Source organism: Aulonocara sp. 'chitande type north' Nkhata Bay, linkage group LG10 (genome assembly GCF_057382095.1).
Source record: "Aulonocara sp. 'chitande type north' Nkhata Bay isolate Kocher_YH1m ecotype deep benthic linkage group LG10, A_spYH_male_GT1.1, whole genome shotgun sequence".
NCBI lineage: Eukaryota > Metazoa > Chordata > Actinopteri > Cichliformes > Cichlidae > Aulonocara > Aulonocara sp. 'chitande type north' Nkhata Bay.
In genome coordinates this window covers 20,232,390-20,354,285 of record NC_141353.1, presented here as the reverse complement: position 1 = coordinate 20,354,285, position 121,896 = coordinate 20,232,390, and the positions used below count along the sequence as shown (strand labels likewise).

Sequence of the window (121,896 nt, the reverse complement as noted above, 5' to 3'; positions counted from 1 at the left end):
TACCAACTTAATCTAGCAAATAACAAAATACTTTAAAAAAAAAGTCTTGATTTGATTTGACCTGGAAGAGTTTGGGAGTAAAGTGAACCTCAAAAGCTGGAGTCACTTCTGCTGTAAGTGGTTTGGCCAGTGTGGGACTATTTATGTTTGTTAAAAAAGTAGTATGACTCAAAGTCAACCTTTAATCACTCACATAATTCCCTTCACCCTGTCACTACATTCAATGTACGCTGTCTAATTTTTATGTCTTTAGAAAGTGATTATTAGAGAGTGACACATCAGAGCACTGAACAAAAACAACAAAAAACTCATACAGAGATAATGGAATAAGTTGGGCAAGAGTTGACACATGGATAAAAAGATTACTGTGTGCATTATAATCTCCCAAATCTCCACACATGGCAGGCAGCAGGCAGGAGATGTTACTGCTGGTGCTTGGGAGAGGAGGGAGCAGGCAGCTTGCTGCCAACATAAATCAGTGTCATGGCCTTGAGCCACACCTTACTGGAGGAATGCCACTGAAGCACTTCCCTTGCTTTCTAGTGTCTTAATGCATACTCAGTGAGCAAAAAGGACTCTCTAATATTGATAGAGACATTTAATGTGAAAGTAATTTCGAACTGAAATGCCTGATTTATCAGTGAACCGAGTGTGACTTTTAATCACTGCATTCACCCACCTGTCTCATGGCTACGCCAGTCACAGTATGTGAGTATTTTTCTTAAACTGTGAGGCAAAATATTATATATATATATATATTATTTATTTATTTTTTTTTCCAGTGCCCTTTTTGGTTCGTGAGATAAAACGCCACAGAAAAATGTCCGTCAGCCTTTAGCTCAGTTGACTGCTGACAAGCAAAAGAAAAAAAGTTTTTACGTCTCCTTCCTAAAACTTTTAGCTTTCAATTTGATTATTTACAAAGCACGCCAGCTGCCTCAGGTCACCTTATCCGGTGAGGTGAAAAACTTTATATTTCAGAAAGAAATCCAGGTGTTTAATATCTCTAAAAAATATAATATTTTCTGATCTCCCAGCAAATGCAATTTTTCGTTTTGTAAGCCTACCTGTTAAGACAACACAGATAAAGACAAAGACACTTTCTATTTTAATGTCCTTTTAATGCCTGTTTTTTTCTTGTCTGACATTTCTTGGAAGCACAAAAGGAAACCAAACACAAATGCGCGCACACGCACACACCCAGGGTATCTTTTACGAACAAGGCGCACGCTGTGAACGCAGCTTAAACACGTGCACCCCCCACGCATTTTTTCCAAGACTCTGTTTGAAGAAAAAAACAAAAACAAAGATTAAATAAATGTGACTCATCTACGTCTTACTCAACTAACACTGAGCATCACCAATACAAAACCGAAGAAATAAGTCACGTTGATGAAGAAAAAAGAAAACACTACAATCATAGTATTTACATGATGCATAAGACGTGAAAATGTAAGCAGGACACGGTAAAAATTCTTTAAACTGAAAACACAAAGTTAAATTGCCATTAAAATAAAGCTGGAAGTCACTTCCATCAGATCTTTTTGCCTTTTTCCCCTCCGCTCTGTGAAGGAAGTCATCTGCTAAATATCAGTCTTTTGTTTGGCTGCCATTTAGATGAATCACTGGCCGCCCCCTTTCTTGTCTCAGCCTGATATGCTGTTATCTCGCAGGTAGGAAAAAGTCGGACACTGGTTGCAGAATGGCGAAAGATGCGTTTAATGACCAGACAGACATTTGAATGGGTGGGACTGAGTTCATCTAGCCAATTTGTAGATGTTTTGCAGGAGTCTCCGGCTGTATTCTCTGTGGTCGACCGGCTGGACTTCCATTACAGTTACCTTCACTCGACTCTCATCCTGTGGAGGAAACAGAGAGTTTGAGTTCAGTGCACAGCATCGGGTAAGGAAACAACAACTTTAACCTCTGTGATCAGCACGATTCAAGACTGCACATAATCATTAATCTACTGAACCAATTAAGACCCAAGCGGTGGAAAGTCTGCTTTAGGACTGAAACTTCCTGCTACTGACAGAGCTTTGCTGTCAGCTCAGACTTGTACCAACAACCTTCTTCTCAAAATCTATGCAAAAAGCCGCAAGGCCAGTAGATTTTATTGTATGGTCTAATTTCAGATCCTTTGGCAAGTGTGAGCCATGATGTCGTTAGTCATCTCGAGCTGAGCTGCATAATTTACATGGTATTTAATATGTTGATTTTAATTTGCATTGCCTGCTTCTTCTGTTTTGGAAAATCTCACAAATGTAAGAAAACGAGAGCGGCTTCCCCCCCCCCATAATGTAAGCGAATCTTGTCATCAAAGCACTCTCTTTGGGAACCAGACACCTCTGATGATGAATTTAAGCATTTCACCTCAAACGATGAAAATTCAGCAAGTCAGACTGAGTCCTGACTGTCGCAAGACTAAAAAAATAAAAAATAAACAAGAACACAAACACTGGCTACTGCACGATCACAGACTTCAGCAATATTTAGCATAAACTCGTGTGATTACTCAAACCCAATGTACTGTGTGATTATAAATTGACCCTATGTGGCCCCAAGGCGGGAAGCAGAGCAGGAAAGGTGACACTTTCCATGTCATTTACAAAAGTAAGCAAAAAGAAGGATGTTCCACCTGTTCCCTTTATATTAATAACAATTATATCAATAAAAACATATTCTAATCTGCCATATTATACAGAGCTACAGTGTTTAGTGCCTCGTAGCTTGAGGCTTCCTGGATCCACAGGCCAGCTTCTGTTTGAAGTTTGCATGTTCTCGGTGTGCCTGCGTGGGTTTCCTCCTCCCACAGATCAAAGACATGCTGGTTAGGTTAACTGGAGATTCTAAATTACCCATCGGTGTGAATGCGTGCTTGTACTTTCACAAACACAACAACAATTGAGATCGATAATTGTGTACGCAGATGTAAGCTGTCTCAACTGTTTGCAGTAAGAGTCACCATCAGTAAGTCAGATTCTGTACCATCAAACAATGGCATGATTTCCAGTGAAAGCATAAAGTCAAAAGCTCTTTTCTGTCATAATCAGTGATAATTATTAAAGGGTTCAATCCAGAGAGAATTAGCAATTCACTTAGGATAACCAGCATCAAGGATTGAACATTTGTTCACACGTTGATTCCACACTTCTACACGTATTTTCAATTTGCATCTACCTCAGGCAAATTAAACAATACGTGGGGGGAGGGGGGTTTGAATCGGAGGTTCCACTTGACAAAAGGTGACAACTTATTTAAAAATAATGGTTTTCCAAATGGTAGGGTACTGAGAGAAAGAAAGCTTGGTAATTTAATATGCACAGACTAATACTGCAATCTGGAGAAAACAATTACTTCGTAGCCAAACATTCACCCTTGTTCTCTAACTCAATTTCAGGCGGTGCACTGAACGAATAAATACCAGCACTTCTGGATGTGTAGACAAAAAGAAAAAAAAACAGAACACACACACATGCAAAAGTACAGCGCACAACTAGCCAATAAACATTTACACTTACTGATGCCACATCTTCAAAGAGAATAATTAAGATGCTGTACTGTACTGAGCAAAAAAAACAACCCAAAACTACCTGCAGAGAAATATTATTCATTAACAATCCAGCACTTAGGTCAAGACTGAAATATCTTAACACATCCACACAATAGGTTTTATGGAACTGAAATGAATAGGATAAATCCTACTACCATTTTTCCCATATATCCAGTAAAATGTATATGCAAGGCAACCTTGATAAAGGATTCTTAAAACTTGTCTGAAAGTGAATTAAGCCTCTGACAAGGTCACCAACCACCTTCTGTTAAATTCTACTGTAGGACTTTTGGGTCAAAAGGACTATTTTGGCCTATTTGCGAGAAAACACTGGAAAACTATTGCCCAGGAACACAAGTTTCTAGAAAGTCTGGCTCCTTGGAAACAATCTCTCTCTCTCTCTTTCAGAATTTTCAGAAATCTTTTTCCACACTCAAGGACAGCAAAAAGGTCTGAGTGTAATGTGGTGTGAATGCTGTGTTACGAGTGTACTCTGAATGGCCTGTCTGTTAAAACAGGGAAAGAAAAACAGATCCCCTATGACACTAATAGATTAAATGAGACACAATCAATGTATTCACTTCAGACTGATGCACTTGGACTCTGACACAAGCACAGATATATGTGCACTAATACAGCAACACATATTTAAGATGAATAATCAGCCAGCCTGGAACAGATTCAAAGACTAAGACTTGAACTTAATTATCACATCTGAGTACTGGTTCGAAATCAGAAATCAGATACACATTTCTTTGGATTGTCTTTTAAACAAATGCAAATTAAAAGATTATGTGTAAACAGCGCTCTTTAGTGCTCCGTAAATCCAATTCACCATGTTGTGAATTGTGTGTGTGTAGGAGAGGAAGATGAGCCTTTACTGCACTCAGTTCTGGAGCACTAGTTTCTGATTCACTGCACATGCTCCTGCCTTTGTAAGGCACCACCTTAATGAAACTCGGCAGACAGTTAAGACAGAACTTTATTTAAATGCAGCATTTACATTTTTATTTACGTCTGTTGCCAGCTGCGTTGGACTTTTTCATCGTGTGAAGGATTTGTAAATTTGTTTACCTGGTTGTGAATATAGACCAGATGTTGTGATGATAAATGCACATTTATCATCACAACATCTGTATAAGAGTCTCCCACTTTTATACCTGTCGTAAAGTATAAAAGCAGGCCAATTTTATCAGTTACTGCTTTGCTTCTTGTACTTTCTGCTTTCAGAGCTCACTTGAGCAAAGTAATCTATTCTTAATATAATATTTATTAAATGCCAAATGTGAAAAACTCCAAAGCTTTCAGAGACTACACCCCCCGACAGAGGGGTAGTCAAGTTGCCTTAAGCAATTTCTGCAATTTTCAAAAAAACAAAACAAAATGTCAATCACGTCTTCCTCATGTAGAGATTAGCCAGGTGAGAAGGGGGACAGAGGGAGTCTGACCTTCATTCTTAAACTCTCAATTATCATTCTTCACACAGCTGTCACCTTTAAAGCAGGGCTAAAAGAGACTGATGCTCTTCAGCACCGTCATCACCATATTTAAACAATTATTGTGGCTTCTCTGTAATTCTCATTAATCACAAAAAAGCGTACATATACACGAGTTAGCAATTGGAATGCTTATGTGTGAATAATATTTGTTTACTTACAAAACCATATACATTACGGTCCTGGGATTAAAGAGCCATTTTGCTGGATTTGAAAATCAGAGCACTTTGGCCACATCGTGACGGCTGCCACAGCCCTAAAACTAACCTTACCCATCGTCACGCAACAAAAGAAGCCTTAAACAAACTGAAAGGAGGTCATCTGGTCTGATGAGTCCTGTTTTCCTTTAAATCCCTCGTGTGCTATTTACTTTGGGAAATAACGTCAGTGCTGGTGTTTGCTTTTGGTGAGTGTGCTGCTCTGGCGAATGCTCTGAGCATCCCACATGGGTCCATAACACTGCTATAGACCAGGTACAACTCAGTGATTTCCCCCATCAGGAAAAACGGGCTATGCCACACTGCCCGTTGTTCAAGAACTGATTGAAGAACACGATGGACTCAAGGTTCTGTGAAACGTTACCTTCAATTTCCTCAAATCTCTAGAAAAAGTAGACACAACTACACAAATTATAGGCCTTCATAGGTTGATAATGTTAGGGTGACCTATATGCTTAAGGAATCTGATATTAAAACATATGAAACATTTTTTTCTTCCACACGAAATAAACAGATTTAGCTAAGATCTCTTATGTGTAGCTATTTATTTACATGCTTACATTCTTCAGGACTGCCCCCTGGTGGTCAAACTAAGTACTGCCAAGACTCATGCGATGGTTTTAAGGGTCTCCTTTTTACTTCTAGATCCCATTTCTTGGCCAATATATATGCTTTTACTGGCCGGGCCCTTTTTTAAAATATTATTTTCCTAAAATAGGCGATTATATAATATGAATTACCTTTGTGAGAGAAAGAAAAGAATTTATCATAACCTTGTCTAAACAGGATAATGGTCTAAATAGGAAGAGTGACTGATAGATAGATAGTACACTGGTAGAGTTGATGACTGAACAAAAAAAACATGTGCTTGTTAAGTCGAAAACCTGGTAGTTTGTCATCTCGCTTCTGTTCCTAAAAATAAGACAAACCTTAAAATATGATCCTAAGCCAGGTCGTTCTCTCTCTGCGTGTCTCTGTTATGACAAGTGACAAAGCACACACTTTACAACTTCATTAATCTTATTAGGTTCTGACATTTCATTGCGTTGTTCTATTTTTGTGAAAACAATGCGGTAGGACTTTTTGCCTTGTGTCACACAAGTGTGTAAGAATGAAGGCTTCGGTAGAAAGACAAAGTGAACAGCTCGTGTTTTGAATCGCAGGCTGTGCCAAATGCAGACGGAAAAAATGTCTGAATACAGTGATAAGCCTTATGTAGAACACGTTTCTATTCTGAGCTCATTATATCTACTTTGTTGAAAACTGAAACGATCAAAAAAGTGCTCCTATTTGTCTTGAACTCTTCCTGACACATCCTGCAATAGAAAAATAAGTATTTACCTAAAAAGTAAAAAAAAAAAGCTACTTGATTTGGATGCATTTGTGGTCTTGAAAAAACATGTTGTGAAAATGCTCTATGTCTCTCCACAGTATCACCTTTGATGCATAATTAACAGGTGATCAATGATTTTCTTTTTATTAAGTGCCAGCTGCAATTCATTTATTTTTAATATTGTTGAATTAACTGAATAACCAGAGCACTGAATTACATGAATAAATCTGTATCAGTCTCTGCCTCAAACACAGACATGCATGGCAAAATAGTGCCTGTAATGACAAGCGCTTACTGTGCCTGCATTTGCGTTCAGGGTGGAAAAAAAACCTGATTGCTCAGTTAGCTGTTCTCAGAGCTGCTTAGTTGTTCAGTAGATCATTTAAACTGTGTCTAAAACACTGTTGACATATTCAATTTTTCATTTCCATTTGCTGCCAGCCAGGGCCCTCTGAACTGCGATGACTCCCCTTTTCTCTGTCTCACAATTTGAGCCCAGATTACCTTGAAATTTCCTTTGGACATTGATGGTTCTCAGTGGATAATTTACACAGAATGTTCATACTCCCAAGGTGAAGTAGTGTTTGTTTTGAAAAACTATGACTCCTTCTGTAATGCAGCCCTGAGGACGGCATTTTAAGCCCCACCGGTGGTAAGGCTGCAAGAAAAGCAAAATCATCAAAATGCTATTTGTTCTGACCAAAGCGTCTGCATTGTTCAATATAATGGAAACTGCAGCCTCCTCTATTTGCTCCTCTAACTTCAGGCTGGCAAGTAGACGTGATATGCTGAAACAGAGCGTAAACAGTTTCCTCCGCTTTCTACATAAAGATCACACTTTACTGAAATAAACATTATCGTTGGTGAAGTTAGACTTTCCTCACTTTATGGTTTATGAACTCTGCATAGTTTTCCTTGTAGATTTTCTCGAGGTCAGGACACAGACCATTCAGAGCTCATCCTACATCTCAATCATTCCACTCAGACTCTCGGTATGTGCCCCAGCAGCAAATTAGACTCTGAATAATTACGCTAATTAGGCTTAGAAAGACAATAGCTAAATTCTAATTAGCGACTAATTAAGAGAAATGAATTCACAGCTGTATTTGTTTTCTGTTATCCAAAGTGCACTGGCTATAAAACAACTCCCGTCACTCTTATACTAATTGAAATGAGTTCGGATTCATGTTATGTGACTGACAGCATGTCGTGATTATACTGCTGTGGTGGGGCGTGGTCTGCGGTGCCGTGCAGGGAGGGCGGACACACCTGCACGGCATCCTTAATCACGCCCGCCTAGTTAAAAACACGGGGACTCAGGGGTTGGCGGGTGTTGTGGTGTGACAAATATTGAATAAAATGGCTCAAACCTATGATCCCTGGACCCGCCATGTCTCATTCACACCACAACTGCATATTATGTAGCCTTACATGCTTGGGTCTGCAGTGCAACCGACTGGAAGACAATATCTGATGATGAGTGCTTTAACAAACTCATGAATGGCATGCAGATCATTCATTAATGCACTGCAATAGGTTATTATTGACAAAAATAATGCATGTTCCCTTAATCTAAGCAGAAATATTTTTTCTGTTATATGTCTTTACATTAATGAGAATTTGAAAATTTGTTCATTTCTACGTGACTTCATAAAGAAAAGTGCCAATTATGCTTGGGTAAATGAAGCCTTTGTTAACACAGCTGGTTAAATTGTGGTTTATGTCAGCACTAACACTTCATATTGCCTCTTTTAATTTCATCCTTAAGGATCCTGCTGATCAGTAAATACCGTCCATTGCTAAAACTACAAGCTTTTCCTTATATAATTTTTTAATAATTAGGCTTTATACAAGTATCAAAGCACCAAAGACACTTCGACATGCGGACTGGAGGGGTTTGGATTCAAACCAAAGGCTTCCTGATTAGTATCCATTATTATTATTATTATTATTATTATCATGTGTGGCTGTGGAGTTGATAAGCAGAAAATGTTGTAATTTCCCAAAACAATTACATAATTGTAATTGGTCGCTGTCATATAAAAGAAACAGCTCACACAAACACATCTGTGTATTGTAGCTGCTTTTTATTGTGAAACTGACCCAGGGGATAAACCATTTACTAACTTCTACAACAATGTGACTTGTGTGCAAACCTTTTGTGCATTTTGAAAGCCTATTATTGCTGTATTGGGGAAATAAGATGCTTGCTGGTGTATTTGTTGAATATAGCGATAATACGGCTGTTTGTGACACTAGCCAATCAGCGTTGAATATTCCTCCAGGATCACTGAAAGAATGCTTGTAGGACAATGATGAGCACTAGTGTGTACCAGTATATTCTGCTTTGCTGCTAAATTGTATTGCACTGTACCACTTTATATTGCACAGCAGTTTTTAGCCACTTACGTTGTAGGTCTCTAGCTTGACTCTGTTTTTAAAGATGTGAGTTGTGAAGTTGGCTTTCTGGAAGACTTCATCGAAGGCAGCTTCATCCTTAGAAACAAAAAACAAGGGAAATACAACATCAGGAAGCACAGGAAGTAGTCTTTTACAGTTAAACCTTCTGGCAAAATTGCAAAGGCAATTTTCTTGTCCGCCTATGTGTCTTACTGTGTCTCTGAGATGTCCGAGAGTTTCTGCGCTGTGACCCAACAGGGCCTCAGCTGTCTCCTGGAAGCACGTCACCCACTGGTTATCCCCGAAGTCAGCTAAGTTGGCCTGAGAGAGGAACAGGCCGAGATGATGAGTGGGCGAGAGATTATTTATATGTGTATGTGTGGTCATGCATATTCATGTAGGTTACAATAATTCTCATCACAGTATGTATAACAACCACTATTGATGTGCACTGTGCACACTTACAGAAAGTAAGAGCCTGTATTTAAAGTTGGGGAACTCTTTGTTACACTTTTCGCAGCGGTACAGCCCGTTCTGCTGGTCGATGACCTTCTTGTTGCAGTCTGCAGATGGACAAGCTTGGTACAGACAATTCTCCTTACGAATGTACAGCACTGTCGCCACGCAGCTGAAATACTGTGCCTGTATAAAATGGAACACAAAAACATATTTATCTTATTACAGGGGTTGAGCTCGATTGCTATAAACACCAAATCATATTGCTGCAATCGGATTGTCTCGGAAGCTGCAGTTAATCTGTAGGTGCTGTGCTAACCAGCAGCAGTTTAATTGCATTTTGTCTATTATATTTTTCAGTCTATTACTCTTCCATATTAAATGTGAATGTGGCAAATCAACCAAATCACCCGAGACTTGTTTTAAGAACTTTGCATTTAATGTGCAATTTTTGCAACAGTCAAACTATTCCTGCTGGAACCGGGAGACAATCTAGCATTGTTTCACCAGCTAATTAACACCAGTCCTCAAAAGCATAATTTAAGTCGGTGTCAGTAAAAATATGGCAAATTGACAGCATACAGCTGGAGGAGAAAGGAACTCATGGCAGAATAATAGTCAGTGCCAGTGTTATGGATCATTTAGTTTTCCTGTTTAACTGGCAGCTTTCTCCTTTGAATGTTTGCAGAGCTGGCAGATGTTAAAACAAGAAATTAACTGTAGCCGTCCTTGTAGCTGGCTCATATTTGCCTCCTTTCATTCAAGCTTTCAGAGCAAAGCCATCTGATTGCTTTTTTTTTTTTTTTGGAGTTCTAGAGTTGAATAAAACTGTTACACCATCTTGTAGACTCTTGAGCCAAGATTAAAGTTAAAGGTATGCGTATGGACACTGAAAAAAAACAGATCTGTACAAAAGTTTGAAACAAAAGTCTAAACAAATAATTGTAAATATAAATGCACTGACAGCTGATGACATTTCCAGTGCTTTGTCATTCTATAATTCCTTACATTTTGTGGTAGCAATTAACAACTGCAGGCTGCTTTAAGGCAGCTGACAAAAGATCTAAAACTGAAGCTAACCACAAAAGACAAACAAACCTCCCATACAAGAGCTTGAGGAAGGTTTAGCTGACAGAGAAGAGGTGGTGCACCTTTCCCTTGTGCAGTGTTGATGCGTAAACAAGACTTACACAAAACAAGTTATCAGTAGGAAACATGGACTGCTACCTCATTCGGGAACTGAACATGTAATCTTTCAATAAAAAAGGAGCAGCATTTAAAAAAACGACAAACAAACAAAAAACAGCAGAACACAGGAGTGGAATAATTCAACAAATACCAAAATCTGTATGCAAATATCACGCAGTCAATCAAGAGTGAAGCTAAAAATAAGTTAGCTTCTATAAAGCAGCACTGATGCACAATCCCTTTTACTGTTTGTGATTTTTAAATTGATAAAGAAAAAAGGAGTGCACTAATATTAATATTGAGCAGCACATTAAAAGAAACATTCATCAGCGCTCAAGGTGAATAACCCTCAGTGGATGTGTTGTTTTCATCTAAACATTGTAAGTATTCTTTTGGTATTTTCTTGTGTTTTAAGCTGCCTTACTTTTAAAATCGTGACTTAAAAGTGATGAAATTAAACGATAAAATCCAAAAGAAATGTGAGATCGAGAGGAATAAAAGTGGACCTTTCAGAGCGGACAGTTTTAAAGAGGGTGAAAGAGAAATATTAAATAAAATAAAAATAAACTCAGATCAAATTTGGCATCAACTGTAAAGCTGTTGCCAACAAGTTGGCCCAGCTGGTAGATGCATGCTGTTTACACATCTCTATTTGACTTCCAAACAATCTTGGAACTGTTTAAAAAGAGAGCAGAGGGAGTTTGAGAATTCTTTGCATAATAAATGCAAGATGAGATGGATCTCTTTCTCTCTTCCTCTCTAGTTTTGAAATAGTGCTAATGTGCTAATGTATGCGCGCGCACAAGCACGCTGACATATACACACGGCTGCGGTGCAAGGTTATATGCAAAGACCCAAACTTGTGCATTTGCAATACACATACAATGAGCTGAACTTCTTTCTGTTAGGAATTTAAATTAAAGTGTACACAGTCAAACAGCATCAAATTAAAATGCAGCGATATTGCTGTAATTTAAACAGATATTAGCTCCTTAGGCGGCAGAACTCACACTGGTAAAATCAACAGCTAAAAAGGAAAGAAATGCTAATTCTATGGGGGGAAAAGGCTATTCTCTCATCCTGTGGAGACGCTCGGCATTTGATTTCCATAAATATAAATATAAAGAATGCACACAGCACAGGAACTGCATCTCGTTGGGAAAAGGCACGCACGTGGACGTGCCTGCATGCAAACATACACGCAGTTAAGCACGGGGTGATGAATGTGATATACCTGCACATGCTTGGAAAAACCACAGAAATTTTTTTTTCTTCGATTCACCAGAGGGCATTTCTTCTATCAGGAGAACAGGTCTTAAACAAGATGTTGGAATTGAAGCCAGAATTTAAAATGAAATGCTTTAAAATGCATTCTAAACAACAACTACAAGCTAGAGCTGGGCCAGACTCATTACTAATGTTGGCCTAAATGAGTCTATCAAAGACTCTTTCTAGGATGCCGGCCAAATTCGTGTGCACACACACACACACACACACACACACACACGCTGACAGAGCAATGCTGTTCCTTCGTTATACAGCCCACACTCGCTGTAAACTGTTTAGTAAGAGCATGGAATGTGAAAAGGCCATTGTGTTCACAGCGTCACTCATGAGAGGGTTGATGATGTCCTCTGTCCTCATGACCTCTACAGATACTGCCAGTCAGACTTAGAGCTCTTTGACACTTTTTCCCCCTCTAGCTAACACTGACTCACATCCTCATAATCTGTCCACCCATCCATCTACCCAGTACACATGCCACACGGCAAGAACCCCTCTTGAACACTTAGTAAGGCTTTTTTTTTTTTTTAATTAGGAGAATTCCTCCCGTTAGCAACAGCGCTCTCCCCCTCAACACTCCACTCCCATTTTCCGCCTGCCTCATCACGTTTTGCAGACTTGGGCAGATTGGAGCGCTGGAAGGCTGGAGAGGTGGGAAGGCGATGAGTGGGGAAGGTGGTAGAAGGGTGGACGTAACAAGAGAAAAGAAAACAGGATGCTTTTTGAAAGCACGGGGTTGTTGAGGACTCCTAATGTTGGCAGATGCTACAGACAATGAGCGGATAGAGGTCATCGCGATCTGAACCATAGTGATTCCCACAAAACTAGACCACTCTAAATAAATCCCACTGCATTTGTCATCATCTTTCCAGTTCTCCCTTTGTGTTTTATTCTCTCCCTCAGTATTCCAGTGTATACACAAAAGCCTTGGGGCAAAGTCTTAACCTTAAGCACACTGAGGAGCGCCTGGAAGAGTAGCATGACTAACGCTGCACATAAAAACACACACACTACAATGCAAAAATACGTGTGCACACTTACCTAAAGATTCAGAAACATTAACACACACACACACACACACACATAGCTCTGAAAATAGTTTTCATTCTTATCACACCAAATCCCTGTGTCACCTTCTGGCACCTAAATGCAATTAAAATTTGTATGTGGAAGGGCAACCAAGTGAAAATCTACTTCACATAATTGACGTGGCTGCACATGCCAACTTTAATGCTTGTCCCCAAACCCCAACACAGACATTGCTACATTAATTAGAAATAGCTTGTATGCTTGCATCTGTGTGCGCGCACACACACACGCAAACAGTCACACACTTACATGGAGGAAAACAGGTAGAATGTCAAATTAGATTCCTTCAAACTATAAGCTAATGATTTGAATTCCATTATTATAACCAAAGCCGCAACCTCAGAGTGCGCGAGAGACAAGCTTCTTAAAGCCTTTCAATTACAGAATCAGTAGGTGGTACGCAGGGCAGACAGCTAAGAAGACAGAAAAGAGGACAGGACAGAGGATAAGAAGAGGGGAAAAAATAAGAAAAACAAGAAAAAGAGGGATTTCTCACCTTTCAACCCTCATCCTGACTTTACCTTTTCTTAATAACCCTTGTCACTTCTATCCAGTCCACTCTTCACTACTTTCTTTACACCTTCTTCTGTGGCCTTGGTCCCCGCCCTCCCCCAAGAAAAAAAACATCCCTCAGTGCAGCTTTGTAAGTGACATGTAGCTTGAGTGGCTCTGCCTGCCTTTTTCCACTCATCAGCTCTCAGTCTCCCACATTTTCTATCTGCGCCACTTCCCTTCTGGTAATGTTATGCCCTATAGGCTTCCCACACCTCCAAAAACATAATTAGAAATTTTTATTAGAAGCGACATTGATCTTGAAGCTACCCGTAAGTGGCTTCCAATTAAATGCGAGGAATGAGGCAGACTAGTCTGAACTAAATCTCATTAATTAGAAATTTTAGGAGTGGCGCATCACATTTAGATGCACTCTGCTTTTGGTCAAAAGGTTGATAATTCTGTGCAATGACACCTCTTAAAATGGCACACATTCAATTTGAAGGTTCTTGCGTGCTCATCCAATGGCGTTTGGCTTTACTGCTAATACGTAAGCATCGCTATCTCCCTCCCACAGCTAAAACAAGAGAAGCATGACTCTAATCCATGAAGTCATAGCAAGGCACAGCCTACAGCTGCTCTGTTTACAATGAATGGAAGACTGACTGTGGATTTGTGTTTGTCTAAATGCTTACATTTAAATGAGGCTGAGCAGCAGTCAGGTCTAAAAATCGCTGGAACCATGTCTGTTTACAGAAAAGCTTCTTTGATAGTTTTTAATAAGAGGCCTTCAATCACATTATGATCCTGTGATGTTTAGCAGTAAGGATTGCTTTCATCGTGCATTTTGTGGGTTCAGTTCAGTGATAATGGCTTTACTTGCATGACCATATTCAGACTCGGCTGTGCTGTGTATGAATTCTGACATGAATTTAAAAGAAATTCTGGTTATTTTCTTACAGGAGAGGGAAAAAAATACAGCATTTTTGTTTTCAGAATTAAATGTAACTTTTCCTTTCTAACTCCCTGTCAGTTATTTGCACTTTGTGAGTTCCTGATTTTTCAGCAATTTCCCTTTCATATAGTGTATTACATTGCATATTAATTACATACAAAGTGAAATATTTCAAGCCTTTTTTTTATTTAATTTTGAAGATGATGGCTTGCAGCTCTTAATGCTCAGAAATCCAGTATCTCAGATTATTATTCCACGATTAGATAAAAAATGTTGGGGCTCCTTTTACTGCATTGGAGTGGCGCTTGTGGCAAAGCTGAGGTGTTACTAAAGTCCAGATCGCTTGCTGCCTTCAGCTCATCTGGATTTTGGGATTTTCCTCATCTTCCTCTTGAAAATACCCCATAGATTCTCTGTGTGGTTCAGGTCAGGCGAGTTGGCTGGTCAGTGAAGCACAGTAATAACATGGTCAGCAAAGCTTTTGGCAAAGTATGACGTACTTCAAAATCTCCTGTTTTACGCCCGCATTGACTTTGGACTTTGATTAAATACACCTGACCAACCTCCACCAAAACCAGCAGATGACATGGCACCCAAATCATCACAGACTGTGGAAACTTCACACTGGACTTCAAACACCTTGGACTCTGTGCCTCCTTACTCTTCAAGTAGACTCTTTGACCTTAATTTACAAATGAAATGCAAAATGTACTTTCATCTAAAAAGAGGACTTTGGACCACTCCAGTTCCTTTTCCTTCTGACGCCATCTCTGGTTTAGTAGTGGCTTTACATCACTGATATTAGCAATGCAACAGTTGTACCTCCTTTCCTAAAGACATCTGCGTGGTGAGTAGGGCTGCCACAAACGATTATTTTGATAGTCGACTAGTCACCGATTATTTTTGCGATTAGTCGACTAATCAGATCGTGCATCCATTGGACGTAAAACGTACAGCTTATTGCACCAGCATGCATCTGCTCTTATATAACTATCATTAGCTTACAGCTTTAAGTGTTTAAGGTATGTACTAACTAAAAATAAAGACAAGATGATAGTTTATTAAAGTTTAATTAAATTTGCAGATTGTTTCGGTGAAGTTTAATAAACTCCTTGCTTGTCATCCCATTCCAATGAACTTTTCACTAATACGGTTTGGTACACCACTCTGCAAACAGCCAGCTTTTTCAGCAGTAACCTTATGTAGCTTACTCTCTTTGTGGAGGGTCAAGCATTGTCATCTGGAAAACTGCTAAGTCAGCAGTCTTCCAAGTGACTGCAGTTGAATGTAATGCACTACACCAAAGGATACACTTTCTGTAATGCTGCATTTTGGATTTTCATGACCTAAAAACTGTAATCGCCTAAATAAACATATCACTATATTTATTTCCATTCATGTGTAATGAATACAGAATATATGAAACAAAACACAATCATTTTTGCAATATTCTAATTTCTCCAGACGCAGCTGTATACTAGGGGTGCAATGATACACAAAATTCATGGTTCGGTTCGATACTTTGGTGTCACGGTTCTGTATTTTTTCGATACAAAAAAATGTTCATGCTTTTTTAATTTGTCATTTATTAAAATTATAAATATATATTTTAACTCAAAAGTACAGTTTTTAAATTTAATGTTGCTGAAACAACAAAATAATAATAATAAAAAAAATCTATCTGATCGAGAAATCACTCATCTTTGGAAAAGAGTTTATTACAGAGAAATGGCTCTTTCCAAAATAAAAGCTATAGTATACGCTTCTTCTGGTCTATATTCTCAGCAGCATATTAAACCTATCAGGTCCCCATAAGGAGAATCATGTGCTAACGGCTGTCTAAATGACTCGGGTAAAGTTTGTAGCATGCCTGCTTGTTGTTTTTGTCTGCTTCCACTTGTCTTTGCACTAGGATGATGTCGGCGTAAATGTGCAGTCATATTCGTTGTGTTCCCACTAGTGCTGTCAGCGTTAATCTCGTTAAAATGACATTAACGCCATAACGCGGCAAATCTCCGTTAACGAGTTACCAGGGATCGCCCCGTGCGTGGGGCTGGACGGTGTCAACACGTTAACAAGCTAACTGCGCTAACGCACTAGTTCTCACAAATTGAGCATTGCGTGGCACATCCGACATACTGTTTTACTTTTGTCCATGACGCGCTTACCTTCAGGGTCATACTTCACATGAAAACCAAGATAGTACCAAACGCCAGCTCTGGTGGGGGAGGTTCAATTTCGGGTAGCGTTGAGGCAGTTGCCATGTTGCAACGAGCTTAGCTTCTGTCTTGCTAGCTTGCGCTGCGCTCAGTGGATCCGCACTCGACAGTGCAGCCTAGGCGAAGTAGTCGAACGCAGATCCAGTGAGTGCTCAACACAGACAGCATCGTCAGAAGAAAAGTTGATAAAATAAATAAAAAATTTTGTGTTGTTCGATACATATGCGTACCGAACCAAAAGCACTGTATCGAACGGTTCAATATCGATATGAGTATTGTTGCACCCCTACTGTATACGTAATTCAAGAAAGCCCAATCCACACTGTGAAGGTAACAAGAGCAAGCAAGTTAAAGTTAAGAAATAAAAAATTTAAAAACAGCATTACACTCCTGACGTCAAAGTCCGTCAACATGATGGATTTGTCCCTGTGTGACTGGAAACTTTCAAAGCATTAAAGCTTTAACTCTTTGATTTTTTGGGGCTGGTGCCAAAACTCAATGTTTACAGTGCTTGTCTTACAACGCCGGAATGATTTTCTGTTATCAACCTTGGCTGTACTGTAGCTATGCTGATGTTACATCATCTGCATAGGGTCTCTTTCATTCCTCTTCAAACAGCAGCCAGCTGCCTGAGTGAGAGAAGGATTTTCTGACTCACATATCAATCTGCTTTCTACCAAGATTTTCATAAAGAACTGACTCAGAAATCAAACTAAAACTGCAACACAAACAACAAGATTTACCCTTTTGCTGTTTAACACCTTATGGTTTAATTTTGATCAGATTCACTGCAGATCTCACACTGTGCATTCAATGTAGCAAGCACTATAGCTGCTTGTGGTTCATAAAACAGTTAATAAAACATAAAACAATCAAAGACTGTAAAACAAAGTCACCTAATCCTAACTGCAAAGAACATTTTAATGGCGTCCATGGATCTTACTTTAGTCTCGTCCACCCCATTCCTGAAATTTATTCTGATATTGGCTGCTATTTGGGTAAACCATCAGTGATTTTTATTTTATTTCCCTTTTAAATCTAAATGCATGTAATGATAATATCTTTGGAAATAAGGTAATGCAATGTGTGTGTAAGTATGTTTGCATGTGTTGAGGTCACCTTCTCTCCATGGCCCATGTCTTCATTCTTAATGTCGCTCAGTGTTTTCCAGTTCATGTTTAATCCTGTGCCTGCTGACCTGGTCTCTGTCAGCGACTGGCTGTTGACTGCAAAGCCTTCCCGGTCATACCTATAGAGATGACACGTACATGAATAAATATGCGTCGATTAGGCATAGCATTATAAGCACTGACAGGTGAAGTGAATAATACTGATTCTCTCGTCATCATGGCGTCTGTTAGTGGGCTGGATATATTAGGGAGTGATTGAATATTTTGTCCTCAAAGTTGATGCGTTAGAAGCAGGATAAATGGACATGTTTAAGGATTTCAGTGAGTTTGACGAGGGCCAAATTATGATGGCTCGATGACTGGGTCAGCGGGGTGTTCACAGTCACAATCTATTAATAGCAGCCCAAGGAAGGAACACTGGTGAACCAGTGACAGGGTCATTAACGGCCAAGGTTCACTAATGCATGTGGAGAGCGAACAAAAGAGCTACTGTAGCTCAAATTGCCGAAAACGTTTATGCGAATTTCTGATTAAAAAGTGTCCGAATACACAGTGCATCACAGTTTCTTGTGTACGGGGCTGTATAGCTGCAAAACAGTTAGGGTGATTATGGCCCCTCTTCACCACTGAAAGTGAGGATCAGAACTGGAGCAGAGAGCAATGGAAGAAGATGGCCTGGTCTGATGAGTCACATTTTCTTTCACAACATGTGGATGGCCAACTTTGTGTGCATTGATTACCCACAAAACACCTGGCACCAGGATGCACTATGAGAATAAGGCGAGTCGGCAGTGGCAGGGTGATGCTTTGGGCAATGTTCTGCTGGGAAACCTTGGATCCATCCATGTGGATGTTACTTTTACATGTAGTAGCTACCTAGACACTGTTGCAGACCATGTACACCCTTTCAGTGAAATAGCATTCCTTGAAGTCTCTTTCCGCAGGACATTGCACCCTGCCACAAAGCGAAAATGGTTCAGGAATGGTGCATGAGGTATTTACTTGGTCTCAAAATTTCAAAGCCCTCAATCCAATCAAGCATTTGTGGGATGTGCTGGACAAACAAGCCTGATCCATGGAGGCTAATATCTTGGTCCAGATACCACAGCATACCTTCACGGATCCAGTGGAATCCATGACAAGTCAGGGCTACATGGCAGCAAAAAGGGTCCCAACACAATATTAAACAGGTGGTCATAATGTTATGCCTGATGGGTGTATGTCCAGGCATGCCTATGAACCAAAACACATTGGTATATTCTTTTTAAATTGTCATGCACATTATACAGAGAGCAGGGAAAAGAAATACGGATTTGATAAGTCAAAAGAAAGCACACCGTATGCTTGAGGACACAAGTAAAGATCCCTGGATACTGAAAATATTAAACTACACTAGATGTTCCATAAACACTGGACCTGAATATGTTCAGCAGTGTATCTATTTGTGAAAAAGAAAGTGTCAAAGCAAATGTGTGTATATTTTTTTACATGTTTGTTCTATGGCATTTTCTTGAGGAGTAACTAAACTCAATCACTAACTGCACTGTATCAATTATAATCCAAATAAGCATCTTCAGACATGTCTGAATCGCTCTTGTAACTGATTTCCAGACACAACATCCTGCAAAATATATGATCTGACATATGGCTGCCAAATGCATTAACAGACCATTTATAATTTTTTCTCTGCATACATTAGTATCCACATACACAGTTCATTCACCAAGTGAAAAATACAAATAAATAAAACCTATGCATAATAGTGTCTATGCATGCCTTTTATTAATTTATCTACCTTTTTAATATACCATCTAAAATCTTCATGGATCAGTGTGACTCCTGCTCAGCAGTCTAACTAAGCAGTGCAATCTAATCAACTCATCATCCAAATTCATCAGCTTCCTTGAATTATGCAAAGAAGTCTGGTCCAAACAATCCCACATAGCACTGCATCGCCACAGGAAGTAGAGTCAGACAGACCTCCTTTGTCTTTCTAAAGCACAGACCTAAATATAAAAAAGAAGTGGATAACTGTCTGGTACTTGACTAACTTCATTGTCATTCATTGACTGCTGCCAGCATGTAAACTTGAATAAGCACCAAACAGCAGCTGAGATCGAGAGGAAAAGCTGCGGATTAGAGGAGAATGGAAGGAGTGATGAAAGGAAGGAGGGTGCTGTTCTTTTACTTATTTAGCCCTTTAAATATCAACACCAGAGATCAATAAGACCAAGATTAAAGCTAGATCAATGCAGCCTACCCCTTCACTTTCTCCTGCACACATAAGTAACTGGCATAACTAATATAACGTACCCGTAAAAGTGGCCAAAATGATCAATCATGGAACAATTAGCAGAATTCATAATGCAGTCATTAACAATTTAAAAGTGTGAACAGAACCATGCCTTCGGGAACACGCCTGAAATTACTGTATTTACACTTTGAAGGTATGAGTGCTGTTTGACGCAATTTAGTGCCTACGAATAGATTTCAAGAGTAGCACACAGGAAATCATATGCACACAGAAGGATTGTTATGTACACACAAACACACACACACACACAGAGGGAGAAAAAGGGAAAAAGCATTTTTGTTTCAACAGTGTCCAGACTTGGGAACAGCCTTAATGAGTGAATGAGTCATAATTCAAAATCCCTCCACAGGAGCTGCTAATAAGAATCCAGTTTGATGCTGCTCACCACGTTCCCATCTTTGTGAGGAAGTACAAAAGCAGTTAGGAGCTGGAAAACACAAATACTTGTGCTTTGTTTCTGTGGTGCTCCCTCCTTCCGCCCTTCTGTCTACATCCTGTCTCGAGTCCTGCTGGGACTGAGGGGGCACATGCCACCAGTCTCCAGCCAAGTAATCACTGGGGCTTTGCATTTATATTCATGTGTGAGACGCCTGGTGGAATTTACCATACTTCATTTCATTTGTATGAGCAATGCAGTAGGGTATTTTTTTTTTACAAAGAACTTCTTGATGTGATTATCGGTGCAAGTGTATAATTGTTGGTGTATTGCTGCACATCAGAGTGACTCACCAGGCTCTCAGTCTAAAGGCCTGTGGTATATCTGGGTTGACCATGACTGTTGAACTGAACAATGCAGAGAGAGATCTTCCCCCAAAATCAGACAATCGAGCTCCTTTGATGGCAACCACTGGCTGTGTAGAGCCATCAAAATTTTCTGCCTGGAGAAAGAAAAAAAAAGAAGAAGAAAAGTGTCTAAGAAAGTAATTCAGGAGACAGAATGTGAGGCTGCAAAAGCAGTTGTGTTATTGTCTCTTACTTGTTTAGTCTGTGTCTGCAGCTTGAAGACACCAGAAAGTAATATTTGGTATGGTGTGCTTTCATAATTGGACAACCTACAAGTTAATTTGAAAGTCATTTTTGGATTTCTGCAAAAAGGAGGGGATTAGCTCTTGCAGATCGAATGAGCTTAGAGAAGAATAGTGCTATTTCATGCACATTCGAGAGTTATTTAGCCTTCTGTCTCAAATAGGAGACTCTCGTCCAAAAAATCACTGAAGGTCACAGGAATGATTTGACCGATCCAAATTTTACAGCCCAGAAAACCTAATCAGAGTGTTTTTGTACTCGAGAGCACCCAAAGAGAGATGTGTGACTACACATGCATGGCTGTATGCACACACACATACATGGGCAACTACATAAACACGTTCAATTAAAGAGTGCTCAACACTTTTTAATGTCAAATTGGAAATCAATCCATGGATACAAAAAGACAGAGAGTGAGAGAGAGATTACAGTTATTACCTCTTCGCCCCACAGTGTGACTGTCACGACTTTGCCTGTTTCGTCGATTATGCTGAGAGCCCTCTTGGAGACTTCTCTGCTGTTCTTAGTGGTGATACGGGATACATCCTCAGCACTCTTACATATTCCAATCACATCTAGAGGTAGAGAAAATCATTTTACAACTCCATCTCTTGATAACAGGAAGACAATATCCTTACAGTTGGGCATGAAAAAAAGCGTTATGTGAAGAGCACCTCCTGAGATGTCTCTACACAGTGTAGAATTTAAAAATACCCCCTGGATATACTCTACATAATGTGAAGTGTTATCACATCATAAGCAGTAAAGGCCCAACAGAGCACAGAGCTGACACCCCTCTGATATTGCCAAGTTACAGCAGAGTGACATAAATGTCATACCAGGCTGGCTAACACCCAGCACCACTTTCCAAATGACAACAAACACACTCATCCCTCTTTCAAGTTTCTTGTCATGTCAAGGCCTAAACACTTCATTCAGGATTACTGCACTGAGGAGCAATGAGGAGCTCTAAGATAATAAAGAAAAAATGATAAAAACAAAATATTCAAATACAGATTTCAGTTCGACTTGAGTCAACAATTGCTTTGTTCCTTTACAAGATGGAATCAAAATGGCATGACTCCACCCATAAAAAGCATAAAGAAAACATGACTGAATATGGCAGATTTCTCCATCTAGGTAGTCTTCTTAAGAAGCTCATCACAATTTCCTCCTGCTATAACTGGATCACTCCCTGTAAGCTGTCTGTTTCAAAGTGCTGTAAACAGCCACATGATGGCATTCACTGTGGCATTCAGATCATTTGTTCCCTCAGATACATCAGAAAATGACAGAATTGTGCACTGATAGTCTAACCAAGGAGGACAAACTGGTAGTGCACAAACATACTCCTGCTAATACACCTGAAGTTAAATCTGAAGTACCTGTACCTGAAGTGTACCATTTTCTGGTTGTGGCTAATAAAGCCGTTTGGCTTCTGGGTCAAAACCCAGCTCTCATCAACATGTAAATCAGGTACTATTTTGTGTTTTGCGGTCATTGTCTCCAGCAGTGTATTTCATAAAGTAATTATCGTCACACTGTGAAGAAACTGCTTGGTACCAGCATCTGCTGAGGTGTGTAGTCTGCTACATGTGCTGCAAACAGTACTGTAGTATTATAAAAATGCTGCTATGTAGTGACACCACTGATAAATTACCCCAAATATCTTTTCCATGCATTAAATTCTGTAAAAACAACAAGCTGTCATATTAACAAGATCAGACATTTACATCATATCTCTGATGGGTGATTATAGGTATCAGACAGGCGTTGACTACCTGTCATAAGAAAACACAAATATTTATTCATTAAGCAAATAACAAACTAAATAAATGTTTTATACCAAAATCTAGACAAGTCAGAAATTAATCAAGTATGACATCCATCCATTTAAACTATTTTTTAATCAAAAAATAATCATGTTTACAATGGGTTTTTTTGTTTTTTATAAAAAAGCAAATGTGAAAATGCACAGATAACAACAATAATTATATTTTAGTGTTAAAAACAACATTTGAATTAAAACGCTTGTGCATAAAGGTGGATTAACCATTACTGAAAGAGAAGAAATGAGTTTTGGTACAAAATACTGTTACAAATACTGTTTTTACTATTTTACTATTACTATTTTGAATATTGCCATCTCTGAAAAGCCTCATTGCGGGTGACCGTTGCCATTTCACTTGAGATAAATGATGTTTATAACATTATTTATCTCCTTGTGTACGTGAAATAAAACACAAAAAAAATCTACGGGGGGGGGGGGTCTGTAGCACGTTTCATGGTGCCCTGAGGATTTACACATTTGTGTTCATGTATTTAACAAAATAACTACACTGAATAACAACACCTTTTTTCAGATCACTCATCTCATCTTATTTTTAGGGCAGGGATAGCTCAGTAGGTAGAGTGGTTGCCCCATGATCGGAAGGTCGGGGGTTCGATTCCCCTTAACAGCTACCCTGAGGTACCCCTGAGCAAGGTACCGTCCCTACACACTGCTCCCCGGGCGCCCAATGGCTGCCCACTGCTTCACTGAGTGAATGGGTTAAATGCAGAGAGCAATTTCCCCACGGGGCTCAATAAAGTACAATAATGTACACACTTTCTGGCCTTTCTGCCTTCTCTGCTAGCCTTTTTCTAAACTCTCCCCTTCCTACCCATCCTCCCGGTATTTCTGTCAGTGCTCTCTCAGCCCTCCTTAATTCCATTATGATTGAGACGTCATCCACCTCTGAACTCCATTATCACCACAGGAACAGGCTGACAGTTCTCATTACCATGTTATAATCCCCTATTTAACAAAGGAGTAGAGTGAGAGGCAGTCGAGGGAGAGAGCGAATAGAGAGTCAACAGATGACACACGGGACATGTAACACTGCCCCTCTGTGACCAACGCAAACACACTCCTACAGCTAAACTGCTCAGTGCATCTCTAAACTCTTTAGTGTGGTGCTGTGCTGGTAGTTTGCAATAATGTAACCATGTAATATAACTGTTCAGGATGTAAACCTACATGGAGCTTTCAATTGGTAGGGTACAGCCAGTTGCTTATATTTCTTTCTGACCATTAATTTCTTTTATAGTGTGTCCAGCACTTAAAAGATTCAACATGCCTGCTTCTGTGCTATCAGTTGTCTTACTTGCTCTGTTAGCCCATGACGCTACAACACTGGATTACTGTGCAATGCAAAAATCAAATCTCACACAGCGCACAGCTCTAGCATAAGACAAACGCAACAGACCTGAACTTTTCAACCTACAGACGCCAGCAGAATAGGTTTCATCCAAATAGGATTTAGTGTAAAATTCCTCTTTAATCTTGTTTTAAAAAGCTGTTTGTTTTTAGCTTGCACAAAAAATGTATTGGAATAAATAAAGAACAACTAAGCAACAAAAACAACATATTCCTGTGAGAATTACATCAAAAATCACAAACTAAAGTGAAGTCAGGCCAATAAAAATCAAAAGAGAAAACTGATTTAAATTTGACAAATCTCCCCTTCAAGGTAGTGTCCTTGCACATTTCTGGACTCCTTCCAGTCTGACTGCTATTTTGTTTTATTGTTAACTGAAGGCCCTTGTTTGTACTTGTGCAGACTATAAACATCAACTTCTGTGACGCTTTCACATTCAGAGCTCAGTCTCGTTGTACAAGTCGCAGATTAAACAAATGTTATGCATTGTTTTTTTTATAGTTATTAGTCTAGAGGGCATTCAGAGAAAATAAAGCCTGGAAAACAGTATATTTGTGTATATATATATATATATATATATATATTTTTTTTTTTTCCTCCCTTTATGGGTGGAGATGCAGATCTCTAAAACTGCAGGATGTAGCGTGCATACCGCCTAGAAAAAGTTTTTTTTTTTAATCTCTATTACCCTAACTATAAAAATGTCACTCATACCTGTACATCGTGACACTAATAAAAAGGACAACACTACCAAATTACTGTCTCTCAAACCTAATCTTCATTTGGATCATCCCAATTTATCTGCCATGAAGATAAAACTTAAATGTCACGCATACTGTGTCCAGGAGCCACAACAAAACTTAATAAAAACAGCAGAATAAACGTAATCGTCTTCCTATGACTTCTCTTACAGTATGCCTGAATTAACCTTGATTTTGATCCTGCCGTAACAAATTTTCCCAGAAAATCTGGCTTACAACTGACACGACCGTGCCTGTCAAATAGATTCGTTTTTTGTAGCATCTACACCTATGGCCTAATTGCCTAAACAGTAGAAGCAGAAAATCATGTCTTGTCATGTCAACAACAGCCCATTTCTAAAAACCATAAACCATTCTAATTTCACAAGCAATTTAAATTCACTTGTGACATACAGCAATTTCTCTTTCAAATTAAAAGTATAAACAAAATGGCTGGGCCAGACCAGTTTAAATTGCAATCAGATAGTATGATACTCCATGGGCAAAAAAACACTAACTGAACCAGAGTCATAAAGCCTTTATCTAAATGATTTTTGATTTTAAAGACAAAAAATGAATCCTAATTAAATGAGTAATATTCATAAGGTTTTCCTGTTAATGGAGTCAATCGAATGTGGTGTACAAGATAACATCACAGAGAAAAAAAATTACCTAAAATTTTGTTTTAGGTAAAAATATATAAAAATATTCTTTCATGGTTGAGAAATGTGTTGTATTCTTTGCCTGGATTGACTCACACAACAGTCACTGGTATGTTTTTTGTTTTGGCTTCTGATTTGTAAAACATACACACGCACAACACAGTTGCTGAATCACACTAAAGTTTCTATCTTTAACGCTCTGTTTAAGCAGTTGTTCCACAAAGTTTGAAGAGGCTGTGAGTCAGGTCATCATCAGAGCGCTCACTGCAGTCTGCCGATTGGTGTGACAAATTCCCATCTGGATGAGTTCATTAGTAATGTTTCTGAGCTGTGATTGCAAAAACCGAGCTTGTCAGATGCAGTTTGGTTTTGTGAGGCTTAAAAAAAAGAAAAAGAAGCAAGTAGTCACGTCTCCCGCTTTTGCCTTTTTTCTAACCATCCTTGACACTGAAGCTCTACCTGCTCACTCACTGTTAAGTTTTTCTTTTATCTGTTAAATTGGAGAAATGTATAAATAAAGTGTGATGAATGTTGTCTCCTACCAATGATAGCATCTTTGTCTCGATTTTCCAGCTCTGCGATGGGCACAAAGTCACAGTGCACTGTGGGGATGCTCTGATTGTCATCACATGGCACGATGGATGAGTAAGCGTGGAGGGTCATCTCGTAGTCGTTCTTCAGCGTGGTGTACTGTTTGTTGGCCGGCTTGAGTGTAGCCTTGGAGATGTAGTACACCTACCGAGAACATTAGATCAAAGTTGTTGACATCATAAAAATTTGACTTGAAAATCTGCAGTTTCCTGTACATTTAATGCGATTGATTGAGTGGGTCACCAATTTATTGATCGTGTAAAAGGAAATAATTATTAAAAGGCTGCTTGTGTTCAACCAAAACCTAATAAGAGTTGAAAACCTTCAGGTCCAACTAAAATGTGGTGCCATATCAGCCCCATCAGTCCTCTAATTCACCAGAAAATGAGAAGCAGCTGAGAGCGAGGCTGCTAAACAGCATAATTTAAACTCAATCTGCGAGGCTCACTTCTTCATTTACTCTCCCAAGTCTCCGATATCCCCCCTCTCTTTCCGCCTCCCAGTTTGTCTCTGTGACTCTCTTCTTTTTCCTTCATTCTTCCCCCTCTGATTTACCCCACACAGAGATGGGAGCATGAAACCAATGTGATAAGCATTCTGGCTGCTCAGAGCCAGTCACACCCACTCACTGCTCTGTCAATACCCAGATCACGAAGAGACGATGGATTCGTTCCTTTATCTTTGGAGGGCAGAGGACACAAATTGGATATGAGCCTGTGTTGGGAGTCACTGCCAGTGGCTGATACCTGAGCCAATGTGAATACCAAAATGATAGCGAGGGTTAATTGAGTTATTAAGCTCTGTGGGCGGGACTAAAATACGCAAGCGCTTTACCATCTGTTCTACCTGTCAGGTAATCGGACAGGTAGATAAGACAGGAACAGGTGGCTGAGATGATTTCGACTGGTGTTTACTTAATCTTTCTAGAAAAAAATTATTGTCAGTGATTATAGAATGAAGGAATCTATGTGCAGTAGATTTATTTTTACTTGATTAAAAATGTACTCAGTTCTTTGAGGTTTCTTCTAAAACACAGAAAACTAAATTATATTTATATTACTTGCCAAAATGATTTGTATTCTTGAGACAAAATGAATGTCTTCAATTATTTTTTTTACCCACAAAACATTTACAGGGCTGAAAGCGCAAAAATGTTTCCTTCTGTATTAAGTAGTGGGTTAAACAAAATTTTGTTGCAGATAAAATTCTTGGTGACTCCTATGTTCTGTAACGTACACTGAACGTCATAAATCAAACACACGCAAACGGAGGAGGTAACATCACATTTGCAGGGTGGTGATACAATGAATATAATATATACATGGAAATCAAAAGAATTAGGATTTATAATATGCTACGCTCATTATAGAAAGATTTATCATTACAATGCAGCTGACACGTTTAACAGGACAAGGAAATTATTCACAGGTGGAGATAAACATCAAAATATCCAAAAACTGGTACACAGATTCCTATAAGTGCTTTTTTGATGAAGCCCATTGGTTATTTGAAAACTCAAGATGGTAGACAATTTCATGTTAGCTGTCAAAAAAGGCAAGAAAACATAATAGTTTTCCAAAGTAAACTAGAAATCCAAGAATGTGTCACGGTTCGGGGTCATGTTGACCCAGCTTTCTGTTTCTCATGTTTTGGTGTTTTTCTAAATTATGATTTATGATTTGATTAATCAGTGATACTGTTTTGATTATGATTATTATTTAGTAGGTGTCATGGTCCTGGGCCATGTTGGCCCAGTATTCTTAGTTTTCTTGTATGTTTGTATTTTGTTCCCTATTTAGGCCATGTTTCCTGAGTTGCCCTGTTGTGTTGTTCCCTAAGTGTTTTCCCTTCGTGGCTTTTACCCCCTGTGTGCCCCTCTGTGTATCTGTGAGCCCTCGTCTCTCCTTATGTTTTATTCCATGTTTCCCCTGCCCGTTATGTCTAAGTTCTCCCCGTGCTCTCTCTCCCCCCTGTGTGCCCTCTGTGTATCTGTGAGCCCTCGTCTCCCTTTGTGGTTGTTCCATGTTTCCCCTGCCCGTTATGTCTGTGTTTTCCCCGTGCTCTCTCTCCTCCTGTCTGAACCTCTGTACTTCCTGTTTGACTCTGCCCGTCTCCCGTCAGTGTTCACCCCGCCCTGTCTCGTTATGATTATCTGTGTCAGCTGTGTTACCCGTGTGTTCCCACTTTCCTCGTTAACCCTCTGTGTATTTCTGTCTGCGTCTCCCTCTGTTCGGCATCGCGTTCTCCCTCATGCTGCGTGGATTTCCCTGTGTTCCTTGGTGAGCTTTATGTTAGTTTTTCCCCAGTCTAGTTTTGTATCGCCTATCATCTTCTGTTAAGCAATAAAGCTGCCTTTTGAGTTCATCCCTTGAGTCCGTGAGTTTTTGCGATTGGGTCCTCATCCTGCCTGCCACGCAGCGAGCCATGACAGTAGGTAGTGATGGCCAAATGAAGCTTTCCGAAGCACTGAAGCTTGTATTGAAAAACGATTAGTTATGTCTATAACTTCTGTTCCCTGAAGGAGAGGAACGAGGTACAACACATAAGTATGGGATATCACGCCCTCGCGTGTCCTGGCTGAAGAAACCTTTATTCACGCCTTTACGGCAGATGACGTGTGATGACACGCGCAAGGCCCCGCCCGCACATATAGCCGCTGCCATCACCGTCATCCCTCAGTTCGATAGCCGCTCTTCACCGAGCCAACTGCTCAGTGGGGCCACCCTGTGTTGTACCTCGTTCCTCTCCTTCAGGGAACAGAAGTTATAGACATAACTAATCGTTCCCTTTCAGTCGATTCACTCGGTACAACACATAAGTATGGGACCTATATACACGCCCCGCAGAGCAGCCACCGAACCGGAACGGGACCACCACATCCTTAGTGAGTGGTAGACCCAGCAGAAAGGACAGCATGAGCCACCGAAGGGGCTGTAACGTCCAACCGATAAAACCGCACAAAAGTGTGCGGCGACGCCCAATTAGCCGCTGCACAAATATCAGCCACAGGCACCCCTCTAAAAAGAGCCCATGAGGTCGCCATCCCCCTGGTGGAATGAGCTCCCACCCCGTGGGGCAACGCAAAACCTCCGGTGCTGTATGCCAGCGAGATAGCTTCTACAATCCAGTGGGACAGCCTCTGTCTGGACAGAGCTCTACCTCTATTCGGATTAGCGAAGCAGACAAACAACTGGTCACACAAACGCACATCCCGAGTGCGCTCAATGTAGGTGCGTAGCGCACGCACCGGACAAAGAGAATGCACCCTCCTCCGCTCCTCAGATTCAAAAGGAGGGGAGCAAAAGCTCAGCAACTCAAACTCCATTGAACTATAAGATGCAGGCATGACCTTGGGAAGATAGGCGGCATTCGGACGCAATACGACCTTGCGGCCATCAGGAGAAAACTGTGTGCAGGCAGGATGCACAGACAGCGCATGAAGGTCCCCCACTCGCTTCGCCGAGGCCAAAGCGAGAAGTAATGCGGTCTTATACGAAAGAAGTTTCATATCTACCGACTCAACGGGTTCAAACGGAGGGCCACAAAGGGCCTCCAGCACCAAAGACAAGTCCCAAGCAGGGACACTGGACTTAAGCACGGGCCTCAGCCGGCGAACCCCTTTCAGAAAACGCACGGCGAGGGGATGCGCACCTGGTGTCACCCCGTCAAAACCGATATGACAAGCAGATATAGCCGCTAAATAAACCTTGATCGTCGAAAACGAAAGGCCTTTATCCAACAGCTCCTGCAGGAATGTCAAAACATCCACAATAGAGCACTGAAATGGGAGAGTGTGGCGGTCCTGGCACCATCGCTCGAAGGCTCGCCATTTGTAAGCGTACAAGCCTCTAGTAGACGAGGCCCTGGCGCTCTGAATCGTCGCTACCACACTAGGTGGCAGACCCTTAGCAACCAAGTTTAACCTCTCAGCAGGTAAGCATGAAGGTGCCACAGATCCGGGCGCGGATGAAACACTTCCCCCCCCGCCTGAGAGAGGAGATCCCTGCGGAGAGGAAGCTGCCAAGGACTTGCTGCAAGCAGGCTGATTATTTCTGCATACCACGACTTCGCGGGCCACCAAGGGGCCACCAGGATCAGAGAGAGGGAATGCCGACGCACCCTCTCCAGAATTGGAGATATCATTTCCACTGGGGGAAATGCATACAGGAGCACGTCTGGCCATTGGTGCGCTAGCGCGTCCAAGCCCAAGGGGGCATCGTGGTCGATTATGGAGAAGTACAGGGGGCAGTGAGCATTCACCCTGGAAGCAAAAAGATCTATTTGCGCCTCGCCAAATAGATCCCAAATCTGAGCCACTATTGAAGGGTGTAACCTCCATTCTCTCACCAGAGGACCCCCCCTGGAGAGAAGGTCCGGCCCCAGGTTCAGGTGGCCCGGGACATGGGTGGCTCTTAGAGTCAGAAAATGAACACTGCACCATAACAGCAGAGAGCGAGACAGCTGCAACAGGGGAAGAGAGCGTGTTCCTCCCTGCCTGTTTATATAAGACACCACTGTTGAATTGTCCGTCCTGACTAAGACATGCTGGCCCTGCAGGACTGGACGGAAACGCTTTAGAGCTAAGAACACTGCTAACAGCTCTAAGTGGTTGATGTGCAGCTGGCGCTGAGCCGCGGACCAGATCCCTCTCACTGACGCACCCTCGCACAGCGCTCCCCACCCACTTAGGGAAGCATCTGTGGACACCACCTTGCGAAACAACACCCTCCCAATCCGAGAGCCCTGGTGCAGTAGCCCGGGCTCCCTCCAAGGACGGAGAGCTAGCATGCAAGACGCAGTTACCGGCAGCCTCCTCCGGAGGTGACGCGAAGCACACAAACGGTGAGAGAGAGTCCAGCGTTGAAACGCTCTCATTTTCAACAGCCCAAGCGGCACTACGGCGATCATAGATGCCATCATGCCCAACAAGCGCAATATCGTCTGGAAACGCAGTCTGCGTCCCAGCTGAAATTGAGCGAGGCAGCGATGAAACGCGGCCACTCTGTGCTCTGACAACCGTGCGCGGCTGGAAAGAGAGCATATTTCCAGACCGAGAAAAGCGATCTGTTGACCTGGGATTAGCGAGCTCTTCTGAAAGTTCACAGAGAACCCCAGTGTCTGAATGTGTGACAGAACCCGCGACAGCTGCGTCTCCGCCTGTTCTCTGGAGCAAGCCACGAGAGCCCAGTCGTCCAGGTAGGCCAAGATGCGGATGCCCCTCTTCCTGAGGGGCGCTAGCGCTGCCTCGGCACATTTCGTAAAGGTGCGGGGAGCGAGCGACAGCCCGAACGGCAGCACTAGGTATTCGTAGGCTACGCCCTCGAATGCAAACCTCAGAAACTGCCTGTGTTTCGGGTGTATAGCGACATGAAAATAAGCATCTGTTAGATCGATTGTCGCAAACCAATCTCCCGGGCCGACTGCACTCAGGAGCTGTCTGAGTGTTAGCATCTTGAACCTGTACGTTCGCAGGTACGTGTTCAAGACTCGCAGGTCGAGGATGGGACGAAGCCCTCCCCCTTTCTTCGGAATGACAAAATAACGGCTGTACCAACCTTTGTCCGTCTCCGAAGCGGGGACCACCCGTATTGCTCTCTTCTGTAATAGCGCCTGTATTTCCTCTCTGAGTACCAAGGCTGCCTCGGGGTTGACAATCGTGTTCACGACTCTTTGGAAACGAGGCGGCTTGACCCGGAACTGCAACCGGTAACCCATGGCAACGGTTTGCAGCACCCACGGAGAGGGGGCGCAAGCGCGCCACTGAGGGAAGTGAGCAGCCAGCCGGCTGGCCTGCAGCACTGACGGCGGGGCGCCGTCGCCCCCCAGTGTGTCTACAGGGGACTGCATCCCCTGCCTGACCTGGCTCATTTCGCCTGCAGGTTGAGCATTCGAGATTGTTTGAGAGTAAACAACACTCTTTATTGATTGCAACATGGGAACATGTACATTTATACATTTTGTTGGGTGCACCTTTTCCGGGGCATAACAATGAAAAACAGCGGGAACACTCGATGTGGTCGCTTGAACATTCAACACATCTGAACCGTGTGCAGGGGTTATGTGCTTGGGAGACCGCGATAGGGAAGTGCAGCGCCTTCTGGGGCTGACAACCTGAACAGAACTTAAGCGGCACCTCTTGTGCGGCAACAGAGGGGTAAGAGCAGCGTCTCCCTGCTGCCGGATCCCTTCCCCACTCGCAATCACAGCTAGGAGGGCTGAGGCTTCTTCCTCCTGGGCGTCGGGTCCCGTCGGGGGCCCGGGGGAGGGCCTTTGCCCCAGGCCGACTGGCGTGGAGCTCGGGCCGGAGTACGTGCTCTCGCCGGCGGCCCTCCCACTCCAGCAGTGGGCGCCGGTCTCTTGCCAGCTGTCAGAGGAGCGGCGGGCCTGTGAGAGCTAGCAGTGGGCTTGGGCTGGGGCTGGCGTCTGGGGATGATGTCGCGCAGAGCTTCCGTCTGCTTCTTCCTCAGATCGAATCTAGCCTGAATGGCTTCAAGTGAATGTCCGAATAACCCAGCCGCAGACACTGGTGCGTCCAGATACACAGCTCTGTCTCTATCAGGGACGTCGGAGAGGGTCAGCCACAGGTGCCTCTGCGCCACCACTGTCGAAGCCACCCCTCTGCCCAGGGAGAGCGCTGCACAGCGAGACGCACGGAGGATGTAATCCGTGGTGACTCTAACCTCGTTAAGAAGAGGTGACAGCGGGCTGTCCTCCGGAACCAGCGATCCAAGCTCCGCCAGGCACATTGCTTGGTACGTCTGGAGCATGGTGACGGAGCTCATGGCTCGAGCGGTGCCGGCCTGAGCCCGATAAATCTTCTCCAGCTGCGAGGCCGAGAATCTGCAGTGCTTGGACGGCAGAGTTGCGGGGCCACCGACACCATGGTTATGGGACGGGGCCAGATAAGCAGCCAGAGACGGCTCCATAGGGGGTGGGTTAGCTAAACCAGCTCCCTCGGCGCCGTCCAATTCCATGTACTGTCCATAGCCGGGCACAGTGACGCGGGTAGACAGAGGTTTGTCCCATGACGCTGTTAGCTCGCAGAGAAAGTCTGGGAACATGGGGAGGCAGTTTTTGGCCGTTGCGGGCTCCGGTGGAAGGAAAAAACCCGCAAACCGCGACGGCTTCCGAGCTGGTGGAGGAGAGGGCCAGTCCACCTGCAGCTTCTCAGCGGCACGGCGAAACAGGGAGAAAAGAGAGGTGTCATCGTGGCCGACCGGCGCAGCAGCGGCGGCATATTGGGTCGACAATGAGCTCTCCTGCTCATCCTCCGACAAACCATGGATGTCCAGGCCGATGTCCAGCACGTCATCGTCTTCCTGGGGAGCGCTGGCGGGCTTCAACCCAGGCTGAAGCCCGTCAGCGCTCCTGCATGGTTCCGGTCCGTCATCGGCTAACCCGTCAACGTATTCCATGTGGTCAGCCCAGCTAATCGCGGGGACATCGACCTGAAAATTTTCGTCTTCGGACTCGGACGAAGCCGGGGCTCCAGACTCGGAAAGAAGAGGGTCATGCCGTGCGACAGCCGAGCGTCCCAGCACTCTTTCCACAAACGTCACCCGTCTTTCCAGGGTCGAGCGTCGGAGCTGGCGACAAAACGCACAAGCTTCGGGCTCCGTCAACGCTCTCCTAGCGTGGACGATCCCCAGGCAGACAGGGCAGGCATCGTGCTGGTCGCTGTCGTGCAAAGAGAAACCACATCCCTGAGGACAGGGGCGAACAGAAGATTTCTGCTTTGCTCGCTTCGGTTTGGAGTCCATTCCCAAAACGCAAAGCGAAACGCTGCACAAGAAAAACTTGAAAATAGCGCTCCGCGGGCAGCCTACGCACCAGCTGGGCGGTGGAGGCTAACACCAACAGGGGCAGTTAAGCTAGGTTCAAGTTGGCAGACAACGGAGCTAACTAGCAGTAGCTAGCTAGCCCAACTCAGCAGAGGTGTTCTCAGCGAGGTGAAGAGCGTAAGAACTGAGGGATGACGGTGATGGCAGCGGCTATATGTGCGGGCGGGGCCTTGCGCGTGTCATCACACGTCATCTGCCGTAAAGGCGTGAATAAAGGTTTCTTCAGCCAGGACACGCGAGGGCGTGATATCCCATACTTATGTGTTGTACCGAGTGAATCGACTGAAAGGGAACGGTTCATTACTCGAAGCTTTTCAACACAGTCCTCTCTGGTGACATCTGGTGGTGAAAATTTTGAAGAGCAGCTTGAATCTGCAAAATAAAACGGACTGCTCAATTATCACTGCTCACTCAAGAGTGGAGTTCTCTCTGATATTGGGCCACCGTTCCGTTGCTTTGAACATGTAATTGGTTTTGTTTTCTCGATTGGGGGGCTGAAAAAAATGTAATGCGTATTTGCGTAATACATTTTGATCAATAAACTTTCCCTATTTAAACATGCACTATGGTGGCCTTTCTTTGCTCATAACTCCTTGATGTTGGTAAATACAATAAGTGAGCAATATATATAATATACATATGAGAATGCACAGCACATTATGGAGTATGCCCCTGCTGTGAAGTCCTGCCTCCATCTACTTGTCGTTTAATCACTGGACAGCTTGACAGGTTCATACAAAATATTAGATTAGGCCAATTGTCCTATACATATTTTTGACCTAGGGATGGGATTGATTGTGAACTGGAAAGGGAAAATGCTTAGGAAGCTGAGTACGGCTGCATCGTCACTGATTTGTAGAATCATTTTGATTCGATACAGGATCCGATTCAATTTGATTGGAATCTGGAAAGTTTTGCCTCAGTCAGAAATATTACAAGTCTGATCATTTAACAGTATATATCCATAATTTCGTATCTATTAAAAGAAAGCTGACACATGTGAGACTTAATTAGAGATGTAAACAGAGAGTTATGAAACCTGCAGCTGCAGAAGCCAGCGAAGAAAAAAGAGGCAAACACAGCGCGGACCTGACGACACATCAAAATCTGACTCTGACGCGTCGGGTCCGCGCTCTGTGTTCACGTTTGTATGCAGAATCCGTAAACCTGCTCGCAGTTACTGTTTTAGCTGCATGGTGTTTGACGACATGTTGTGAGGTTTAACCTGAGATGCTGGCGTTTCAGGCATAATAACGTTAATTTACAAATCGACACAGGATTGTAATGAATCAATATCACTTTATTCAATTTAGCATGGATTGTAATCAGAAAAGCGATAATCAAAACCCATCCCTAATCAAGAACTTGCAAAGTAAAAACATGATCTATGTAAGGTAGCCCTTTTGTTATTTACATTTAAAAAGAGGATTAGTGTTACTGTGCGCTGGCTGAGTCTGTTTCTTTTCTTAGAAATAGTTTCTCCTGCCCTGAAGAAAATCCACTTGCATGGAACAGAAGAGGCTGTGGAGTGCAGGAACTACACTGCAAGTTGGTAGATATGCAGGTATTCCTGGGTCCTGCAGACTATCACCTAACAACAATAAACAAAATGATTTTCTAAACTGTGTAGCAATGTCATGTACGTATAGTGTCAAATACATTTTTGTAGTCTTCATTAGCTTTAATTCACATGGAAGTGTTCCTAAAGTCATATGCTGTAATGATATTTACATTATGAAAACATGATTTTGGACATTTCAAGTTTTTCACTTCGGCAGATAAAATGAATTGAGCAAAATCAACTCAAAATATTCCCACACGCCAGAACGTCCTCTCTTCCTCGCTGGCTCCATATCTGTCAGTGGAATGATCACCTCGTCGCTATCTGTCACCATCAACACACTCCACGAATCCCGTGGATGATTCACTTCCTTATATCTGTTTGAATCAGGTACCGAAGCAGTTACGTGCGTAATGAAGCTTCGGACGTCACTGGTCACGTGACTTTTGCCAAACGAAGCAAGCCTCGACACAGTGCTTCTGAACCAGTGTGTTGTTTTTTTCGACACACGCTCCGGAGCGTCAGCTTCAAGCGGGCCATCACTAACAGTAGGTTTTGGTCAGTGTCAAGTCTGTCTCTCTCTGTCTAGTCTGTGTCTTAGTAAAGTGTGTTTTGCTTCCTGTTTTACTTTAAAGGTTCTTGTTCCTGTCTGATGTCAGTGTTCCAGATTTGCTCTCCCTGTCTCGTTAGGCCTTATTCCTCCCAGCTGTGTTCCCCTTCTGTCTCTAATTCCTTGATGACTCCCTCAGTGTATTTAAGCCCAGTGTGTCTTTGTGTCAGTGTCGCGTCGTTAACGGCTTCTACTCTCATGTTAACTGTGTGTTCGCCTGCCTGCCTAGTTCGGTTTTTGTATTCCCAGTTTAGTGAGGTTCCTGTTCTGTTGCTATCAGCAATAAAGCTGATTTTTTTTTTTTTTTTTGAGTTTGTCTGCCTTCGAGTCCTGCATTTTGGGTCCTTTCTCTCCGTATTTTTCATCGTTTTGATGGTCACTGTAGTGGCTATATTCATTTCTTAAAGTTCTCTCTTTCTCTTATATTTAATATAAACACACTACGGACGGAGAAGCGCCTGTTTTTATGGGTTGTGGTTAGCAAAAACGACGGTAACAGCATGCGTGTCCGCTTGTTTATGTTCCACATAAACCTTTCACAATAAAGCTCAAGATCCTGTTGAGACTTTTCAAAATAAACTGAATCACGTGAAAGAGCAAATTATTTGCGGATGAGAAGTAAAAAAGATCCACCATGTGCTAAAAAATCAACCTTAGACTCAAACGTTAGAACAGGCTTTTCCCTGCAGCACGCCGTGTAATAAATACTCACAAAGAAAACGGCGGCCATTACAACTTATGTCTAAAAATGTATAGTTTCATGCATCAGTTAAAACACTTGACTCCAGCTACATGACCCGCAGCTGGAAAAACTTCCCACAAGTCGAGCTGCCCGAGATTCACAGAATTTACAGAAAATGTTACATTTTTGTGATTTATCATTATCAGGACGATAGAGGTTTTATATCGGGATATGAGATTTTGCTCATATCGCACAGCCCTACCTACTACCACCAAAAATCATGTTGTTTATAGTGCCTCGGGATTGAATAAGATAGAGAATGGATTGGTATATCCTTACCCATCCATTCTGGATTGCATGTGAGTGTTAAAAATGTGTCTGTAGGTGCATATTTAAAAGTGCTTGGGTGCTAGGTAAGTGTAATCTACAGTCATTCCCCATGAACTAAACTAGGAGACATTAGAAGATGAACTAACATTAAATCTTGACAGTGTATTTTAACTACTTACATTAGTTAACCAAAGAAACAAACAGCTAGGCATCACAGTGTTACATTAGTTGCCTCACATTAAGGTTTTAGGTTTGAATCTATCCAAAGAGCTGTAGTTCACTGAAAGTAGCTTTTGGTGTGATGGTAAAAGGTTATCTCTGTGTTAGCATGTTACAAAATAAATGATTAAGAAAATTGACGACAGGGTGTGTGAGCATGAGAGCTGAGCAAAGGGTAAAGAAGTCTTCATGCACTGAACACATGGAATTCATTGAATCAAAAATTAAGAATAAATCAAGAATAAATTGGCACCGGATGACTGTTAAATGTCTGAACCTAGTCGTAAGCATGCTATCAAAGAGGTAAAAGGGTAATCCCTTTGCTTGCACAGCACAGTGCAATTTTTATTGGCCCACTGGAGCTTCACTGTCAATGTCTCATTGCAATTATTTTGTTTAACATTTGACAAAAAAAGGCCTGAAGAACATTCCAACTTCCCCTTTAGTGTGTTTGTTGGGCAGCTTAGATAATGTCACTACAGATAAGAATATCGCCCATATGGTTTTCACTGCCCTATGCATAGCAAAGAAAACAGTCCTCATGAACTGGAAAAATAAAAATAATCTTAATTCTAACCAATATAGGAATTATCTATTAGATTACATTAGTCTCGATACAGCCTCTGCCACCACATCAGATCAATTGCTCTGGGCTCCTTTGATTAGCTCCATCACCTAGTGGGGGTGGGGGGTCATAGTTTGGTCCCACCTTCGCTGTTGTGATTGGTGTGTGGGTAGGGACAGGCTTAGGGCATCGGGGGGTTCCCCAGGAGCATCTTCCTTGGGGGGCTCAACCCGGGGTAGCGGTCATGGCCTATTAGGGGCTCTGTTGGCTCTAAGGTATCGGTTTCCTCGTGGCTGCGGGCAGCGGGGCTAGGGGAGGGTCTGTGCTGACAGACGTGGGTTACTGACCTGGTAGCCTGGCTGCCCCTGGGTGGGTCCGGGACGGGCGTGAGGTTCTGGGGGCGCTCAGTCTCTGGGTTGGGGCCCTGGCCGGGCCTCGGGGGCTTGGGTCCTGGTTGGTATGTTGCTGGGGTTGTGGGCGGGTGGGTGTATGGGGGCCCGGCCCTGGCGCAGGGTGCCGCCAGTGAACAGAGCCACCTGGGGGGCTCTTCAACTGGTGGGGGAGGTTGTTACACCTTGCAGGAGCTCTCCTCTCTTCAGGAACTCACTCTGCAGGAGGGGGAGATACAGGAGAGGTGGAGGAAGATCTCAGCCTGGGCGTCTATTGTCTTGTGTAGTCTGGAAGATGAGTCGATGACGGGGTGGGTGCAGTTTTCTGCACGTGGTGGGGTTGGGTGGGCTGTCCCGGACTCTGTGGGGCCGGGCGTCGCTGCTGTTCTGGGCACCGGTCCGGATGGGCCTGGGCCCCCTTTCCCTGAAGGGTTGCGGAGTATGGGGGTGCCCACTGGGGTCAGTGGGGGAGCTGGCCCCAGGGAGGGGTCACTTGCCCCTCCCTTCCTCCCTCCCCATCTCCAGCTGCCTCCCTCTTCCCGCCACAATCACCCACACATGCAGGGCCTTGGGGTATCACCAGGGTGCAGGGGAGGCTACCCCCCCTCTGTCCCCTTCTGGCTTCTTGTGCCTCAGTTTTATCTCACAACTTAGACATTCACATTACTCACACTCTCATCACACATACATATAGGATCTTGGGGGTGGGCATGCTACACGGACTCCAAAAGACCATCAGGGTGTACACCTCACCCCTGGCGTCGTTGCCCACCTCTAAATTTTAAATACACGTAGACATCGAGGGCTATCAGGAGGGGCTATGCGCTTACCTGCTGCTCTGTGGCAGGTAGCTCCATGCCCTCCTGGGTTTTAACCCTTTAAGACCTACCATAGAACCAAGTCCACCAGAGCTTATATTATATTTTTACATGTTATAGAGCCATTTTTGGGAGCATTTCAAGTTGCTATACATCAATACAACGATTACAGCCTAAATTTTAATAACATGCATGCATTAAGTGCATAGTAATTACATAAATTGCAAAAAAGTGCAATAAACTACAAAAAAAATTTAAAATCGTTTTTGTTTTTTAACATATATTTCTAGTTAGAGAAATTTAAGAGGCTTATCCCTCAAAACTGTAAATACAAAAAAGTTGCACAAACTACTTTCCCACCACAGGAAATTTATTTTGAGTGTCTTCATAGTTTTATTTGTGAAATACACCAATTTCTATACACTGCAGGAAAAACGAAAATAAATATTATAGTGCAAATTTGCAAAAAAGCAGCATATGCATCAAAATAAACTATTTCCAGCAGTGCAATATGAGTCCTAAGCATCCCAGAAACGACACAGAAAGTCATAAAGTCAAACATAACTTTTAAAAACACCAGTATAGGCTCATGAGGCCCTGGTGGTAAAAAAAAAACTACATTTCCGCGAAAATGACGTCACTTCCGGTTTTGGGCAGGTCATGGCGGACATGCGATAGTTCAAGCTGATGGAGTAGGAAGTGTTATGAACAGCTGATCGGATCGGCAAAGCAAGTTTCTGGAATATTATGTTTTTGTTGCTGCAAGCGCTTTTTATGCAGTTTTTGCAAAGCTATATGTGGAAGGAAACCGTGACCTAGGACAAGCTGATGGCATAAGATGTAAGTACAACTCCTCCGGTTTCATATGCAAAAAAAATTATTGTGCTAGCTCACGTGGTTGCAGTGCTACCGGGATTTAAAAATAGTTACGCAAAACGGAGCGTGCCCGCTCTGACCGGTTTTAAAGGGTTAAATGCACCTTAGAACACACATGCATCAACACTACATATGAGCGGGCGGAGGCAGGTTTTGGAGTCTTCTCACACCCCCGTTCTCTGCGACCTGCTGGAGCAGGGGGCCAGGAGGAGGAGTTGGCCGTCCGACTGGGGTCTGGAATGTGGGACCTCCCTGCTGCTGCGGAGTTGGGGCGGTCTGCTTCTCCCCACCGCAGGGAAAAGGGTAACACCACCTGGGTCTGGGTGCAGTTTCCCCCTGCAGGGGCAAGGGTACCTAGACCCGGTTCTTAGAGTACGCTTGGGGAGTGTGATCGTGTGTACAGTGTCTCTTTATGTCTGTCTCCACGTTGGTTGAGTGTTGAGTAAGTGCATATGAGAGCATGAGGGTGGGAATGGATGTTTGTATCTGTGTGTGCCTGTATGCCTGTGTCTATATGTCAGGTTGGGTATCTGACGCCACCTTTCTGGGGACATCTCAGGACCTCTAAGATATGGAGGCCTATCTCCCCCCACCACCACTTCCCCTGCCAGTGGCAGAAGCCCTCAGACGTCGGTGCGTTGGTGGTTCTTTGTGTCCGGGGATGGGCGCCCAGGTACACACCGGCTCACTCCTTGGTGGCTGCTTATCGGGGACTGGAGCCTGGGGCTCGCTCGGGCCACTTCGGAGGTGGGGTGAGGTGCTAGCGCAATAATTTTTTTTGCATATGAAACCGAGCCCCCGGCCGAGTTTCCTTGGTCTCTTGTGTTCTGGGGGCCTCTGGATGTCTGGAGTCTTGATCTCCTCCATACCTGCTTCATGCCCTGGAGGACGGGGCTGTGGCCCCCCCACACCCTCTAGCAGATCATTACATGAAGGAACCTTTTAAAAACAAGCGCGTCCATGCTCACAGGTGTACACACGGGTGCTCACACACACAAACTACACCCTTTTTGGCTCCTACCTCAAAGCACACTGTGCGCTGTCGATATTACGTGCTGCACAATAATGTTTAATATTTAGTATTTACTGTTATATTCCCATATATCATCGTGATGTTGTTTATTGTATTGATCTCGTTTTCTTCTGCTTGTTTTCTTTTTTCTTTTTCAACAGGTGATCCAGGTGATTGATATATGTATTTTTTTTGTCTGCTTATTTAGTTGGTTTTTGTTTTTTTTGCCCTTTATCCCCGTCCCTCTTCTCCGCTGTTTTTTCCCCCTCTTCCTTTCTCCCTTTTCTTTTCCTCATTCAAGTCTGTCCCGTATCTAGCAGGTGAAAATAAAAAAATAAATAAAATAAACAATAAAAGGTGAATCAAATAGACCATTATGGCAAGGCTGGGATGGTCAATTTGGTAAAGTAAATCCGTTGGGCATCTTTCTTTGCCTTTAGACAATAATTCTGATGGCAAAAGAACCAAACGGGACAGGCAAAAAAAAAAAAAAAGGAAAAAAAAAAGGCCTGAAGAAGTTTTTTACGTATAGTGAAGTACAGAGCTTATAAATCAAGACTAAAACCTCAGAAATGTATTGGCTGAAATTGTGTAGTAATAGTAATAGAAATAATAGCCAAACTGGAAATGTTTAAAATTCGTAAAATTGAAGTGGCTAATGGGATTTCTCAGATTAATGGCTGCATAGAGACAAACATGAAAATTTTGGCATTTGTATCCACTTTTGAAAGATTGTTTTACTTATCTGCAGCACTATTACATGAATCTGTCTCACTGATCGTGTTTTTATGAATGTAGCCACTTGAAAGCAAGATGCAATGATTTAATAAAATTCTTATAATTAATAAATAATTATTCCTTACTATCATTTGGAATTTTTATAACCATACTTAAATTTGATCAAATATCTTGTTTGATTTGCAGCCCTGCAGTAAGCCCAAGGATCAGTGTCTGTGTCAGTTATGTGAGTGCAGCTGGAGCTTGTAGGCGTAGCATTTCTTTCTAATATGGATACTCTCTGACACGGGGTTTGAACCAGGGCCCTCTGGTCAAAAGATGATCCTATTACCACATGATATTTCCAAGATTCTTTAAGACCATCTGGTTTGGCAGAGACACACATAAGCATCAGTGCTCGACTTTCTAGTATTCAATCATACATGCCCATTTGCACATTGAGGGGGGTTACTGGTCATTTTAATCATGCTCACCCTCTAAACTTGAAGCGAAAAGAGACATTGCTTGTAGTGCAATGAAACTCAGTGTGACGAAAGCCTCTTTTATACTTAAATTACCACAGGATTTATCCACTAGACTGAATCTTTAAATAAAGGGTAAACCTTTGGGTATGTATTCAAGTAACTGTAGCCAAGTCAGTTTTTCAGAAGCATGGATGAATAAGACAAAAGACTACACAAATCGTAAGCAACATAGGAGCAAATAGATAAAGAAACATCTAGCAATTCATCCCGTAAAAATATTAAAAGATTATTCATCTGCAGGTAAATGTACACAAATATTTAGCAGCCCATAAGATTTTCTTGAAATATGTCAGCTTCATGGGTATCTTTCATATATTTACAGTGCTCAATATGTCTCAACCACACAGGTATCTATTTTAGCAAAAATGACTTAAGGAGTCTCCTCTATAAAATCGAAAAGTCCTCCAGACATGAGAAGATTTTACAGAAGGATTTTATTAGGCAGTATTTCACCGATGTTGTTTGAGGACCTGTGTGTGCATACAAAATAAATACCTGAGACTTAAGCCGCAAGCAGTGTGTAAATCGTTCTTTTGTCAAAATGAGTATTCAGTCAGATTTATTGGCGCGAATGCAAGCGCAAACCTTTCTTTACACTCTTGAGTCATAAAACTCAGTGTAAACACATGTAAAACGTATAATTTTTTGCCTGAAATTTCCAAGGAAGCACTTATCGCTTCAAGTGTGAATACAGATGACTGGGATCTGCTCACCTTGCCTTGCTCCACTAGAGAGAAAAACTTGTCCACTTCCTTGTTGAAAGCAGTGATCCTGATTTCACCCTGTTGACAAGCACGTTTCCATTTAACACCATTTCATTGCACATAGAAGGCAAAAATCAGCCATGTGTGACCATATTAAGATGCAACAGTCAGATTTAATAAGACCTCTCTACTCCTCTACTTACACTCTCATCCACTATTTCAAAGGAGAAGAGCTTGCCCTCTCCTCTGGAGTTACTCCACGTGCGAATGCTCGACTTGTTGGTGACTCTGGCTCTGATAGTCCACCTATGGAAAAAAAATAAAAATGAATCTGTATTAATCAGTGACTGATAAATCACTAATCATTCAAGACCTCCTAGAGCAATTTTGTTCTGTGACTATAAAACAAATAACACTATTGTATATTATAAAAAGACTGATTGCTAGATAATTTTGTCTTTGGCAGTGATTGTATTAAAGCCCATTCGACCATCCATCCAATTCTGAGTCATTGGGGGGCTGGAGCCTGTCATAGCTCACGTAGTGCGAGCGGCAGGGTACACCCTGGACAGGATGCCAGTCGTATGTCAAAAATATATCCTCTTAACACAAGATCAAAGTTATTTTAGATGACAAACCATAAAAAACTGACTTGTTGAGAACTCACTGGCCTTGGCACACTAACTACTTACCAAAGTATTGTCAATTGTTTGGTCAATATGCTCTCATCTGGCCCGATAATTGGTCACTAAATCACCGGTGCTACTTTCATAAGGCAAAAAAGCATCTATACCATACAGAGCTGATCCATTTAAGTTAAGCTACTGTAACTAGCCTGCATGATGTTCCACCAACTTTAATCTTTGATGCTTTAGGCTACGGCTACAGCTTCACTGGCTCCAGTGTCTGCTGGTAGAAGTAGGTTCACCTAGACCAAGCTCGATGTGAAACTTCCTTTTTTGTATGAATGGAAAAATTGCTCAGTCTGCTGGTATGATTTCACTTTAAAAAAAAAAGCACTCTTGTTTTAAGCACACAAACCTCCACCAAGGTAGCTCACTTTCTGGACAGTATTTACTTTTAAGGGAAGAGTGTTGTAAGTTGCTCCTAATGCACTCATTAGACTGTGAATGTTAGATAGAAAGCACTTGTATAAAAAGTGCTTGTATGAATGAATGAGACGTTATAAGTGGAGAATTTTTGTCAAATAAAAGTCCTTGGTTCATTAAAGCCCTGTACCTTGTAAATGCACAAATCCCTTCCACCGTGTTCCATCATCAGATATTCATTATGCAAATACAAACAGGACATTTAATATAAATACTTTGTTAAAAATAACAAATTACTGCAAATAAGTTGCCTTTAACAGCACAGCTGTGTGAAACTTAACTAAAGGAATAAGTCTAAAGGTCAAACAGTAAATAATACTGCAGACTAGGGCTGTGCGATATGACCAAAATCTCATATCCCGATATAAAACCTTTATCGCCCGATAACGATATAAATCACAAAAGAATTAATATTTTCTGTAAATTCTGTGAATCTCGGGTAGGTGAAGTGTTTCCAGCTGGGCGTCGTGTACCTGGAGTCGAGTGTTTTAACCGATGCATGAAACTACACATTTTTAGACATAGGTTGTAACGGCCGCCGTTTTCTTTGTGAGTATTTATTACACGGCGTGCTGCGGGGGAAAGCCTGTTCTAATGTTTGAGTCTAAGGTTGATTTTTTTAGCACCTGACGACTCTTTTTTTGCTTCTCATCCGTCAATACTCTGCATACTTTTTCACGTGATTCAGTTTATTTTGAAAAGTCTCAACAGGATCTTGAGCTTTATTGTGAAAGGTTTATGTGGAAAATAAACAAGTGGACATGCGATGGTTTTACCATCGTTGTTGCTAACGACAACCCATAAAAACAGGCGCTTCTCCGTCCGTAGTGTGTTTATATTAAATATAAGAGAAAGAGAGAACTTTAAGAATATAGCCACTACAGTGACCATCAAAACGATGAAAAAAATATTGCCGTAAACAGTGTATTTTGCGACACCACGAAACAAATGATAGCGTAAAATGAAACGACAGACGTTTTTATATCGTCATCCGATATATATCGTTATATCGAACAGCCCTACGGCAGACACTTTAAAAAGCCTCCTTTTTTGTTAATGAGCATTCCAGCTCGGCACACATCAGTCACCAATGTGTAACACAACTGCACAAAAAGAACAATTTCCTAGGAAATTGAATGAGTGTCTCACAGTCTTTTTTAAAGTTCAGTGAAAGGGAAAAATAAAGCATATCACAACTTTCTTTTCAAAGAGTGAACTGGTTGTTGTACATCTGCCAAGTCCTGGATGTGCTTCTTGTTCTGTTTTTAACAACAGCCAGCCATGCTCTGCGCTTTATGAAGCAGGATTCTTTTTGACTGCATTGATAATTTTGCAGTGGAGGATATTCTTACTATAACTTTGCCTGCAATTAAATCCCCTATCATAAGAGCAGCTGCTGGCCTCGAGTGAACCCTATTTCCTGCTCAGTATGGATAAGACTGCTACACCAAGGTTTATGACAGTCAAAAGCCAATTATAGTCTGCTCTAGATGCTTTTACTTAACAATACCAGAATGGGATGGGGAAAGCCATGCGAACAGCCATAAAAGACCTTGCACACATAGAAAGCATCACTATATAATCAACTGCATGTAACACTGTGTCACACAACGACAACAAACCTCCACTTTTAATCTCACCCAAATGTTCATAGAAGGACTACAGCTGCTGAAGTCATCTGTTTTACTCACTCTAGGTACTCCCCAACTTCAAAGTAGGAACAGTCATCAGTTTATTACAACACCTAGAGGCACAGTTATCTTTACAGCCTACAATTTCAAACAGTGCTACGTTATCAGTGCCCAAACACAGAGAGAGTTGACAGGGTGCCTTCACTACAACTAGAGCTTGTTATTCTGTGCTCTTGTCTTTTTGTAGCTAACTTTAAGGTCAGAGACAGAGACTTATGCCTAATGAAACGATAAGAAACATGAGGGTGGGGGGGAGGGTGCAGTAAAAGCGAACCCTGGAGGTGAAACTGTAAGAGGGAAGGAAAAGGGAAAAAACGTGGTTAGCCAAATCCCCACCGGGCCAAATAACAAAATCAAAACCTCAGCAGCAGACCATAAAGACCCAGCAGTACCTGGTGCAAAAGTGTCCGTTTCCAAGGCAATATCGGTCATTTCATTTCATTTCCATGCAAATGGGTTGTATAACATATGCACACTCAAGTTCACACAGCCACACACATTGTGAGCGAAAAAAAATGAATGCTCATACATGCATGCGTCAACACATGCCCCAAAGTGCTACCAAGAAATGGTAGCAAGCGGGGAAGCAGAGTCACAGCGTGAGAGAAAGTAGTTTAGCTGATGAGCAGAAAAGCAACAAAATCAAAGTGAAATCATAAACATATACAGCTTAAAGTTTGTTTGGATATTAGGAAGAAATATGGGCAAGTCAGATTCAACTTCACAACTTTACAATGATCTGCTACAGAACTTAACTCACACACAGTACATGCATGTGAAGGGTGTCTAATGTAAGGTACAAGTGGCCACTAAAAGGTCCAATCCTGCCCACAGCAAAATGTCCAAATTGTTCATTTTTTTTTACCCAGATGTTTGATTTATCTGTTTTATATTCTTCTGAAATACAACAACACTATCTACCGCCCACCATAATACACCAAAGTAAGGTGGTTAAGCTACAGAGACATGTCAGCACGTTCCAACAGTTCTGTTTCTTTGTAATGACATACGACTGAATGTGGAAATAAATACAAAACTGGACAGTTAAAATTGAATGCCTCACAATCTAAGGGTTCATCTTCACACTAAAATAATTAGAAAGCATTTGGTTGTCTTTATTTTTTTATAGTCACTGTCTCCTAGGTCTGACCAACTTAAAATACATTTGAGCTGCATGCTAAAACGAGTCTTAGACCCCTGATGTATATAAAAGTGAGCAAATTTAGACCGAGATCACTTGCACTTACTTGCTTTGGTAGGGGTTGAGGCTTGCAATAGGATTCACTTTTGCTGAAGAACCTGGAGAAGCGCTGTTGGCCTTCATGGGCGAAGCTTTCATGGGTGAAACCTTCATAGTTAAGCCCTTACTGGGTGATGCTTTAATAGCTGAGGCCTTCATGGGAGAAGCTTTCATGGGTGTTTTTCCCGTAAAACTTCCTCCTCTGCCTCTGGGAGCTGAAACACAAAGAAGATACTTAAAAGAGTGTTGCACATTAACAACATGGTAATTTAATATTGCTGAAAGAGATCATCAACAATCTTGGAAATGGATTCACCACAAAAGCCATTTTCAAACTGAAATGGCAAACACTGGCTGGTTCAAACTTCTGAAACGAGAAGACTTGCTGATTTTCTCAGTGTTATTTTACTGTTGATTTATAGGTTTAAAACTTGGACTATTAACGTATGTAGCACGATCCCACATCCCACATCCGGTGAGACTACCAAACATTAGTTTCCATTCTATTTAATACCTGCATAAGCTATGTCTCTTATGTTGCAAAAGTAGCTTGTTAATAGTTTTTCATTAACTCTATCAAAGCTCCAACCACTGTGAGGTATTTATTAGCCCAACTACAGTGGTAGAGCACCTGCCAGTTTGCTATTAGGCAATACAATCTGAAACACGCTGCCAAAAATTTCAGCTAGGATTAAACATTAGTGGTAGTATTATCATCTGATCTGTGAGCAGCTGCCAAAATAATAAAACGCCTGAAAAAGTTAAATTCTCCCAACAGAGATGCATACTCAGAGTTACTTAATTCCCTGTTAACATCGGTTTGTGCCAATTAATAAAAATGTTTTTCTTCTTCGGGTAAGGCTGCCAATCAATTATTAATTTCATAATTACTATATCTGTACGTGCCTTTCAGTCATAGGAGAAAGAATAATTTGAATTAGTTATCAGACTATCGGTCTCATGGCCAAGAAAGCAAACATACTTGCCTTAATTATGTTCATGCGCCATGATTATTTTTTAACTTCGACTGAGTCAAAGACAGAGCAGTTATTCTAGATCAGTAGGAGAGAATATGGGAGGTTAATAATCAATGATTGCATATTTCTCGTCCTGTGTCTACTTCAACCACTAAATGCTAAAATTGTCAGAAAATATCAATATGAACGCTAATGTGTAATTACTCAAGCTGAGAGTGATTCAATAGCATAATATGGAATTTATGGAATTTAATTTTGCAGCGTTGATCTTATTTCTGTCTTTGTTATGTGCATACTCAACTCAGGACTAATTTAACTACCTCACATAGAAATAAATCAACACAACTGTATTTTTTTAAGTTAAGACGAAGTTTTCTTTGTATAAAATTAAAAAAAAAAAAAAAAAAAACTCCACAAGTTTTGTGTTCTTCTTTGCAAGATACAACAGTTTGGACCAACCCACAGACTCATAAGGTGCTATCTCACCTCCCACAATGAAGTAGCATCAGCCCCATCAGTATGATTCAACCCAAACACTTATCTGCTGACACAATATTTTTTATGCAATTGCTTCTTTTGGCAGGAATAACATGCCATATTGAGCAGCAGTATTTTTTGGAAAGGAGGGTGTGCGGGGATTTTCAGGGATAAAGCGAATCAGGTCCACCGAGACCACTCCCTCTGATTTAAGCTCCGGTTGTAAAGCACAACAAATATGCACCTCGATGATACCCTCCTTTCTGTGTGTGTGTGCACCTCATGATCAAATTCCTTGGGGAAATTCACAGATTGAACAGCTATTTTCAGCCGAGGGGTAATTAACATCAATATTCATACACACGCTATCTGGATGGAGAGTTAGGAAGAGAGAACTGGTGGCGAAAGAGAAGATGAGGAGATGATAGGTGGTGGGAATCGGGAATGGACTGAAAAACAGCAAAGAGGGGGCAGAGCTTTATCAAGGATGCTCGTTTTCTGTGGCTTAGATCAATGCAGGCTTCTAATATGTATGCCAATACCATATTCGACAGCTCCTGTTGTTAAAGAGCGGACTGTGATGAGTATACACTAAGAGGGGAATATACAGTATGGATGAAAAGGAAATAATAATAACAAAAAAAGAGAACGTGAATGAGAAAGAATGAAAACGTGTGTGTGTGTGTGTGTGTGTGTGTGTGTGTGTGTGTGTGTGTGTGTGTGTGTGTGTGTGTGTGTGTGTGTGTGTGTGTGTGTTCATCAGAGTGAGGGCAAAAGGGAAAGAGTTGTGTGGGGGAAAAAGAAACCTACAGAGAATGGTTAGTGATGAATTATGGATATTATTTTAACCGCACTTTAGTGAGTCCAGATATCTTTTTGGAATTTAAATATCATCTACAAAGCAGTTTGAGAAGACTATTTCAAGAGATAGCTGCTGATGAATATTTAAATGGGAACACAGAACTACCTGTGACAACTGTGTCGTGGCCTCTGACTTCACATCTACTGCTGGTTTTTTGGGGTTTTTTCTGTTCTGTTATGTTTAAGCGAGAGAGGACTGCGAACCTAAGAGGTGCTCTCAAACAACTAGACGCTCAAAACACTTAAAATAAATGCCACAAAATCTTCAACAGGAAAAGTCTATCTAACAGCATCCTCCTACTCCCAAGGTGTCAAAGGTCAGGAGTCTCTACAGAGCACAATGCCTACAGCAGCTTTCCATTCAGCCAATTACTGTACACTTCCTCCAGTTTCTCACTCCTCTGTCCTCTCTGTCCTCTGGTCTGTGATTTTAGAACTGATCTTAGGTTTGCATCATCAAATATGTTCCAGTTCTTAAATGGATAACATGTATGTGTTTGTATTTGGGCTCATTCAGGAGAAATGCATGTCGTATAAAGCTGCACAGTGAATTATTGTTTGGCCCAACCATTAATAAACTTCACTGCGACATCCTTTTCTATTGTTTTAGTAATGGGTTTTGTTTCATTATGCACTAATGCAGTGGTGTCAAACGTAAGGCCTGGAGGCCAGAATTGTTCCACTAAAGACTTCATTCTGGCCAACATGAAAGGTGTCCTCTATCAACTAAAGAAATTTCCGTATTTTTAGTGGGTCCACAGTAAAGACATTTTCTGAGAATTAAGAAAACCAGTCTAGGCATGGAGCTACTAGAACTTTTCCTGTAATTTTAACAATTTATCATGTCGTTTCACTGGTTAAGTGTTCAAAGTGTAGTGTATGTGGCTCATAATGTAAAGAGAGTCTGACATCCCTGCTCTAATGTATGAATATATCTACATATATATCTACATAAAGCACAGGAGCAGCAGTCGTAGAGTTTCAGTTAATACCTCTAAAATGTTTGTTTTAATATTTCTTAACCTTACGTCTACATGGGTGATAGCCATCTCATGAAAATGGTGTAAGAGTTAAAGAGGATGTGCTGTTTGGTAAATACATATCCTACATCTTTGTGTCTCTTCCCTGCATCTTAGGCTTCTCTGCCAATAGGATCCCTGCTGCACGGAGCTACAGTACAAGAAAGAGACATAATTGAAAGAAGTAATGAGCCAAGTTAGCCAAATGGAGGCACCCAGGGAGTCAGTATGTTGCTCAAAGACTGGGACGTCTGCACAGAGGTTTGAATCAAAACCCTCAAATACAACAACAGCCCCATGAGCCATTACATAACCCAAAGCTCAATGGAAATGCTTGATTTGTGGCATTTAGCAGTCTTGGAAACGCTCAAAAATGCATCGACTTAGTAAGAATGCAATTTAGAAAAATAATGAAACAATCAATCACTAAGTCGCATTCAAAAGGAGAAAAGGCTTGAGAATTTATGCACAAGACCCCTTCATCAACAGAACAATTAAATAGAGGAGCAGTTTTCATCTATCAGGTTGAATCTCTGAAGCAACACAGATCAAAGGATGTAATGAGGAAAGGAGTCTGATGAACTAGTTAATACGGAGCCTCGTCTTTGCTGAGTCAAATTAGTTGACTTCTCTCTCAACCCCCCCGCGCCGATTCTCCGTGTGCACCGCAACAACAGGATTCAGTCCACAACACAATATTCATGAAGCCATGAACTGGAGGAGCCACCGGCCCACACAAGCTCCCTCAGTCACAACACGAGCACACAGACACACACCTACACATGCACAAACACGCGCAATATACTAAGCACTCATTATCCACCCACATGCCTACATCCTCCACCGAGAAGGACTATCGGGTATGTTTCTGCCACATAACAAAATCAATGTCAATGCTAAGCGTAGTTGGTGGTGGTATAAAACAACTGAGTGAAACAAAGGCTAAGCTAATAAAAGCAGATCCAATAAAATGCAGACTACTTTAGGCATGATACATGGCAACAGCTACTGTGGCAGGAAAGTGAGTATCATTTGGGGCTCCTAAAATGTTACAAAACTCTGGTTGGTGGTAAAATAGAGGAAGAAGTGAGTTATGGACTCCCCCAGTGGCCAGTGGGCAACAAGATAGTTTGCCGCTCTGATGGCTGAGCTGTAAATATGATTTAAGTACCCAACGTGTTATGAAAAAAGGTACTTAGACTAAAGCGACTTCAGTCTACCATTCATTTAGCATTTCCTGTGGCTACCACAGTGTGCCTTATGATCCTGCTTTATCTAGTTCTTAACCCACCCCCAGACTACAGCCTTTGAACACTGAACTGCTATGAATATCAAAGGGATGGACATCAGGATGTACTGTTTGGTTAGCAATGTCTTTCCAAGTCTCTGTTCTCCACCAAATTATAGCTGCAGTTTGGGGTGAAAACAGTGAGAAGACTGCAAATCAACTGTCAGCAGCATTTGCTTAAAGGGTGCTTGGCTCCCTCTGTTGGCAAGATTAGGTTTTATTAAGAAATAATATTCTAATTGTCCCTGAAATAACTGGACCAAATATTGTATGTTTAAGCTAAAACAAAACCCTCCTTTGTTCTCTGTTAATATTATACACACATGATTAGGTGCTCTATACCACTACAATATATGAATTGTAGATGACAAAAATGATTTGTAGCTCATTTAAAGACCTTGTAGTAAGTACGGCTAAATGAGGACTTGTTTTAAATCAATGAGGTAATTAAATACTGTAATCTGCAAAGCAAGTAATGATATCCATAATCCAAGAGCAGGAAAACCTCAGGCCTTGGCACACTTTGACACCACCTACATATATAATGTTAGAGACCAAGCATAATCCCTCTTATGGCAGTGGCCTCCTCCAGCCAGACAATGCACCCCACTGCTTGGTACTGACACCAGGAACACTGAAAAGGGCCTAAGGCATTAACCAATCATGTTGAGCAATTGCTGGATTCACCAGAACAAGCCCAAACCACAAAGGCCCCAAACCACAACCCAGCGGTGTCCTGCCAAACACCACATGATGCCACCAGAGCTTTTTACACAGCATGACGGGATCATACACTATATATAGCAGGCCGTCTTAATGTTGCGGCTTGTTGGATCATGTTTTTGGCCTTACTATTAATAGCTTCATCCTGATCATTCTGAAAGCTTATGTTCGGGGGAAATTGGCACGGGGCATTGCCGTCCTGGGAAAAGCAAAGTATATGTTGGATCAGAAAGCACTGCACATTTTATACTGTGCTTTACTACTGCCATATATGAGCTACTGTGTAGAGGTCTGGGGAAACACATACAAAAGTAACACACAAACAATAACTATAATACAGAAAAGGGCCATTAGATTAATAAATAATGTAGGGTACAGGGACCATACAAATGCACTCTTTGTCAAAATGCAAGCTATTAAATTCCAAGACTTGGTGAAGCTTAAAACAGCGCAAATAATGTATAAAGTCAGAAATAAATTGCTTCCCAAAGAAATCTGTAAATTGTTCATAGAAAGAGAAGGTGGGTATAACTTAAGAGGGAAATGGAATTTAAAAATACAAAGTGCTAGAACAACTTTAAGAACTATGTCAATCTCAATTGCAGGAGTTAAATTATGGAACAGTCTAACAGAAGAAATAAAAGACAGTCAAAACATAAAACAGTTTAAAGTAAAATATAAAAACCTAATTTTAAATAAGTATAAGAATGAAGAAAACGGGGTTAACCCAGGATGGTAATGTTGCTGGTAATGGTGTTGTGGTTCTTTTTTGGTTGGTTTTTTGTTTTTTTTTGTTTTGTTTTGGTTTGTTGTTTTTCCATAACTTGTGTATCTGCAAATATACACATTCTGTATTTTTCATATGAAAGAAACTATACTGTGGTGGGGCTTGCTAATTTCTTGTTTTTGATTTATGTATGTTATGTTTTGTTTTACTTCATATGTTTATATGTTTCATATGTTGTTTGTTTAATTTAAGACAAAAAAAATTTAATGAATGAGAGGTAAAACTTGAGGGGGTAGGGACAAATAAGTAAATACTTCAGCCTACTCCTTTTCAAACAAATAATGGAATGATATTTTGTAATGATTGTGAAGGCACATGTTTGAAATGTTTGAAATAAAAATGAACTGAACTGAACTGAAAAAGCAAAGCTTTTACTGCTGTTGTTTCCCAAATGTGTGAGCAGTACACACACACACACACAGCAGATCGAGTCACTTTGAGGGAAGAAACTTTTGGATCCTGCGTCTACTGATGCAAAACTACCACTTTATGCATCTCAAATTTTGACTTGTTTTTTGGGGGGATTCAACTACAAATACTAATTAAAATTATTTCTTTGCTAAGTTGCCTGTCACGTGCAGATGCAAAACTGGTTCATATATTGAGCTAAGTTGCTGTTTTATGCATGAATGATCGATAGGTCTGTGTAAGTGGCTCAAAAAAAAACATTCCTCTGAAAATGCTCAGCTACAAGGACTGACTGAAAAATTAGAGAAAATGAAGACAACACCCAAAGGAAAAAAAACACGAGAACTATTGCTCAAGACCACTTTAAAAACCTAAAAGAAAATCTGGCTGCTTGGAGGCAAAATATGAAGAGATGAGGGGTTCCTCAAAGCATCTGCACAGTGCTGCATATCATATAATTAATGGCACATATTGTAAATGAATAAGTACACTCACTTTTTCTTCAGGTTCTCAAAAGCCATTGTTTTGCACTATAAGCGATTTATTCTGATACAGTGAGATATAAAGTAGTGCTGATGTCAACACAATGAAAAGGTGCTTCTGCCACACAAGTGACTAAATAACAAGCAGGAAATGGCAGCAGTATTATCTTATATTACCATGATTCATATACAAAGTGTTTGACAAAAAAACTCACAGCTGTAGTTCCTATAGGAGGGTCCAGGCACGGCAGCAGACGGAGGGGACTCTGGAACATAGGTACTTGATGACACCTTCTGTGGAGATGAAGTCTTACCTAAAAGAGGAACAAACACCATAAGGGGCTTCCAGAGGCTGTTTATTACAGTTTCTTACCTTCATCCATGCACACTTTAAAAGTACTATACCATCTGTATTATAAGGAGTGGGATTTCCAATCTTCCCCCCAGTTTCCTTTGCTGACTTTAATATATCCATGTCCATAACAACAACCACACGCCTGGAACAAAAAAAAGGAGCAAAGTGAAAATTATACCAAATGGGAAAACATGAGTAAACAAAAGAAGAAAGGAAATAAAGAGTCAACACATACCTGCCATCAGCCAAAGTGTTGTTGATGGTCTTTTTCAACAAACACACACAGTTTGGTACCAGGAGGTTCTCTTCAGATAAATAGTTTAACTGGGTAGCAAGCAGACAAGCTAGACACAAAAATACACAGAAATTTTCATATATAATTTCTAGAAAAAGAAATATCACAGTTTAACTGGCTATATCTTAGTATTTAAGACCTCCACATTATCTTTGACTTTTATTTCTGGTGTCACTTCCAAATTTAAAAGTTGTTGTACTACTGGAGGACACTCACAAGTCAGAGAGTGCTGGCCATCACTCATCATAAGTCGGAACCTGGGTGGGCTTGAGGCATTACTGATCTGACGGATGTTCTGACAAACAGAGAGGGAAGGAAAGATGTCAAAATCAAAACAACAAAAGGTCCCAAGATATATTAATAGGAATCATTAAACCGCTCTGTTTACACATGACAGCAAAGAAGCAATAAAATCAATTATAACAAGCAGGCATTTATTTACGCAGCCCTTTCCCTCGAACATCTCCACAGAGATAGCAGATGAGTCAGGACCTAAGGGTTCTGCTGCCTCATCTGTAAGCTCTGAGCGGTAAAGAAGGGAAATGTTTAACTAGCTAGCCTAGCTGAGAAGTTATCAAACGTTCTAATCACAAAACAGGTACAGTGGACACATGTGTTTGAATGTGTTTGTTTAACACACAAGTACAAGCATAACACAGACTAATGAAAAGAAAGGCATTTTGTCTGCATGTGCTGACTGTGCTGTTTTAGTGAGTAGGAGATGTGAGAGGAGGAGAGAACAGGAGAGAGCAGAGGACAGATGAGATGCTAAACGATCTGCTGTAGAGGTGAGGAAGAGGAAATTATCACATGAGACAGAGTTAACACTCTTTGCCTCAGCTCAAAATGAGCCCATCATACAATGAAATCAGAAGATGAGATGCAAGCTCATTCATTTTACAAATTTAACAAAGAATTGAAAAAATACAGAGCGTAACAAAAAGAATCATCTGATTTTTAAAGGTTATCTTTTATAAAGTAATGAAAATAGAAGCTTGCAGTAACTAAAAAAACATGGCTGTACATAAAATTTTACATACAAAACTTTCACTGTTGAGAAGTTCTCAATGTGTCCCCCTCTATATGTAACATTCCATACAACATATTCCTTGCCGAGTTAAACTTGTCTCATACTTTTGTGAGCATGTCTGTAGTCACTGCTACCTACCAGCAACCACATGAAACTCACAAATCTCCTCTTTCTAACAGTATGTGGCTGTGGAATTAAAGCACTTTAAAATCAGATGGTTCTTGTTGATACATCGTGTACAATCTCTATTACGTCTCCATCTGCAATGGCAAAGGTGTTTCACAATGACATCACTGGATCATTCCATCTCCAAACACTGTGAGCCTTCTGCTTGACTATGTCGTTTTTGCATAAAGACTAACAACAAATGTTTGCATTGAAAAGACCACTAGTGACAATTTCTGAATGATATATAGTTGTATTTAAACATAATGCAAAATAAAACACGTAGAATACTTAACATGAAACCTTTACTCACAAAATTGAAAAAGGAAATGCTGTCTTTATTCTGTGCTTGTGCTTGAATGTTAAGTCAAGTTGCACTGCAAAAAGAAAAATATAAGTAATCTAAAACTAGACCTAAATTCTTTAGTTTCCAGATGGTATTGTAATTATAACTCATATATACTCACATATACTCTGTACTTATGCTATAATAGAGGCTTCTATGCATATCATGTAATCTGAAATACAAGTGGGTTTCCACAGAGCCACTCACCAGCAGCTGCAGCACGGGCTTGTCCACATCTAAGCCTTTGCACAGGGCCTAGACATCAATAATAACACACATAGTCGTCGTTAGTTACAACTGCCTGTTTGTCCTCATTACATATTACAGTGTTGCTAAGGCAAAGTTACAGTGTAACAACCATTGGACAAAACTGCCATCTATTCTGTTTCTCATGTGGATGGTGACAAACACTTTCTCTAGACGTCAAATATTATCGAAAAACTGTCGAGAGGTAAAATGTCATTATAGCCCAAAAATAGATTGTTCTGTTGACCCAGCCTGATTGTTTTTGCTCTTCATCACAAATATTGCTCTTAGAGCTTTTTTTTTTAATCAACCGGTAACAAAGTTTATTTTTAACTGATCTGGTAATGCTACAGCTGATGAACCATTAGGACCAAAGGTAAACATTAGCGCACAGGGTAGCAGCCTGAAGTTACACCACACCACAATCAAGCTTGAGACACGGAGTCAAAGAGAAAACAGCAGCTCAGTCAGTTTAAGGTTTATGCTTACTTCAACCGCCCCTTTTGTAAGAGGTACGTTCATGTCTCTCGTGTGAAGCTTATCTCAAAGCTTGCAGAGTTTAGCTTTTCTGGTACGTAGCTCCAAAAAAAGCCATGACACTTATCGCGATAGGAGAGAGGCAAACGACACTTTGCCGAGACGTTAAAAGACCGGAAGTGTCACATTTACGCCTTCAAAATAAACGATATGCTAGGCCACTGCACGACATTGACTATTTTGCCAATCTGTTACATTATATTAATTTGATAGTTTCAGTCTGTAGCTACTGCACTGGTCTAAAAACTAAACATACTACATACATACTACATTATTTGTATTTATACAACAAACAGATTCAACAAAGCTGTGACCACCACTATGTGTGTATTTGTATAATAGCCAAAAATGAATAAAACAAAACTGCAAAGGCGAGGGGCAACAAAACTGAATAACACCAAAGGTAATCCAACTTGTATGGAGAGTTGTGTTACTACTTTTAAACACATGTTTCCAAAACTTACTTATTTAAATTCTGCCCTCACACAGAATTACTACAAATATCAAAATATTGAATATTGTTTCATATGGCAAATCAGATTCCGGTGCAAAATGTGAAAAGCGCCTTGAAAATAGTCACGAAAAGCAATTTTATAACCTCTAAAATGAAACCTAGCTTCAGAATTATTTTTGGATACTACCGAAAAATATTGTTTTACGACAATGTGATTAGTTTGAATTGTGTCATTAACCTAATAAGGAGAATATTTTTCAATTTTCACATACAGGATGGTCTTTGAACAGCCACGGGTTTGCAGTTTTGATTTTATTGTGAAAGATATTGCCGGGAACTGTAGTTTGGTCCACTCTAACGTGACAGCTGTGCTGAGAGCGCTGAGAGCTCATGTGAAACTAATTCAAAACAAACCCAAACTACTCTCCGGTCCTGCGGTCCTGTCAGCAGGGTGACGCGGTTCTGTTGTAATCCATAATGGATCTGCCGTGCGTTCAGTGGCAAGATCACGTGGCACAGAAGTGGCGCGCTCTCGAGCCCAAACTAAAGGAACAGTTTACGTCCCTGCTTGAAATAGATGACGTTTTCAGATGTGGTCTAAGTCTCGTGAGGTAAGCACCCAGTTCAGCTCATGTAGTACCAATGAATTTAAGACTACGAACCTATTTTATTAACCTTACACTGACTGGTAGTTCTGAGGCAGCTGCAACAGCTTGGACCACTTGAACTGGACTTTAGTCCAGGAAAAGCTTTTGAACAGTGCTCTGCACCTATTTTGTGTTTCTGTGTATTATTAAAGGGTTCTTTTTGTTTTTGCAGACAAGATGATCTGGACTTCTTGCAGCAAGAATCTGCAGTATATTCAGTACAGAAGGATGCAGAGCTAGCAGCCAAATGCAGGGTGAGGGGAAACTCCAGCTTCAAGACTAAAAACTACACTGCAGCTGCTCTGCACTATTCAAAGGTAAATTTGAAACAATATTATATCTTACTCTGGGACTGTAGGCACCCTAGATACTTTAATTAAGTTAAAAAAAAAATCCTTTCTTTTAGAGGGAAGAAACATCCGGCAGAACCAAGCTCAGTAAGAGAGTGGCTATATGCTGCAATGGAGTGATTGGGGGGAAGACAGGACAAAAGACACACTGTGGAATAAAGCCAGAGATTAATAATAAGCAATGATTAAATGCAGAGTGGTGTGTAAACACTGAGACAGTGAAACAATGTGAAATACTAGCTCTGATGTAAGTTAAGTAAGAAATACTACGCTGGTGACTATCGCTGTTACATCTGAGGTGTATCTGGATTTTATTTTGACTCTAAAAGTGTAAGCATGCCTTTGATATTAAGCACCTTAAACATGAAAACACTGCCCACCATAAACCCCTACCTCAACTGTCTCCTGTTATTACAGGGCATCTGTTTTGCTCCCAGTACTTCGGAGCAGCTGTCTCTGTGCTACGCCAACCGCTCTGCTACGCTCTACCATCTGCAGCACTACCAGGTGAGTCTGTGCCACCTTCACCATTAAAACCAGCTGTGCTCAGTGGTTGGCTAGTGTTGTCATGGTGTGAGCTACAATTGCCTGTAGGAAGCTTGCACAGAAAAACGTGCTGGTTCAAATCCTCATGCAAATGGTTGATGATCTGCACACAAGACTGCATAAGTGTTCTTTTTTTAACAATGCTGAAGACTTTCTTGCTGTGGCCAACAGGAAGGATACCCATGTTCCTCACATCACACCCGTTTCCATCACAGAAGCTTTACCTGGAACCATTTATAAGTCACTGTACCTCTGCGGGTGCTTTGCAACCAGGAGCTCATCTTCTATAATGATTTTTTTCATGATTCATTAAATAAAAAAATATCGGGCATTATAATATTTTTTAATATCCTATTTCTCAAACTTGTGCCAGGCACTAGGATTAAGTCAAAACTGTACAGGGCATTCATTTATCCTACTTACCTTTGAAGCTGTTATAAAATACCTTTGACTGCTAATTCCACACTGTTCTCCCCTCACAAGTCAGGTAAGAGTTTTGAAGCACCAGCTGAGTCCACAGTAACAACCCTGTTCTCCATTACTTGATGTATAATAAGCCTGTATGGTTAGGAAGTGTCTGTGGGAGGACATTAATCTACCAAAAAACAGGAATAAAAAGATTTTAAAAAAGTTCAACTGAGCGAAGTTAAAAAGCAGTAATTCCTGCAGTTTCTCATGTTTAAGCCTAACATGTCAAATAAGTTATTATCAGTTTATTAAATTTTTAACACCTTCAAATGGGAAGCGTGAATTAGATATTCTAGTTTATGAAGTTGTGCATGTTTAGCAAAATCTTGATAACTGTCTAAACCGAACCCCATCTGGTTTGGCTTTAACTCTTTTCTCTAATAAAGATGACATTTAACAACCTCCCCGGTATCCGTAATGAGGAGTTTTGACACCTCTGTATATGTCAATAAAGACGTGGTTTGGCGACTATTAGAATAGTTTTCAGGTTTTTCCAAGGGTAGCTCTATAAGCAGAGACCACCCTCACTAATATCTGATGCAAACAGTCATTTTGTTCTATAAGCAGACCTGACATATGAGAGGAACCACTCAGTTCAGAAAGGGTCCTCCTAATGGATTAAGAAAGAGTTAAAACAAAACTAGTTAATTATCCTAACCATAATCACTGGGATTATAGGTCTAAACCCGCCGTGGTTTTTAACGTTTGTGCCATGAGTCAACAGTAAACCTATCCAACAAGGAAAGAATGCACTACTGCATATTTCATTCATCCAAGGTTCAGATCGCAGAACAAAATGAACTCTTTTGCTTTTTTTCTTTAACTTCTCTTCTTGGAATCATAGCAGATTCTTTTTCTTCTCCTTCCTCTGCTTCTACTCCTCCTTCCTTTAGGGGTTGCTGCAGCAGATCATCTGTCTCCATCTCAGCCTTTCCCTGACATCCTTTTTCTATCACACCAACCCTCTAAACATCCTTCTTCAGTGCAGTCCATGAATCTTCTCTGTGGTCTTCCACCTTTTTCCTTCTGCGTGCACCATCTTAAACATCCTTAATCCAGTATATGTACACTATCTCTCCAATATATACTCAGTCCCTTGACTAAACAAAGTATTTTTGAATCACATTGACTGTCAATCTCGGGTTTAAGTGTGTGGTACAAACTCTCAACATCAGACTTAAATCAAATCAAATCAAATCACAAATCACTTTTTATTGTCACATCACATGTGCAGGCACACTGGCACAGCACATGCGAGTGAAATTCTTGTGTGCGAGCCCCACAAGCAACAGAGATGTGCAAACACAACAACACAAACGAGCAAAATACAAGAATGGCCAACCTGAAACTAATAAATATATGTACAATATATAATAGTGTATGCATTTCTGGATGTGTATACTAAATATTTTCCTACGTGTGTGTGTGTGTGTGTGTGTGTATACACATTTTTACAAATTAAATAGTAAAAAAATAAAATAAAATAAAATAATAATAATAATAATAAAATATATAAAATATACAGAGTTGAATATGTGCAAAACAAGTGGCATTTATATACAGTGTGGAGTGCATAATGTTGAAGTTCCAGTAGTGAAGCTGAGGTGTCTATGACGTGTTCAGCAGTCTGATGGCCTGATGGAAAAAGCTGTCTCTCAGTCTGCTGGTACGGGACCGGATGCTGCAGAACCTCCTTCCTGATGGAAGCAGTCTGAACAGTTTATGGCTGGGGTGACTGGAGTCCTTGATGATCCTCCCCGCTTTCCTCAGGCACCGCTTCCTGTAGATGTCTTGGAGGGAGGGAAGCTCACCTCCAATTATCCGTTCAGAGCACCGCACTACTCGCTGGAGAGCTTTGCAGTTGTAGGCGGTGCTGTTGCCATACCAGGTGGTGATGCATCCAGTGAGGATGCTCTCAATGGCACAGTGATAGAAGGTCCTGAGGATGCGGGGGCTCATGCCGAATCTTTTCAGTCTCCTGAGAAAGAAGAGGCGCTGCTGCGCCTTCTTCACTGTTTTGTTTGCAAATACTAATCACAACCACCACACTAGGGCTGCCACAAACGATTATTTTGATAGTCGACTAGTCACCGATTATTTTTGCGATTAGTCGACTAATCAGATCATCATCCATTGGACGTACAGCTTATTGCACCAGCAGCATCTGGTCTTATATAACTATCATTAGCTTACAGCTTGAAGTGTTTGTGCTAACTAAAAATAAAGACAAGATGGTAGTTTATTAATTTTTAATGAAATTTGCAGATTGTTTCGGTGAAGTTTAATAAACTCCTTGCTTTCTAAAATATAACAGGACACCGGAGTATATTCTCCAGCGTCTCACACTTCTGATAATCAGCTGTCTGCTTGACAGTTTTAGCTGTGCAAAAACTATACCTTTAATCTCAGCCAAACCGATTTACCCAGGAACAAATAAAATACTGAAAAAAGCCAAACAATAACATTTAAGTTATCTAAGTGACTTATATATATGTTTAACCTGACTAGCGAAAGACGGCGGTGGGTTTGAAAACGATTTGCCGGGAGTCCGGTGTTCTCACGGCTCTAGTTAGCCTTGCCCCCGCCTAGCTAACGAGCTAGTGGGTAACAGACGTCTCCGAAAACGTCGGAGCGCTTTTGAAAATATGCGGTGTCTTGATAAACTGAGCAGATATTTGAGGTTTACACAGCTACATTCTCGCCTGAAAATATGTTAAACGTTTATTTTGTGACCCAGAAAGAATAATAAGAGTAAAGTTAAAACTAACTAGCTGCCGCCATTGTTGACAACTGCGCTGGGCTGCGCTATGAATTCTGGGACACAGCTTCTTCTTCTTCGGGGTTTAACGGCAGCTGGCATCCTTGGACATGCAGTGCTGCCATCTTCTGTTTCAGTCCGTTATTACACTCTTAAATCCTACTACTCATTCCTGCGTCCTTTGTGATCTTACAAAGCTTCAAACGATGCGTCGACTATTAAATTAGTCGTCGACGATTTTAATAGTCGACATAATCGTGACTAGTCGACTAATCGTGGCAGCCCTACACCACACCAACTCAAATGCTGTCCTCACACTAAAATTCTCTCAAATTCATGTTGGCCTAAATCTAAACTGCTCTTTTCCGAGTCCTCTACATAGACAACAGCAGGTTTGATGAGAATAGAGAGCTGTGAATGATGTGTGTGTCAGTGCATTGACTAGACCAGGGGTGCCCAATCCCAGTCCTCGAGAGCTACCGTCCTGCAGCTTTTAGACGCATTCCTTCTTCTGACACACCTGAATCAACTGAATGGCTTGTTATCAGGCCTTTGCCAAACTTGATGGCATGCTGAAGAGGTAATCACACCATTTGATTCAGCTGTGTTGGAGTAGGGATGCCTCTAAAAGCTGCAGGATAGTAGATCTCGAGGACTGGGATTGGGCACCCCTGGACTAGACCTTCTTTGACCCCCCTAATTCAGCTGCCTATTCGACAGACAGTGCACAGACCACCATTATGATAGCTAGGCTACCTAACCATAGCCAGAGCTGTAACTGGCAGAATCATACTTCATATGTAAAACCTTTCAACAGCTTAGCAGGCGTGTGAAATGGGTCAGAATCATAAAAGTGCTTATTTGTGTACAATCTGTATGTAGCATTCACAGCACTGCTTACTGTCCTTAAAAATGCCTCCAGTATTCCTTTTCTCAGTCTTCTTATGACAGGTTTCTAAGCCTTACCCCTCCGGTTCAGTGCAGAATTCATGAGTTAGTAAAAAGTCTGTCATCTCTATGTTTTGCTCACAGTCTTTGATTTTGTGATTGTTTACGCTCCAGCTTTTCTGTTTTCCTCAGGAATGCCTTGATGACATTGACAGAGCCGTGAAGAATGGCTATCCCTCTCATCTTTTACACAAACTGGAGGACCGCCGCACTCTGTGCTTTAAACATCTCTCTGTACATGAAAAGGGAAGGGAGGATGATCAAAACCCTGCCTCAAACGATTGTAAAGGTTCAGACACAGCAAATTCACCATCTGTTGGGCCTCTCACAGTTGGGATTTGTCCTCAAGTTGTTGTTGACTCCACTGTGGAGAAAGGTCGACACCTGGTGGCTGTAAATAGAATAGCAGCCGGGGAGGTGATTCTCACTGACAGGCCGTACAGCTGTGTCCTCCTACCAGGAATGGAGGAGGTGAAAGGGAAGGTGGGACGGTATGGCAGAGAGAGAGAAGTGTTGTTTGGAGTGGAGGACAGGCGTTGCCATAGGTGTTTGACTGAAACGCTGATTCTTGTACCATGTGACAGGTGTAGCTACAGCCGATACTGTTCAACTGGTTGTCAGCAGGAAGCCTGGGAAGAACATCATTGCTGGGAGTGTGCGCTGGGAGCAGATCTGATGGCGATGGGCGTTATGTCACAGCTCGCCCTGAGGTTAGCTCTCAAGGCAGGGTTAAAAAACTTTCTACTAGCAAGGGAGCCAATCAGAGACAAGCACAAAGAGTGTTTTAATAATCACTCGAGTGATCCTTCTACGTCATCCTATGGGGGCTCTTACCTGAATGTGTATAACTTGCTGCACCACCTGAATCACCACAGCCCTGCTCTGCGTTTCATGTGTGCGGTCACCGCAGCAACACTCTACCTGAAGCTCAGCAAGGCAGGACCACCACCTGTATCATGGAGCCATACCCCACAGGGACCAAACAAGGAGGGAGGAGACGCTGATTGGAATGCAGAGCTATGGATGCTGGGAAGTGCAGTTCTACAGCACATCCTACAGCTGAGGTGTAACGCCCAGGCAATAGTCGTGCTGCAAGACACAGGTGACTGCAGGCGCAAAATGTGTTGTTAAGTTGGCTCAGATTGAGTGTAGTTAGAATAAACAGCTGCAGCTGCGTGTCACAGGCAGAAAAATGAGAAAGAAAATCGTGTTCCCTCTTTAATGAAATTGATGGATGACACAACTAAAAACGATTTTTTAGGTGCTTCAGGTGTGACAACACAGCAGACGCTTTCAGAGGAAGATTTACAGTGCACTCACTTTGCTTCTTTTTCTAACTCAGTGGAATGAAAACAGTAATAAAAAATGTGGGTGAGAATGAAGTTAAAGAGGAACTCAATTTAAACATGCTTGGATGATGGGACATGTTTACACTGCTTGTTGGGTCAAAAATTCAGTTTCAGGTTATCATAGAAGACCACAGAGGTTTACTTTTAGGATGTCACAACCAGAAAATTTAGGAGATTTTTGCTTCAAAAGGATTTTAAGGATATATAAAACTTTTCTTATTGATTTTTGCAACTGTGAATACTCTGTAGTGTCGACTACGCAGGAGGTCCCTTTTTCTAATTGCATTTTGTTTTGGCTTTTTGCATCTCACAGGAGCAACAAACTCACCGGTGCAGTCCAACAGGGAAATTCGCATTGCTACTGCAGTATTCCCGACTCTTAGTCTTCTCAATCACTCTTGCTGCCCCAACACCAGCCTGGTGTTCAGCACTGGAGGCATTATTGAGCCTTCTGGTTCAGCTCTGTCTGCAGACTTCAGTGGGGGTGAAGCTGAATGGAGGCACAAGGCGCAGGGAGTCACTGTAACAGTCAGAGCAGCCAAGCTCATCACTCCTGGACAAGAGATCCTGCACTGCTATGGTATGATGTACGATGGAACATTTAGATAGATTAGAATCAATATGGTATCATAACCTTGTGTATAAAAGCAATTTTTCACCATTCATTTTATTTTCCCTTCAGGTCCTCATAGCAGCAGGATGGTGACCCAGGAACGCCGTTGTCTTCTGCAAGAGCAGTACTATTTCTTGTGTCAGTGTGAGGCCTGTAGCCAACAGCAGCAGGACGTGGAGGAGCCCAGACAGCAGGAGCCAGGCGCTGAGGGCAGAGATCTTGGACTCCTGTGCATCAAGTGCAAAGGATCTCTCAAAGTATGAGATCATTATTGACTTTTTTCAGGATTAATGGGGGGCACAGTGTTGCAATTGAAAACATGCTGGTTAGTTAATTATTAATTCTACTTCTCGACGTACGTTTAAATGTCAGATTGTGTGGTTGTGTGTCTCTCGGTGTTAGCCCTGTGATGGACTGGCAACCTGTCTAGGGTGCACCCCTTCTTTCATCCTATGAAAGCTTGAATAGACTCCAGCCCCCTCTGTGACCCTAAATTCAATAAGTGCAGTGGTTTGCCTCACAGCTCACAGGGGTTTGAATCCACTTGCCGACTGGAGGCTTTTTGTGTGGCATGTCCTTGTGGATCTTCTCTGGGCACTCTGAACTGCTCCCACAGTCCAAAACATGTACGGGGCTATATTGATTTGTGATGTTAAATTGACCATAGGTGTGAATGTGAGTGTGAATTGTTGTCTATTTCTCCCCTGTGACCAAAGGACGACTTGTCTGGCGTATGCCAAGCCTCTCGCCCTGTGACTGCTGATATCCAGCCCTCCATGAGCCTGAATTAGATACGATGGGGGGGAAAATGAAAGAATTTTAAAGGAAACTGATCCGTCCATTCTTCTGGCCATTTGCCCAATGTCTGTTGACATTTCCATGTTAATCATTTAAAAATACTGTAAATACTTTTCAGAAAAGGAGTGAGGACAGAGAAGCCGGATTTGTATGTTCACGCTCATCCTGCAGTCATTGTATGTCCTTATCTGACGTGAACAACAGTCTGCAGGAGATCAGGGTTAACCTGGAGAAGGCTGTGGAACTCATGGAGACAGACAGGCCAGGTGCTTGTAAAAAAATAAAAAATAAACATCCAAATCTAATCAAATATAGAAATACATCACTGTCATGTGATTCTTCTCTTCTACCCTCCCCCAGGTGAGGCCCTAAGACTTCTAAAAAAGACTCTGTGTCAGTCTGGTCTCATCCTTGCAGAGACACACCCACTACAGGGGGAGCTAGCTGATGCCACAGCCAGAGCTTATGCTTCTCTGGGTACGCATAATAATGATGTGGAGTATTTGCATATGAGCTGTGTGGTTAATGGTGTTTGTGTTTTTAACACCCTGAGGAGTTAAAAAAAACCCTCCAAAAAGCATCTGTGCATAATCTTTGCAGTCTTCTTACTGCTTTGTTTGTGTTCTGCTGTTTCTGTAGGTGACTGGAATAGTGCAGCATCCCATCTGGAGCGAAGCGCTGTAGCCATTGCCTCCCAGTTTGGAAAAGAAAGCGTCGAACTGGGTCGACAACTCTTCAAATTAGCACAGCTACACTTCAATGGGTGAGAAAAGTTGTGCAGAGAGTGGGCAGAAAAAAATTTCAGGTTGCGTTCCTTCTTTTTTAGTGTCTAGTGCTAAATGTGCAGTCACACTGCAGCTGTCAGAGTAATTGCCTAAACTTAGAATACTTGGTTTAATAAGACGACAAACCGTATCTGAGCCAAGTGCCTAAAGCTTCACAGTCTCATAACTTCTACTACGTTCTGTTTTTGACTCTCTTTATTTGTAGAAATAACAACCTTTGCGTCATTTTCCTCTCCTTCTCCCAGTGGTTCCCGAGGGGCAGCTCTCTCCGTCATCCCCAAGGTCAGGCGACTTCTCTGCCTTCACTGCGGTCCACACTGCCATGAATTACAGGAGCTGAAGGCCATGGAGGACTGCTTACAAGGGTAGTTTTCAAAAAAAGCAAACGATAATTAGTTTTGTACTTTGTGAAGCTCATTAAAATATGAGAAATTTCATGATTGCAGGCCTTGTTTGTTTTGTGTCTTTAAAAAGCTGTTACATTGCAGGTAACATATAGTCTTTTTATAAGTTCTTGTTTTTACAAGAAGAAATTATATTATAGCACTGTAGTGCTGTGCATACCCTCAGCTATGCTATAAATATAGGTAACCGTCTGACCTTTAGATGGCAGCAATTGTCCAGTGACTAATTCAATTTCATGCTTGAATGACTGGACAGTAAGATGTAGCTTCTACTCCTGAACCTACAGTACATGGCCCATGTCCTCCAAGACCTTCAGCTTAAAAGTCTTTATAGGACCATTAAGGCGTGATGTTCAGGTGTTGGAGCATTTTTCCTCTTTCAGTCAATCAATTAAAAGCCTTGCATGTAAGTGATGAAGTACAAAGACTAGTGTACCACAACAGCGAAGAAATAAGGGTTCAGGTCACAGTAAGCTCTGATGTAAAGGTTCATTAGCTTTTAAAAAGGAGCGGAAGCTCATGTTGGGCAAAGACAATAAAATCATGATCACAGCTGGAAGTCCCGAGGCATGTGCCAGTTAAAACCTCACAAGTGTCTGGAGGGCAGCCAATCTGACAGATGTGAAGATGTGCGTACAAGTCAAGGTCAAGACAAAACTTTGGTGAGGCAGCTGGTGAAAGAAGCTGGGGAGCAGTGACTCCTCAGTGAACTCAGAATGGTCCATGGGGCAGATTCCTGCTGATGATTGTGGGAAGAAGGTTGAAAGTTAAGTCTGAATAACGTCTTCATTCAGGTCAACTTTTAATTCTCTCTAAAAACTGTAGAAAACTGAGACTGTAGATGAAATTCTTCTCAACATCTATTAATGTGCTGATTAAAAAAAATCAGATCTGTATTCTATAACACATTAGAAAGTGGTTAGAAATTTCTTATCACAATATTCCAGAATGAAAAATGTCCATCAGGATATCACAGAGCACAAAGTAACATTAATAATATTGAGCTGTCCAAATCCACTAGATGTTTAATTTACTGGAAAGTAAACCAAAAAGTCTGACAACCATCAGAAACGTCAGTGACTAAAGCGTGTGACTTCCTGAAAGGAGCCGAAAGATTCACTCTACTTATTAAATTCAAATATACTGGTCAACAGAAAATCAGTGTTGCAAACAGAAACCGATGTCTGCAAAATCAATTTTGATGGCTTTCCTTTTTTTTTTTTTTGTTATAAATGATGTCACACAGCAGCCAATCTGAAAGATTTTATCATACAACAGAAGTCTAGACTGCCTGGCCTTAATGAGTGAATGAACTATTAAACCACATCTATACAGTGCCCTTATGTGAACCAAAATTTCAGAAGCGGGACCACGTCTCCAAACATGCTCCTTCCGGTTCTTATCTATATATGTTCCCCCAGTTCTACAAGCTTTTCATTCTGGTTTACGTGCCCCACCCACCTTCCCCTTTCCAATTCTTTAACTTCTTCACTTCAATTTAGTACATGGGAATCTGCTAGGCCTGGGAGCTGCCGCCAGTCCCTTTGGAGGCCTTCCCCAAACCGCAGCTTAATTCATGTCATTCATTATCTACTAAAATGCTGTCAAACCTAAATTGAGGACGTGGGCCCAGCTAGCATGAACTAAAATCTAATTGAGATGCTTTGGCATGACCTTAAATCTGCAAAAAAAGACTTTTGACATTACTGTGTGGGTGTTATGCCAGTCACATCTATACATCTATCCACATCTATACTAAGCAGTCAAAAACATTTGGTGATGTATGTTCTATAAGAAGAAACCTTTTGACAAAATAATCATGAGAGTTTTCAGATCTTTAGTCATGCTAAATTTCAGTGTTTAGCCAATCAAGCGGCAAATATTTTAATCGCTTGTTTTTAAATGAAATTAATTTAGTATTCTCACTCTTTGGTCAAATGTCTCGAAAAACATGTCTCTTTGTATGTTTTGTCCTCTTATAAGCTAATGTAAACTGAGATATTGTTAAAAGGCAAATATGCAAGTGATTGTAGCTTTAACACAGCTTATAGGCTTTAGAAAAGAAGCTGATGGAGTGCATAATAGGAGATTTACACTAATGCAGCTTGAAATCCCCTACATCAGAGATAACAGAGTTTTCATAATAATCCTACATATAATTCAGCTATGCATCTTGAATAGTAAAATCTTTGTTACCCAAAGAAAGACGTATCAAAAGAGCCAAATTTGTCTTATTTGTAACTAATCATCAAATACCTCAGGTCCCCATTGTTGCATCTGTGTTTACATTTCCAAATGGGAAATTCTTCGAATTTGTTTGCTTCTTCTTCTGCATTTGTAAGATAAGTTGTGTGTACATCACTCTCAATAGGAGCTGAGAGAGACATGCAAGCCCATGTCCAAAACAAATCACACGAGCTAGGTAAATATTTTTGAGGTAGGGGGTGAAAAGGAGCACAAGAAAGACAAACACAATCAGCATGAAAAGGTCTGCAGATGTCTGCCGGCTGTTGCAGTATCAGATAGTGGATTTGTTATTTTCACTGTGCAGTGCCATTTGAGCCCATTTCCACAGGCTGCGATCTTATCAGATGTTTTCCTACATAATGCAATCAAAAATGGACAGACCACAGACAAAAAGCTGTGGTGTGCTGTGCATATTCGGTGATATCTCTAACAGTCTGACAGAGCCACTACCAGCTGAGACGCCTGACTCATCTCTCCAAATTACAACCATGCAGCTTTACAGTTGTAGGCAGAGGTTTACATACACTCACATGTAGATCAACCACTCTTCTTGAAAGAATAAAGTGGTTGGTTTCCTGGCATGGACCTGGCTATTAAGCATAATCCACAAATTTTCAATACAGTTGATGTCAGGGCTTTGGGAAAACCATTTCATAAGTTTAATGCTAGACTGATTTATTCATTCCAAAACCAGTTTTGATTAACATGTTTGTGATCATTTCCTGTTTGAACACTCAACTCTGTACCTGTTTTAACTGTCTAGCTGTTCAGTTGAGATTAATTTGAAGAGATTGTAATCCTCCTCCTTCATTGTTCCATCTACTTTGAGCAATGTAGTAGTACCACTGACAGTAAAACAGACCCAGAACATGATGCTACCACCACCACCGTGCTTGACAGCTGGTACCGTGTTTTTAGGTTTGAAATCGTCACCTTTACGCTTCTAAACATACATCTTGGGATTAGGGCAGATAGCTTAATCTTTGTCCTGCTGGACCATAAAACTTGTCTCTGGAAGGAATTGGCTTTTCTATGTTCACCGCTGCAAATGTCTGCAAGCTTGAAGGTGTTGATTTTGGAGCAAAAGCTATATTTTTTGTCTGTACCCTCTCAGTCCATGGCGATGTAAAACTCTCTTCAGTTTGGACAGTGATGCTGGTGTTCCAGCAGTTTCCAGTTTATGACAGACTTGAACCCTGGTAGTTCCTGGGTTGTTTTTTAACATCCGTATAAATTTCCTCTTATCTGAGGGTTGCTGTTTGATCTAATGATCTTGGAATCTGCAGTTGTTAAGAAATGCCTCTAAGAGACTTTTTAAGAGATCTGTCTCTTTCTCCTGTCAGGTTTACTGTTTTCCCCCTCATAAAATCCAGCAATTGGTATGATCACAAGCCAGACAGCAAGCTAATGCAACTGCCCAAGCATACAAAGAGCACAATAGACTGGGACAATGCTCAAAATCATAGGAGCAGGAGTATTTCAGCAGTTTTATATATTCCATAAATTATCATAAAAAGAGTATGTAATAGTCCAAAACCATTGGAGCACTGTGGTGATTTGAATTACAGTGTGGGAAAGCAGAAGCACCAAAAACAAAAATCACATGCAGGCCCACGAGTGAACTTGACGCTTCATTCTCAGCTTCAGTCTCTGGGGTTCTTTTTTCAGACATTACGTAGCCTCCCCTGAACCGTAGCAAATGCTCTAATTTGAGTTTGCAGTGTTTACCCTTCCAAAAGCAGGGCCAATGCCCAATAAAATCCCATTAATCCAGCCAATGTCAGCCTATCCCCACAGACACTGGATGAGAGGTGGGGCACTTTCTGGATAGATAGGCATTCCATTACAGAGTCAGTACTTAAATATTTTTGAGTTGGTTTGAAGTTTGTGATCATTATGGATGTGAATAATCCAATCAACCCCCCTTCCCACTTATTCATCAGCCTTCAGTTTTAACCTGCTGATGCTGGCCCCTTTGGAGAGCCTGATGTTCAAACTGTCACATCCTGACACGAGCACTCACTCTGAAACTCCGAACCTCTCCAGTGTCTCGGTCTGCCTTTAAGCTGGTTTGTTCCTTCAGTCTTCAATGCTCCATCTATCATCCTCTCTCTACAGCAGAGGAAATTTGAATCATGATGCAGATGATGGTAATTTGGCTGGGCTCATGTAAAAATAAAATTTCCATCACTTTCTCAAGGTTATTATCAACTAATATGAAAATCGCTGACAGTAAATCATAGTCTCGATCAAGACTGAATGTTAAGTACAATGATGATGCATTGGAACCAGTTCTGTTGGGCCAAAAATAGAAACATTCATTAGTTATTGCTTGTTTTGCAGGCTACCATCTCAGCATCCAAATCATTGTTAGATGTAGAGAGAGAGCGATAGCGAGTGCTTGTGGGCTGAATAAGAATCACGAGCTGTGGATAGAGGAGAGGCTAAATTTGGCACATGTGCATTAGAGGTGTTCACACTACAGGACAAGGTGAAGGTGAGCTTAGCCAGCAGACCCACCGGCAATCGCTCTCCCAAACAGCCTATTCACCTTGCCGGAACTCAGTCACACACTTATGAGTAAGCAGCTCGACACATACAAAGTTAGGTTTTGATTGACACTTCAATCTGCAGGCTGTATGACTCTGGGGATGTCAGTGTTGGTCTGTGAATGAACTGCTTTGGTCCTGCTTAGGATCACCATTATTAAACTGTTATCATAATATCATTGCTCCAAGCACAGCCTCACAGAGCTGCACACATGGATGAAGACTCTTGTCACTGCTTCTTATTTTCAACATTTCTGGAAGTAAAATGTACCTTCTGGCTGCTTCTGAGTTCCTAAAAAGGTGATAATCTAATATTTACACCTGTAAAGTATTATTTAGTACAATTTGGGTTTCACTGCCATCACATTATCCTAATAAGAGGAGCTGCTGTTGACGAACTTCATGATTGAAGGCTTTTTTCCCGTCCCCCGACTGCTGTCTGCTCTCTTGTTATGATGTTCCCAGATATGAAAGCTGAATATTGCTGACATTATTCATCCACCTCCAGGGAACAATAAGGCGTGCGACATACTTCGAACCTCAAAAAGCAAATAAAAAATATTGAGGAGAAAGTCGCCCTTGGGGAAATTTATTTATTTACTTAGTTTATATTCTGTGGTGTCAGCATACTCCTCTGCCACCTGGGGCTCTAAATATGTTAAGTGAAAAATATAGGGCCATCAACTCTTTTTTTTTTCTCCCCGATTTTTTTTATAACTGCCATAAAAGTATATTCATCTGACAAGCCAAGAAGGTTTATTTCTCTTTTGCGTGTGTTTGATGAAACTGAAGTTTGGCAGAGTCAGCTTGATGTTCTGAAACTTTCTCACATAAAACTGTAATCTATCTTGTCATAGGGGTAAAAAGCTAAGAATAGGTCCCCTCTCTCTTCTCGCCAGATAAAAGTAATGACCTCTCCTTTTTAATTTGCCTCACTATAATAAATGTAAAATAATCTCCCCCTCCCCCTTGTCAGCCTCCTTTTTTTTCCTTTCTTATGAACGTCCCGCTCTGTTCCCGACTGTAATGGCACGAGTATTTTCAGCACTGTGGAGGAGCATGAATGGATGATGAAGCCATTTACCTCAGTGACTGCTCATGCTCCTCATTCATCAGTCTACCCTTCTTGTAATGATCTGTTATTGCACTTGATAGGGAAATTTCCTTTCCATTTTCTCCCTTCACAAGATGAGAATGGGGTCAGAGAAGGTAGAAATTTGGTGTCATGTTCAAGGGCACCCAACTTCAGAGGGAAAAATATGGCTGGTCACTATGCTGTAATTATTCCTAAATTATCCCCCCCTCCCCCCCCCCCCCCAAAAAAAAAAAAAAAAACCAGATTTCATTGCTTGACTGATTAAATACCAGGGAAACAGCATTGTCCAGTAAAATGCTTTGATTCAGAGAGAAAGCACAGAGTGTACTCAAAATATCAAGAAACTTTAAGCAGCTGGACAGTGGTTATTGCAACTTAATCAACATTGGGCAAGTCAACTTCTAAGGGGACACAAGCCCTTAAATCAGTCTTGATGATAGGGTAGAAAGAGTGCGGCACGATATATAGCAATGTGGAAAACTTTTGAGTCACCCACTGAAGGCAAAAACAAATTTTGTGCAATTCTAAGCCTGAAACGTAATATTTGATATGACAACCTTTATTCTTCAACATAGCCTGAACTTTCTTAGGCATTGTTTCTTGTAATTTTCTAAGTAGTCTTTAGGAATAGTTTTTCAAGCTTCCTTGACAGAGCCTCCACTGTGAGCCTTCACAGATGGCTGTAGATGCTCACTGTTGTACCTCTCTCATGACCTCCTCTATACAGGGAGTGCAGAATTATTAGGCAAATGAGTATTTTGTCCACATCATCCTCTTCATGCATGTTGTCTTACTCCAAGCTATATAGGCTCAAAAGCCTACTACCAATTAGGCATATTAGGTGATGTGCATCTCTGTAATGAGAAGGGGTGTGGTCTAATGACATCAACACCCTATATCAGGTGTGCATAATTATTAGGCAACGTCCTTTCCTTTGGCAAAATGGGTCAAAAGAAGGACTTGACAGGCTCAGAAAAGTCAAAAATAGTGAGATATCTTGCAGAGGGATGCAGCAGTCTCAAAATTGCAAAGCTTCTGAAGCGTGATCATCGAACAATCAAGCGTTTCATTCAAAATAGTCAACAGGGTCACAAGAAGCGTGTGGAAAAACCAAGGCGCAAAATAACTGGCCGTGAACTGAGAAAAGTCAAGCGTGCAGCTGCCAAGATGACACTTGCCACCAGTTTGGCCATATTTCAGAGCTGCAACATCACTGGAGTGCCCAAAAGCACAAGGTGTGCAATACTCAGAGACATGGCCAAGGTAAGAAAGGCTGAAAGACGACCACCACTGAACAAGACACACAAGCTGAAACGTCAAGATTGGGCCAAGAAATATCTCAAGACTGATTTTTCTAAGGTTTTATGGACTGATGAAATGAGAGTGAGTCTTGATGGGCCAGATGGATGGGCCCGTGGCTGGATTGGTAAAGGGCAGAGAGCTCCAGTCCGACTCAGACGCCAGCAAGGTGGAGGTGGAGTACTGGTTTGGGCTGGTATCAGCAAACATGAGCTTGTGGGGCCTTTTCGGGTTGAGGATGGAGTCAAGCTCAACTCCCAGTCCTACTGCCAGTTTCTGGAAGACACCTTCTTCAAGCAGTGGTACAGGAAGAAGTCTGCATCCTTCAAGAAAAACATGATTTTCATGCAGGACAATGCTCCATCACACGCGTCCAAGTACTCCACAGCGTGGCTGGCAAGAAAGGGTATAAAAGAAGAAAAACTAATGACATGGCCTCCTTGTTCACCTGATCTGAACCCCATTGAGAACCTGTGGTCCATCATCAAATGTGAGATTTACAAGGAGGGAAAGCAGTACACCTCTCTGAACAGTGTCTGGGAGGCTGTGGTTGCTGCTGCACGCAATGTTGATGGTGAACAGATCAAAACACTGACAGAATCCATGGATGGCAGGCTTTTGAGTGTCCTTGCAAAGAAAGGTGGCTATATTGGTCGCTGATTTGTTTTTGTTTTGTTTTTGAATGTCAGAAATGTATATTTGTGAATGTGGAGATGTTATATTGGTTTCACTGGTAAAAATAAATAATTGAAATGGGTATATATTTGTTTTTTGTTAAGTTGCCTAATAATTATGCACAGTAATAGTCACCTGCACACACAGATATCCCCCTAACATAGCTAAAACTAAAAACAAACTAAAAACTACTTCCAAAAACATTCAGCTTTGATATTAATGAGTTTTTTTTGGGTTCATTGAGAACATGGTTGTTGTTCAATAATAAAGTTATTCCTCAAAAATACAACTTGCCTAATAATTCTGCACTCCCTGTACATATTGAGAACAATTTGAACCAAAAGCATCAAATCTAGATTCATCACTCTTTTTATGGTTGAATGCTTCATAGGTAAGTGTGGCTTAACAATGAGAGATGACTCAAGAGTTTTTACTGTTCATCTTTCTTTAAAATGAAATTTGAGTGAAACAAAAACACAAAAAGTTAAGTCCTCTGCAGAATATTAAGTGGCATAAAATATAAATAAATAATGTCTCCCTGAATGTACAGTATTTGAATAAATGTCCTTTTGTGTCTATTAACTTTTGCTGAACACCACACCCTCACCATCCAGGAGACCTCACGTCTCACTACCTATACGAACATTAATTATTGAATAAATGAGAGGCCAGAGCGCTGGCGGTGATCCTGCTGTCCAGAGTGCACAGCAGCACAGCAGCTATTTGCCCCTGGAAAGTTCGCCATGACTGTGGACAGAAGTGATGAGCAGCACTGCTGATGGATTGCGTGTACTGTGAGTGTGACTGAACAGTCCTGCCAAGCATAAATATTGTCTCTGACTTTGCCCATTGAGGACAGCCCAATGACAGGAATTGTTTTATCGAGAGATGTTGAAAGAGCGATGCCAGCCCACACTCACTACATAAACTTGCACTCTAAATGACAGCTCTAGTAGCTCTTTATTAGTTAGCGCATTTTACTACATTTGGAAAACCCAGTGTAAGTATGTAAAGATGAAGTAATGAACACATGTCGCTCGATTGACCAATAACCTTTGAGAAGTCTAGACACTTGAACTCTTAACTTTAACCAAACCCTAACCTTGTTAATCCTGACCTCAAGGATTAAAGATAAACTCGTTTAACATTTAATACTGTGTTGGATAATCTCAGAGGAACAGCCACATGGCTACAAGTTGACAAGTTGCACTATTGTATCTGAAATAGGAGGAGAAAAAAATGAATGAACGTAGAACACAGAAGAACAAAAACACAAAGTAAAGCTCAGCATTGTTCTGAAACAGGATCAACAAGTACTTTGACTGATTAACCCCGTCTAACAAGACTGGCAGCACCCTGGTGTCATGCCCTGACTCGGGCAGCTCATTCACTTTCCAAGGTGTCCTGATACACTTCACCCCTCAGGAGGAGTGTCTGAATTGCCTCGAGGGCCTCAGTATCATCGTTCAACAGCCAGAAGGACAAACAGCGGTCACCTGAACATCAGATATCAAGCGTTTTGTAATTCAATCTAAACAGAGGCAATGCAAGCAAAGTATCCATATCATTTGTTTGTTATGTGATCTTGGGAAACTCATTGTTCATTATGGACCAGGAAGATGTGTAAACTAATCCTAATCCCAACCAGGTGCTGACAAAGTTATTATTCTGTAATCATTTTTGAATGATTTTGGGTTGAACATATAAGAGAGCATTATGAAAGTTACAGATGATTTATTACTTCATATAACACCAGATAATCTGCTGCTATTTTTGTTTTTTGCATTCAGGACCAGAGACATTGTGTAATGCCATAATAACCCCAGAGGGCTCTTGGGTGTCTCTAATGGACTTTGCAATTTAATCTTAATATGTTCTTGAGAGGTCAAGTATCTGCATCAGTTGTTACTTGATCGTTGAGAAATCAGTGTTCGTGAGCTCGAAAGAGTCTGATCGTAGGCACTCCCTGTTTAATTTCCAGATCATATTGCCTTCACACTTCAAATCTTGAAGTGCAGAGTTAATGTGATACCTCACATGAAAGTAAATACTTTCAGAAAGCACAGTGGTGTGAATAATGTGGATCCCTGAGCTTTATTAAGATTCTTTACATGCAAACTTGAAATGGAATAATTCACCTTTCACTCTAAATATCTGTTGAGATAGTAATGTTGCAAATTAAATATAATGTCTTCTGAAAAAAATCGTGCCCTATGGCAGCTGGGATAGGCTCTAACCACCTCGTGACCCTGAACTGGATTAGCAGAAGAGAATGGATTCAATTATTGCATGATGTAATTCAAGTAACAAACAAATAAATAAAACAAATTACAAGTGTCATTACCATCACATTTATCTAACTTTTAATATTATACCTTACATTGTTTTTCATTTTTTCTCACTATTGGTGTGTTTACCTTCCCAAGATGAATGTTTTTATGCTCCTTTCATGAACCCCTTTCATTTTCTGCGGCTTTTATGTTGCCCTGTATTATTCTAAGCGTAAAGTAATACTGTTCTCATATAAATGACCCTACATACTTTACTTAATGTATTTGTAAAGTCCCATAAATCAACAAAGAGACCCTGTCTGTATGTATTATACATATCTAATATGAACTTAGTGTTCATTGTATTTTCCCACTTTGGACACGCAGTGTTATCACCACCCACAGCTCACTCCTCAGCCCAAGTGACTAACTTTGTTTGGCCGATTGTGCCTGTCTGGCTACAGCTCGCTCCATTACAAGTCTAAATGACTAATTAATGGTCCTGGGACAGGTGACACCAGCTCCTCAAGATCCATTTACACTCCCATCGCCTCAGGGTTCTCACTGGATGCCGCTGCACTTCTTTGCTTCTCCCTTCCATCCATCTTCTCCTCCTCCCCCCAAGCCCTCTGCTCATCTCTTATTCATCCAGAGGTGGAGTACTGTTTAAGGAGCAGGTCTGCGGAGAGACTGATGGACAGATTAAGAGGCAGGTGGAACACAGAAAGAGAGGTGCAGACTCCATGTGAGATGGGAGGGAGAGCGAGATAGAAAGAAAAAAAGCGAGGTGGGTGATATGTGACTATCTTCACAGGAGGGGAGATAGATTAACCCTGAACTCCACCTGCCTCCGGGCGCAGCAGAGTTTTGTGTTGGGTCAGACAGATAGTATAAAACCCTGTGTGTGGGTTTAAACTGCATTATTCACAGTTGCTACAAAGTCCTTCAACTTCTTACCCCAGCTGCTTTTTAAAGTGATGGACAATATCAAGCGTCCACGCTACAGGGCAAGGACAAAGATTAAATACGATTTTAAATGGAACTGCCATCACCCAGGAGCATTGCAGTTGTACCACAGTACATAATCTGGCACCCGCATCTGTGGGCAGCAGCTGTGCAAAGCAGTGAATGCTCATAGTCAGTAATGATTTTGTACAGCAGTGTGCAAACCTCCCTGTGCTCCTCACTTTCATAGCTAACAGAGTTAGGCCTATAAGATAATGGTTTTATATACTGGTTTGTCATTTTCATGCTAACTTACTAATGAACATCCATCAAAGAGAGAAGGAATAAGAAGAGAAGCTGCACACTGTGAAAGAGAAAAGAGAAAAGCCATTTAGTGAATAAACAAATGTCTTAAAAATGCAACATTAAAGTGGGAGAAGTTGGAAAAAGGGATATTTTGGATAAAAGAATTTTTGATGCAACAAAAAGAAATCTAAGAGAGAGCAATGTGATTGTTGTTTTATTAACAAACACATACTAGACAAGACAATGCCTAGACTTTTGTAAGAAATAAGTCAACACAGACAAGGTAACGATTTGGTTTGGATACTCTATGTGGGCTGATTGTATTTACTCTCACAAAGGCCCATTTTGAACCAGGAGATTTTAAGCAACATAATAGTTTTATAGTTGCATTTCTCACAGTATCCTCTCTCTGTGTGTTGCCAGAGAGATGATCAAGGTGCAGGTAATGTCTTTGATGTGATGAGACGCCGTGTTGAGTCATGATAGGAAATCTAAGCACCTAACACCAACTGACACCCTTAGTGGACTGTTTTTACAGCGCTCACCTGCTTTAGATACACACACTTGTGTCCTTTACTTGGCTTATTTGGATAATATGTAATTATGAGTAAGTCCGGCATGTGTCAGTCATGTGCCAGCTGGAGGGAGGATGAAGGAAAGATCAGGTTGGCTCTTAACTCAAGGTTAATGAATGACAGATGATGCAGGTGGGATGAAGGAGAAATCCAAAATGACAAAGTAAATGCAGGAACCATTTGAAGCGAATAAACAGAGCAATTCAAGATCATAAAAAGTATCCAGTCATCAATGCATGTGATCAAATGTAATTGCAGCATGTGCAATGATTTGCATAATGCATACACAGGACAGCAGTAAGCTTCTGCTAATTTGGCACGTGTGCCGGGCCTGTCAGAAATAATGACACACCTGAGGATTAGACCAAAACTGGTCACTCACTCTCAAGTTTACAGATACACACACACACACTCTCTCTCTTACTGTAGTCAGGAGATAGGGATGGGCAGCCTTGAGAAAATCAATTACGAGGTTCAGTGTCAAATTAAAGAGCATGGTGAGGGCACCGTATCCCAGCAGCAGCCTGTGAACAGCAGCCACCACTAAATCAGCTCTTAGCTCTGGCAAATAGAGTGGACACCCAGGTTGTGGAGGAAGCAAAGAGGTCTTGAGAGGATAAGAGGAGGATTGAACAGATGTCCTTGTGTGTTTGGAGGAAATACTGTCTGCTATGTTTTAAAAAAACAACCTGACATTAATTTCTGCTTATCAGCAGCAACAGCAGTAAGACCATTTTCCAACATTTGTTATCTTGTTGTGCCCTGTTGTTTCTGTGTCTCGGTTTCTTGTTCTCCCTCTCCCTCTGTCTATATTTACATCCCCACCATAACCAGTTGTGTCCATTTGTTGCTGATGGAGTGCTCTTGAGAATGACAGCGCACTACAATCAGCTCCAGACTCCCCCTGGTGCTGTGGTCTCTGTGATAAGCACCAGTCTTCCAACTGTCCTTAAATGAATAATTTTTAATTTAGTGAAATCACAAATTGAGAATCTAATTTTCTTGTCAGGTTTGAGGAAAGATCAATACCAATATTATACTGAATTTTATTTACTTAGGGTAAAAAATCAATCATAATCAATAGATTGTATTTACACTAACACAATTTCTGTGCAGATGCTTTTGCTCAGATAATCTGATTTACTTTTAAACTGGAGTTTGTTTGTTTTTTTCATGAGTTGGTACTCTTATTTCCATTTTATGTAAAGTTCTATATCAAAGTGCATAGTGTTGTTTTGGGCAAGAGTGTGGTTTCAACTATGCGTCAGTTTGGAGAAAGAGTCAAACCAAGTCCACGAAGAACTGGCTTTCTAAGACTGGTGTGAAAGATTCTAGTCATGTATAGCCCTGCTGTCAGTCTCATCCAGTGGCTTGAGATGAACTGATGAGCAGTGAACACACATCACCGCAGCCAGAGTCCAACTGTTAGGATAAGACTACAATCAAAATGAGATTACAGATACATGTTTTGCTGTATAAGAACAGAAACACACACAAAGAAGAAAAAAAAAGCCAAAGTTTGATTTAAACTTTTATGTTGTTGATAGGCCGTTGTTGTAAATTTGTGACGGATGTAATGAACAGAAACAGCAGCAGGTGGGAGAGTGAATGCTACTAGAGTTTCTTTCTTTCTCTGCCCTAGTTTGTCATTTTTCTGTTTCTTTTGCTCTCCAGTTCTTTCTTCTTCTTCTTTTTTTCCTGCCCTCACTTTCCTTCTTTGTTTGTGCCCACAGAACTTACTGCAGTGCTCTGCCGTATGGAGGCATCCATGCTACTGACCCCTGGGCAGTCTCTGACTTTCCCCTTTTTCTCATCTTTAGATCTTTAGTTTCTTAACATTTAAAATGGAATAAACCTCTTTCCTCCTCTGTTCTCTCCTTCCTTTGATCATTTCAACTTAGGCTACTTCCTTTTGAACACAGAACAACACAATATCCCTTAGAGTCAAGTACTGCTCTGTGGAGCTGTCCAGGGTGCTGAAGCTCTAGTTTGTTTATTAACTAACCTTTTGACCAACACATAATTATGACTGAAGAATAAATACTCCTGGCACATTTGCACAGTTTCTGCTTAATATACAAGCTACATTGAACAATGTACTCTGCCATGGTACCCTAGGACTAATGTTTCCAGATTCCTTACTGCGTAATTAGAGTATAATTCACTTCATCCTCATTAGTCTCAGAAATAAATGTAAACATCAGTTTTTTCATCCTCTGGTTTCTGGGTAAGTAATGAGACAAAATGACCGATCAGTCCCGCATGTCACTCCAGCATCACAGGCCAATGCAAAACTCTGATTTTGGAGCTGCTTATTTATTCAGGCTTATTGATTTGTTTGCCAACTCTGTACTGTAGACGTGGGGAGCGTGACCAACTCTCCAAAAGTGAGTTTTCTTTTTGTGGAAAATTGATTAATTGGAAGGAACTGACCAAGGCCCCATTAAACATTCTGCACTACCCAGGCATAATTACAGCAACTCATTTGCAATGAATGCAAAATGTAATTCAAGCCTATAATAATGTAATAATGGAAACAGCATGAATGGGGAGGGGGAAAAAAACCAATAGCCTTGGAGATAAATGACTGTACAGCTATCCAGTAATGGTAAACAGTGTCCCATTTAAAATTTGTAGAATGAGCTCCATGGATTCAATGAACAGTTCTGATTATTACTGTTATGAACATTAATATTTTGTTTTTGGTATTGAGGATTTTTCACTGGTGAGCATTTAAGAGAGTATTTCTTGAGGAAGAAAAGCTAACATTAACATTAAAGTCCATCCTTCCAGTGATTCCAACCATTTTCAGGGACTCATGTGATCTATTCTTCTTCATATTCCCTTTTTAGCAAAACAATGAATTCTAAAGGAAGAGGGCTCAGAAGAACATTAAGCTTGCCGTGCATATCTCTCTCTCTCTTCCCCTCTACCCCCCCCCCCCCCCCCCCCCCCGCCCCCGCCCCTCCTCTCTGTGACAGACGTCAAAAATACCACCAAGGGAGCGCGGATCAGAAGCTTTCCACGCAGCCACACTTCACACTTGGCCGTCTTCAGCCGTTCTCATGCGTGCAAATCTCAAACAAAACTCATCTTTACTGCAGAAAAACACGACTCCAAGGTGACAATGAAGAAAGCCGTTTATTTCTATCCCGTCTGCTCCAAGTAAAGGCAATACGTCCGACTGACACGACTTTACACGCCTGTGAGAGGATCGGTCACCTTCTTTGCAACACCCATCGGCATATTCCTGTTTTGAGAGAAGGGGGGGAAAGAGGGAGAAGATGTGGATCTTTTACAGTTCGGACAATTCAAAGTGTATCTTTTCTATTTGGAACCAGTGGTGTTTGTATTACGCAGCAGTGATGTGTTTGTTGTTTTCGCCCGTAAGGATGGACGACGCGTGCCCGTCGTCCTGCATCTGTACCAGGGGCTTGAGGACGGTGACCTGCCGTGACGGGGACTACACCGAGGTACCCAGAGACATGCCAAAGTGGACGTCCACCTTGACACTTACGGGGAGTAACATCTCAACTTTACAGCGTGATGCGTTCATGACCAACGGCACGGAGTTGGAAATGACAACACTCTCTCTGTCCTATAACGGGATACAGGCTATTGAACCTTACGCCTTCCTGGGGCTTTCCCGGTTACATTCGTTGGATCTTAGCCACAATCAGTTGGAGTTTATCTCATCCAGGGCTTTCCATGGATTACCCGATCTGCGCTCTCTTAACCTGAATTACTCCGTTTCTCCTGCGGCCACCGCGCAGCTCTCAGATGCGCTCAACACACAAAGTTTGCGCAACCTGCACAGACTGGAGTTGGCGGGAAACAAGCTGACGTCTATCCCCCTCGAGAGATTAGATGTCTTTAACCTCCACGAGTTGGTGCTGATTAATAACTCAATAGAGATCATCGGGGAGGAAAATGTAACCAGTTTGTACCAACAAAGGCGCATACGCGTCTACTTGTCTTTAAATCCGTTTCGGTGCAGCTGTGAACTGGAGGCGTTTTACTACTGGCTGAAGAACTCGTCCCAGTGCCTGGATGCAGGGCGTCTCCTGTGCAGCGAGCCAGAGGCTAAGAGGGGGATTCCCGTGGAAAAGCTCCGGGGAGAGGAGGTTGATTGTATGAACGAGAACCTGGAGGCGGTGTCATATGTTTTCCTAGGTATAGTGTTGGCTCTCATCGGGGTGGTGTTCCTGATGGTACTTTATCTCAACCGGGGAGGCATCAAACGGTGGCTCAACAACATCAGAGAGGCCTGCCGTGACCAGATGGAGGTATATCATTACCGCTATGAGCAGGACTCTGACCCCAGACTGGCCAACGTGGCTGTTTAACCAGTCGAAACATCAATCCAGTGCTACATAGTGTGAGGACAGACGATATTACCAGGATAACTTATTTATCAAAGACTGTGGCCTTGACCTGTCACAACTACAACTGATGGTTTTTTAAAACTAGTTTCATCACGTTCAGCCCATGAATTCACTCTGGGAGATGCACAGAGCCAAAGGCAGTTAAATATAAGTAACTGTTCATCCAGCACAACTAAATACTTCAATCTTCTCAGCAGTGTTGTACATATTGTATATAAGTATCTCCTCATAGCAGAAATGCTTTCCATCTGTTGTGTTATCTTACACAGCCCCACTTGTTTAGTATTTACCCTCAGTAACCGTCCAAAGCGCACAGTAAAGGTCCATCAAATTTCCAATTTGAAAAGCTGAGTCAGCGTTATTACCCAAAGCTGCGGCCCCTGCTTAATATTTTACATTCAGGAGAACCTGCGCAGAGAGCAAGACTGCTTTTAATCTACCAGGGAGTGCATATTGTCAGAGAAGGAAACTCATTTGGCATTTTTTTTATGGAGTGCCATGTTTGTGGAATATGTTACACACCATGTTTTCACGAAGACCCTTTTATCTCAGAGAAGAACGTGTGTCATTTGACACCAGATCAGCTTATCAGTAAAACTGTGGAAAAAGTGAAAGAGAGACCAATTTTAACCGTGCATGTGATTCCTGTAGGCATAGAAAACCAACCAAAACATTAATAAAAAGCCAAACAAAAAAAAAGAAAAATCATGAGTTTGCAGTGTGTCTGTACATTTTATCATCCCTGTCAGGGAATGTAGACTTCATGCAGCACTATGTCAGACATTAAATGTATTTTTTTCCTGCTGTGTTTCTGAATGAGTGTGCAAGCTCCCGGTGAAATTTGCAGAACATGTGACTTCACAAACTAAAGTGAGGTGTCACATTGTCATCGGGGTTTAAGGACTAGAGGGAAAGACTGGAGAGATATGACATAAAAGTGCAGTTGTGTTAATCACATCAGGACTGTGACTAATAACCTGTAAAGACTGATCATGGTAGTCGGTATCTTTATGGCTCACGGCTGATCGACCTTCTTAGCTAAAGGTCTCCATTACAGTCAAGGTCAATTACTAAAGAAAAACAAGGTAGAGGGAGGGCCCAGGTGGATCACTGTGTGTATATGAAATGAAAACAAACTGTAGCTATGGATTTCTAAACAAGCAGTAGGTTATTTTCCGTTGTCAGATCATTAGTGGAAGGTAAGAGAGTGAGTAAATCAACGTACTGGGCATACCAACTAACCAAGGAATCAGTGTAGCAGCTGTTCCTCCCTCATAAATCATAACAAATGTGATTAATACACCTGATTAAAGACAATGAGGCGAGAAAATTAGAATCATCCACACCGCACTGGATGAACAGTTCTAACAAAAGGAGCGAGGTGATGATTAGCACTTTCCGGTGGAGAGAGGGATCAAGCAGTGACAGATCACTGTGATACAGATGGCCCCCTCTCTAGACAAGCTACAGTTATTTATGTCTTCATCTACAGATTAAAATATTACAATATCTGCATGTTTAACGTAAACTTCCAGTTAAGGGATTAGATAATGAATACATGGACAGATTTTTTTAAAGCCATTTTATTATGTCAGCAGGAGGACGCACCTTTACGTAACAAAAGACTGTGACACCGTGCCACTTCGTGACATGCCACTGTACCATACGCTGTCATGTTGCATATGAAGTCTGAGGTGATAAAGCTAATCACCAGGACAGCAGTGTTCAAGGATAAAAGCTTTTGTGTGCTGTATATGCATGTTCCACGTCTGCAGCCATGCCAGCGGCTCTGCGAGGCTGCACTGAAACACATTGGCGCTTTGAGCTCAAAGCTACCAGCAGTTCACATGTTCACTGTTATGATGCTGATGTCAAGCGCGTATAATTTACAATATTTACAAACCTTAGTTTAGTGCGTTAGCATTTGTCAGAGTTCACGAAAATGAAGATGGTAACCATGTAGATTTGATTGCTTACATGTATATCGAGTCATGAAAGGACAAACTGGACTCATGAACATTTTAAGATCTTTGGCATTAGATAAAAAGTTGGAGGATGGTGACCAAGAATGTTTTATTGCTCTCCAGCATTTCAGTTTGTGGGAAAGTGGTGGGGCAGGCCATCCCCGGAGTAACATTACCACTGTGCCTGAAAATGAAGAATCCAGGCTTAATTCAAAGTGAGCACTGTTGACAAGTAACAACCTATAAAAGTCCATAATTTGAAATGTGTGTTGTTATTCTGTCAAAACCAATTTTTTTAGTTGTTCTTAGAGATTCGGCTTAATCTCATAACAATGTGCTACATAATGAAATGCAAGATTGCTGAAAGCACACTGTCTGAATTTTTCAGGCCTTTGTGGTGTTACTACGAGGTCCAGAATATGAATAATGGATGTGTGGATTTTAAGCCGTTGTTTACAAATGCAAATAAATGTGAAAAAGCTAATGAAATGCTAAATCATCCCCAGACTAATGGTTCGGGGGGTTGCCTTTGGGCAAACTAATTCTGTTCTTAGACATTAGAGAACACAAAGCATTTGATAACAACAGTAATAATAATGAAGGAAGACTGATGGAATATAGGGGATAATGTTATAATGAGACAAAACTGAGTTTCTTAACTTACAGTATGTGCTTCTGGTTTCAGTTTAAATGCTGGGCTTGTGTGCCTTTAAAAATCCAGAAGTACAAACCCACACAAACTTGACTAGAGCCAGTTGGGATCATATATTTCTATGATATTCACAGTTATATCCCCCATGATCAGTCCTGCTACTTCATTTAGTCAAAATATAATCTCCTTTGCAATTAATTTTATTCCAAACTGAAATCAACATAAATCAATGATCTTCCTAATTTCTGTTTAATCCCGACCTTGACTATGTCTCCTTTATCTTTCTTCTGCGTGTTCTCTGCCTCTTTGACCATCACCTTTTTCTATTTTCTGGAGTCCTGGGCCATAAATAAACAGGTGGAAACAACAAACATCTTATTTTGTCTTATTAAAGTATCCAGACTTGCTTCACAGCTCAGCGCTCTCAGTTTTCTTTACCCGTCATTTCTCCTCTTTTTGGTTTCTTCATTTTTCTACATTCTGCTTACAATATCAGACCTCCTCTGTACGCTTGCACCCCCACCCTTCCCCGCTCTGCCTATTCGCTCCCTCCGCTCCTCTTCATTCAGGTAAATGACTTTATCCAGTTGAGTGACTTTGTAAGGATGCAGAGACAGGGTTTAACTGAGCCCAGCAAAAGGGAGGGACAGAGGAAGAAAGATAAAGAAAAGGGGAACAGAGAAAAGATTCATTAGAGTTCTACTGTCCAGGCTACAAATGCCCTTGCCTTATGCAAAACGATGACTCATCGCCTTGCTCTATATATGAATGTCTGGGAAGCCAAACACAACTGCTGTCTAAGAGAGACCAAACAGCAAAAATGTTATCTTTGAATATTATTTAACTCAATCATGAGCACCTAAACCTTTTTAAATGACCTCTGTCATTCTTTCATAGGAGCATTCGGATGTCTCGCTTTGCAAATGCATCACTAGATGTGACAAAATCAAGATGCAATGAGTCACAATCAAATAAGATGTTTGCACCCTGTCTCTGTAAAACTGGTTTCCTGGTCTGCTGAGTGTGTATGGAGATGAGTCTGCCAGTTTGTATTCTGTTGATTACTGGTTATTGATTGCTTCTGTTTGAATATAAGAGAAACAGTTTGGCTTTGTAGGATTGTAGGATATGGGAAGGAGCAATGTTGCTGCAGACTGGGGTAGACTGTAAACACAAGCGAGTTAAACTTATTATAATGTCCAGCAGCTAAAGGGGGTTTTCAGTGGTAATGTGTTTAATGAGTGCTGAATGGCAGTTTTCCTCATGTGGAATAATGACCGAACAGAAAAAAATGACATGCTGTTACCTGTTTCTGAGTTTTATACATGCTATCTACTCAAACCCATAGGTAGTGTTTTTTAGTACACCCAGGCTTTGTTCACTTTGTCTTTAGAATGACTGTAATTCCCGGTGGCAGAAATTCAACAAGATGTCTGAAATATTCCTCAGAGATTATTGGTCCATATTGACATGATAGCCTCGCACAGTTCCTGCATCCATGATGTGAATCTCCTTTTCAACAACATCCCAAAGGTGCCATATCTGTTGACTGTGGAAGACATTTGAGGATAATGAAAGTACTTCATTTTATTTGAGCTTTGTGACATGGCATTGAAATGTGCTCAGTTGATACTAAGGGACCCAAAGTGTGCAAAGAAAATTTCCCCACACCATTATTACACCATTGCCACCAATATGAGCCACTGACAGATGCATCATGGCGGGATGGAGCCATGCTTTAATGTTGTTCATGTCAAATCTGACCCTGCCATCCAAACGTTGCGACAGAAATTGAGTCTCTTCAGACAAGACAACATTTTTCCAATCTATTGTTAAATTTTTGTGACCCCGTGTGAATTGTAGCTTCCACATTTTATCGCCACAAGTGATTAACCTCAAATTGTTTCTTCAATTTGAGAGTCATAACTTTGATTTAGTAGGATTTCAGAAATTTTTATTTTAGTCCCTCTGTTTTGTATTGAACAGCAGGACTTACTGCTTCACTTTTTCAACCATGTCCATACTGCAGGAATCAGAGGACAGGATGAGGCAGAAAGGATTTTCCTCCAAACTATGGAAGGGGAGTGAATTTTACTGTTGTTTGGGGGGTGAGGTGGAGGAAGGTCAAACATCAGAACAGGAAAGTGAAAACTCTGAGCAGCTAAAAGTTTGATTTCTTCTTTTATCCTTTCAACTTATTTAATTGATAATATATATGCTAAAAATGCATTAAACTGTACAAGTCTCTCTTTTTCAGGCCATTATCTGTAAACTCTAGAGATGCTTGTGAGAAAAAAATCCCAGGAGTAGTAGTTTCTGCAAAGCCACTTCACCTTTCATCCCACACTACACATTTCTCCCTCGTTCTGATGCTCAGTTTGAGCTTCATGCTTATGCCCACGTTTACATGGCTAAATGTACTGGGTTACTGCCATGTTATTGGGTGATAACATTAAAAGTTTGCAAGAACAAGCAGGTGAATAGTTTTATCTAAATAAGTGGTTGGTAAGTGTATATCTTAATTCATGTGATGCAATTAAGTTGTATGGAAATACCTGGCTGACTGATAGCATGTCACTTCAGTCAGGTATACTTTGGGGGTCAATATCTGCTGCATTTTTTCAGCATTAATGATAATGACATGCACAAGGTTTAGGATTAGAACAACAGCAAAGCACAGATGTGCTGTGACAACAGGCATAATTCAAATGAGGAGATTACTCAATATTCTCGTGCCATACTGGTGCTTGATGAATCTGTTACATTTCATTGTTAGCAGAATTGGTTCAAGATTAGTCAGCCTCTAATCAACCTAGTTTGGGATACCTGAACTGTAATTTTATGCTGTTAATTCCACTGTAAGATACATGAACCATATGTGCTTTTTTAGCAAGAAGATAAAATTCATTAAATTTTGCTCAAAAAATAGAACGAGATTAAAATGTTGCACATTTTATTCTGTTTTTTAAATAAATACAAATCAAGCACATTAATTTAGGATGTTTTTTGTTCTTTCTTTCTTTTAGACAAACATCTGCTTAATGCCTTTGTAATAGGACTGAGACTGCCATATCTTCTTGATCCTAGTGTGGAAAGCTTTTATTTCAATTGGTATTCAGCGGTAGAAAAGATGTATAAAGGTTTCATTATTCACTCAGAGCAAGTGTGCGCTTCTATCTGTCATCTCTTTTAGTTTTTCAAGGTCCACATGAAATGTGACTCCAGATTTAGAGTAACATACACTTTTAATATGTATAATTAGCCTTTTAAAAATGGCTATGTTTACTTTAAATGACCACTTTTTAATGACACATCATTAGTGGCCTTCCCAAATATTTCCTCCCAGTTTTAATTGTTAGAGAGCAGGTTTGGGAATCCTAACAGGTTCTTATGAGATTAATTAAGGCAAAATTTAGACAGCAAAAGGTTTGTTTGTTACAGGCAAGGTCATTAGGCAGCATCCTGTAGTAATGTCATCACAAATGGAGCTCATTTGGGAAAATCCCAGGAGTCAGAGAAGCAGAAGCGATTTTTTTTGTCCAGGGTCACTGTGTCCCTGCACTCACAGGGAATTCAGTGTATCTCGTATCCCATTGAATTACTTACTTTGTATATATAAACCTAATGTACAGTAAAATGTGATTAGTATGAGACACAATTAATATGCATACAGTATATCTCAAATAATTATTAAACGATCCAATAATCCCACCCTAAACACACCACAGCTATCTTTTTTAAATTTCCTGAACACACTGCATTATATTTACAAACCATTGGAAACACTTAGGTGAGATAAAGGTCGACTGGTGTTTGACCAAGAGAACAAATTCTTTCTTAACAAGCTGTACAGCTGTCAGATCTTTACACCAGTTAAGACCATAAATCTTTGATACTTACTTAATATTTAACAATAAATAGTCAGCAATGTGGGCACCACAATGGTTAGCACAATTGATTTGCAGCAAGATATCCTTGATTTCTCCTTTTATCCTTCCAAATTTCAGTCCTGGCTTTAAAAAAAAAGCAAGCATGGGGAATTTCTGTGTGCTTTTTGAATGTGTCCCCCAGCTTCTCTCTGTGAGCTCTAGCTACCTACCACAGTCCAAAGACATGCGTGGGTTAAGGTTTATTGGTGATTCTAAATTTGCTGTTGATGGGAACAGTTGTCTGTCTCATAAGCTCTGTGACACACTGGCAACCTGTCCAGGGTCTACCTTGCCTTTTGCCCAATGTCATCCAGCCCCCCTGCAACCCTGAATTGGATAAGTGAAAAAAATGGATTGGATGTATTGAGTGAGCTCAGGAGGAAAGGTTTTGACCTTACTGTAGGGCAAACCTTAATTCCTTAGATTTCACGCTTTAATTTCAATCAATTTCTTTCCAGTGGGGGCACAGATGGTCACTTCAGAGTCAATAATTTGGTTAACAAGGACCACCAACATCTTTCACATCTCAAAAATGGTGGAAAATGCTCTAGTCACCACTAGAGCTTAAAAAATGGGTGGTTCACATAAAAATTATGCTTAAAAAATAAAACTCCCAATTCAGCTTATATAGAAATCACATAGTTTTCAGTTATGCCATTGATTGCTTAGTATAAATTTTTTTTGCAGTGCCAGCTCATCAAGAACCTTTTGAGTTCGAATCCACCAGCTGACTTTTTGTGTGGAGTTTGCACGTTCTCCTTGTCCCTGCATGGGTCCTGTCTAGCACTCTCCCACAGTCCAGTGACATAATTGTGAGTTAATTAGTGATTCTAAACTGGCTGTAGGTGTGAATAGTGTGTCACTGTGTGTCGTAGCTGTGATAGACTGCCTTTCACCTTCACATGACCCTCAATAGGACAAATAGTTAAAGGCCTTCTTAAAAGGCCCACACATTTAGTGAAATTCACTAGTTACATAAGCTTCACCGTGATGTAAAAAAAATAAAAAATAACAATTTTGTGTAAAGTCCTGACTTCATCAGACAAACAACTTGATGTATTTTTCTAATTCTCCTGCTTAATGTGGCAGAATTCACCATTGTGGCTTTGGTTTAATTTCAGCAAGTCACAATAATATTTATGTTTTTCATCAGTGAGGCACTCAAAAGAAAGCATTTAACTCCTACTATATAAAAAATTATTCATCCTAATTACTTGGAAGTGAGTGCTGATCGCTCATTAAATTGCATTTCAATTCATCACACAAGCATCTACAGTAGCTCTGCTAATTAGCTGTCAGTGTACGTGTGTGTGCGCATGTGTGTGTGTGTTTCTTATTCAAATGCTTGCGTAAAAGAAAAAAAAAAAGCAGTCTCAGCAGTGTGAATATTTCATGCTGTCCTTCACTCAGGAGAAGCTGCTGATCCTCTGACCAGTCATAACGGTGCGTGGTGCGTTAGCGGACAGACCGAGACTGCATCAGCTCTGACAGCCTGTCAATCAAGGTTTTTGATGTATTAAAGAAAGCTCTTTGATCTCAGTAGAGGCTCAACCCAACTATCACAACATGAATTTCAGCTACAACCACAGTACATGCCTTTACAGTATAATGGATTTGTATGCATTTACATATATATTCAAAAAAAATTATAAAAAAATGAAAGTTGTGCAAGTTAAGAGCCAGTTTCATTCAAGTAGCCTTGAGCAAACACTGAATGCTAAATATGGTGTGTTTCAACAATAACAACACACTGGTCATTCAGAATCTTATAATACAGTCACAAAAAGCATTTAGGACTGCAACAATCTGTCTCGATCCTTCAGACTCAGCTCAGACATTAAACTGTTAATTAGCATCCTCATGTGGCCAGCTGGACAAAATGCACCTGCACAAAGTCAAATGTAATGCTTAAAATATCGTAAAGTTCAAACATTTAAAGATGCGAAGGAGAGATTTAAGGAAGAAATATGTCTTGCTATAAACTTCTTCAGTCGAGATAAGAAGCTATAGCTTAATTTAACTAGCTATGTGTTAACCACTAACAGCTACATCCCACCAATGCTCTACAAAAGAAACTGGACTAAAATTAAGATTTATTTTCTTAACATCAAAGAAAATATAAAGAATGATTCTCTTTATTGTATTTGGTTAATTTTGAATAGCCTACTGCTGTTTTTCTTTTCTTTGCGCTTGACTCTAGGTTACATGTGGAAAAATGTCTATATGTGTGGTACTCGTCAGTGATTAAGTCCAAGTTTCTACCCTTCATTTCCCAAACAATGCATTGAAGTAAACTTTTGTTGTAAGTGTTGATTTCAGCAGAGTTAGAAGGAATGTGTGGGCCTAATACGGGTGAGTTACACCTGGGCTGACTGTTATCCCCCCAAGTGAAAGTTAATTATTTTTGAGCTTCATGCTTCAGTTTCATTTAATCTTTGTGCTCATTTTATATCAGGTCTCCTGGAGTGAAAAGAATCATAAATCAACGTCAGGATTAAAGAAATTAGAGAAGTGTCTGCCATAAATCATAGATGATGCTAGTTAGAACCACAAAAGATGAAAAATACTTACTTTATAATACTTAAGCTATTGATAGCGTTTTAAACTTTTTTGACATTAGTATGTCTTTCATTTTGACAACACATGGCCCACGGCCATCTGGCCCGTGTTATTGATCTAAAGCAGGGGTGGACAATCTCAGTCCACGAGGGCCGGTGTCCCTGCAGGTTTTGGATGTGCCCTCGAACCAACACAGCTGATTTAAATGGCTACATTAGCTCCTCAACATGTCCTGAAGTTCTCCAGAGGCCTGGTAACAAACTAATCATGTGATTCAGGTGTGTTGACCCAAGGTGAGATCTAAAACCTGCAGGACACCGGCCCTCGTGGACTGAGATTGCCCACCCCTGTTCTAAAGTGTTCCCATACACGGGTTGGACCTCTCCTCTGTGGCAGTGTTAATTTGGGAGCAATGTCTCTGATCAGGAGATATACTCATCTGTTTTTACCAATTAACCTTCTTAAATCAAAGCCCAACATCATACGATTGCTTGAATTAGGATTATCCACAGTTTTATTGCATAAATTAGCTAAGGTCAGTTCACTAGTCAAAGACTGAGCTGCCCTGTCTCTGATCCACCTGTGTTTACTTGAGTCTGACAGTTTCATAAGATAATCATTTACAACAGAATCATTTCATCATCAGTGATTAAATGAGGAAAAATGAAAAAGGACTGTGTCTCTTTAACTCCCAGAGTCTTTCTAATGAGTCCCCCTTCTTTTAACATCACTGGGGAATGAAGCTTAAAGGCCTGACTGGAAACAAACACTGTAGTCTAATTAATCTCTTCTGTAGTTCATTAGAAGTGGCAGGGGATATGGGAATGCAAGTATTTCAAAGAGACAGACTTGCAAACATCAACACTGTTTAATAAACCCTCGACATTTGAAGGTAATAATTACAGCATCCCATAATAACAGAGTACGAATGATAAATAATACAAAATATAAATAATAGAAATTGTAGTTCAGCACCAATCCTTTACTTATTGTGAGTTTCACATTAGATTTTAGGAAAATTTTAGCATTTTTTTATTTTTCCTGTTGTCAAATACACCTTAATCCTCACCAAACATTTGTGAATCGTCAGTATAAATGATCATCATTATCATTTTTGTGATTATAGAATTTATTTTACTGTCACAATGGGGTTCTCAAATCCCATTAGTCACACCTTATATTTGTATTTATGTAATTGAAAACTAACTGTTGGTTCACAGCAAGAAGGTCATGAGTTCGACTCTACTTCTGGCCTTTCTGTGTAGAGTTTGTTTTTTTCTCTCTTGGTTGCGCGAGTTTTCTCCAGGTCCTCTAGCTTCCTCCCACAGTTCAAACACATGCAGTTAGCGTGATTAGGTTAATTGATCATTTTAAATTGCCCATAGGTTTTAATGTTTGTCTCTCTGTGTTAGCCCTCCATCAGACTGATGATCTGTCCAGGTTGCACCCTACTTCTCGCGCTATAGTAGCTGGGACAGGCTCCAGCTTCCCCACAACCCTGATAAGGATAAAAGGACGAGGATGGATGGATGGAAAACCAAGTACATATTTATTTCATTGGAATTAAGATGATAAGTAGCAGCAAGGAGCTGCTAATCATAGAAGGGTAGGCATTCGAAATCAAAGCCATGGTCTGCTGTTTGGCCAGCATGGCAGCTTTGCTGGCACTGGGTCATGATCTCAGCACAGCAGCAAGTCTACAACAGGATGGCTGAAAAAGAAAAGAATAAAACTGTTGCAATGGTCTGGTCAAAGTCCAGAGCTCAGCCTTGACTTTAAGAGCTCAGGATAACTGGATGCTCCCAAACTCCAATGAACTGAAAAAACTGTGCAGCAAAATTCTTCCACAACAAGAAACTGACAAAGTCAAACAGAAAACAACCACTTCAGCTTATTGCTTCCAAAGGTGGCTCTACAAGCTCTTGAATCATGGGGTGTACTTTGTTTTTCTGCTGCTTTCACTGCTTCTGCATTTTGGCTTAATTTTTGTAACCCATCATTAATGTAAGTTGCTGTTAGTATTTACCTAATTTTAAGAACTGCTAAGGATCAAATGATATTTTTAATCTAGTGACAGGTAAAACCTAGAATTGAAAGATAGTTTGCTTTCTTTTTCACATGACTGTAATTAATCTCAGTTATATGTATAATTCTCAAAATTGTAGGGAAATTGGTTTAAAATTAAGGCCTGAGCACACTGAGAAATATAATATTATGTAATTTTTATTTTTGCATAAATAATACAAACACAGTAATTTTGCCCAAACAAACGTCTGTATGAAATGACTAAATGGCTAAACCTGATAAAACTAACAATGAATGCAGATCCATTAGGACTTGGATTTCTGCACCCACGAGAAACTCTGTCTCAAGACAAAAATGATCCTCTCCAGCCTCCTCGACTCCTGGGAGCCCCACTAATGAGTCCTTATTTGTGATGTCATTTCCAGAGGATGCTGGCTAATGACCTTGCCTGTAACAAACAAAGCTTTTACTGTTCAAGCTTAGGCTTAATTAATCTCATCTGCATCCATTAGAAGGTTTTGCTCTCATGTAATTAAAGCTGCAGTGTAAAGGGAAAGGATGTAGAGTGATATTAATGACTCATTAGTGTTCTTGAAAAGCTCAAGTAAACCTCTAATTGTCTAATAGTCATCTCGTCTTTGAAGAGCTGTAGAAGATAAGCCTGTAATCTCAGTTGCTGCACACAATGACCCGCTTTCTCAAGTCACACTTTTTATAATGTCTTTATAATGACTGTGAAAAATAATAGGTGCAAAAGATTACATTGTGCTCACACTTACTTGCTGTGGTGGCAATTGGCATAAATCATGTGCTGCAGACAGAATTTACAAGAAAGTGATAACTTCGCTAGAAATTTGAGTTTTGTTTTTGTTTTTCATAATTTGAGGGCAGATCAGAAAATTCACAATTTTATAATCACTCATAAAATGTTATATGCTATCACATTAGGAAATGTACCATCCAATCCTGGAGTACAGTAATGTACAGAACTCTGTCCAGTTCTGTAACAAACTAAGTACACCTGATGAGTCAGTAACTTCAATATAACCACGTTTAGAAGCAATAACTTAAAGTAATCATTTTTTGTATGATTTTATCAGTTCATGGTCAACTCCTCTGTGTACTCAGAGACATCAGGTTGCCTGTGGCTGCAAAACAAGACCAAATCATTACCCCTTCACCACCGTGCTGATAGTTAGTATGAGGCTGTTTGTGCTAATATGCTGTGTTTTGTTTTGTTGTTGTTTTTGCTGAGATGTTCACTCCTTGGAAGTTTGTGGGTTGTGTTAACACACAGACCAGGCCTGAAAGCTGCCAAGATGTCTGCTTTTATAGAGGTGCTCGCACTTCCTGACGACCAGTTTTTCAAGTCTATTTTAGCAGCTCCTGACTGGTATACCTGCTCTCTTGATTACTTATATGTAATTTGTTTTCCCCTTCCCTACTCAGAGTCATGTGAATACTTTTATAAGTAATTTTGAAATGACCTTGAGACCACCCCCAAATATTAATACATTATTAATAATATAAAAATATATGATTACAATTTTTTCTAATTATACTGCCATCAGCTTTAAGATTGACATGTTACCTGAGGCCTGTAGAGTCTGCAATATTGCTTTTTTTTTTTTTTTCATTTTCTTTGACCTCAAGTTGCTGGAACATCCACTCCTGGGAGGACTGGTAGCTGTGTTGGATGTTTTCTACTTGAATAGTGTCTGTCATTTCAAATGACTAAATTGTTTGGAAATGGCTTTACAACCCTTTTCACTTGCTTATTTAGGATCATTGGTGGTTACTGCTCCTCCTTGGCATTACGAACATACTTGAACATTCTTACAAGAATGCTTTTACAAGCATGTCAACCAACAGGCTATAAACTGTTAGGCTTAAAACTTTCCATTTTGACAACACATATAGTTAGGGTTGGCTTAAGTAATCCTGAACCCTCCCTTAGTTATGCTGCAATAGGTCAAGGCTGCTGAGGGCTTCCCATGAGTGTTTCTTATTCACTTGCCATTTTCCCTTGGGGTCTTCTGTGTCTTTGAGACGTATCTCAACAATATACATTATCCCTCCAGCATTTGTCTTTTTTGTTACACTAATTGGCAACATCATAGCAAACAGGATAACCCTTTTTGTGTTCTCTATCTCCTCCTAGACAAGGGCACTGATCTTGATGAAACTTTGCATAAACATTGCCAACAATTGTACATATTTGTACAGCTGACATTTCAACTAAACGCTGAATGGAGTTTCACTTAGAAATTAATTAATGTATCAGTAACATTAATCAATGTATCACTAATTATGCATTTTATTTGAATTAGAATGGTGTGTCATAATATAATATATCAGCAGTTCTACGCTGACCCTGAAAACAGACCTTCTTTTTTTTTTTTTTTTTGCATTATCACTAATTATTAGTGATAGAAACCAATGACGTGCACGTTCTCGCTGCTCAGCGGAACCAAAGTCACCAGCGACGGAAGTACTTTACTGATACACTTTCGTCCGTCACTGAAATGTTACCCCCTGCAGCGTCCGTGCAGGTTGGTTGTAAAAAGCCTGAAGTTATGAAGATTAGGACAAAAGTGCCTCGATAGAGACATTCGCCGAGAGACAATTAATAGGTAGGTACAAGGGGTAGTTTCTTTATCCTCATAGGTGTTTAACAGGCGTCGTCCAGGAACACGAAACGACGGCACAGCTGTGTTCTAACGTCAGTGTAGCTAAACGTCCAGGGTAGCCTGACACTGATGAGTGTCAACGTTGCTTAACTAATTTAAAGTTGGAAGAGTTCAGTGTTATTTCACTCAGGTAAACATTACCAGAAAAAGAGTTCTAATCAAAGTTTTGTATTTTGTATTTACTCTTTTTATCTTTCTTTCAAAGTTTGTTTGATAATCTGAAACGTGTGACAAGATGCAAAAATACTTTTTCTCAGCACTGTAAATATTGAATTGATATTTCACAACTCTGGTCAAAACACTGAATTCTGAAACAAAAAAGCATTTGTATAGGTTACAAAGGACCTTTAGAAAGGGCGGATGTATAAAAGTAACCACAATAATTCATAAAAATGACAAAAACTAACAACTATATTATTAGATAAAACTCCTAAGATACAGATCTCTCACATTACAGATTTTAAGATGCCTACAGGCCTGAGCAGCAGCTCTTTTGTGTTCTCATTATTAATAACAGCCTGTATTCTTGTCAGCAGTGTGACTGAGTCAGGACGTTGTATTCACACAGGATGGCTTCACCTCATGACCGCAGCCGGAAAGATGACGAGGATGACCCTGTTGAACAGATGATATCGCGCACTGGCTGCGCTGAGCTTCACTACGCCATCCAGGAATGCATGGCTGAACATCAGGACTGGCGAGCATGTCAAAGCCAAGTTCAGACGTTCAAAGACTGCATGATGAATTTCCAAAAGGCCCGAAAAGAACAGCTGAGGCAGCATCAGCCGCCCTCCACCAAGTCTGCGGCCAGCTGAATACAGAACATCTTGCAAACACATACAGTGCTGTGTTTGGGACTTGACTGACAACCTTAAATTGCAAAGACTGTACCCAATTTAATCATTAGAATTGAAAATAAAGCTCTAGCAGTATCATAAAATCCCTACTTACAGTCTCAAGTGTGTGATTTAGAGCCTGACTGATAATTGGGATTTAATAGGCAACATGAAATATCACTTAACTTCAGTTAGCTTGTGTTTAAGCGTGTATGTATGTAAAGAGATGCCATACTATGTGATTTGTGAATCAAAGTGCTTTTGAAAGTTATCTTTTCAGGTAAAACGCTTTATTTTTGGTCAGTAATGTATTTTCTTTAAATAAAAATGAAAAGATTGTTTTCAGTCTTTTCATAGTTGCATGAAATTACCATGACTCTTGCCACAAATACATTTTTAGCGGAAAATCTGAAACTTTGGGATTTTTCATGACTTCAAGCCAAAGCAATAAAACACCCTTGGAATCTTTGGTGTTTAGCTTTAGGTAGATACAAAACTGTGCAAGCCACAGATATGAAGTCTGTAAACTCTTTGAAATGAAAAAGTTTTGTTTCCTCTATGAAATCACTGTCTAAGCATCACAAGCAAAACATTAACTCAAGCCATGGGTGTAACCCCCCCCCCCCCCAAAAAAAAAAAGAGTTATACAGAGTTTATTAAGAGTTCTCTGGAGAGAAATTTGCCTCAAAAGTGTTACAAATGTGTACAGCGTGATCCACAAGCACAAACTAAGATTTACAAATGTGTGCAGTAATTTGTGTGTAACTTTTGAGGATTCACAAATGCGTGCTGCAATTCATCACACAAATACAAAGCAATTTGAACACATAAAACTATTTTACAAATGTGTGCATCAAAGCCTGTAAGAAAAAGATCATTTACGCACAATTTATTGATTTCGGCTTCACGAGTCTGTCAAAAACACTTCTGTGCATGTCCTACATGCAATGTGAGTTTTGAGACAAATTTCACACAAATCGTAAATATCTGATCAACTGTGTACATATCTGTGCACGGATCCAAAAATGTGAGCTGTATTCGTACAGTCCCTATCAAAAGTTTAAGACCACTTAAAAAATACAGCTGATCAAAAGTTTAGGAACGCGTGCCTTTAAAATGCCAAGTCTGTGCAAAAGTGTCGATTCATTGTCATTTTCTGTCAGGTAGTCACACTGTCATGATGTTCTGATGGGAAAGACAAAAAAAAAGTTCCCTTTTTGAACTTGGTCGGGTTGTTGAAATGCATAAGTAGGGTCTCTCGCAGCGTGCCATCACTACTGAGGGGGGATGCAGTAAGACAGTCATTTGGAACTTCTTAAATGATCATAAGGGGTATGAAACAAAAAAGTCAAGTGGAAGAACCAAAAACTTCACCAGTACTGAGCCAGAGGATCGAATTGGCTGTTCGTCAAGACACTGGACGATCCTTGTCCCAAATTAAGGCCGTTACCTGTGCCAACTGCAGCCCAATAACTATCAGATGGCATCTGAGACTGAAGGGCTTCTAAAACAAAAAAACATCTTGCAAAGGCCTCATCTCTTTGAACACCACAAAAAAACATCTTGCAAAGGCCTCATCTCTTTGAACACCACAGAACAATAGCAGCACAGGCTGCTATTGTATATTCTTTGAAAACCAAAGATATCAAAACCAGAGCACTGAAACTGTTCAGAAAAACTAAAGTTAATGCATAACATAATAAATAGACTGAAATAGTTTGAAATGTCAAACTGATTTCACGTCATGGGGCACTTTGTTCTTAAATGGGCTAGATGAATGAAACTGTCCTTTATTTCAGTGTATAAAGTTTTAAATACAAGAAAACAAGGTGGTATTTTAGCTGTATGACTTGGTTTTCTACATGTGTAGAGTTAAAGAAAAAGTTCTGGTACCTTATTGTCCAGACTGTCCTGTATTTATAAAACAAAGGTTATCTATAGGTGGTGAAAAACAGGAACTTTTCTGTCTTTTAATTATTTATCTATTACTTCTTCTGGTTTACCATGATTGGAAATAGGGGAGGTTTTTTTTAATAGGAAAAGCTGTTAATCATATGAAAATGTTTTAATGTTTTTCCTTCCTTCACATGTTCTAGCCTGGCTGGATTATGCTGTTTTGTGCCCCCATACCTGTAAATGACCTTTAAATTTGGTAAATATTTTTTACGATTGTTTGAAAGGCACTTCGGTTTTATTTTGAAATCCATGCTTTTATTTTGAAACAGGAAACTGGCACAAAACCGTTAAAGGGCTGTTAGTAACGTTTCTTTTAGGATATGATAAATAGTGTGCCTTAAAGTGAAAAATATGTACGTTTACTTTGCCAATTAGTACCTGGCTGACAGTGGCACAAGGTTTGTTAATGTTTTCTTTAACGGAATAAGTTACATGCAATCAAAATGTCGTTTAATAGAGTTTATGTTGTTAACCTTGACCTTGACCTTTATGTGTAGTTGTAAGTTAGTGAGGTGATATAATGAATTGAGTGATGTAAATTTGATGTATATGCTATATGTGAGCAGGAGAAATTTGTTTCCTTTGATGTTATGGTATTAATATTGCTGGTTTTGTTTTGCTCCTAGCTCTTACGGTGTCTTCACTGAATGTTTCAATAAAAACATTTCCAATAAAACCTCTGTGAAGCATCAGTATAAGAGACCATCATTCAGCCAGGGATGCTACAGTAAGAGCTTCAGCCTCACGAGTTTCACCTGACTGCCAAAGTCTATGATGAAAGAAGAGGGATTCATTGTGATGGTCTAAATGTGACACTCGCTCAAAATGGAAGCATCTCAGATATTAACTGCAGAAGCAGAAGGCTCAGATCAAATAAAAGACATCTGTCAAACAAGCAAGGATGAGGAACTTCGCAGATCTGATCGCCCAAGAAATCCCACGGAGAAGATGCTTACATTTCAGAGAGAGGAGGCATACAAAAGGGAGAAGCGGCTCATGCACCTTTATGATCAATGGAAGATCCAGGCACGTAAGGCAAGAAATCAGCTAAAGCTAGACATTCCAGAAAGTGAAATCGCAGCTCTCATTGATATCTTAGAGAAATGCATGAATGATATTACGGACATTTATGTACAAATCAGAGATCACCTCACACCATCCAGTGAAACGAGACGTCGTGTTGATGCATGTGAGGCCGTAACAAAGGACATTATTAAAATTGCATATGAAAGAATATCAGGCATAGACGAAGACTATGATAGTGAAGCAGTCAAAGAACGCCTTCGTGAGCTCCTTAACAGAGACTATGCTCATTCCATATATGGATCCACAGTTTCACCTCCAAGTCAACACACTATAGACTCCATTGTCGCAGTAAAAAGAGCAGATGCTGCAGCAGAATTAGCAGCAAAGGAAGCAGAATATGAGTTGTTATTGGCGGAAGGAAAACAAAAGGAAAGGATCCAGCTCTTAGTAGAGCCACAGAAAAGGGATCTTGAAGCTCAAAAACATGAACTAGAAAGACTAAGGGCTGAAAAGGATATAAGAGCAGCACGAGCAAGATTGTCAATTTACAACCAAGATGTAATGCAGGAGGGCAGCTTGTGCTCTGCTAACAGCAAACTAAGGAACCAGGAACATATGCACCCACATCAAGCTGTGTCTCTGGCTCCAGTTCAGCATCTCATAAGATTTCCAGCTTCACCTCCACAGACAGATGTGTCCCACTTAGCTCAAGCAGTACAAGACAGCATAGCCATGAACAGACTTCCAATGCCAGAGCCACCTGTATTCACCGGCGACCCAATCCAGTTCATTGAATGGAAATCTTCATTCATATCCCTCATAGATAAAAGGAACATATGTTCAGCTGACAAACTGCATTACTTGAGAAGATATGTGGGAGGTCCTGCACGAAAGACACTTGATGGTATCTTTTACAGGGAGGATGATGAAGCGTATAAGGATGCATGGGATCGCCTTAATAGCAGGTACGGTCAACCATTCGTCTTGCAGAGAGCTTTCAGAGAAAAACTAGCTAGCTGGCCAAAGATCCACTCAAAGGATGCAGAACAACTCAGAGCATTCGCCGACTTCCTACATGCATGTCAGCAAGCCATGCCTCATATTAAAGGGCTGGACATTCTGAATGACTGTGAAGAGAATCAAAAGCTGGTCCAAAAGTTACCTGATTGGGCAGCTTCAAGGTGGAACCGCAAGGTGACCCAGTTTATGAAGGACAGACAGGAATTTCCAGCCTTTCAGGACTTTGTCAACTTCATGTCATTAGAAGCAGAGATTGCCTGTAACCCAGTAACTTCCCTCCATGCATTACGTTTATCAGACTTACCTGCAGAGAAACATCATCTGAAAGAAAGGAAAAATAAATCTACTGTTCTCCATACACAGACACTTACAGAGAATGAGAAGAATGTACCATCCAAGACAAGCTTAAAGCCCCCTTGTACATTCTGTCATGATAACAAACACCGCCTACATAGTTGTCCAGAGTTTAAAGGAACGCTTCTGGAAGAGAAAAGAAAGTATGTAAGGGAAAACAAACTCTGCTATGGTTGTCTGAAACCAGGCCATAATGTTAAAGACTGCCGCCACAGACACTTATGTGATATCTGTAAGGGACGACACCCAACTTGCCTTCATGACGACAGATATTCCAACATGAATGCTGTGTTAGCCTCTAATCAGAATACAGACGAAGCAGTTACGACATTGTCTCTCAATACAGAGACTGAGCACACATCTACAACTACATCCATGATTTTGCCAGTCTGGGTTTCCTCTTCCAACAACCCAGGAATAGAAAGGCTTGTCTATGCTCTGCTTGACACCCAGAGTGACACTGTGTTTATTGATGAAGATGTTAGTCGTAGCTTGACAACCAAGACCTATCCTGTAAGGCTAAAGCTAACCACCATGATCGGAAAGGACACAGTAACACACAGTGAAAGAGTCTCAGGTCTCAGAGTGCGTGGCTATACCTCCACAAATCACATTGATCTCCCTCCTGCCTATACCAAAGACTGCATACCAGTGAATCGAAGGCACATTCCTACCAGTGAAACGGCGAGGCATTGGAATCATCTCAAAGCAATAGCAGATGATATTCCACCACATTTAGACTGTGAAGTTGGTCTTCTAATAGGTTATAACTGCTCACAGGCACTAGCACCAAGACAGGTCATCCTAGGAAGAGATAATGAACCTTATGCAGTCCGCACAGACCTAGGATGGAGCATCATAGGCTGCTCACCACCTCACCTTGAATCTCCTCCTGTCGCCAACATATGCCATAGAGTAACTGTCAAAGAGCTTCCTCCAGTGACGCCATCCGATGCCATTAAAGTACTTGAGTCTGACTTTAAGGACATCAGCAAGGACAGCAGAACAGTGTCTCAAGATGACATCCTCTTCCTCAATATGCTAAAGGAAAGCATTTACATGAACGCCCATGGTCACTATGAGATGCCTCTCCCTTTTAAAGAGAGACCCTACCTTCCCAACAACAAGCAGTTAGCTATCATCCGGCTCAACCATCTCAAACGAAAGCTGCTGAACAACAAGAACTACAAGACTCACTACGTAACGTTTTTGAATGAGGTAATTAAAAACAATGATGCTGAAGAAGTTCTCTGTGAAGAGAAGGAAGGTGAAACATGGTATATTCCACACCACGGAGTTTATCATTCCAAAAAACCAGAGAAGCTCAGAGTGGTTTTTGATTGCTCGGCTAAGTACAAGGGAACTTGCCTAAATGATCATCTCCTGTCGGGCCCAGATTTGACAAATACTCTAACTGGTGTTCTTATCAGATTTCAACAGAACCATGTTGCTCTGATGTGCGACATCGAAAGGATGTTTCATCAGTTTCATGTGCGCGAAGCGGATAGAGACTACCTACGTTTCCTGTGGTGGAAGGATGGGAACTTCAGTGTGGAGCCACAGGAATTCCGTATGAAAGTTCACCTTTTCGGTGCTGCATCTTCACCGGGATGTGCCAACTATGGGTTGAAACATCTCGCTAAGGAGAACGAGAGCCTGTTTCCTCTGGGCTCCCAATTCATTATGAGGGACTTCTATGTGGATGATGGTGTCACAAGCATAGCAGATGTAGATGAGGCTATTCAGCTTGCAAAAGAAGCCCAAAGGCTCTGTGCTATGGGTGGTCTGCGACTACACAAATTTGTGTGTAACAATGCGAAGGTGCTTGAGAGTATAGCACCATCTGAACATGCCACTGAAGTAAAGGCTCTTGATCTTGCCTTTAGTGATTCATCGCTGGAAAGAGCCTTAGGAATCCACTGGCACATTGAGTCAGACAGTTTCAGGTTTCATGCCCGTTTGAAGGACCAACCAGAAACCAGGCGTGGTATACTATCCACTGTTGCCTCTCTTTATGACCCACTTGGGCTTATTGCTCCTTTCCTGCTAACTGGGAAAAGGGTTCTTCAAGAAATGTGTAGGCATGGTACAGGTTGGGATGACCCACTCATCAGTAAACTGCAACCAGTCTGGAGATCCTGGAAGAGTGATCTGGCAAATTTGGATAAAATCACCATACCCCGATGCTATGTACCAGCTGACTTTGGAAAGGTCACAAAGAGAGAGCTACATCACTTCTCTGATGCAAGCACGTATGGTTATGGCCAGTGCTCATATTTGAGACATGTGAATGGAAATGGAACTGTTCATTGTGCTCTGATTATGGCAAAGTCCAGAGTTGCTCCAATCAAAGCTGTGACCATCCCCAGGTTAGAACTGACTGCTGCTGTTGTATCAGTTGCAGCAAGCAATACTCTAAAGGAAGAACTGGGAATTTCAGGGATTGATGAATACTTCTGGACAGACTCCAAGGTTGTACTGGGGTACATTAACAACGAGTCACGTCGCTTCCACACATTTGTATCAAATAGGATTCAGAAAATACATCTCAGTACAACTCCTCAGCAGTGGCGATATGTTTCTACTGACAAGAATCCTGCAGACCTTGCTTCGAGAGGTTCTAGTGCAAGCAAGCTTCTGACATCGAACTGGTTTACTGGACCCAAGTTCTTATGGGAGAAAGAGGTATCACCAGAGGTAGAGGTAATCCCAGAAATCCCAGTTGGGGACCCTGAAGTTAAAAGGGTTCAAGCACTAAATTTGGAGTCTGCAGAACAAGTGACTCTTCCAGACCGCTTGTCAAAGTTTTCTTCATGGTGTAAGGTCAAACAAGCTGTTGCGCGACTTCTTCGCCGAACCAAGAGTGACAAGTCAACAAGTCACAGCACAGTTCAGGAGCGAGAGGATGCACAGCGCATCATTATAAGAGATTTACAGAAACGAGTGTATCGAGATGAGATCCAGCTACTTAGTAATGGCTTACAACTTTCACGGCAGAGTAAACTGTTTCGATTGGATGCCTTTCTTGACAAAGATGGAATCCTCAAGGTGGGAGGAAGACTGAAAAATGCATCTCTCCCTGCCTCTCAGAAACATCCAATGATCATTCCAAAGGACCACCACATAACGAGGATGATAATAGCTCATCATCATGAACAGGTTAAACACCAAGGAAGGGGTATAACCCTCAACGAGATCAGATCAAATGGATACTGGATCCCAGGAATGAACAGAGCTGTTGCATCTTATGTGCATCAGTGTGTCAAATGCAGGAAACTCAGGGGATCAGTGGAAGAGCAACGAATGGCAGACCTGCCATCTGAGCGGGTGGATCCATCTCCACCTTTCACTTATTGCGGAATGGACTGTTTTGGGCCATTTTTTACAAAGCAAGGGCGTAAGGTGAATAAGCGTTATGGTCTGCTTTTCACATGCCTTTGTTGTAGAGCAATTCACATTGAAATGGTGAATGATATGTCAGCAGATGCTTTCATTAATGGCCTCCGATGTTTTGTCTCCATAAGAGGAGCAGTACGACAAATAAGATGTGACCAAGGAAGCAATTTTGTTGGAGCTAAGAATGAAATGTATAATGCGCTGAAACAGATGGATGTCAATCATCTGACTGCATTCTTGGCTGAGAGGCAGTGCGACTTCATTATGAATGCTCCCCATTCAAGCCATGTTGGAGGTGTCTGGGAGAGACAGATCAGAACAGTAAGAAATGTACTTCGGTCCACTCTTTCACTCTCACCTGGAAGATTAGATGATGCCTGTTTGAGGACATTGTTTTACGAAGCAATGTCTATTGTGAACAGCCGTCCACTCACTGTGGATAACCTGAATGATCCAAATGGTCCAGAACCGCTGACTCCTAATCACCTACTCACTGTGAAACCGACTGGAGCCTTACCGCCTCCTGGGACGTTCATCAGAGAAGACATGTATGCTCGTAAAAGATGGCGCCATATCCAGTATCTAGCAGAGCAATTCTGGAACCGCTGGAGAAGAGAGTATCTCTCTAATATTGCCACTAGACAACGTTGGCATATTTCTAGAAGGAATCTGAAAGTTGGTGACATAGTCATCGAAAGGATGGATGATCTGCCACGGAACGAGTGGAGATTAGCCAGAGTTGAAGAAACAGTCGCTGATAAAGATGGGCTTGTGAGGAAAGTTAAGATTCGTCTTGGAGACCAGAAAATGAAAAGGGAGGGTCAATGTTCTGGCAAGCCATCTATAGTTGAACGGCCCATTCAGAAACTGATCTTGCTTTAAGAGGCTGTCTAAGACAATGACTATATCCTTTATTGTATGAAGACTTGTGGACATTACCTGCAGGCTCATGCATGGATAATTCTTTGTTTTCGTTATGTAAAAGGCCTTGTGGTTCAGGTCATTTGTTTTTAAAAATCATTTGTGTTATGGTTCTCCCTTTTGTTAAAACACTCATGATTTGGTGGGAGTGTAAATGACCTTTAAATTTGGTAAATATTTTTTACGATTGTTTGAAAGGCACTTCAGTTTTATTTTGAAATCCATGCTTTTATTTTGAAACAGGAAACTGGCACAAAACCGTTAAAGGGCTGTTAGTAACGTTTCTTTTAGGATATGATAAATAGTGTGCCTTAAAGTGAAAAATATGTACGTTTACTTTGCCAATTAGTACCTGGCTGACAGTGGCACAAGGTTTGTTAATGTTTTCTTTAACGGAATAAGTTACATGCAATCAAAATGTCGTTTAATAGAGTTTATGTTGTTAACCTTGACCTTGACCTTTATGTGTAGTTGTAAGTTAGTGAGGTGATATAATGAATTGAGTGATGTAAATTTGATGTATATGCTATATGTGAGCAGGAGAAATTTGTTTCCTTTGATGTTATGGTATTAATATTGCTGGTTTTGTTTTGCTCCTAGCTCTTACGGTGTCTTCACTGAATGTTTCAATAAAAACATTTCCAATAAAACCTCTGTGAAGCATCAGTATAAGAGACCATCATTCAGCCAGGGATGCTACAATACCTTATATTTGAAACCTTTAGTTTAGAGAATCAGTGTCAAGAAGGCTGACAACAGGGTAATGTGCTGTAAACCTGAGTCTATAATGTTTACATCATTCAAGAAGAGGAGCGACAAAGTCTGTGATGTCTTTACTCTTAAACTACTTAAAGTACTACTTAAGAAATCCATCTATCTCACTATTCTGTTAATTATGTTTTCATATTATTAATTTGGTGGCTTGTGTGAATTTTTTTCATAATACTTACACCATTTTTATGAGGTAATAAGTAGCATTGTGATAAATTATGGAACTTTAAATGTGAATATTGAAGTTTTAAAATTTGGATTAATTTGAAAGTTTTTTTATGAACCAATCATGATTTCACATTTGTTATTTCAATAAGGAGAGCTTGTTAGAAGGAGATTTACACATAAGCTTCATTTAATTTAACTAGACTAATTTTGTGACTAAACTAAACTAACTGTCACATCATAAGTAACACTCCATATGTATACAATGGTTAAAATAAGTATTGAACTTGTCACCATTTTCTAAATATATTTCTAAATATATTTATTTATTTATTGACATGACATTCTCAGCAGATGTCGGGAAAACCCATCCAGTCCACACATGCAAATTAATCAAACCACAGATGTCCATAAAATATGTGTAATTAGTTAGAAATGACTAGTACTGAACACATGACACGATACTGAACACATGACGAAAGGGAGGTGCAAAAAAACCTGACACCAGCTGCAATCTATCAGTGATTAGTAAGCAATCCTGCCACTTTGTGCAAATTAATGTCAGCTGGTTCAGTCCCCACTGATGCTACACAAGAAACATCTCATCATGGGTAAAACCAATGAGTCCTTGACCCTTGCAACCTTATTGCACCAAAAGATACAGATGGCACTGGCTACAAAAGAATTTCTAAACTACTGAAGGTTCCAGCGAGCATTGTTGGAGCCATAATCCGGAAGTGGAAAGAACACAATTTCTCCATAAACCAGCCACGACCAAGTGCTCACCGCAAGATTTCACACAGAGGAGTGAAAAAAATCTGCAGGTACAATTGTGTCAAAGAAAACAATGGCCTATATGCACACTCATGACACAAGATTCCATTACTAAAGAAAAAGCATGTTGCATGTGCTTTTTCAGTTTGCTGAACAACATTTGGACAAGCCTGTAAAAGAATGGGAGGATATAGTCTGGTCAGATTAAACAAAAATTGAACTCTTTGGATGCCATAATAAACACTATGTTTGGTGGAGAAAAGGCAGCACATATCACCCCAAAAACATCATACTAATTGTGAAGTTTGAAGGTGAAATTTGGAGGTGGGAAAATCATGGTGTTGGGCTGTGGCACTGGAACACGACACATTACTGAAGGAAGGATGAATGGAAAAATGTAACGAGACATTCTTTATAAAAATCTGCTGCCTTCTATCAGGATGATTAAGATGAAACATAAGTGGAAGCTTCAGCAAGACAATGAACCTAAGCGGACAGCCAGGGGACCTCTCTGTTTGTTTTAGAGACAGAAAACAAAGCTGCTAGAATGGCCAAGCCAATCACCTGACCTGAATTCAACTGAAAATATGGAGAGAACTAAAGGTCAGAGTTCTTAGGAGGCAACCTTCAGAATTTGAAGACTGTTTGTGTAGAAGAATGGGCCAAAATCACAGCCGAGCAATGCATGGGACTAGTTTCTCCATACAGAAGGCGTCTAAAAGCTGTCATTGTCCACAAAGGCTTCTGTATGACGTATTAAAGAAATTTCAGTTAGCGTGTTCAGTACATTTTCCCTTTGTCATTACTCATTATTGCAAATAATTTAAGGAAATCTATGGTTTTTGTTGCTTTGCATGTGTGGATGGGATGAGTTGTTACTGACATCTGCTGAGAATTCCATGTCAACAGCACCTTTAGCAATATATTTAGTTGGAAAATTGTTGATGTATATATATTTCGCCAATCTCCAAGCTTCTCTGGGTTCTGGAATATTTATATATTCAGAGAGCACTTAACCGTTTTTATTTACCAAACATCCATCCATCCATCCATTCGCTTCCACTTATCCTTTTCAGGGTCGCGGGGGGCGCTGGAGCCTATCCCAGCTGTCATAGGGCGAGAGGCGGGGTACACCCTGGACAGGTCGCCAGTCTGTCGCAGGGCCAACACACAGGGACAGACAACCATTCGCACTCACATTCATTCACACATTCACACCTAGTGACAATTTGCATTATCCAATTAACCTATCCCCACAAGCTGCATGTCTTTGGACGGTGGGAGGAAGCCGGAGTACCCGGAGGGAACCCACGCAAACACGGGGAGAACATGCAAACTCCACACAGAATCTGCACAATTAAAGTTTGGTTTCATTTTTAATAAAATTGTGACCTGCATTTTAATTGCGTTCCTTGTTTTTAAGTATGAGTAGTAAGCAAATTTGAGTTATATTTACTTCATGTCCTATTTAAGTGAAGTATTATTCAGTTTTGACGTTAAATGAACAACAGCTCTGAGTTAGGTGAAGGTGGAGGAGGTGGTTGAAGAGTACAGGTCGAAGAGGAGCTTGTTGATGAAAAAAGATTAAATTTCATGAGTAAATCAGTGTGTTCGGTCAGAAGGCTGAGTGTACAGTGCTTTAGTGCTAAAGTCACTGGAAATATTGGCTGAAATACAGAGACCCCATGAGTTCTTTTAACTTTGGCCAGGCCTGGCAGTTGAACAGGCCTCAGGGAGTGTAGCTTTACATAGTTCTTCTTTTCACATGTTTTTTTCCCCCCAAAAGACTAATAAACTACATTTCTTTCAGCATCCCATTTGGACATATATTTTTTACACTTCACTCAGTAATTCATACAAACCAAGTTGCTTCTCCACTGGTTTGTATCCTGCTCCACTGCAGTATGAATGTCTGTGAATGTTAGATAGAAAACACTTACATAGGAAAAGAACAGAAAAAAATGCTTGTATGAATCAGTGAATGAGACAACTTGTATAAAATCACTCTGAGCACTCAGAGTAGAAAGAACCAGCATAAGAACCAGTCTATTTACCAAGTTTATAAAAAGGAAATTCAGATTTCATTCCACATATTCCTTATTTAGCACTCCTACAGATTCAATACATACAGACTTCTATGATTTTATCATCTCTAGTACCGTACCGAACCCTGTTACTAGTATTAGCATTTTCCATAGAATTATGTCTTAATTACTTAGAAACTGCTTCCCTGTAGACTTATTCATAGTGCTATTTCTCATAGAACGACATCACATATATAATATTATACTATAGTATATAGTAAAATATTACGTACATATATAAACACAGGATAGTGCAAGAGCCTCCTTAACATCCGTTTTCATTCAATATATTCAGACTTTCATTCTACATATACGTATATTATATTCCTCGTCAAACAAGAGGAGAAAAGCAACAAATAGTTTGTCCATTTTGTAAAACTCTGACATTTGTTAAATAAACAAGGTTGTTTGGACTAATGTTAAGAAACTTTCCTTGGCTTTTTGGTCAAAGAAACATTATTCCCATGTTTACAACCTCAATAATATTTCAGCAACTCCCCAACTTGGTCAGACACATTTTAAAATGAGTCCTGTGAGACGCTTCAACTTAGAAAACATTAAAACATTAATTAGAATGAGTTTGTTTTGAGGAAAAGAAAAGTTGGTGATCAAAGTAAGCCACAGTTCTCTCTCTATGGATCAAATTAGTGCAAATAATTGGGTACAGTTGTAAGCATCGCCTCATGAGATCTGTGTAGAAATACTGTATATATTTCGCTGTAAAGAGGTCAGACATGCAGCCACATGCTTGCAGCCTGTGCTGTCCAATCCTTTCAGAAAACATCAGGTGAGCTGCATTCACTCCTTTAACACATGCATGACTTCAAATGTGCTCACTAAACTGCCATGTGAATTGTACCTGTAATTTAACGTAACAATATGATTTTCTGTTCCTTAGACTATTAAGGTAGTCCTCAAACACAGGTGGTGGAGTTCAACTATGATTTTTCAAAGGGCTGTTTTAAACAGCTCTGCTATCATTCATCCTCCAGGTTTCTATATCATTGGATTTGAGACATTTCCTTTCATCAGTGTCTACTTTATCTTCCTGGTGTTTGTTTATGGTGTTACAGTGCTGTTTAACATTTTGGTGATTTATGTCATTGCTTCTACTCGTCGTTTGCACACTCCAAAATTTTTGGCTGTTGTCAACCTTGCAGTTATTGATCTGTTTCTTAACACTTGTACCATTCCCAGCATGATAAAAATATTTCTCATCAAAAACAACTTCATTCCATTTAACTTGTGTTTGCTACAGATGTATGTTTATTATGTGTTTGTATCTTTGGAGTCATTTGCTCTTGCTATACTTGCCTATGACCGGTTAATTGCAATATGTTTCCCTCTGCGTCAAAACTCCATCAACACTGTGAGAAGCATGTGTTGTACTATCAGTATAACATGGTTTCTTGTTATGGGAGTAATTGGATTTACAACAGGTATAATGACTCGACTCTCTTTTTGCAGATCTGTGAGAGTGTTCAGCTATTTCTGTGACTATGCACCTGTGTTTCGGCTTGCCTGTAATGATAACACAATGCAGTGGTTTGCAGCTTCCTTTCTCAGTGTTTTGTTACTTTTTTTCCCCTTTACTTTCATTTTTCTGTCTTATGTCAGCATCCTGATCACAGTGTTCAGGATGAAATCTGTGGACAGTCGGGTGAAAGCTTTGGCCACGTGTGCTGAGCATCTCATTCTTGTTGCTATATTTTACATTCCTCTTACTGTCATTTTCACAGTTGGTTTTTTTCTGGGTGTTGTTCATCCAGATCAGCGGGTTCTGAGTCTGTCGCTGGCCTCATGCATCCCACCTTGTATCAATCCTGTTGTATATTCTTTGAAAACCAAAGATATAAAAACCAGAGCACTGACACTGTTCAGAACTAAAGTTAAAACTAAACTAACTAAAGTTAATGCATAAAATAACAATCAATTCTAAATCAGTCTTTGTAGAGCTTGTAGAGTCTGCTGTTGCTGGATATTAGCTCTGCCTTAACTTTAGTAGATTATAGGATTCTGCAATGATGGTCTACTGTCAACTCCTTTTTCCCGTGAGTCTTCAAACTCCTCCATAACAACAATATGTCTCAAACATGTGCTTTGTTTTCTTCTGCAGGAGACATGTTACAGATGTATATGATATAAAATTAAAACATTTTAAATACTACAGTAGTTATAATAGTTGAAATAGTTGAAAATAAATATCCTACAATTGTAAATGTGCACAAATTATAGTATGTAAACTTACTCCGCATTAAAAAAAATAAAATGTACACTTCTCCCCAATTCATCTAACTAAGCATCATTGTCCAAATTAATCAATCATTAACACATGATCTGTTTCAGTGTTTCATTCAAACTCGAGTGTCGTACTTACAAATGTAACAAAATTTACGTTTTTTTTAGATAAAGTAAGTTTGATCAATTAGTTAGCTGAGTATTAATTTCAGCTAACATATTTAAGTGTACTACAGAGCATTAAAACACATTACTTCAAAAGTTGCTTTAAATTGTAAATTGAGTATCATTCTACGGATGTCTTTGGCTAGAGTTTAGGGTGGCCTTGTATACATTACACAGCACAGTGGTGGACTGTATCTTTGCTTTGTGTTAATTATTATTTTTCGTCCCCTTTCTTTCATTATGCTAGGTTCATGGTGAAATATTTGGACAGACAAGTGAAGCGTCTTGATGCATTCTCAATCATCCAGGAAAGTAAATCTCCAAAAGTTGATTCTGTTCATCTGGACATAGCGTTTTGTGGGAGAAATGTTTCGTCACTCATCCAAGTGACTTCTTCAGTCTCAGCTGACTGCAGTTTTCCCCAAATCTTATAAACAGTACATTTGCATAATGACTGAAACCAGCCCACTGAAGGAACAATGGGCTGGGAGGTCAGTTCCTTAATCATAATTATGCAAATTCTCATGACCATTGAACAACAACCACTGACCAAAACCTGCTGATCAAAGACCACTGATCATTGGCCATGAGTACCATTCACAGAGAGTTGGGGAATGGCTGCAATCACAGCATTGTAAGATGGTGAAAGATGTACCCTTAGGCCCCCTCCTCGATTCAGAGATGGTCTTTCCCTTTTCACGTAAATGGCCTCCTTGACTCCGCGCTCAAACCAGTGTTCCTCCCTGTCCAGGATGTGTACATCCTCATCATTGAAAGAGTGTTCACTGGCCTGTAGGTGTAAATAGACTGCAGAGTCCTGGCCTGACGAGGTAGCTCTTCTGTGTTGTGCCATCTGCTTCGCCAGAAGTTGTTTGGTTTCCCCGATGTATAAATCCTGGCAATCCTCCTAGCACTTAACAGCATACACTGTTGTTACATACATACTGTTGTATGTTACTCTGTTTGTGTCGGGGGACCTGATCCTTGGGGTGGACCAATTTTTTGGCGCAGCGTGTTTTGGGGTTTAAAAGCCACAGAGACCCGGTGTTTAGAAAAAATGTGTCTCAACTGCTTCGATACTCCTGACACATACGGATCACTACAGGTTTTTGCTTGGGCAGCCGTTGTCCTTCTCTCCTGGATCGGCTGGAGTTTTCTTTAGATGCCTTTCCAGCTTTGACAAAAGTCCAGCTGGAATAACCACATTTACTCAGGGCCTTCTTGATGTGCTGTTCTTCTGCCTCCCTGGCCGCTGTGTCAGTGGGGATGGTGTTCGCTCTGTGTTGTAGCGTCCTGATGACACCCAGTTTGTGCTCCAGTGGATAATGAGAGTCAAACCTTAAATACTGATCCGTATGTGTAGGTTTACGGTACACATCAGCTTTTAGATGTCCCCCATTACTGATGGAAATCTCACAGTCTAAGAAGGCTAACCTTCCACTTTCATATTCTCCCTGGTGAATTTGATGTGTCGGTCCACCGAGTTAATGTGATCCGTACAATGTAGTACGTCCTGAGATTTGATTTTCACCCAGGAGAATGAAGAAGTTACTTGGATGAGTGACGAAACGTTTCTCCCACAAAACGCTACATCCAGATGAACAGAATCAACTTTTGGAGAGAGACAAGTGAAACCTTTGGATACATTTATTCTCACATTTTGAGAGTCTTTAACAAGTTTAACAAGCTAAAAGCTGGGACTGTGACAGGTTGAGAAATATTCCCAAAAGGGACATGTGCGCAACCCCTGTGAATATGGGATGAGTCAAAAGTAGCATAGATGGTAAGAGGATTAAGTTTTACTTTCAATAAACCATAAGTAATCATGTCTTAGGTAAAACAGGGCAGGATAATTTGTGAGGATAGGTCTTCTTCCTCTTAAAATGTGTCTTGTAAAACCTAGTGTACAATCTTCCTACCCTCTTATACATGATTTAAAAATTCATTTATGAACTCTAAAAAGAGCTGTTTGATATCATTTGGCATAAACACTCATTATGAGAGAATTCTAGTCCTGGATTAAACTGTCCCGTGCCACACTGTGAACTCATGGTATTACAAATTGGACCCATTACACAATTTTTATTTGCTTATATATATATATGGGGCGATCGTGGCTCAAGAGTTGGGAGTTCGCCTTGTAATCGGAAGGTTGCCGGTTCGAGCCCCGGCTTGGACAGTCTCGGTCGTTGTGTCCTTGGGCAAGACACTTCACCCGTTGCCTACTGGTGGTGGTCAGAGGGCCTGGTGGCACCAGTGTCCGGCAGCCTTGCTTCTGTCAGTGCGCCCCAGGGTGGCTGTGGCTACAATGTAGCTTGCCATCACCAGTGTGTGAATGGGTGGATGACTGGATATGTAAAGCGCTTTGGGGTCCTTAGGGACTAGTAAAGCGCTATATAAATACAGGCCATTTACCATATACACTCAACAAAAATATAAACGCAACACCTTTGTTACTGCCCCCCATGGGATGGACGTAGAGACCTAAAATTCATTCCAGATACACAATATAACCATCCCTCCCAAACAGTGGTCACAAATCAGTCCAAATGTGTGGTAGTGGGCACATCTGCTATATTGAGATAATCCATCCCACCTCACAGGTGTGCCACATCAGGATGCTGATCTGACATCATGAGTAGTGCACAGGTGTACCTCAGACTGCCCACAACAAAAGGCCACCCTGGAATGTGCAGTTTTGTCTCACAGCAAAATGCCACAGATGCCACAAGCAATGAGGGAGCGTGCAATTGGCATGCTGACAGCAGGAATGTCAACCAGATCTGTCGCCCGTGCATTGAATGTTCATTTCTCAACCATAAGCCGTCTCCACAGGCGTTTCAGAGAATATGGCAGCACATCCAACCGGCCTCACAACCGCAGACCTCGTGTAACCACACCAGCCCAGGACCTCCACATCCAGCAGGTTCACCTCCAAGATCGTCTGAGACCAGCCACCCAGACAGCTGCTGGAACAATTGGTTTGCACAACCAAACAATTTCTGCACAAACTGTCAGAAACCGTCTCAGGGACGCTCAACTGCATGCCCGTCGTCCTCATCGGGGTCTTGACCTGACTCCAGCTCGTCGCCGTAACAGACTTGTGTGGGCAAATGCTCACATTCGATGGCGTCTGGCACGTTGGAGAGGTGTGCGCTTCACGGATGAATCATGGTTCACATTGTTCAGGGCAGATGGCAGCTGAGAATGTCCCAGTTCTTGCATGGCCAGCATACTCACCGGACATGTCACCCATTGAGCATGTTCGGGATGTGCTTGACCGGCGTATACGACAGCGTGTACCAGTTCCCACGAATATCCAACAACCTCGCACAGCCATTGAAGTGGAGTGGACCAACATTCCACAGGCCACAATTGACAATCTGATAGACTCCATGCGACGATGTGTTGCACTGCATGAGGCAAATGGTGGTCACACCAGATACTGACCGGTTCTGGGTCCCCAGACCCCCAATAGCGCAAAAAACTGCACATTCCAGGGTGGCCTTTTGTTGTGGGCAGTCTGAGGTACACCTGTGCACTACTCATGATGTCAGATCAGCATCCTGATGTAGCACACCTGTGAGGTGGGATGGATTATCTCAATATAGCAGATGTGCCCACTACCACACATTTGGACTGATTTGTGACCACTGTTTGGGAGGGATGGTTATATTGTGTATCTGGAATGAATTTTAGGTCTCTACGTCCATCCCATGGGGAATGGGAGCAGTAACAAAGGTGTTGCGTTTATATTTTTGTTGAGTGTATATAAAATAAATCTACACTCATTATTTAATATTAGCATATCATTCTGTAATGTCTGTCACCATTTTTTTCAGGTCATCAGGAATAACTTAAACATGGGTATCAAAACATACACTTCAAACAGTGTGCCATTTGTTCTGTACTCTTCTGTATACAATTATATCAGCACATTATGCTGTAGTTCACGATTCACATGATGCAGTGAAAGACAGTAATCCTGGTATTATGATGAGAGCGTGCCCTCTAGTGGATTTATGTGTACAGTGCAGGGTTTCATGAGTTACGCTGGTAAATTTGAAATTGCAACAATCCCTGAAAGGTAAGTTTGATTAATTACGTTATGTATCAATATTTTATGTATCAATAAACTTCTTTTAAGATTTAGATTCATTAGCAGATTGCTGACCGATCTACAATAGAGTCTGTAAAGTAGAGTCTTTATTTAGAATTTTACAGAGTATGCACTTCACATATTGCATTTAGTTTCCTGTGAAAAAACAGCACCACAGTGTTGATGTGATGGACAAAAAATGTGACAGAATATGCCAATCAGTAGAGGTTTGCCATAGAAGACCACTAAATGCACAGACCAAGAACTAAAGGCAAGCTTCCTACAAATTTATCTTAAGTAGAGAGAAAAAAATTCAATATTAAAAATGTGTTTGAGTGTTTTTTTAATATTTAATACAGTTAAGTACAATTTCAAACCACTAGATGGTGGCAGAAACATTGTGAAACAGTGAACAGCTGATTGTAAGTAGAACAGTCAAAGTTTATTATCGCACCCACACTGCTACTTCTCAGTCTGCACCTTAACCTTGTCAGATCTCCTGTTGAAGAATGGTGGTTTGCTGCTATGCTCTATATTTACCTCTTTATTTGCTCTGATTAGTTTTCCACACCACTCGTGGTGAGCAACTTGTCTGGTCTGTCTTGTCTGTCCCCACACACACCAAACTTCAATATTTTGTGAATGAACCCATTTTAGAAACATTTATGAACTATGAAACGATGGGATACTTAGAGTCACTGCAAGGTTTTCCAACAGCAATAATGCATTCAGGAATCAGCAGAGAAGAAGCCATTCCCCCAAACAGTCACAATACAGAGACAACACAGGAAGACATAATTATATATATATATATATATATATATATATATATATATATATATATATATATATATATATATATGGGTGTGTGTAGAGAGAAAGAGAGGAAATATATACAATATGTATAATAATAATACTCAAGTTTTCAAGACATTTTATTTCTATCCCGTACTCTCCACTGATGTAACATAACTACTCCTCCTGCATAATCCTGATTAAAAAATGTTGTAGCCTTTCGTCTTGCTGCAGTGCCCCAATTTTTAGATCAAAATATTTTCAGTTCCCCACTACAACTTTCCTCCTCCCCATACACCTACATAATGACACTTAAACACTTCTTCTTCTTTAAATGTTTTATTTTGAAAACTTTAATCAATGCTAAAATACAACCTCACGTCAAGAATGTTACAAAAATATTTTTTGTATTTTAAAACAACTTTTGTGTTCTAAAGTATTTTCAGTATACATGTTCATGTAGTCACATAAAAAAAATAAGCAGATAATCTGTTGGACACAGTCAAATAAGTTTTTATTGATTTTTCTTCCTATTCTTTAATACAAAGGCCATAGAATGAGCGCTGCAAATGTTTCTCATAGTTTTCCATATTTAAATTGTATTTACAATGGATTACGCAACAACTGGAATAATGTATGACTATTCCATTGTGTTTTTTTATGAGTACTTTAACTGTAATATGTTTTGAACACAAGACTTTATTCTACTCTAACAATCTTTTATGATTTAATACAGCAGTGATTACTAGGTCTTGTTTTTGCTTTCATGCAATTGAGATAAGTTCTTTTGCAAAGCTTCTTGACTGCAATCATCACTTCTTCTGTCTTCAGAGCATATATAATAGGATCGAGCAAAGCTGGTATGGTGTGTGTCAATGTGGAATTTATCATTCTGGCATTAGGATGGATGTAGGAGGCCCTTGTTGCTATGTTAGTGATTCCAATTGGCAAGAAGAAAATGACCACAAGGATCAGGTGAGAGGTACAAGTTTTTAATGCTCTGATTCGTTCCTTTCTTGATGTAGTCCTGCTCAGTGCAATGAAAATACAGACATATGTGGCTATAATGAATATAAGAGGAATGATGATGAGTATAGTGATAAGTGCAGATGCCATGTTGTAATTTAAAGATGTATCATTACAAGCCAGACGATAAACTGGTCCGTGATCACAGAAAAAGCTGTTAACCACCAAAGATCTACAGAATGAGAGACGATTAACAAGCCCAACCATGGTTGCTATTACACTCACTAAAAAAATCCATACAAACAGCAGAATTGCAGCAACTGATGTTTCTGTCACAATATTATGATACCTTAAAGGGAAACAAATGGCTATAAGTCTGTCATATGCCATAGTGACAAGTGTCCATGACTGCACACTTGCAAAGAACATAACAAAGAACATATAACTTAAACAGGCGTCATAGAGGATGTATCTCTTGTCAAACAGAAAAGTATCTAAGAGTTTGGGGATGAGAGCTGTGCTCCCACACAAATCTGTCAAAGCCATGTTGAACACAATCATGTATTTAGGAGTATGAAGAGTCTTCACCAGCCAAATAACTGAGAGAAGAAAACCATTACCCAAAACAGTCATGATGTAGACAAAACACAGGAAGGCATAGTAATATCTAATATGAGGGATATTGGAAAACCCACTGAGATAAAATTTTGCAGGCCGAACAAATGTGTTATTAAACATGGTAGTGGTTTTATCTTCTGTTCCCATTGCAAATATTTCTTTCCCTAAACATAAAAAGAGCAGAATATAACAAACCATAATGAGTTACTTCACTGTTGCTGTGGAAAAAACTAAACTCACCCGAGACTCTGTCAAGTGTGCAGTGCAATAAAGTGGATTGTACTGTGAGAGATGTGTTATTTATATTTCACCTCTATCACAGCGTGGAAATAGAAATTCAGGTGGGTGTGTCACATTGTCATGAATTAATTTGGAATATTTTTCAGTGTGAACCTGTTAGAATTTATGTCATTTAATTGTTTATTATTGTAAATAGAGCAGTGAATCATTAATGAAAAATTATTCAAATTTTTAAAAATAACACAACTAAACACTGTAAATAGTAGATACATTTAAGTCACTTAAAACTGCGATGCCGTTTTTCTAAAAAAGCTAACTTTGAGTTGAAGCTACCAGAGCTGTTAATATTTATTATTATTTTAGAATAATATACAGATTTAAATTCCAAGGCAGACGAAGATTTACATGTTTACTTCACATGTTTTTTGTATATTTGTATACTCCAACTGAATACTTGAGTAGGGAGGCAAAGAAAACATTTTTCAAAAGAAAGGAACTGAGAAACTACATATTCATACACACATATATACTCATATTTAGTGTATCAAATCAAATCAAAACAATTTTCTATAGCACATTTTAAAAACAACAGTGTTGACCAAAATGGTTCACAATCAGCCAAAAAGAGAATGAAAAGTTAAAAACCAAAGCATTTACAAACTAAACAGACCAACAAACAACACAAGTGACAAACATAAAAAGCGAAAGGATACTTAGAACTGAAGTTACACTGCTGGAAATACTTTATTTTGATGCAAATGCTGGGGTTTTTTTTTCGTTTTGTTTCTTTTTGTTTGGGTTTTTTTTTTTTTTTTTTTTTTTTTGCAAATTTGCATTATAACAGTTATCTTCATTTTTGCTGCAGTACATAAAAATAGGTGTATCTTAAAAATAAAACTATGAAGACACTCAAAATAAGTTTCCTGTAGTTGGAAACTATTTTGTTCAACTTTTTTGTATATTTACAGTTTTGAGGGATAAACCTCTTAAATTTCTCTAACTAGAAATATATGTAAAAGACAAAACAAAAATGATTTTCAATTTTTTGTAGTTTATTGCACTTTTTTGCAATTTATGTAGTTACTATGGATTAATTGCATACATATTATTAAAATTTGGGCTATAACGTTGTATTGATATGTAGCAACTTGAAATGCTCCCAAAAAAAGCACTAATGTATGCAAAAATATATAGATAAGCTCTGGCGGACTTGGTTCTATGGTAGGTCTTAAAGGGTTAATCAACCAAAGACCAAGAAAGACTTTTAATTTATTTGAAACCCTGATGCTTAGCCTTGTCTGATTTTGTGAGTTTTTTATATTTAAGTCATTTTTTGCACATACGGTGTGCTACCTCCCCAATAAATCTGCAGCTGTGGTTTGGAAAGGACTCATCCTGCCCCCTGTGTACAGTCCCAGCCACACTCAAGCACATCTTGGTTTCTTTTGTCTGGTTGGGAGCTGACACAGTCTGTAAGGTGATGGGGTTTTGGGGAGGTAATGTGAGAAGAGAAGCTGCAGAGAGGCGTGTAAGACTGCGACTCTGCTTCCTTGTCCCAACTCTGGATAGTCATGTTTTGGGGGGTTTAATAAATTTAGCCAGATTTCTAGAAATGAGAGCTGCTCCATCCAAAGTGGGATGGATGCCATCTCTCCAGGTTTTCCAGTTATCTATAAAGCCCACATTGTTTTTTGGAAACCACTCCAACAACCAGCAACTTAAGGAGAACATGTGGCCATGTCACTCCTGGTCCGATTTAGTGCTCAGCTCAGATAAAATAATTATCGTGGGTGATTTTAACATCCACGTATATATGCTAAAAATGACAGCCTTAACATGGCATTTAATCTGTTTTTAGACTCAATTGGCTTCTCTCAAAATATAAAAGAACCCACCCACCACTTTATTCACATTCCAGATCTTGTTTTAGCATAT

At 40.6% G+C, this 121,896-nt stretch overlaps 6 protein-coding genes across 8 annotated transcripts; 4 read left to right on the top strand and 2 right to left on the bottom strand.

Moving 5' to 3' along the window:
* Window positions 1-1,093: 1,093 nt before the first annotated feature.
* LOC147320763 (replication protein A 70 kDa DNA-binding subunit-like) lies at window positions 1,094-57,360 on the bottom strand. The gene is made up of 17 exons (XM_086308952.1): window positions 57,204-57,360; window positions 56,676-56,723; window positions 55,144-55,222; window positions 54,868-54,976; window positions 54,683-54,774; window positions 54,493-54,591; window positions 47,263-47,470; window positions 43,419-43,521; window positions 43,225-43,293; window positions 26,298-26,490; window positions 21,592-21,728; window positions 20,857-21,005; window positions 17,803-17,932; window positions 9,466-9,642; window positions 9,214-9,321; window positions 9,010-9,096; window positions 1,094-1,859 (listed from the first exon to the last, which is right to left on the bottom strand). The coding sequence occupies exons 1-17, from the start codon at window positions 57,234-57,236 to the stop codon at window positions 1,758-1,760; spliced, it is 1,923 nt and encodes a 640-aa protein (XP_086165078.1). The 5' UTR covers window positions 57,237-57,360; the 3' UTR covers window positions 1,094-1,757.
* smyd4 (SET and MYND domain containing 4) lies at window positions 56,944-67,404 on the top strand. The gene is made up of 11 exons (XM_086308951.1): window positions 56,944-57,090; window positions 58,153-58,316; window positions 58,525-58,669; window positions 59,120-59,209; window positions 63,555-64,524; window positions 65,085-65,351; window positions 65,454-65,641; window positions 66,301-66,448; window positions 66,543-66,659; window positions 66,822-66,945; window positions 67,213-67,404. The coding sequence occupies exons 2-11, from the start codon at window positions 58,183-58,185 to the stop codon at window positions 67,334-67,336; spliced, it is 2,307 nt and encodes a 768-aa protein (XP_086165077.1). The 5' UTR covers window positions 56,944-57,090; window positions 58,153-58,182; the 3' UTR covers window positions 67,337-67,404.
* A 14,935-nt stretch (window positions 67,405-82,339) lies between these two features.
* Window positions 82,340-85,056, top strand: tpbgl (trophoblast glycoprotein like). The gene has a single exon (XM_086307507.1). It carries the CDS (start codon window positions 82,618-82,620, stop codon window positions 83,677-83,679), a length of 1,062 nt encoding a protein of 353 aa, XP_086163633.1. The 5' UTR covers window positions 82,340-82,617; the 3' UTR covers window positions 83,680-85,056.
* Window positions 85,057-97,334: 12,278 nt separating this feature from the next.
* On the top strand, window positions 97,335-98,711 carry coa4 (cytochrome c oxidase assembly factor 4 homolog). 3 transcript variants are annotated; one of them, XM_086307505.1, is made up of 2 exons: window positions 97,335-97,480; window positions 98,106-98,706. In XM_086307505.1, exon 2 carries the CDS (start codon window positions 98,107-98,109, stop codon window positions 98,350-98,352), a length of 246 nt encoding a protein of 81 aa, XP_086163631.1. In that variant the 5' UTR covers window positions 97,335-97,480; window position 98,106; the 3' UTR covers window positions 98,353-98,706. The 3 variants fall into 3 exon arrangements, with proteins under 3 accessions (XP_086163631.1, XP_086163630.1, XP_086163632.1); XM_086307504.1 differs by having other exon boundaries at window positions 97,336-97,480; window positions 98,071-98,703; XM_086307506.1 differs by having other exon boundaries at window positions 97,343-97,480; window positions 98,074-98,711.
* A 12,892-nt stretch (window positions 98,712-111,603) lies between these two features.
* Window positions 111,604-112,761, top strand: or41a3 (odorant receptor, family 41, subfamily A, member 3). Its single transcript, XM_086307359.1, has 2 exons — window positions 111,604-111,627; window positions 111,739-112,761. Exon 2 carries the CDS (start codon window positions 111,781-111,783, stop codon window positions 112,759-112,761), a length of 981 nt encoding a protein of 326 aa, XP_086163485.1. The 5' UTR covers window positions 111,604-111,627; window positions 111,739-111,780.
* A 6,003-nt stretch (window positions 112,762-118,764) lies between these two features.
* Window positions 118,765-119,868, bottom strand: LOC147320758 (olfactory receptor 8G17-like). The gene has a single exon (XM_086307503.1). It carries the CDS (start codon window positions 119,866-119,868, stop codon window positions 118,858-118,860), a length of 1,011 nt encoding a protein of 336 aa, XP_086163629.1. The 3' UTR covers window positions 118,765-118,857.
* Between the last annotated feature and the right edge of the window lie 2,028 nt (window positions 119,869-121,896).

Coding starts and splice junctions, on each gene's coding strand:
- LOC147320763 (XM_086308952.1), bottom strand. CDS start 57,236: ATGAACGTACCTCTTACAAAAGGGGCGGTTGAA. Junction 43,294..43,418: donor TTGAAATAGTGGATGAGAGT/GTAAGTAGAGGA, acceptor GCTTGTCAACAG/GGTGAAATCAGGATCACTGC. Junction 9,097..9,213: donor TCGGACATCTCAGAGACACA/GTAAGACACATA, acceptor TTTGTTTCTAAG/GATGAAGCTGCCTTCGATGA.
- smyd4 (XM_086308951.1), top strand. CDS start 58,183: ATGGATCTGCCGTGCGTTCAGTGGCAAGATCACGTGGCACAGAAGTGG. Junction 64,525..65,084: donor AGTCGTGCTGCAAGACACAG/GTGACTGCAGGC, acceptor TGCATCTCACAG/GAGCAACAAACTCACCGGTG. Junction 65,352..65,453: donor AGAGATCCTGCACTGCTATG/GTATGATGTACG, acceptor TTTTCCCTTCAG/GTCCTCATAGCAGCAGGATG.
- tpbgl (XM_086307507.1), top strand. CDS start 82,618: ATGTGGATCTTTTACAGTTCGGACAATTCAAAGTGTATCTTTTCTATT.
- coa4 (XM_086307506.1), top strand. CDS start 98,107: ATGGCTTCACCTCATGACCGCAGCCGGAAAGATGACGAGGATGACCCT.
- or41a3 (XM_086307359.1), top strand. CDS start 111,781: ATGATTTTTCAAAGGGCTGTTTTAAACAGCTCTGCTATCATTCATCCT.
- LOC147320758 (XM_086307503.1), bottom strand. CDS start 119,868: ATGGGAACAGAAGATAAAACCACTACCATGTTTAATAACACATTTGTT.